The 117,564-nt window shown below is 36.5% G+C and overlaps 7 protein-coding genes across 8 annotated transcripts in view; 3 read left to right on the top strand and 4 right to left on the bottom strand.

The window, feature by feature from the left end:
- Positions 1 to 2,513: 2,513 nt before the first annotated feature.
- Positions 2,514 to 32,158, bottom strand: lmx1al (LIM homeobox transcription factor 1, alpha-like). Its single transcript, XM_073838003.1, has 9 exons — positions 32,115 to 32,158; positions 28,897 to 28,982; positions 28,576 to 28,759; positions 7,729 to 7,961; positions 7,462 to 7,625; positions 7,300 to 7,377; positions 5,713 to 5,830; positions 5,471 to 5,626; positions 2,514 to 5,400 (listed from the first exon to the last, which is right to left on the bottom strand). The coding sequence occupies exons 1-9, from the start codon at positions 32,156 to 32,158 to the stop codon at positions 5,243 to 5,245; spliced, it is 1,221 nt and encodes a 406-aa protein (XP_073694104.1). The 3' UTR covers positions 2,514 to 5,242.
- A 2,533-nt stretch (positions 32,159 to 34,691) lies between these two features.
- On the bottom strand, positions 34,692 to 65,075 carry gmip (GEM interacting protein). Its single transcript, XM_073837998.1, has 21 exons — positions 64,847 to 65,075; positions 61,598 to 61,691; positions 60,180 to 60,270; positions 60,001 to 60,064; positions 55,903 to 56,028; positions 55,102 to 55,166; positions 53,655 to 53,762; positions 53,482 to 53,562; positions 53,242 to 53,403; positions 51,659 to 51,796; positions 50,646 to 50,836; positions 46,593 to 46,699; positions 46,445 to 46,504; positions 46,273 to 46,362; positions 46,028 to 46,188; positions 44,723 to 44,899; positions 44,361 to 44,498; positions 42,897 to 43,099; positions 39,259 to 39,586; positions 38,021 to 38,123; positions 34,692 to 35,891 (listed from the first exon to the last, which is right to left on the bottom strand). Exons 1-21 carry the CDS (start codon positions 64,893 to 64,895, stop codon positions 35,329 to 35,331), a joined length of 3,099 nt encoding a protein of 1,032 aa, XP_073694099.1. The 5' UTR covers positions 64,896 to 65,075; the 3' UTR covers positions 34,692 to 35,328.
- A 6,091-nt stretch (positions 65,076 to 71,166) lies between these two features.
- Positions 71,167 to 88,050, bottom strand: colgalt1a (collagen beta(1-O)galactosyltransferase 1a). Its single transcript, XM_073849493.1, has 12 exons — positions 87,685 to 88,050; positions 81,781 to 81,891; positions 81,584 to 81,701; positions 78,652 to 78,786; positions 77,664 to 77,868; positions 76,921 to 77,040; positions 76,769 to 76,845; positions 76,581 to 76,687; positions 76,362 to 76,494; positions 75,616 to 75,743; positions 75,303 to 75,509; positions 71,167 to 72,672 (listed from the first exon to the last, which is right to left on the bottom strand). Exons 1-12 carry the CDS (start codon positions 87,903 to 87,905, stop codon positions 72,405 to 72,407), a joined length of 1,830 nt encoding a protein of 609 aa, XP_073705594.1. The 5' UTR covers positions 87,906 to 88,050; the 3' UTR covers positions 71,167 to 72,404.
- A 1,782-nt stretch (positions 88,051 to 89,832) lies between these two features.
- On the bottom strand, positions 89,833 to 93,281 carry pgls (6-phosphogluconolactonase). 2 transcript variants are annotated; one of them, XM_073849477.1, is made up of 6 exons: positions 93,213 to 93,281; positions 92,580 to 92,849; positions 91,121 to 91,228; positions 90,941 to 91,042; positions 90,393 to 90,533; positions 89,833 to 90,254 (listed from the first exon to the last, which is right to left on the bottom strand). In XM_073849477.1, exons 2-6 carry the CDS (start codon positions 92,841 to 92,843, stop codon positions 90,108 to 90,110), a joined length of 762 nt encoding a protein of 253 aa, XP_073705578.1. In that variant the 5' UTR covers positions 92,844 to 92,849; positions 93,213 to 93,281; the 3' UTR covers positions 89,833 to 90,107. The 2 variants fall into 2 exon arrangements, with proteins under 2 accessions (XP_073705578.1, XP_073705584.1); XM_073849483.1 differs by lacking the exon at positions 93,213 to 93,281 and adding an exon at positions 92,988 to 93,143.
- Positions 93,282 to 94,176: 895 nt separating this feature from the next.
- LOC141344588 (uncharacterized) lies at positions 94,177 to 101,002 on the top strand. Its single transcript, XM_073849467.1, has 4 exons — positions 94,177 to 94,589; positions 98,705 to 98,810; positions 98,919 to 99,021; positions 99,103 to 101,002. The coding sequence occupies exons 1-4, from the start codon at positions 94,360 to 94,362 to the stop codon at positions 99,699 to 99,701; spliced, it is 1,038 nt and encodes a 345-aa protein (XP_073705568.1). The 5' UTR covers positions 94,177 to 94,359; the 3' UTR covers positions 99,702 to 101,002.
- Positions 101,003 to 101,190: 188 nt separating this feature from the next.
- LOC141344577 (uncharacterized) lies at positions 101,191 to 108,459 on the top strand. The gene is made up of 4 exons (XM_073849457.1): positions 101,191 to 101,568; positions 104,409 to 104,539; positions 104,621 to 104,738; positions 107,721 to 108,459. Exons 1-4 carry the CDS (start codon positions 101,316 to 101,318, stop codon positions 108,272 to 108,274), a joined length of 1,056 nt encoding a protein of 351 aa, XP_073705558.1. The 5' UTR covers positions 101,191 to 101,315; the 3' UTR covers positions 108,275 to 108,459.
- A 1,583-nt stretch (positions 108,460 to 110,042) lies between these two features.
- LOC141344568 (uncharacterized) overlaps positions 110,043 to 117,564 on the top strand; it is a 14,385-nt gene continuing 6,863 nt past the window's right edge. The window contains exons 1-4 of the mRNA XM_073849449.1: positions 110,043 to 110,401; positions 110,542 to 110,672; positions 110,775 to 110,886; positions 112,993 to 113,187. Coding sequence (XP_073705550.1) covers positions 110,128 to 110,401; positions 110,542 to 110,672; positions 110,775 to 110,886; positions 112,993 to 113,187 — 712 coding nt within the window. The 5' untranslated portion in view covers positions 110,043 to 110,127. The remainder of the gene's footprint in view (positions 110,402 to 110,541; positions 110,673 to 110,774; positions 110,887 to 112,992; positions 113,188 to 117,564) is intronic.

The following is a 117,564-nucleotide window of genomic DNA, read 5'->3' as shown; positions in this document are numbered from 1 at the left end:
GTGTAATTCTAATAAATAGCTTCATATGTCACCTATATTACACAATTATCTGTAAAATGTTATTTTTAGTTATAATGTGTATTTAGGATTGAATCTAGGTTAAATACGCAGGTTTATGTAATCTATAATGGGTTTTTGGTTAGTCATCATTTGAATGTTTTCTCCTTACCTTGGCGTCACCGTATAATATTAAACCAAAGAATGCAGGCATGTAATATCTCCCCCTCACATGTCCACCGCTTCCCTGCGTCCAGGAACAAAAGCCTGTAGGGAGGCATTAGATTAGGACTGCTTTGCCTGCTGGTTAAACAGGAGGGAGGACACGGCTTTTAAACCTTTGACCACCGATCTGAACAGACCTTTCATTTGGTCCATTTATCAAAAGCAGAACAAAATGTAACTCTTTTACCAGAATCGCATACTTATCAAAGCACACGAGCCATAAATCACACAGCCAAACGTCAGTGTTTGAAATGACGAGTTATATTGGAAAACCGAGAACACCGTACACAAAAAACACATTCACTGAAAGGAAACAGAAAGACGTACCATTCATCTCCCCATCAACAGCTGTCATCGCCGCAGTCCTTTAAAGAAATATCACACCACTTTAAAATGAAACAGTCCAGTATCACAAAATGCTTCATGAATATGTGAGCCGTCCAGTGTGCTAAAAACTACATCTCAGTTTGTCAGGATTTTGAAGGTTTTCATAAGCAGGTGGTGTTCGTGTAAGTCCGCTGTACATTCTTCAATATAAATAATACAATTCACATATACAGTGTCTCATGCTGCAACATAAATATTCCAAAACGCCGTTGAAAACGGCCAACAAGAACATAATGAGTTAAAAGCAGGGAGGTAAATAACTACACGTATAACAATAGTGCTAATTACAACAACAGTCATGTGACCAACACATTTAGTATATTACAATAAAGCACAATCAGCAACACGTTGCCAAGTGTACACATCCTGGAACATTTAGGGGGGATTTTTTAATACTTTGTGCTATTTTTCTTGTCAGTACTAAAGATATTATTATCGACCCTGTAACTGTAAGGCTAACTAACCCTGTAACAGCAATAACCCTGATTATTCCTCATCATAGAGTCATCTCAGTTCGGAGATTAGAGCACATTCCTACATTTTAACCTGATGCCTAACCATCTCAAATTCAAGGCTCTTGATAGTTTTCACGTCTTACTTTCTTTTCAGAGAAATCTACCCTGTGTCCAAAACCTGAGATTAGAATTAAATAATCTCATTTGTGGTTTTGTTATATGAAATATTAAACTACCTCATAATTTTCTGTACTTGTCAAACCTAGTTTCAGTTTAATAGAGCAGGCATGTGTGTGTTTTGATAGTGTTGACTGAGCCACTGTGGTATGTGTGCCTCCTTTGCTCTATGAACCCTGTCGAGACTCCCTCACTAACATTTTTTGGAGATATCTACTTCAGTTTTGCATTATCTTACAGACGTTTCATTATTTTGTGGTGTATTTAAAAAAAAAATATATGTTGTATTAGTACTGTCCATAAATCACGATTAATCACATTTGAAAATAAAAGTTTGTGTTTACATAAAAACGATGCATGAAGAGCCAGGGGTGAAAACTTTTGAACAGAATGAAGATGTGTACATTTTTTCTTATTTTGCCTAAATATCATATTTTTTCCCCATCAAGTGCTGTCCTTCAGAGGCTACAGAAGATACTGTTCCCCAGAAGACAAAATAAGTTACATTTACCCTGATCTTTAAATTCAAAAATTCCAAAAGTTTTCACCCCTGGCTCTTAATGCATCTTTTCCCTTCTGGAGCATCAGTGAGTGTTTGAACCTTCTGTAATAGTTACATATGAGTCCCTCAGTTGTCCTCAGTGTGAAAAGATTGATCTCAAAATCATACAGTTCAAGGGTTCAAATTCACAAAAATGCTGAAAAAAACAAAGAATGTGAGACCTGAAGGATTTTTCTGAAGAACAGCAGGTAGTTAAACTGTTCAGGACAAACAAGAGACTCATGAACAACTATTACTAGACAAAAAAACACAGCTGTGGATTATTCAGGTAACAACACAGTATTAAAGGTTGTATCAGCGATTTCTAGCCTAAAACATAAAGTGTCAATTTCAGCTGACCTTTCTTCACGATCCGCTCGCTGCCTGCCCCATAAATAGTCTGTGAAAAAAACGCGTCTCTCTGGTCAGCCTAGGGTCCGAGATATGCCAAAAAAACAATCGGCGCTATCAACTATTCCACAGATAAACAAACAGTGTTCCAACCAATCAGCGTCAGGGGTTTGGTGTTGTGGACTTTCCTACTGGTGCAGGGATGTGAGGGAGGCGGAGCGAAAGTCCACAACACCAAACCCCTGACGCTGATTGGTTGGAACACTGTTTGTTTATCTGTGGAAAGGTTGGTAGTGCCGATTGTTTTTTTGGCATATCTCAGACCCTAGGCTGACCAGAGAGACGCGTTTTTTTCACAGACAATTTATGGGGCAGGCAACGAGTGGATCGTGAAGAAAGGTCAGCTGAATTTGGCACTTTATGTTTCAGGCTAGAAATCGCTGATACAACCTTTAAGAATCAAGCGTATGTAAACTTTTGAATGGGGTCATTTTTATAAATTCAACTATTATTTTCACTTGTGGACTATATGTAAAATATCTTATTCAGGTCAGTACTATTTTGTATGTTTCCTCTTATTTTGGCAAAATAAGATTTTGCAGATTCTACAAGGCGTATGTAAACTTTTGATTTCAACTGTATATACACATACTTTATAAATATACACAGCACAAACACATACGTTTCATAAACACAAACTTCTCTTTTAGATGTGATTAATCATGATTAATCGACTTGACAGCACTAATTTTTGTATATTTTATTTTATTTTGTCTTTTTAATTGTGTGATGCACAGTTAAGGCGGCTTTATGAAAACGCTGACTGAGAAACTGACAATAGTTAACCTACCAAATTAAATTTCTTCAAAGAAAATACTGCTAATAATCGTCAACAATTTTTCATTTGTGAAAAGAAAGCTTAAAGATTTTGTTTTAAAGGTGCACTCAGTATTATTTCCTTGTTTGAAGAGATTTACACACAGAAAACCAATAGTACTTAAATAATCATAGTAAAAAATAATGTACTAATATATATTAACTTGAAATGAAGACTTGTAAAAGCTATTTTACATGACGTGGGTCGCTTCCCATATTGAGATCACATAACCAGCTGAATACTACTCACTCAACATGTTTATTTGCAGAATTAAGTAATCATGGATTTTTTAAAAAGTTAATTACTAATTAGTAACTTTAGTGTTATTTTAGTATTGTAGAGATACTATTATAATTTTAATAGTTTGACTTTCTAAAATAATTAATACTTCTGAAACATTAAAATATTAGTTTGAGTAATTTAGTTGTGTTTTGCCATTGTTATTAGTTTTTTGGTAACAATACAATAAGGTTCATTAGTTAACATTTAATTTGTTAATTTTAGTTAATGTTAATTTTATAATTTACTAACGTATTACTAAAAACACAAGTTGTTCATGTTAGTTAATTTATTAACTAATGTTAACAAATGACGCCTTATTAAAGTGTTACCGTTTTTTAATAGCCTGTCTATATAGGTTTTATTTTCTTTTGGTTGTTATTTTAGAAAAGTTAATCTAAATAAAAATGAGAACTGCTGTCTTGTCAACTAGAAAAAATACATTTCAGTTATTCTAAAACGTTGTATGCTTTACAAAGGTGTCATTTGTTAACATTAGTTAACGTATTAACTAACATGAACGAACAATGAATACTATATTTTTTACACTATTAATCTTTAATGTTAGTTATTAAAAATAGTCATTCATTGTTTGTTCATGTTAGCTCACAGTGCATTAACTAATGTTAAACACAACTTGTGATTTTAATAATGCATTAGTAAATGCTGAAATTAACATTAACTAAGATTAATAAATGCAGTAGAAGTATTGTTCATTCTTAGCTCATGTTAACTAATGAACCTCATTGTAAAGAGTTACCGAAAACGTTTATGCCTTCAGTTTTAATTTACTATAACCTTGCTTTTGTGTTTGTGTGATGCTGCATCCACACCACTAGGTGTCAACGTAAGTCCAAGACAGTTGCTATATTGGTCAGCTCGATACACAAAAACTGAGTGCACCTTTAATAAACATGGTTTCTTTACAAAAAATATTACTGTACATTTGACTAATGCCAGCATGCTAAAGTCTTTTGGTTTTCACGTTAGGTTTAAATAAAAGCTGATTCCTATTCAAGACGGACATTAAGGTGGCAAAGCAATAAGGAGCGAGTGATAGGAAATTGGCTTGGGCTGTGTCTGAAATCACCCCTCTATCCTTATATGGACAGCCATTTGTAGTGGTGTCCAAACCCATAGTGGACAAAACTTCAGTCTCACTTGGTTTCATTCATTCATTCACTGGAGTATATAAAGTCTGCAGGTCATTGTCGTTCCAAAGACCTTCGTTTATCTTCGTAACACAAATTAAGATATTTTTGATGAATCCCGAGAGTTTTCTGATGCTCCATAGACAGCAACACAACTGACACATTCAAGGCCCAGAAAGGTAGTAAGGACATCATTAAAATAGTCCATAGGACATCACTGGTTCAACCGTAATGATACGAAGCTATGAAAATACTTTTTGTGCACAACGAAAACAAAAATAACGACTTTATTCAACAATTTCTTCTTTTCCGTGTCAGTCTTTTATGCACATTCATCAGATTTCAAGTTGAAAACTGACACAGAAGAAAAGTTATTTTTGTTTTCTTTGCACACAAAAAGTATTCTCATAGCTTCTTAGTAGTGAATAAGGGTGATTTCAGATGCAACCTTGATCATTTTGTTAGCTGTGCAGTGAGCATAGGGTGAGGTAACACTTACACTTCAAGAACAGCTGCCTGTTGATGTCTCTTATGTGCCTATGACTGTCGCAAAAAATGTTTGAGCGATACAAAGCGAAACAAATAGTGCATATGTATGAAATAAAACACGATATGTTTTTCCAGTGAATTCCCATTCTGTCCATGTCAAATTGAATTTTTAGAGTGTGATCCTGTCTTGGTTTGGTTGGTTAGAGCTATATTGGCACGTCTAAGATACGATTGAGGGATTCGATTCGTTTTGACGATGAAAGACGCCTCCAGTGCAGTGGTGGAGGAGCTCTTTAGGTATGTGGAACCAGGGTCATGAGGTAAAGTAGGAGTTTTGCATCGAGTAGAGGCGATCGATGGGATTTCCTATCCGCCCTGCCAGAACTCCACCGTCGGCGGTCGACAAGAGACAGTCTCCGAGATGACTGAGGCTTCCATCGCTGTCCAAGTCATGGAAAACTGTCTCTGAGTCTGAAACAAAAGTTAACTGTTCAGTTAACTGAAAGAATAATCAGTGCTGAAGTCAGTAGGAGATCCTTACCATAGGAGTGCATCTGATCGGGGCCTAGCTGCGGTGGCGTGAGCCCGTGTCGGAACTGCTCGCTACCGTATATGTTTGGATCCAAAGCCAGGAGTTGTTGGCGTGGCAGAGAGGAATATGAGAGCAGCCCGTCTAGTCCGTGACTGCTGGAGCCATCTGTGGAGAGACAGACCTGAGTTCACACCTTCATCAAGCCATTTCACACAGTTGTCCGTGCACTCCGTTGTGTGTCTGTGTCTTACCCTCGCTGTCATCGTTACTTTGGCGCCCCCCTCTGCTCGGGCCCCTCCTTGTCCCGCCCATCTGCTCCTGTTCTTGCTGTTGCTGCTGCTGCTGTTGTCTGCGAGCGATCTTCTTCATCTGAACTCACAAAAACAACACTTTATTGATATTCCCTGCTCCTGGAACAACATTCCTATCTAGTAGTTATCAATTCAGCTCTGAAAGTGGGTTCAGAATGTTAAAATTGATGTCCCTCTGTTGTTGGTTGCTAGCAATTCCCTTGAAATTAATGAGTTTAAATTTAATTAGTAACCCCCATGGGCATAGAATAATTGGGGGACATGCCCCCCCCCCCCCCTATTTTTTAAATAAAACATAAATTTGTCCCCTGCATCTGTCTTTCTGAAAACATGTCTGGCTGGCTGGCTGTCTGGCTGTCTATCTATCTATCTATCTGAAAGTATCTATCTATCTGTCTTTCTGTCTATCTATCTATCATCTGTCTGTCTGTCTTTCTAAAAGTATCTATCTGTCTGACTGTCTGAAAATGTCTGTTTGGATCTGTCTATCTATATATCTCTCTTTCTGAAAGTGTCTGTCTGGAAGTATCTATCTGTCTATCTATATATGTCTCTTTCTGTAAGTATCTGTCTGTCTATCTTTCTGAAAATATCTGTCTGTCAGTCTGAAAGTATCTGTCTTCCTGATAGTGTGTGTCTGTCTGTCTGTCTGTCTGTCTGTCTGTCAGTCTGAAAGTATCTGTCTTCCTGATAGTGTGTGTCTGTCTGTCTGTCTGTCTGTCTGAAAGTATATGTCTTTCTGAAAGTGTGTGTGTGTGTGTGTGTGTGTGTGTGTGTGTGTGTGTGTGTGTGTGTGTGTGTGTGTCTGTCTGTCTGTCAGTCTGAAAGTATATGTCTTTCTGAAAGTGTGTGTGTGTGTGTCTGTCTGTCTGTCTGTCTGTCTGAAAGTGTCTGTATGGAAGTATCTATCTGTCTATATATATATCTGTCTCTTTCTGAAAGTGTCTGTCTGTCTGTCTGTCTGTCTGTCTTTCTGAAAATATCTGTCTGTCAGTCTGAAAGTATCTGTCTTTCTGATAGTGTCTGTCTGTCTGTCTGTCTATCTATCTGTCGGTCTTTCTGAAAGTACATTTGTCTGTCTGAAAGTGTCTGTCTGTCTGTCTGTGTGTGTCTGTCTGTCTGTCTTTCTGAAAGTATCTACCTGTCTGTCTGGCCACCTGTCTTTCTGAAAGTATTAATCTATCCATCCATGAGCTTATTAGGCCTGTAATACCTTTATACCCCCCCCCCCCCCCCAAAAAAAAAAAAAAAACTTTCAAAGAAGGCTCTGTCAACCCAACATTCAAAACATGTAATTGACAGGCTTTTTCTTAATTATCAAAAATCTACATTAATGAATTTTTTTTGATTTTCAGTTCATTTTACTTCAACTCTAAGCCATGTTCTAGACCTCAGACACTGAAATCTCATTTATTGATAGAACAAGGATTTTATTTTTGCCTTTTTAGGTAAATCACAATGAAGCAAAATGGTGTATCAATTAAGAATGATTTCAGAACTTATCACCAAAAAATGAAGCCAGCCTACCTTTGCTCTCTGATTTTGGAACCACACCTGCACGACTCTCACCGTCAGCCCAGTCTCAGCTGCAAGAGTTTCTCTGACCTGCAACAACAGTATATGCATTAGAGGCAGTACACAAGTGCTGTTTCCACATATAATGCACATGAGCAGCCTGTGACTGCTGACCTTTCGGCAGGGTTTGGAAGACACCTCAAAGGAAGCCTTGAAGGCGCGCCGCTGTTGTGTGGTCAGGATGGTACGTGGTCTCTTGGATCTCTTGTGCTCCTTCCCATCATCCCCAGCCTTCCCCCCAACAGAGACACCACCGCCATCCTCATCTTCACTCTTTACTGCAAAAGAAAACTAAGCATTGGCTTAAAGGTGAAGAGTCATTTCTGGGCTATGTTTAATTATACACGACCTTCAGCAATAGAGAGAGGTCACTGAGGTTACCTGACTCAGTAGGAGCTGGGCTGATAGCAGCCAGCATCTCTCTTTCCTTCTCATAGTCTCCCCGGCAGAGCAGCTGTCCCTCCTTTAGCACAAACTCATCACCTCTCTGCAGCCGGCGCTCACACTCGCAGCAGCTGAAGCAGCCCAGGTGGTACACCTGTCCCAGCACACGCATGATGAGCTCCGAGCGGCCGATCGCCTGCAGACAGGCACTGCACTTCCGCACAAACAACCTGACAAACACACACACGTGCACATGTTATTGATATGTTTCTGAGCTTTCGCTTTATGCAATGTTTTGTCTGTAACACTGGGTGGCAATATTTGACAACAGACTAGATGTCACACAAGTAACTAAGCAAAATGTATTGTTTAACCCTTTAAACCTACTGCATTATATGTGACCCTGGACCACAAAACCAGTCTTAAGTAGCACAGGTATATTTGTAGCAATAGCCAACAATACATGTTCTATGAAGATATTCTGTAAATTTCCTACCGTAAATATATCAAAACTTAATTATTGATTAGTAATATGCTTTGCTAAGAACTTCATTTGGACAATTTTAAAGACGATTTTCTCAATATTCAGATTTTTTTTAGCACCAAATAGTTGTATCTTGGCCAAATATTGTTTTATCCTAACAAACCATACATCATTCTAAAGCTTATTTATTTCAGCTTTCATGATGTATACTGCAAATCTCAATTTAAAAAAAAACTAATCCTTATAACTGGTTTTGTGGTTTAGGGTCACATATTTCATACACATCGGCCATTAATTGAGCAACATGGCTGAAAAAAATAAACCATTTCTGTTGTCTGATTGAGGTTTTATTTACAGGTTTGAAGCTTAGGTTTAAATGATTATCCATAAATTTTTAAATGAAAAAGTGTTAAAATGTGAGTAAATATGATGCATTAAACTTAAAGGTTTATTTCTTCATCTCTCAAACTTCATTGTATTGCACTGGATTATATGTTTTGAAACTACACTAAAAACTACCATAAAAGCAGAAAAAGGTAAATTATTGGGAGATATAGAGTGACAGCTGATATTTACAGTGCCCTCCATAAATATTAGCACCCTTGGCAAATATGAGCAAAGACGGCTGTAAAAATAAATCTGCATTGTTTATCCTTTTGATCTTTCATTAAAAAACAAATCACAAAATTCTAACCTATCACTGAAGCAAAACAATGAATAGTAGGGGGAAAATCTCATTATGAAATAATTTTGTATGAAATCATTTTTTTTTTCTAGAGCCAGAATTATTGGCACTCATTTACTGCAACATAATTTTTCTCCTATAATGCCTGATGAGTTTGGAGATTTTCTAGGGGTGCCAATAATGCAAACGTGCATTGGAGGAAAACATTAATTTCATAATGTGAGTTTCCCCCCACTTTCAATTGTTTTACTTCAATGAAAGATTTGAATTTTGTACATTTTTTTGAATGAAAGATCAAAAAGATCAATGATGCAGATTTATTTTCACAGCCGCATTTGGTCATATTTAACAAGTGTGCCAGTATTAATGGAGGGCACTATAAATATCAGTTATCAATCACTCAGAATTTGACTTTTTATGTTGGTTTTTATTGTAGTATTGTAGTGTATTGCAATGCATTTTCTTTTTATAAAAATTATATACAGTTGTCAAAAGTCTACATATGAATATGCAAAATGTTAATTATTTAACTGAAATAAGAGGGATCATACAAAATACATGTCATTCTTTATTTAGTACTGTCTTGAAGAAGATATTTCACACTAAAGATGTTTACATATAGAAAAAATAATAGTTGAATTTATAAAAATGACCCCATTCAAAGGTTTACATACGCTTGATTCTTTGCTTGAATATTGTGTTGTTACCTGAATAATCCACAGCTGTTTTTTTTTTTTTTTTTTTTTTTTTTTTTTGGTGGGGGGTTTGCTGATAATTGTTCATGAGTCCCTTGTTTGTCCTGAACAGTTAAACTGCCTGCTGTTCTTCAGAAAAATCCTTCAGGCCCCACAAATTCTTTGGTTTTTCAGCCTTTTTGTGTATTTGACCCTTTCCAACAATGACTGTATGATTTTGAGATCCATCTTTTCACACTGAGGACAACTGAGGGACTCATAAGCAACTATTACTGAAAGTTCAAATGCTCACTGATGCTTCAGAAGGAAACACAATGCATTAAGAGCCAGGGGTGAAAACTTTTGAATGGAATAAGGTTGTGTACATTTTGCCTAAATATCATATTTTTTTTCATTTAGTACAGCCCTTCAGAAGCTACAGAAGATGCTTACATGTTTCCCAAAAGACAAAATGAGTTAAATTGACCTTGATCCGTAAATTCAATAAATATCGACAACTGCACCAAATTGTTTTCTTTCAAACTTGAGTATGAACTCCATATTCTCACTTTATGAGCCATAAGAACCTAATGTATCAAACATGATACTCAACAAAATACACATGCAAATTTGACAGCAGCTTATGCTGCATTTAAGCTGTACACTTAATGATTATGTTCTCTGGGAATTGAACCTACAACCTGGGTTTTGCTGGCACCGTGCGCTATAGCAAATGTTTTTAAACTTAATGATTTTCCAAAATGATTAACAAATACAGGGCAAAAGTGTTTGCCCTGCTACCAACAACCGAGCAATGCCTCTTACTCTCTTTAAACTGTGTTTTCCTTCTACGTAGCTCATCAGCATCACAATTCGTTTTAAAGGCACTCTGGCTTTTCAATCCCCACCAAACCCCTCGTTTTTTCCTCCTCTCTCTCTCTTTCTCTCTCCCCTCCCTCGCCGCTTGATATTTTCTGCCAGAATTCCCTGTCCTCCCTCTCTCGCTCCCAGCCTCCCTCCCCAGCTCCGTGAAACTAATAAAGACAGGATTAATTAGATTGTTGTTTAAACAGTGCGATGCCCAGACAGACGCTGTAAACTCATAACCAGGGATTGAGGATAGCATGGGGTTAATCTCTCCTCTCTCTTTTTCACACACTCGAATAAACACACCATACTCACACACGCACACACGCACACATTTACCAGCACCTTTATAAGGCAGTGCTCATGTACTCTCATAAATATTGACAGGTACAGATGAACCTGTAGACGCTCGTATGGTGTCGATGACAGCCTAATCCTCCTGTATATTTCATTAAGCCAAAGCAACAGTCACCGTTCACCCAAAATGTGACGTAAAACAGTGTGAAGTTACTGTCGTTGGAGTGATTTTAGGCTAATTGCGTGTGATATTGTGATCTCAGGACTCTCCTTCAATGCATTTTTTGGTTCAACCAGGTAAAAATCGTCAAAAGCCAGCCAATTTTATCATTGTGAAGGACAAGCTATCATTTAAAGTAGCAAGTACAATTCTGACAGGTGTTTAAGAGTTTGTTCAGATCCCTAACCATAAATATAAGAAATAATAATAGAGATACCCGCATTAATAAAAGTAAAAGCACACTTATAGGTGGCAAATTATATAAAAGATGCTGTCACACATCTTAAGATGAACACAAAACATTGTGGAGGTGAGGAACAGATGAAATGCACATTTGATGGATAACACAGACTTCATGACAGTTGCAGAGACGGATGGCAGGAGTTCTGGTGTGTGTGTGTGTGTGTGTGTGTGTGTGTGTGTGTGTGTGTGTGTGTGTGTGTGTGTGTGTGTGTGTGTGTGTGTGTGTGTGTGTGTTTGTGGGCGTTGAGGAGCTCCGAGTGCAGGAGATGAAGGTGTCATATCAGAAATCTGCTGAAGGGAGAGGCAGCCAGGTCCACACATTATAGCCTCTAATCTGCACGGATGTGATGATCCTGTCCGAAACGCAGCTGCTATGGCTAATCTGTCTCAATCCATCTGCCAAAAATGCCAAATTACCCAAATCACCACCTACTATACCCAGATCAAAGAAGACCAACTCGAAAAACCCTGAGCAAAACTCATACAGCAACTGACTCTAAGAGTGAATCTCATGAAACCTGTCATATTTCATCTAAAAACTGAATGAAATAAGTGCTAAATGTATTTTTCTTGAAGACAATGAAGCCTATTTTTGGCTTTATGACATTATTATGACTATTTTAAGTAATTTCTTCCCAATTCTCAGTAACGTACTGCAAAAAAGTTGCATTCTTATTACAATCATGTGAGAAAAAAAAGCATAATAACTTATAATTCATGGTTGTATCTGAAAAAATATATCTGATACAAAGTAATGACCATTGATACACAGAAAAATATATTGCCTTTGAAACCATTTTCACTTTTTTTTTTTTTTTACAAATAGCTAAAAGAAACAGCAACTAACACTAAATTAAAGTGAAATTTTCAAGTAGAAAGACTGAACTTGTATTTTGGTGAAACACATGCCAACAATCTTTCGAAAAATTATACATGCACTGCCAGTCAGAAGATATTTAATGTTTTTTTAAAGAAGTCTTTTCTGCTCACCAAGCCTGCGTTTATTTAATGCAAAGTACAGCAAAAACAGTACAATTTTGAAATATGTTTTACTATTTAAAATACCTGTTTTCTATTTGAATATATTTTAAAATGTAATTTATTCCTGTGATTTCAAAGCTGAATTTTCAGCGTCATTACTCCAGTCACATGATCCTTCTTTCCTTCAGAAATCATTCTAATATTCTGATTTGCTGCTCAAAAACATTTTTATTATTATTAATATTACGAAAACGGCTGAGTAAAATTTTTCAGGTTTCTTTGATAAATAGAAAGTTTTTAAACAGCATTTCTCCAAAAAAGAAATCTTTTGTAACATTATTAATGACTTTATCATCACTTTTGATCAATTTAAAGCATTCTTGATAAATAAATGTATTAATTGAGACCCCCCCCCCCCCCCAATTTTTATAAATAAATAAATAATTATACTGACTCCAAGATTTTGAATAGTATAGTGTAAAATATTACAAAAGTTGTAATATTTCAGATAAATACTGATCTTTGGATCTTTCTATTCATCAAAGAATCCTGATAAAAATTAACTGTTTTAAATAATGATAATGATAATAATAATAATAAATGATTCTTGAACAGACTGGAGTAATGATGCTAAAAATTTAGCTTTGTTCACAGGAATAAATTACATTTTTAAATATATTAAAATAAAAAAACTGTTATTTTAAATAGTACAAATATTTCAGAATTTTACAGTTTTTGCTGTACTGTGAATCAAATAAATGCAGGTTTGGTGAGCAGAAGAGACTTCTTTAAAAACATTCAAAATCTTACTGTTCAAAAACTTTTGACTGGTAGTGTGTGTGTGTGTGTGTGTGTGTGTGTATATATATATATATATATTCTTTTTTAGTATCTGTACAGTAATGAATTTGTAAATACTTCTTATCAGTCATAGGCTCCATTTTCTTTATACAAAATAAAATGTATTGTTTTGATTTTGATTTTGAGGTGAAATGTGAGCTGGAAATGTTATCGGATCATAAAACCCACAAACTTTAAAATGAGACTAAAAAAAACAAAAAACACTGCAAACGGACACGTTAAATGTGATAGTTACAGAAATAATGCCAAATTTTGTACGTAAACATACACAGACCTAAAAAACGGAGTTAACTAAGGATGAAGCTACCTTGGGGGAAAGAAATTATGGGTGCAAGAAGGAATTCACGCACTGTTTACATACAAGCTCTGTTCATGATGTCAATTCAATAAAGTTTTACATGAATCTATAGCCAAATCATAGTGTGGGGGCCTAATCCATGCATGAACACATAATTTTACATAATCAAACACTTACTGTCATTGTTACGCGGTTTATCTCACAGACTTTGGTGCATCTTTGTATATATATGGAGGCAGTATGTAAATCATACATGTACACATAATTGCAAGGGTTGGTGCTGCGTGTGTGTGTGTGTGTGTGCGCGTGTATGAGCGAGAGAGAAAGAAAGAGAGCGGATATTGCTGTGAGGGAAGGTGGCTCAGAGCCAGGGTTCAGTAATCACATCATCTTCTTTTATTAAATCTCACTGCACTGCTTCTGCGTTATTAAAATCTCCCAGCATTCCCCACAACCCACTCCCGCCACCCTCCCTCCCTCCCTCCCAGACACACCAATATTCACAATGATGAAATATGAGAAAACCAACAGGTAGCTGATAAAAATGTACACATCAGACCACTCGCACGCAAAAGAGAAAGCACAGGTGAGCAGCTAAACCGTTCAGTACTGACACATATTATACTGCCCCAATCATGTCATAGACGCACACTTGAGTACGTACTTGCTAAAAAGTCCGCCTTTCTGAACGCATGCAAACAGTGCTACGCACAAAACTACTGTAATAACAATCGACTAGTGACACGCAGACTTTAATTGCCTAATTATGTTTTGATTGCACTGGGACGTATCATAATTTTGGGGTTTATGCTAATAAAACAACTAACAGTGTCACTGTACACGACAAAACTCTCTCAGCTGAATTGAGATGGTTATGTTTATGGTTTATGAGGAACACTATGAAACAAGCTTATTAGAAAGTATACTGTCTATCAAGGTGGCAATAAAGTTAAAATGACATTTCTTACAATTTGGTTCCATTTGATAACATGAGTTAAAGCGATAGTTCACCAAAAATGAAAATTACCCCATGATTTACTCATCTTCAAGCCATTCCAGGTGTATATGACTTTCTTTTTTTAAACGAATACAAAGTTAATTAAAATTAGAAAATTAGTCCAAGTTTTATAATGGCAGTGGATGGATGTTGAGATTTTGAAGACCAAAAAAGTGCATCCATCTATCATAAAAATAGCTCCACATGACTCCAGGGGGTTAAAAAAGGCTTCTGAAGCAAATTGATGTGTTTGTCTAAGACAAATATACATATTTAAACAGTTATAAACTGTAATCTCTAGCTTTCGCTAGCGCATTTAAGAGAGAGTGGTGTTCCAGCGGATGACGTAGGCATAACCTAATCTCCGGTGAGAATAGGCTAGTCTCACGAGAACCAAATTTTGTCTAAGGGTGTACTCACACTAGGCAGTTTGAACCGTGCCCGAGTGCGTTTGACCACCAAAGAGTTTTAATTTGTAATCAGTGTTTTGTTTTTCTCTCTCCTCTGTGCTTCCACATTTGTCACTTCTCACCAGAGAAGAGAAGCGATTATTGTTTATAAGGTTTTCTTACACAAATGCATCGATTCACTTCAGAAGACCTTTATTAACCACTTAGTACCATGTGGAGCACTTTTTATGATGGATGGATGCACTTTTTTGGCCTTCAAAATCTCAACAGCCTTTCACTTCCATTATAAATCTTGGAAGAGCCAGGATATTATAATATAACTCCAACTGTATTCGTCTGAAAGAAGAAAGTCATATACACCTAGGATCAGTTTTGTTTTTGACAACCATCTTAGATTTAGTCTTAGTCTTAGTCTTTTGGACTAAAATGGTTATTAGTTTTAGTCAAATTTTAGTCACTTCTATATGTGATAGTTTAGTCCAATTTTAGTCGACGAAAAGTCAAGAAGGTTTTAGTCAAGTTTTAGTCGACGAAAAGTCAAAAGGTTTTTAGTCTAGTTTTAGTCAAAAAAAGGGGAAAAAGTAGTCTTTTAACAAATTAATGTAGGTCAGTAAGTATTTTGCTGTTGGGTAGTGTCACTTATAAGTTCTGAAAATAGCAGATCTATAGTTCAACACAATGTGAGCTTCCGGATCGACTATTTTTACCAATAATTACAATAATGAAGGAATGTTTTAAAACATAAAAGACAAACAAGGATAGAATGCTAAAACGGCTTGCCATACTAGTATAGCAAAGAGTATTTAATGCTAAAACGGCTAACCATAGCGGCAGATATTTTTCGGTTTTAATTGGCATGCACAATAAGCGGAAATGTCATGCATTTTAAACGTCTGACGGACCACCCACTAACATTTCCGTCTATTCTCGTCTCGTCAACGAAAACTCACACACGTCTCGTCATGTTTTAGTCATCAACGAGCCAGTTTTACCTCGTCAACGTCTCGTTATCGTCATGGAAAAAAGTGGCGTCAACGAAATGATTTCGTCATCGTCATCGTTGACGAAAACAACACTGCCTAGGATGGCTTGAGGATGAGTAAATCATGGGTAATTCTCATTTTTGTGTGAACTATACCTTTAACTACATTTATATGAATTAATAATGAAAACTATTTTAAAAATTAATTATTATTTTCACCATTTATCTGTTATTATTATTTAATAAACCTGAGTTATGAACTAACAACTAACATAACCAAAGATTTATAAATACTGTAACGAATGTATTACTCATTGTTAATGTCGGTAAATGCATTAACTAATGTTAACTGATGGGACCTCATTGTAAAGTATTACCAAAATACCTTTTTAATGAGTGATATGATTTTATATGATCATGAGTGAGGAATGATTTACTAATCACTTGAATTCCTCATATGCTTACTAACTGTGTTTTCTGTTCTGGATTTGCACTAATAGAACTGAGAAATGTTCATGCTGTTTTTGATCCTGTATTGGACTGTAACGTTCTGGATGTAGAGAAAGGAACTGCATATAACCAACTTTCTGTCTCAGTATGTTTTTCCGAATATCTCTGCTTTGCAATAACCAGCCAATGCTGTAAAAATGCTGGCCAATAACCACAAATGTACTTCAAATCATTGAAATGATTCAAATGATATACTCTCTTAAAAATAAAGGTGCTTCACAATGCCATAGAAGAACCTTTTTTGTCTAAATGGTTCCATAAAGAACCTTTAACATCTGAAGAACCTTTCTGTGTAACAAAAAGTTCTTCAGATTATAAAAAGGTAACAAATCGATGGTTCTTTAAAGAACATTTGACTGAATGGGTCTTTGTGGAAGCAAAAATGTTTTTTTATTTGCTGTGAAGAACCTTTTATAGCACCTTTATTTTTAAGAGTGTAGAGGAAAATACATAAAAAGAGAACATCTAGTTCTAGGGTTCTATCAGGTAGAAATAGATTCTTAAAGGAACAGTCCATCCAAAAATGAAAATATTCTCATCATTTACTCTCACCCTCATGCCATTCCAAACCTGTGTGACTTTTTTCCTTCTTTGAAACACAAAAAAAGGTATTTTTAACTATTTTTATCCGTACAATGATTGTCAGTGGGGTTTAAAACAACATTAGATGCTAGTGAAAAACTAAGGCATTTTTCAAAATATCTTATTTTTTGTTCCACAGATGGAGTCATACAGCTTTGGAACAACATCAAGGAAATCAATTTTGAGTGTGCTATGCCTCGTCTAAGTGTCTCATTCTTCAAAATACTACAAAATCCTTGGTAATTCTTTGTAAGTCACTTGCCACTTGTCAACAGAGCAAAGGTTTGTAGGAAAAACTGATTCTGACAGTCTGTATGTTGTAGAATATGATGGCATCACAATATCCCATCTTATATAGAGAATTGCACACTATTTTCTGTGACGAATATGCACTATTGGTGTGCTGACACACTTATTGTGATACATTCCCTGACTGACAGCATAACCTGTCCATACGTTACAATCACACGTCGCTTTCCTGCATCCCTCGTGTGTATGTGCGATACTCCAGGGTTCAGGGAGCGACAGGATCGATGTGTTGAGTTGTGTGAGTCTGCGAGTGTGTGTATGTGTGTGTTTGGATAAAACAGCTAATCCCCAGGCCACCAGAACGCAATATCCTGTCAGCCAGATTCTCATTTCCTGTCTCTCTGTGGCAGGGCGAGAAAAAAAAAAGAGACGCGTAGAGGGGGGACGGGGGATTCGTTGCCCCAGAAACAGAAGATACGGCAGCCCTGTTTGAGGATATCTATGGCATTCTTCCTATCTCTCCCCCTCCCGCTTTCATTTTTTGCCGTTCTTCTTTTATTATCTCAGATTTAATAAAGCCAAGGCGAGCAGCTTGTTCTGCCATGAAACATTTATTAGCCGTCTGTAATGAAATTGTTGTGCGGGAGGCGAGGTGATGGAGACTCATCACACATTATGCAAAAACAGTGGCAATATCACAAGAGGAGACACCTCGAGCTCATCTCTCCTCTTCCTCTGTCATCTTCCTCTCTACACCTCTGTTTGTCACCTCCATGGCCTTCTGACATCCCACAAGCTCTCCTTCAATGCCCGCTCTTCTCTCCCTCTATCATTCCCTTAAAAGTCTGATATATACACTCTGAAAAATAAAGGTCCTTTATTGGCATCTATTGTTAACATCCATGGGATCTTTAAATTCCACGAAAGGTTCTTTAGATTAAAATGATCTTCACACTAAGAAACAAGTGGTTCTTTGAAGAACTGTTCACTGAAAGGTTCTTTGAGGAAGCCAAAGTAGTTTTTATATGTCATTGCTGGAAAAACCCTCTTTAGGAACCTTTGGTTTTGTAGGCATTTGACATACACTTATATTCCTATAGAAGTGTTTTTGACCCTACTCTGAAGCAGAAGCTAATTTAGTTCCCCAGAGTTACTAGAACTAAATACATTCCTAGTTCCTGCGGAATTATGAAAAGGTTCCTCAGGTGTGAAAGCCCCTATAGAAGAACCATTTTTGGTTCTCTTTCAGTGAACAGTTCTTAAAAGAACCATATTTTCTTAGTATGAAGATCATTTAGAACAACCTTTTGTGGAATGGAAAGATTCCATGGATGGTGAAGGTTCTTTGTGGAACATTGATGCCAATAAAGAACCACTCTTAAAAACTAGAAAGGTGTTTTCTACCATTTTTGGTTCCCAAAGAACCAATTTTTCACCTCTGTACATTTTTCTGGTTGCATTCGCACAGGCATCAGGAACTCTGAAGCGGCCAATAGCGATGTCCTTATTCGAGGCATTTACAAATGTCAACAGCCGGGGAATGTAGGATGCCGTGATCAGAGAGATGAAAACGGAGATGAAAATTAAATGCACAACTTACGTAACTGAACATGAAAATTTGAGGAAATCTCTATTGACAACTTGCAGTGTTATAAATCATCGAGGCTAAGAAAAGAACAACGCTGCAGACAGCCAATAGCTAAATGCCATTATTATCACTTTTTTCCGTTCTTGGAGTAAATATTTTACATGGCTGTTTAAAAATGCCTGGTAACTGGTGTTTCGTATGCGTTTGTCCAATCAGCGTACACTTATGTCAATGGTAGTTCCTATAGAAGATTTTTAGACCCTATTCTGCAGTAGGAGCTAATTTAGTTCCCTCAAACAGAGTTCCTAGAAATGAAAGCTCTAGCATTAAGTTCTGCCGGGAAGACTTAATTGTCACGTCACTCAATTTTCATCGATCCAATCACATTCCAACACTTGTGGTATATAAGATCGGTACTTACTCATGTTTGAATTCGCAGATGCTGACGCTCAATTCACCACCATCCTCCCCACCTCCTCCAATTTAATCTTTCCCTCCATCTTCCTCACCACCACCACCAGGAGGGTCCCTTACATACCTCACGGGGGTCGGCTGCGCCCCTGCCTTGATCTTCAGGCAGGATATGCAGAGTCCGGACCCTCAGATTGCGAGTTATGGACGGGGCCTACGCCAAAGAACGTTATTGCTTGCTGGGCTGCTAATAAATGGATAATTGTCACAGTATTCATTCTCCTGAGTATTTCTGGTAGAACTAAATACATTCCTAGTTCCTGTGGTGTGAACATGGCAAAAAGCAGGTACTTCCGTCAAATATTCTAGGAACTATGAAAAGGTTCCTCTGGTGTGAAAGCCCCTATAGAAGAACAATTTATGGTTCCTCAAAGAACCTTTCAGTAAACAGTTATAAGAACCATATTTTCCTAATATGAAGAACATTTTGTGGAATGGAAAGATTCCATGGATGCTAAAGGTTCTTAAGGGAACACTGATGCCAATAAAGAACCTTCCAGAAGGGGTATCCTAAGTGATGCCATTGAAGAACCATTTTTGGTTTCCAAAGAACAGTTTTCTTAGTGTGAAAAACATTTGAATAATCTAAAGAACCTTTTTCCATTATAAAGCACTTTTTTTGTGATTGAAAGTTTCCATGGATGTTAAAGGTTCTACATGGAACCATAAGAACTAGCCAGCATTGTTCTAGCGAACAAATTTCACCCTCAGGCCATTTTCCTGGTTGTATTCGCACTGGCAGCAGGAACTCTGAAGAGGCCGACAGTGACGTCTTCATTCGCAACATTTACAAACGTCAACAACTGGTGAATGAAGGACACTGTGAAGCAGTTTTGAAGCTGATTTTGTTGTTTGCCGTGGGTTTCGCATGAAAAACTACATCTCCTAATGACAACTTGTGGTGTTACATATCATTGAGGCTAAAAAAAAGAACACAATGCTGCAGACAAGAAGTACATTTTGGCATCTGGCATACCCTTACATTCCTATGGAACTGTTTTAGACCCAACTCTGAAGTAGGAGCTAATTTAGTTCCCCCAAGCAGAGCTCCTAGAACTAAATACATTCCTAGTTCCTGCGGTGCGAACACGAATCAATAGCTACTAGACACTCTGAAGAGGTTCCCCTGGTGTAAAAGCCTTTATAAAATAACCATTTTGGACTCCCCAAGGAAACTTTCAACAGTTCTTCACACAACCATAGTTTCTTAGTATGAGAAACATTTTGTGGAACAACCTTATGTGGAAAGGAAAGATTCCATAGATGTTAAAGGTTCTTCAAGGATCATCAATGCCAATAAAGAACATAAAGATCCACAAGTGTGTTTTCATTGTGATGCCATAGAAAAACCATTTTGTTTTCCATTAACCGAGTTTCTTTTTGTGAAAGGTTCCATGGATGTTAAAGGTTCTTCATGGAGCCATAAGAGGCTTTTGCACTGGAGGAACATTTTCATAGTTCCTAGAACTACTGGTGGAAATACCTGAGAATTAGGAAGGTATTTAGTTCTAGGAACTCCATTTGGGAGAACTAAATTAGCTAAATTAACTCAAATTCAAAGCCTAAAACATTCAGTTACGTAAAAACAATAAAAGAGTCTAAAACAATTCTACAGGAACGACCAATTTAATGTGAATATTGCTGAATAAAACTATTCATTTCTTTTACAAAAAAAATCTTTTTGACCTTAAACAGTACACAAACCGACCAACAAAAAGTCCTGCTGCAACCGATTGTTGCTTTTACTGCATTGTGCCTGATTGTATATGCCACAATTTAAGTACAGTATGATAAATCTAATGGCCTCAGCGAGCACTAGCTTACTGCCTCGGTAGAGAATCCATACGGCATCGTCCTACACCACAGCCCATGTGTCATATTCCTGTCTGACAGTACAACAACTCTCTAACCACAACACAGCTTGTAGTCATGTCTAAGAACATAATTAGCAGCGTTCCCAATCAAGACCCCTCCACCCCCCCTCCCCGTTCCCACAGACACAAAGAGACAGCGAGCAGAGAGATGATTAAGCGAAAATGTGGGATAAATGGAGAGATAAACTGATTGGTGTCATCACGGCTATAAATCTCAACAAGTAGGAAATGAAGTTTGGAACAGAAATATTATTAGAAATCAGACAGTGATGGACGAGCTAGACGAGAGAAGCACAGGGAGGAAGACAGACCGAGCAAAAGAAAGGTGAAGATTTCAGTAACCGCCAACCAAAGTGCTCATAATAATGACTACGACTGAAGATTTCAGTGGAATGGTGTTACTGTAAACGACTGACATAGAAAAATGTATTATTCAGAAGTTGCCATTTCAAAGTACAGGAGACCTAAATGAGATTGCAAGTTGAGATCTGTCAACATAATGGCATAATATTGATAACCATAAAAATAACTTGTCCTGTATGTATGTAAAAAGTAAAAATAAAGGTAATGTTTAGACACTTACAACAATCAAATATGATCCCAACATAAATGCGTTTATGAGCAGTATTTATTTATAGCACATCTTTACGCTAAGCTTTTCAGAAAAGATGAATCATGGATCAACGAAAAGGTTAAGATCAAGATTTTTTTAGTACTATAGCATACAATGAGTGTATATTACCACTGTTTGTTATTTGATTTTGGGATCTGATGAGTCATTTGGACCTGGAAAAGGTGACGACTGACGTCACAAGCGAATAAAAGTGAAATTTTTAATAATAATAATAATAATAAAAAACACTTAGATAATTCATCTGTTAAAAGGTGTGTATTATTTGAGCTAAAAGCTGTTTCAGGGCATCAAAGTTGTAAAATGTGACCCTGGATCACAAAACCAGTCTTAAGTAGCACGGGTATATTTGTAGCAATAGCCAACAATACATTGTATGGGTCAAATTTATAGATTTTTCTTTTATGGCAAAAATCTGAATATTAAGTAAAGATCATGTTCCATAAAGATATTTTATAAATTTCCAACCGTAAATATATCAAAACTTAATTTGATTTGTAATATGCATGGCTAAAAACTTCATTTGGACTGTTTTAAAGGTGATTTTCTCAATATTTCGATTTTTTTTTTTGCACCCTCAGATTCCAGATTTTCATCTGAAACCATTCATAAGAAACCATACATCAATAAAAAGCTTATTTATTCAGCTTGATTGTATGTTTTCCCATTAAAGTTATGTTTACAAGCATATAGTTTACATCTAAAACAGCAAATATTTGACCATTTATTGATATCCCTCATACACTTCCATTACTGTAATTCTGATTTCTGTTCAAAATATTTTGGATTTGAAATTCATCTGAATCCATATTCAATCCAAAATTATCTGTCAGTATTGAGTATCAGCAATGTTTTTCCATAAAGTCCCTATAAACATTTGAAATAGAATGAATAACAGAATAGAAATCAATGACTTTTGGATTTTGGCAATTCCAGGCACAGTTCAGAACATTTTTGAGACCCATGATATTATTGGGTCTTTTTCTCAAGAGCAAAGTCTAGGAAGCATGAGACTTTATCCAAAATCTCAATTTGCTTTCTAGGAGAAACAAGTGAGATATTCATTCTCATTCGAACTTCATTCGTGATTTTTCGTTCTTACGAGTTAGTAGCATCTCTTTACACACTGGGGGCTGTTTTCGTTCTGTTTCCCACCCCGCAGAGTGATCTATTAAACTTGGGGCATCTTAAATATCCGCTCCCCTGTCTCCGCTCTGATAGGCCTCCGAGACCCTTGCTAGTCTAATTTTCTGCCAGGGATCCAGGCACCGTACCCTGGGGCTGAGAGCCTTTATTGGTCTGGGACTGGTTTCACTAGGCTGGGCTGCGCGGTTATCTGATGGCTGTGTGTGTGTTGAAGTCAGCCAGGAAGACAGTGATGGAGAGAATTTGACCATTTCAGGGATGTTAGCAGATGTTTGTGGGTTAAATGAATAGGGGATTGGCTTTGAGTTTGGTTTCGGTAAGTGTATAGGTGTTGCTGGAATGATTGAAAACTGAATAGTAAATGATTTCTGATGACGAGAACATCAGGAACATAAGCGTCGTAAAGAATCGTCATAGAGTTGTGATCTTAAAGGGGATCTATTATGCAAAAATCACTTTTATAAGGTGTTGAACACAGCTGTGTGGCTGCAGTGTGTAAAAACGATCAGCCTATAATGGTAAAAATCCACCTACTCATTTTTTATAATCCCAATAAATCATATAGTTAAAAGCCTAAGACATTCAGTTACGTAAACACAATAAAAGAGTCTAAAACAATTCTACAGAAACGACCAATTTAATGTGAATATTGCTGAATAAAACTATTCATTTCTTTTACAAAAAAAATCTTTTTGACCTTAAACAGTACACAAACCGACCAACAAAAAGTCCTGCTGCAACCGATTGTTGCTTTTACTGCATTGTGCCTGATTGTATATGCCACAATTTAAGTACAGTATGATAAATCTAATGGCCTCAGCGAGCACTAGCTTACTGCCTCGGTAGAGAATCCATACGGCATCGTCCTACACCACAGTCTCTCAATTCCAGATTTCTCTCTATGTACACGGCAAAAAAAGTCCTGCCTATTTGTGACGATTTCTGCCCCATTAGCATAGCAGTCCGCCATTACCGTTTTCTTGCTGTAGCTGCTGGAGATATACTGTACAATGTCAGCATCAAAGAGGCATTACAAGTGTTGTGTTATGGGTGCACCAACGAACATAGGAGTCTTCATAGACTCCCTTAATCTGAGCCGCTTGAGGACACTGTGGATAAATTTCCTTTTTTGAAGGAAATGTCCCAGAAAAATTGGTAAAAAGTACACTATGTGTTTACGGATCAATACCAACGTTTCGTGTGTGAACGTCAGCTCCTGACAAAGTAAATATCATGCGTTGTTTTTTCAAATTGCCTTTCTGAAAGTGCTTCTTAGCACTCTCTACCATAAATCTACCATTTTCTCCACATGTTTTCACTGATGCTGCCTTCATGTGCTACCAAAGTGAATGTAAATTGAAATGTGGTAGTTAAAAATTGCATATGAAAGCAATGTGAAGTCGACCATTTGAATTTGTCGAGCTTATAATCACCAATGGGACTTACAAAGTTTGTGATAACACGCGAGGGCACCGTGAGACCAGCTATGTCGTTATTTTTATTGCGCTGTGCTCCCCGTCTGTGTAATTCATAAACGCGCATTTATTATGCACAGTACAGTCAGATGACTGACTTTTAAACCGATTCCGGTTCGAACATGCAAGGCTGAACACAGATACTGAGAGATTCTGACATTTTCAGTACGTGAGTTTGTTTTTGCCGAATCTTGAAGCTCCGCCCTCTTCTGAAAATGGGGGCGGGAGCACAAGCTCATTAGCATTTAAAGGGACAAACACAAATGGCACATTTTGGATCATACCCTAAAAAGTTGTCCAAATTAAGTTCTTAGCTATGCATATTACTAATCAAAAAAAATGTGATATATTTACGGTAGGAAATGTACAAAATATCTTCATGGAACATAATCTTTACTTAACATCCTAATGATTTTTGGTATAAAGGAAAAATGTATAATTTTGACCCATACATTGTATTTTTGGCTATTGCTACAAATATACCAGTGCTACTTGTGATCCAGGGCCACAAATATGCAACTAAAATGGGATGTGAATGGCATTTAATGTTGACTTTTAAGTGCACTCTTAAAAATAAACCTTTAACACCCAGAGAATCTTTCCATTCCACAGAAGGTCCTTATAGTGGAAAAATGTTCTTTAGATTATTAAAATGTTCTTCACATTATAAAAATGTTAACTGAAAGGTTCTTTAAGGAACCAAAAACTGTGAAAAATCTCTTTTGGAATGCTGGTGTAATTATTCAATTATTTTAAATAATATTTAATTTAACAATACTAGAAAAATATACATGTTTCCACATCAAACCTGTTTTTTTTTTAACATTGCCTGATGATATATTTTAAAGATATAGAATGTCAGCTCAAGATTTTTTTCCCAAATGCCATTTTTCCACCATCAAAGATTGCTTGGCACCCCAAAAATGGAGCACACCTGCTGTAGATGGAGCATCGGTAAAGGGGTAGAAGTGGTGGGTGCTGACGGACAGACAGCGGAGAACACAAGGAGATATTGTTGTGGATTCACTCAAGGTCACCCACACAAGAGTGTGCCAAGTCTCCTCCACAAATACACCACATACCATGCCGCAGCCTCAATGTTCACAAATAAAGTCTGCAAATGAAACGATTTGCATCCAAGCGCACAAAAAATGTGTATACCTTTCTTACAGAATGGGAAAACTTAAACCTCTAAAGGAAACTCCACCATATAGTGAAAAGGGCTGTCTTGAATGTACTGCAAATGATAAATGAATTCAAATAATACAAATTGACCAAGCCCAAGGGAATAAGAGCACCAGCTTGCACAAGAAGAGTTTCACTGTCCTCTGATTCCAGAACAGCCATCTCATTTGTAATCGTTGATCACTTTTACCCTCATTATGACATCCTTGCTGCAAGCACCCATGCGAAACAATTATCAAATCTACAGTCCCATTTTTCTTCAACGGTGTGAAGAAAAGCAGTTAGTATGGTAATTTCATACCCTGGAACAGTCCTGAATCTCAGGTGATCTATCTTTCCGGAAACATATACAGAATTATTTTATATTCCCTTTGGGAATTCCTCCTGCTAACTTTCCTATCGTCTTTTATTCTCTCCTGTCCATCTTATTCCTTTCGGTTGGCCTCCAGATGTCAGCAACAGAGGGAGTGTCCACACTGCTCAGCGGTGTCTGACACTTCTCACAACAGTGATAACGGGCCACAAAATCGTCCTTCAACTGTCCGCACTCTTGGTGATGTCACTGGGAAATTATGGTTTCTCGGAAACTCCCTCTGACCCAAATTAATAAAGAATGATTCATCAAAGAACCAGCAGTTAAAGGGATAGTTCAACCAAAAATGTCAATTTTGTCAATATTTACACATCAAATCATTCCAAAGGATCATAAACTGTTTTTCTGCTTCTTCAAATTTGTTTTTCACAGAATTAAACAGAAATTAGGATTGGAGTAAGATAAGGGTGAGTAAAGAGATATGTTTATAATTTTCCATTTATAATCAGATTGATGGCTTAATCGGACTGAAAAGCCTTTATGTGAACACCTTGATCGATCCAAATGAGCTTGACCTGAATGGAAAAAACATAAAGCATGTAAATGCTGAATCAGATTTAAAAATACCTTTGGCGTCGCAGCTACTGCTTAGAACTAATCAATGCAGGAGACTGAATATTTACGAAATATTTCCTAAAAAGGCTCTTCTGTCATAAATGTCATTGTTCTTGATTTCTTTCAAGGCAAAAATTAATCAAAAATCATACTTGCGTTAGCTCTGCATGCACTAAGATTTTGTTTAGAATACGTGTAATGCACGTGTAAACCAGTGGTTTCCTCCAAGGAGGCAAGGTAGGCAGTGTCTCCTCAAAATACTGGATGAGAAAAAATGTGTAGTACAAAAATAAAACAACACCACTATTACAAATCTAACATTAAAAAGTGTATAAATCACTTTCAGTGTATGAATCAATTTTTTTTTTTTTTTTTTTTTTTCAATTTTCTAAAGAAACATCGTCCAACAGTGACACCAGGTAAAGTTATAGCGGGAGTCCTCGTCTCTCTCGCCTCCCCTGAGCCCATTGAGTTTTAACACACTCCCTAAAGCATGTGGTGAGTTTAGTGGGGGGTAATTGAGAATGAATGGGGGAAGCAATGCTTCTGTCGTGATATGACTGGATATGACTGGCTATGATCGGCTGTAATTGATTCACGCGATAAATTGCGCTTCTTGTGTTTGTGCGCGTTCCGCATTTGCAAATCAGTCTGAATGAACAATATAATGGTGTTCATGGGAAGACTAATTTAAAAAAGTAAGTAAACAACTCGCACACAGATATAACCTCTTTTTTTATGTCAAAATAAGACTTGAAATGGCATGAAAACATAATCTGTGGGAGTTTTTAGTGAGTAATCAGCTTGGTGAAATTTAAAGTAAATATCTGTGTCTATAACCAATATTTACCGAGCTTTGACGACGTGATGATCTGAAAAATTCAAATAAAAAAGAATAGCTAAACATAAGTTTACAAATAAAATCTATTGTTTAATTTGTTACTGCCTTGAGTTATTATTTTAGAATAAATGTAAAATGCTTAAAAACACTAACTTGATGCGATTTGAACTTGGCTTTAATAAATATTAATAATATTGTTAATGTAACAATATAAAATGGATTTTTTTTCTTTTTCTGATAGTGTAAGTAATATTTAACATCATGAAAGCCCTTCTGAGGGCTTTGCCTCCTCATTTCATAACACCATCACACACCACTAGTGTAAATATGTGAACTGGATTGCAACATTTAGATAATTTTCATAATATGAAATCGGACTGGATTCATTCCGATTTACAAAAATTAATAAACATTCCTAATGACAGAATTTTTTTTTTTTTTTTTTGGTTGAAGTATGCCTTTAAGAAACAAATTCGAACCTACAACATTACTCATACATCAACTAAACCTGCCATCAGTAATATTTAACCACATATTCTAACGTAAATTAACCCTTCGCAAAATCCCATGGCGCTCTCACGCAACACATCATGTTCTCACACGGTAAAAAATACATTTCAGAGCAAAGAGGAAACTGACAACACTCTGACAGACAGGAAAGAGCAGGTTACTTGTGGTATGAAACAAAGTCTCATCTTTCAAATTGTAATTTTTTAAGAAATTCAAACAATAAATAGCATTTTGTGGCTCTTTAATGAGATTGCTGTAGCGTCTCAGTTCAAGCGACTCGTGAACCAATCATCTCTTACTTTTTACTAGTTATAGCACAAAATAAACATGAATGGACACAAGCAGGTATCTTATTTCAACCTAAGAAAGACGTTAAAACATACCATTTTTCAACGTTAATCTACTCTCCTGTCTGGTTTGTTTGTCGGACAAAATGGCAAATTCAGCGTTATGATTGGTCAGATCGCCTGTCAATCAAACTCCCAGCGAAGAATCAATTTCTATAACATTTGTTACACATTATATGTACTTACTATAGCAATATAGTACACTACAATATACTGTAGTATAGCAACTAATCCCAAATCTCACCCTAAATCTATATTAAGTATGATTATTAATATTACGCAGTACTTATTTGTGTAATTACACTGCCTTAAAATAAAGTGTAACCAAAGTTCCTTATATTCCACAACAGAGCATCAGCATGACAGCATTATCAGAAGATCAACACACCCATGAGGCATTTGCACAGAGATTAGGAGAATGTTCTGGTGTACTTCATGTTAATCTGCACAAAAAAAATGGGATACTAGGACTTTGATGGATGTATACAGGCACATTGAACTGTCTTACTTCTCATAATCATGCTTGCAGTAAAGCAGGCGGTCCCGGCAGTAGCAGGTCCCGCTCAGCGCGCTGCGACACACCGCACACTTGACACACGTCTCATGCCAGGACAGTTCATTGACGCGCAGGAGGAAGCGGTCCGCGATGGGAGACTCGCACCCTGCACACACCTCACCTCCTCCCACGTGCTCTGGTGGAGAAGAACAGAACAGGTGTCAGCTGACAGGACACAAACAAATGTGCCTTGAGGGACTGGAGACACACACATTACAGCATCCATATTAATATGAAGATGAAGAAATGATAAATGAAGAATAAGAGTCTCACCGTAAGGTGTGGCGGAGGGGGCCTGCTGAAGACATGATTGGTTTTCTTCTGTTTTCATTCCGCTCCTTCCTTCTTTGGAGTGCTGACTGAAAAACAACAACATAAAGACGTACATATGAAAACAGCCATCAGTCTGTGGTAATATGGAATTATTGTAAGCTGCTTGTATTTGCTTAATTTTATTATCATATTTTATTATTATATTTGACCCTGGACCACAAAACCAGTCTTAAGTAGCACGGGTATATAGCAATAGCCAACAATACATTGTATGGGTCAAAATGATCAAATTCTTTTATGCCAAAAATCGTAAGGATATTAAGTAAAGATCATGTTCCATGAATACATTTTATACATTTACTACCATAAATATATTAAAACTTAATTCATGATTAGTAATATGCATTGCTAAGAACTTCATTTGGACAACTTTAAAGGCAATTTTCTCAGCATTTGGATTTTTTGCACCCTCAGATTCTAGATTTTCAAATAGTTGTATCTCGGCCAAATATGGTCAAATCCTAACAAACCATACATCAATGAAAATCTTATTTATTCATGATATATAAATCTCAATTTAGAAAAAAATGACCCTTATGACTTGTTTTGTGTCCCAGGGTCACATATTTGCATGTATTGCGGCTAAAAAGCACACTGTAATATAATGTTACTGTGCAGATGCTGAAAACAGTGCATTATTAGTTTCATTAGCAAATGGCAAAATCAGGTCCAGAGAGGGCCCGTTTTTAATGTTCACTGTAAAATGTTAATAATTTTAATAAAAATGGGTCCACTGTAAAAAAAAAAAAAGGCTGACTGTAGATTTCTTTACCATATACAATGAAAAACATATTTTAAAACTAATACATGATTAGCTCTTCAAGTAAAAATGGTTTACACTGTACTTTAGAGATACAATGTATATTACATTTAACCTTAAAAAGCTATACTTTTATGTTATAATACCATTTATATTGCTTGAATTATGTTTTGATAAGTAAATGATCTTGCAGCCTAGCTTACGGAAAAAGGGGTGTTCCCAGAATTCCTTTCATGTAGCATAATTTGTTTCACTTAGCCTAAATATTTATATTAAGTTTGTTATCGGTTATATACAGTGTTCTAATCCGTGTTTACTGCAGTATTTTAGTGGTATGTGAAACAGTTAAAGTGTTTTGTGTCCGTGTCAGTGTTTATGTTATCAATCGTCACGATTGCTGAAGAAGCCAGTTTTGCTGAACTCACGTCACCGTTTTTCTCATTAGGTTTTACGAAACAAAAATAATAATAATTTAAATAGTCCAAAATGTGTTGGTATATACTGATATTATATGATTTAATAACATGTAAAGTCAGTAACAGCAGGGCTACGATATTCACGTAATCTTGTAATGCTTGGAAAAATGTCAAGTTCTGCGTCGACGCTGCCAAGTTTGTTCTTTTACCATGTAACATTTATTTAAAATGTAGCCTGGTCTGAAGACATAACTTCTTGTATTTTATCTCACTATATAAAGGGAAAGTGTTTAATGAGACGTGTATGAGAAGGACTGGATTTGTTTTGTCCTCAGTCATGTGTTATAGGAGCTCTTCCAGGTGAATTGTCCGGTAATAAGGCGAGCAGCTTCGGTATAGCCAGATTCTCGCTTTGGTATTTGGTAAAACGAAACAAGCATATCTAATATAAAAAACATACACATATAATATTTCCCGGTCCAACGCAGTCGCTGTCAGATTTAAAACAGGCAGGCTATTGCCTCTGAAATAATAACGGATGACGGTTGTGATTAATGCTTTGATTGCAATTTTGAACAACAGAAGCTTTCACAATATATACATCTGAGATTTACATTTACTGAAGTCTATGACTGCAAAACCTTAGACATCAAAATCTTAATTCTGTATTTTAATGTCTACTTTGCTTTTAGAAAATTTAGGTTGTATCTTTTTTTATTTTTGTTAGTGGTTGAATTATTAGACTATTATTATTAGCCTATTACTACGTTTATTTCTGCTTATCAAAAGCAGAAATAACCTTTTACCTAAAAATTAAAGTTGCATTTGAAGTATTTTTTTCCTCAGAGCTGAAATCACACACTGCGTGTCTGAACGCTTCCTCATTAATAATGCAATTAATTGCATGTTTGATTATTAAAAAATCGGGAGCTAATAACGGGGCATCAGTCTCACTGAGGAATAATTACACTGTGATATTCGCGCTTGCGCTTGCATGCACATCTTATATAGATATTTTAATTAACTATTTATTTTTATGGCGCTATAGGCTACATGTTATCGAAAATATAATTTAATACAAATTAAATAAACAGCCCAACTGTCTTCATATAAAGGTAAGGTTTTAATGATCGCGGCTCATCTAGGCCTATGTTTGACAGAAAAAAAAATCAACTTATCATTCCAAGTATTTCATAAACACTCATGCTTTTACACCACTATTAACTTAAATTGATGTTTCATTTCATGATTTGATATTTTGATGTGCATTTTTTTATTTTGTTTTAAAGTTTAGTATTCATTTACATTCGAAGATGCTTCATGACACAAATGTCAAGTGTTTATTTGACTTGTTGTAAAGCGCAAACGTAAACACGAACAATATCAGAATTTATTTATTTATTGCTTTTGTGTGAAATAGCGTCGCTTTCGATTATGATGTCAATTTAATCATAAGTTGCTCGAAACCAAAACATTTATAAACTTACAGAAACTAAATTGTGCCTGTAATACACTCCAGTACAGAGTTAGCCAGGTTTATAAATCTTTCTCCACAATTACTTGAAAAACGTCCTTGTGGAAAGTTTATATTTTTTTTAAATGTTATATTTTAAATTCTTATATTTATCTGTAACATTTTCTATCAGCTGACCTAAGCTGAACTCATAAAATAAAGGCTAAGGTTTTACTAAACACAGAAACGGCACGCCAAATAAAGTATCATAATGGAAATAAATTAATGTGTAAACAAATTTAGGCTATTAACATCAGCGCAATCAAAACTTTACATTTATGTAAAATGTAGTAGATTATAGTAGACAATTTGGGTTTGAAAAGTGTTTATCAAAGTCTTCAGAAAATATCATGCATGTCTCAATATGAACACAGTAAGAAAAGTTCAAGTAGGCTATCATTTGTGTCGTATTTATAGATGATAGCAGGTGATGCTCGGACTACCTGCTTATGCGTCCCGGTGCACTCACCTAGTGCTGAAACACACTCCTCCTGAGATTTCTGTTGGTAACATCAAAATACCTTTGAGGAAGAGGACGGGCACCAGTGCTTCAGAAGCCAAACTTTCGCGTTATAGTCCAAAATGCACGCAGTGGCGCAAAAGCATTGCCAGACTGTTGTGTGTGATGTTCAGGAGCGCGCTTTATGTGATGGAGTGAAGACTCACAGTGACGCGCACAGTCAATGATTGCTGGAGGAGGGAAACATCAAGGAGGGGTGCAAGAAGATGAAAACACACACACACACACACACACACACACACACACACACACACACACACACACACACACACACACACACACACACACACACACACACACACACACACACACACACACACACACACACACACACACACACGTTGGGTTTACATGTTTTATGGGGACATTCCATAGGCGTAATGGTTTTTATACTGTACAAACCGTATTTTCTATGGCCCTACACCTACCCTACACCTAAACCTAGCCCTCACAGGAGATTGTGCACCCTTTACTTCATCAAAAAAACTCATTGTGCATGATTTATAAGCCTGTTTCCTCATGGGGACCTAAGAAATGTCCCCACAAGGTCAAAATCTACTGGTATTACTATCCTTGTGGGGACATTTGGTCCATTTATTCTGTGTTTAAGATGTGAAGGAACAAAAAGTGTCATTTATAGGCTACGGTTGAAATCCACTGATGTGGATATACATGCTAAATATATATATATATGTTAGGCTAAATACATTATCAAATGTGTCATTTGTACTTGTAGTCTATATATAAATAATATAAACTTATATATAAACATTTGGAATATGTATTTAACACAAAATCTTGGGCAATAACCTAAGTATGAGTTCGCAATACAGCTTATCAAGAGCTACTGCGGAATAATACTTACTTTATACAGGTCTGCTGTACAAAACTATGTCTAATCTGGACGTTCAGGTCATTTCCGAAGTAATTAACATCCCCAATTAAGAGCTAAAATGTTTTAACTCGAAAATATCGTCAAATGCAATGCAGGTCCATGCGCATCGCGGATGCCATCTAGTGGCTAAATTGTGGCACCAGTCTTTTACATATAGTCACTTTTTGCAGAGTTAGCTCCAGCTCCAATCAAACACACCTGAACAAGCTAATCAGTGTCTGCAGGATTACTAAGAAGTAAAAAGCAGGTGAGTTTGATCAAGGTTAAAGCTAAACTCTGCTGTAAAGTTAACGTTACATGAAAAACCAATAGGCTAATACGCAGGTAGACTGACAGTTAGCACAAAACATTATAAAGTAACGTTAGTCAGGCCCTGATGTGCTCTAAATAATAATTTTCCTCATAATAAATAAAATAATAAAACATCTCACTGTGTGTTCATTTCAACGACTCCTCAGTGTCCAGTTACTCTTGTGCAGGCCGCAGCTGAGGCGACGGTTACGGCGAACTCACGTGATAAGTGTTACTTTCCTCAACGCTTTTTTAGGATGGACCAATCACTGGTGTTTATTCATTCTTAATTCATTTTTTAATTAAAGACGAATATCACTTTACGTCGGAAATCAGGTACTTGGGCGGGCCATTGGAGGCCATACATTTGCAACAACGTGAATTTATTACTATTTGCTATTTACATATTTTCTAACTTTCAAACTAAAGATCTGTTAAGCATTACTTAATTGATCATTTTAATATTCCAAATTAATATCCCATTTAAAAATTAATATCCACCTTATTTTTCTGTAAGAGTGGGCACAGGCATTTGTAATTTTTTTTGGGCCCGGCTTTCGGTCTCATCCAAATCCAGCTATATTTAGCTGTACAAAACACATCATTTTGCTGCTTGATATTGCAAATTGGCGCGTTTTACCATATTATTTTTATGTATTATCTTAACTATGATGGTTTGTAGTGCAAACAGATTTACCGTATACTGCAAGTTGTTTCCTTATTTCAAGTAAGTCTCGCAAATATGTGACCCTGATGGCAAATATGCGACCACAAAACCAGCCATAAGGTCATTTTTTTTAAATTGAGATTATACATAAATAAATAAGCTTTCCATTGATGCATGGTTTGTTACGAAGGACCATATTTGGCCAAGATACAACTATTTGAAAATCTGTAATCTGAGGGTGAACAAAAAAATCAAACTACTGAGAAAATTGCCTTTAAAGTTGTCCAAATGAAGTTCTTAGCAATGCACATTACTAATCAAAAATTAAGTTTTGATATACTTACAGTAGGAACTTTACAATATATCTTAATGGAACTTTTGATCTTTACTTGATATCTTAATGATTTTTGGCATAAAAGAAAAATCTATCATTTTAACCCATAAAATGTATGTTACTTAAGACTGGGTTTGTGGTTCAGGGTTGCATATGTTTACTTTCGTGTTGAAAAATAAGGTGGATAGTGTGGACAAAATCGGACTATTGCAAATTATTATTATTATTATTATTGAGATATATAAAATGCTAAAAACAAACGTGTTGTTTAAGAATGTAAACACACCAAAAATAATGTCATTTTAAAGAATCTGAAAACAGCAAGTAGCCAGCTTTGTTTTGTTTCCATATATTGTATATTCATCCCACAGGAGTCATGATTCAGCATCAAACATCTATACAAGACAGGCTGTCTGTATCACAAATAAACAGGTAAATCTGTGCCAAATTTCCAGTGAGAATGGAAACTACCATCTGTACTGTGATTTAACAGCACCGTACGTCATGTGCCACAAAGCAGGAGAACTAAAAATGTACAGCTTTTACTAAAAATACTTTACAGCCCAGAATGGGAAGTACTACAGTGAATTTAAAGGGATAGTTCACGCAAAAATGAAAATTGTGTCAATAATTACCCGTAAGACCTTCAATCCGAGAGCTTTCGGACCCTGCCTGGACAGCAACTATCACGTTCAAGGCCCAGAAAGGTAGTAAGGACTTTGATCAAATAATCCATGTGACATCAGTGGTTCAACCATAATTTTAAGAAGCTATGAGAATACTTTTTGTGCACAAAAACAACTAAATTTCTTCTCTTCTTCTCAAAGATATCTTAACTAAGATAAACAAAAGCCTTACAGGTTCGGAACAACATGAGGGTGAGTAATTAATGACAGATTTTTCATTTTTGGGTGAAGTATCCCTTAAAAGGAACCCCAGAAGTTAAGTAAACAATTTGATTCCGTTTCAGTCACTGTCAAACAAAATGGAGCTGCTCGCCTTTCCCTGAATCACTGCGTTTAAGCTTCAGTCCGGACAGAACCTTCTGGGCAGTTTTTTCATCAGTCGGACGCCTCCTCAAGGATCGAATCAGGCGCTCTCTCCCCCCCAGGATGTTGTTGGATTGGTTGGCATTTCGTTTTCCCAATTGTCCCACATGTTCTGATTTAACCCCCTCATCCGATACAGTCCTTTTAACCCCTGCATGAGGTGCAGTCTGACTCTCGGGGGTGTATGCAGTCTTATTCTGTGGGATGGGGATCTCGTGTAAACGGCAGTGGGTTTTCATGGGGGTCTCGGGCTCAGGAGAGGAGCTGCGACTGCTGTCTGCGCTTCTTGAAACAGGTCTTTCTCTGGTCCCAGAATTGTCCTCGTCCAGTGAGTAAGAGCCTGCTTTGCGTAATTGTGCTCCTGCCGGACCCTGCCTGTAGTACTTCACAGGCTGCCTGCTGAAGTGAGCCCTCGACTGAGTTTGTAATTGACTTTCTGCAGCCTGCTCCAAATGAACCTGAGGAGAAGCTGTCGCCCTCATAGCCAGGACTAGAAGAGATACAGAATAAAACCAAAATGTATTAACAACAAGATCATAGAACAACTTCATTAGATTCATTTTGTTTTCCTATTTAAGGAGTACAGTTGAAGTCAAAAGTTTGCATACACCTTGCAGAATCTGCAAAATGTTAATTATTTTACCAAAATAAAAGGGATCATGCAAAATGCATGTTATTTTTTATATACTACTGACCTGAATAAGATATTTCACATAAAAGATGTTTACATATAGTCCACGAGAAAAAAAAAAAGAGTTGAATTTATAAAAATGACCCTATTCAAAAATTTACATACACTTCATTCTTAAAACTGTGTTGTTCCCTGAATGATCTACAGCTGTTTCTGTGTTTTTTTTTTGTTTAGTGATAGTTGTTCATGAGTCCCTTGTTTGTCCTGAACAGCTAAACCTAAGGTCCCACAGATTCTTTGGTTTTTCAGCATTTTTATGTATTTGAAACTTTTCCAACAATGACTGTATGGTTCTGAGATCCATCTTTTCACACTGAGGACAACTTAAGGATTCATATGCAACTATTACAGAAGGTTCAAACGCTCACTGATGCTTCAGAAGGAAACACAATGCATCAAGAGCCGGGGGTGAAAACTTATGAACAGAATGAAGATGTGTACATTTTTCTTATTTTGCCTAAATATCTTTTTTTTTTCATTTAGTACTGGCTTTCAGAAGCTACAGAAGATACTTGTTTCCCAGAAGACAAAACAAGTTACATTTACCCTGATCTTCAAATTAAAAATGTTTTCACCCCCCAGCTCTTAATGCATGGTTTTTCCTTCTGAAGCATCAGTGAGTGTTTGAATCTTCTGTAATAGTTGTATATGAGTCCCTCAGTTGTCCTCAGTGTGAAAAGATGGATCTCAAAATCATACAGTGATTGCTGGAAAGGGTTCAAATACACAAAAATGCTGAAAAACCAAATAATTTGTGGGACCTGAAGGATTTTTCTGAAAAACAGCAGGTACAACAGGACAAACAAATGACTCATGAACAACTATCACTAAACAAAACAGCTGTGGATCATTCAGGTAACAACACAGTATTAAGAATCAAGTGTATGTAAACTTTTGAACCGGGTCATTTTTAATTAAACTATATGTAAATGTTTTTATGTGAAATATATTTTATTCAGATCAGTACTAAATAAAAAATAACATGCATTTTATATGATCCCTCTTATTTTGGTAAAATAATGAACATTTTACAGATTCTGCAAGGTGTATGTAAACTTTTGGCTTCAACTGTATATACAGAATATAATCAAAATGCTACTGAAAATTGTCTTTCTATATCTTTAAGACAGAAAACATTTATTTGAGCGTCTTCAGCAAAAGTTTGGGTCCCACTTTATATTAAAAAAATAAGTACAATGTACTTTTTGTGTTCATATTGTACTGCAAAACACTTGCTGCTATTGGCCATGGGATACGGGTAAGGTTAAGGACAGGTTTGGTGGTATGGGTAGGTTTAAGGGTGGGTTAAGATGTAAAGGATGGCCCAACAGTGTCATTTAATTACAGATGTAATAACATGCAGGTACTTCTTAAAACAGAAGTACAATGTAAGCACACAATAAGTGCTTTGTATGAAATGATTCATTTGAATGCAAGTACAAGGAAACGTTCATGTCATTCGTAAAGAAATGTTTTCTGAGGAAAATTTTTTAGGAATGTTCTCCATATGGTGGACTTCTATGGTGCCTGAGTTTGAACTTCCAAAATGCATTTTAAATACAGCTTCAAAGGGCTCTAAATGATCCCAGCTGAGGAAGAAGGGTTCAAACTCACAATTGAAGTCTCACAATATGGAGAGAAATCCTGAAATCCTGAAATCCTCAAAAAACATAATTTCTTTACGACTGAAGAATAAAAAAAAATAGCATCTTGGATGACAAGGGGGTGAGTAAATTATCTGTAAATTTTTGCTCTGTAAGTGAACTTCTCCTTTAAGGCCACCTAATATAAAGTGGGACCAAAGTTTGACTGAAACAGCTTTGCTTATGACAACAGGAAGAAAATGATGCCACAAAAACACACAGCAAATAGTTTGCGCAAGCAGCCAGCTGATACTGAATGTCAATTTCAAGTTAAAGCCCGCCTACCTGCTCTCTCATTGGCTTCTGGGCTCAGCTGGTCCATTGCTTCATTGGATGATGACTTGTCAGAAATATAACCCTCACTTGACTCTCTCTTGATAGTGCGATTCTGTTAAAATGATAAAAATTCTGGATATAAGTTGACTTGAGAGCCAATACGGCAGAAGGATCTTTTTTGATTTTTAAATTACTGTAATGTTATGATATTTTTATTATTTTATTATTTTGTAAATAAAGTTTGAGTGAATTACAATTAAGATTTATAAATGTAAACTAGTAACTTTTAGTCAGAAAGGATGCATTTAATTAATCAAAAGTGACTGTAAAGATGTTTATAATGTTACAAAAGATTTCTATTTTTAAAAAATGCTGTTCAATTGAACTTTCTATTCATTGAAGAATCAAAGAATTACAAAAATGTGTCATGGTTTTCATAAAAATGTTAAGCAGCACAACTGGTGTTAACATTGATATTAATAAGAAATGTTTCTTGTGCAGCAAATCAGCATATTAGTATGGTTTCTGAAGGATCATGTGACACTGAAGACTGGAGTAATGATGCTAAAAATTTCAGCTTTGCATCACAGGCATAAATTACATCTTAAAATATATTCAGTTAGTAAATAGTTATTTTAAACTGCAATAATATTTCACAATTTTACTGTTTTTACTGTGTTTTTGGTCAAATAAGTGCAGTTTTGGTGAGCATAAAAGACTTTCAGTTTAGTACTATGGTATTTGTAAGAAACTATTTGCAGCTAACTATACTAAACAAAGGTATGGAAAACCTTGACCTTCTGAACTTTTGTTTTGGTTCTTCCTACTGAGAAATTCTTAGATTCTTAGAACTGTTCTAGTTAGAGTAGACTAGGCTTAATAGCCTAACTATTAACATCCTCCAGGCTTTCCTGTAGTAAACAACTTGTTGAGGAGCTAAAGCAGAGAGCAACAGGGGTAAGGCTCTAACATAAGCACAAGCACACATGCAAGCAAAAGTAATCTTCACAGAAAAAGCGTTTAATCCTTCCAGGCCTTTCCACGGGCACGGCGGGACAATTAAGGCCCAGGCGGTGCAAGAGAGGCTCAAGCAGATCAAGATGAACTCTGTCGCCTGCACGAGCATGTCCACCTGAGGTGAGCTTTTAGCATTGTCATGACAACAGCCAGCTTAAAGCATGGATTGCGTTTATTTGGCTTAGCGTGGAGCTGGCGATTGTGTGAAGTGTGAAGTTATTATTGCCTACCTCCAGTGAGCGTGGACGTTCCCTGCCTGAGGGTTCAGGGCCCTGAGAGGAACTGCTGGCGGGAGACAAGGAACATGAGGCTCTGGGTGGGGTGTCTGGGAGGGGTGCCGTGGGAGGCGGTGGCGGAGGGGTGCTGGATCTTCTTATGGGACCAAATATGTGTTCATAGTGTGAGATCATGAACTCCACGAGAAGAGCCTGATAGCTGGTTTCTAGCAGAGCGATCATCGACACGTCTCCTGACACCAGGGGGCGCAAGAGAGTGGGGCCAAACACAATGCCCAGGTTTCCTGGAGACATCTTGTTGTCCTCGTAATGTTCTGCAATCCTGAAGAGAAAAAAGTGACGGATTAAAAGACGGGTGGCCACTTTAAATTTTTGAGTTTTTTTTACAATCCCTAGGATCACTTTTTCTAAACTCTTCACAAAGTGAGCACAATAACAGTCTATGTTGGCTAAACTGTGGCTGATTTTCCATTGCTTTGGCACAAAATGCATTCAGTGACTACTTCTTTCATATTACATGAATAGTTTTCTCCCTTAAACGTAATAGCAACCAAAACTGTATGTGACATAAGGGTAGATTTTTGGAAATTAAGAATCATACATCACCTGAAAGCTGAATAAAAAGCTTTCCATTGATATATGGATTATTGTTAGGATAGGACAATATTTGTTCAAGATTAAACTACTTGGAAAAAATCTGGAATCTGAGGGTGCAAAAAATCAAAATATTAAGAAAATCGCCTTTAAATTTGTCCAAATTAAGTTCTTAGCAATGCATATTATTAATAAAAAATTACGTTTTGATATATTTATGGTAGGAAATTCACAAAATATCTAAATGTACAAGAAATACCATATTCAAATATATTCTAAATCTAAAAAATTAAATACTAATAAAACAATTAAAAAGTGCTTGCTTTTTAATTCCATACGAAAGGCGTATTTATCATCCATTTTTACTTTAATACAAACGTGTATTTTATATTTTTATTGTAATACAATCACAAATCACACACAGAGATCGCACTGTCATAGTGTTTGGGAATATTCATGCAGAATTTAAACACATAACCACATGATATTAGATTAAAAAATAAAACATTTTAGAAAAGAATGCAACATCACAGTTGATTGAACCAATGAGCAATAAGCTGTGTCGTCAGCTAGTCGTTTCCCATCGTGCTTTTGGTCAGCGCAGTCGGTGGAGAGCTACTGCGCCCGAATGCTCAATCCGACACAGCCGCCTCGCCATCGCGAGAGTTTTTTGGCAGACGTCAGCACGATGTCAGAGCAAGTCGGACGTAACTCGGACACTTTTCTAACCGGCATGCATCTTGCGTTGATCACCGGTGATCGATTCTGTGCAGATTTTGCTCATCTCAAACGAGCCTAATAATGAGGAAATTACATCGCTCCCTTTGCCAAGTGCATTGCAAACAACTACATTATGACATGCACGGCACGTAAGTGCCTCCACAAAGGTGATAGGGATAATCACTTCCATTTGGAATTTGTCAGAGAACCGAACGGTAGGGCTGAACGATATGGACAAAATTTCATATCTCGATTTTCATGCCAGATATCTCGATATCGATACGATACGATATGACTACGGGTTCGGTGAAAACCAAGCATTTCTCAGAAAAAAAAAACATTAAAATACAAAAAAAATTGGAAAGTGTAGTTTTATTTTTAAGAACTCACTGCCAGTCATCAACATTAACATAAATTACCAAAAAAATAACCCGCATTTGGACGTCGACTCGTACGGCATAACGCTACTGAACGCGTCAGCAATCAAACTTTGCTTTGGCTTATTTTGGGATGACTGAGAAGTCCCCAGTGTTTCTCTCATTGTCGTGCACTCTTCATGCAGCACCCGATGGTGTTGTTTCAGGTGGTGAAACATGTTTGTTGTGCTACCTTGCTTACGCCTGTTTCACACATACTCCGTATACAGTGTGTATGCAGTCCGTGTGCGTTACGTATGCGGTGCAGAAGCAGCACGGACTGGTTTTGCTTTGCAGTCCGTTCCTGATCCGCGGCTGTTTACCACAAACACACCATTTATCCGTTATTTTGATTTAAAATACAAACGTGCTTTTTCAGCATTGGGATCCTCTTTTATTGCAGTACAGTAATACAATCGTTCATAGACATATTCACGTTTAAACTCAATAAGTTAAACGTATTATTCAATGCACTTGACTTCTAGATTTATATATTAAGTTGCTAAAGCAAGTTGCAACACATTTAGACAGCATAGGTATAGCTTCCTTTTCTTATTAAAATTGGGCTATCACAAATATTTTAAATTAAAACTTATCACAGACAGAAACAGTCGGCTTCCGTGCCTTTCGCATTAAATCGTTATTAAAAACAATCTCTTAAAGAACTTTTCTACCTGGACAAATGCATTATGTTGCCTTGTTTATTTAAAAGTGCACTTTTCCTAGTTTTAAACCTAGCCAAAAAGCCACGTGTTGACTGTAAAACACAGTAGACTTCATTTATATGCATTTATGGTATAATCACCACATTTCCGTGTCAATCCATATTCATTTTTACAGCTAACAATGCGCTGTCACTTTAATCCACTGCTGCAAACGCACCGCTTCTGGGACGTACTGCCGGACAGCAAACGCGTTCAGTGTGAACGCTCTAATCCGTTAACATGGGTGCGGAAAAAAATACGCAACGCATATGCACTGCAGACGGAGTATGTGTGAAACAGGCGTTTCCCCAATTTCCACCAGATGCGTAATAGTCGCAATTTTTGTTAAGCACGACCTGCACAACACGTCTTATTTATGATTTATGTTTTGGCACCAAGTCAGATTCTGCACTACCACCGGCCGCATTATCTCCGCATTTTCTTTCTTTTTAATTTCTCCGCTGTCTCTGTAGTGTGCGCGCGCTGTCTTTAGCGGTGCATTCAAGGGCACTCGTAAAACTGATGTTCGTTGTGTGACTGCCAGAGTTGTATGCAGGGCGGGGCGAGCGCGGAGAGGGGAAATCTATATCGTCTATATCGTTGCTTTTTTCGATAGTAATATCTTGAAAGTTCATATCTAGATATAGATACGATAACGATATATCGTTCAGCCCTACCGAACGGTACCAATACACGTATCAAACCATCCCTAAACTGTTGTTCTTTTTACCCCAACACAGTTTGGTTGTAATTTTCAGTTAAAGGGCAACAAGAAAAGTATGCAAGTCTTCATTGCTTTCCTAGCGATAGGAAGAGAAAAAAAGAATGGGAAGATGCCTGTGGACAAATACAACTTCCTAAAGACCAGTGTCTTTGTTCTCTCCACTTTAGCCCTGATGCCTTTTAGGCTTTTAGTAGACCACAGCTACTGAAAGATCTTATAAACGGCAGAGACAAGAAACACTATATGCCATCCTGGCAGGACGTAAACATGCTAACGCTTGTCACTAAAGGAGTTTCTCAGCGTGGATTTCACTTAATATCCGGGAGAGTTTAGACTCCTTCTGGGGAAAAATTGATGGTACGGCATTTGATTTAAGCCTACACTTATATCTATAAGTGTCACTGTCATCTATAAGTTCTTTCAGTAGCTGTGGTTATCGTAATGGGCCGTAGAAAACACTGTAATGAAATTTACCTGTTCAAGTGGGCTATCATGTGCTGCACTGTGTTGTAGTTACACAGAGGCAGTCGTCCGGTGAGGTCCTTGAGCTTGACCACGATACTCTCCGAAATCCCAACAGTCTCAGCAGCATGGTCCTTTTCACTAAGCCTCTGAATCTCTTTACCCACATTGATGAAGTCGTTGTAAAGGTCAAAGGTGAGTAACGGCTCAGGAAGCTGTGAAAGAGGAAGACAGGGTGTTAAGTTCTCTGGTTTAAGCGGGGTTAGAAACACAATAGATATTGAGCGAGACAAGCACCCCCCCCCAAATATAATTGGCCAAATTGCCCCCCCCCCCATATTTAATATTCTTAATGCGCTGCATTACATACCATTTAATATTTGTTTAACAATAGAAATGTACAAATGTTAAATGGCAGTAATATCCAGTGATCCAAACTACTCGAATTTGTTTTGAATTGGAAATGCAGTTTATTTGTTAATAGACCAATTCGGTCTTTGCAAACAATGATTAAGTGTTTTTTGGGCGGAGCTTATCAGATGGCACAAAACGACAGTTTTCAAGTGGCAGTCTATGGAAACCATGTAATAAAAGAATGAAAAAGGTTTGAGTTTATATTTCAAAATTCTGACTTTATTCTCACAATTCCGAGATTGCATTCTCACAATTCTGATAAGAAAAATCAACTCGTCATTCTCTCTTTTGAGTTTATATCCCACACTTCTGTCTTTTTTCCCCTCTCAGAATTGTTAACTGTTAACAGTTTCCCCTCAGAACTGTTAATTGTTAAAACAATAAACTATTGTTGAGTTAAATTGAGTTATAAAGTCCGAAACCTGAGATATAAACTTGCATTTGCAAGAAAAAAAGTCAGAATTGTGAGATAAAATAACTAAATGTAAAATGTTATAGGTTTAAATAGTATTTTTATGCTGTAACTGTAGGGCTAATATAAATGTTCCCTATGAACTGCATATGTAAATATTATGCAGACCTATTGTTTAAATCAAATTTATGCTTTAAAAGTAGAGTAATTATAGCAGTTTAGCTTCAAATGGCATCTTTGACGACAGTATTCTTTAAAAATGATTTGCATTCTGATTCTGACATCCAAAAGGCACAACAAAACATTTTATCTCTTATTCCGTGGATTTTTCCCGTTTCACTCCACCTGTTACCAGTGTTTTTTTGCCACCACAATTTTTTATTATTTTATGCAAGTGACGTCTCCTCCAAATTAGTCTACTGGAATATAAATAAAAGTGAATGTGGGTAAAAAAATATTGTTTGCAAAAAGCTCAAACAGATTACTTTACAGTACTTGCTCTTTTACCAGTCTTATTTCTTCTTATTTATTCCCTTAAATCTCTTTAAATTATTATTTAATGCCTTAAAAAATATTGGTCCCCCTATGTTCAAGACACCGTTACAGCCTTGGTTTTAACTTTTTAACTACTTCAATTGTATTTTATTTACCTCTTTGAAGAAATGCTTGAGTACGGAGGTGATGTCATGCGGTGAGAGGTCACTAAGGTCAACTTGGTCTTTCTGGATTTCAAAGGCCTGACATAACTTCAGAATGCGAGGCTTGGATCCACTGATTCTGTAAACTCCCTAGATATAGAGAAAAGAACAAGAGATAGAAGACAATTAGGTTAGATAGTTTGGGTGCTCTTTGCCATCTGCAATCCTATCCTACATTTCTCTTTTTCAATAATCCGATACATATCAACACAATGTAATTGTGAAATAAAAGCCACTACTTTTATTTCATCGTGAGTTTATCAGGCACCATCATGTCTTCATAACATCTCAAGATCCATGTACTGAGCTCCTACCTGGACTTCGAGAGCCCTGCTCTCAATCTCTTCAGTACAGCGCAGGACAACGAAGGGCACAGAGTCTTGGGTCTCTCTGGGCAGCAGGGAGAGCTCCATCCCAAAGATGAAGCCTCTCCTGTGCTCACACTCCAGCTGGCACACCTCCAGGCACTTCCTGTGGACTGCAAGGCCACACTGGCAAAAGAGGAGCAACTGTCAGTCTTCCACTGCCATCTGATCAGTGCACAGTTAAATAAAACATGGCTCTTTTCTTTTATTAACTAGTCATATCTAACTACTTACAGTACATCACCAGAAGTAAACTGAGGTTAAGTATCTTAAAAATTCAGCACAATATTTGGGTTTCGCAAGTAAAAATCCCATACATTTTCTACATAGAAAAGCAGGTTTTAACCTTTAGCTTTGAGGTTGTTACTTAATTATATTATTCTGTAGAAACTGCAAGGTTTCAACTTCAGTTTCAAATATAATATATTTTATTTATCCTAATTTTTTTTAACATAATGACCTCCCACTTCCATAAAGCATTGTTTAGTAATATTTAAAAAAACATATATTTTTGTATATATATTCAAATATATACCAGTGAACTCCAAATATATTGTATTTTATAATAGTATTCACTGACTTGCAATATATCTATATTCTATATACAGATCTATATGTGAACCTGGACCACAAAAAAAGGATATATTTTTTTAAAATTGAGATTTATACATCATCTGAAAGCTAAATAAATAAGATTTTAATTGTATGGTTTGTTAGGATAGAACAAAATTTGGCCGAGACACAACGATTTGAAAATCTGGAATCTGAGGGTGCAAAAAAAATCGAAATATTGAGAAAATCGCCTTTAAAGTTGTCCAAATGAAGTTCTTAGCAATGTATATTACTAATAAAAAATTAGGTTTTGCTATATTTATGGTAGAAAACGTGGAAAATATCTTTATGGAACATGATCTTTACTATTTATTTTTGGCATAAACGAAAAAATCGATAATTTTGACCCATATAATGTTGGCTATTGCAACAAATATACCTGTGCTACTTATGACTGGTTTTGTGGTCCAGGGTCATTTGTAAGAAAGGAAGTAGATTTCATGTATCATATTTTGTATTTTTATTGTATATTGTAAGTATAACATGTATTAAATGCAATTAGTTAAACTTAAGAGTATTTTTTCTTTAGATGTAATTTCATTATTACATCTATTGTCTTTGCAATATGGTTAAAGTGTACTGCCTTCAATTCCCTGCTTAGTTCTTTAAACAAAAAGCTATACATGCTTTTCTGACACTCACCTCTTCGCACTCAATCCCGTTTACCAGGATGTAATTATCACACTGCTTACACTTGACCATCTTGCTCTTCATTTTTTTCAGCCTGTGGGTCAGTGCAGCACGTGATGCATTTCGCGGTTTGCATGTCATTCCGTTGCTGTCAGACAATCCCTCTTCGCTCTCTGCACGCACATAAAGAAGAGTCAATAACTGCATTGTTAGCCATAAAAATGCAGGAAGTGTAAATAATGCAAAGCGTTTCATACCTGCTTCTTGCAGAGTGTCTTTCTCATCAAGATCATCTGAAGACATGGTTCCCGTGGAGGAGGCCTTGGGCAGCTTACGGTTCCCATAAGCTTCAGAGAAGAGACATATTACTTACTTATTTACAGATGGGACACTTACTTAAGTGCTTAAGTTACAAGAGAATTCCCTTACCTGGACTGGACAGTGATTCAAGACTTCCAGTGCTGTCTCTGTCACTGTGGCCGGGACGTCCTGTACATAAACAAATTCACATGAAAATGTTCAAGTGCACTTTATCTGGATGAGATATATTTAAAATAATGCATGACAAGAGACGTACGTCCATCTACTAAACTGCTGCTGTGTTTCAGTTCCTCTGGTAGCGCATATGAATCTTGTTGGTAATTTGGAGCAGTGCTTTGTTTGCGTCGACTTGATGGCGGGGATCTGTGAAATGAATTAAAGGGGAAAAAAAACTGTTTAATGGATATACAAACATCCAACTTAAGTGTGACCCTGGACCACAAAACCAGTCTTAAGTAGCACTGGTATATTTGTAGCAATAGCCAACAATACATTGTATGGGTCAAAATGATAAATTTTTCTTTTATGCCAAAAATCATTAGGATATTAAGTAAAGATCATGTTCCATGAAGATATTTTGTAAGTTTCCCACTATAAATAAATCAAAACCTAATTTTTGATTAGTAATATGCATTGCTAAGAACTTCACTTAGACTACTTTAAAGGCGATTTTTTCAGTATTTAGGTTTTTTTTGTAGCCTGGCTAACGCCAAGCCACGTCATGACAACGTCATGATTCGTGGTCTGGGAACCACATATTCATTTTCTCGTATTTGAGGCGTGGTTTACGAATGCCCAGAGCTGTTTATTGGGCACTATCAAATGTGCCTGTGCGTAGCTCATAGCCAATCGTTTCAATTATACCGGATGACGTATGTGTCATGGGTGTATGCAGGACTAGACGAGACGAGAGACGATATTCACAAATACAATATATTTAATATAATTCTCCAAGAGGAACAAGGCAGGAACACGAAGAGCTTTCACACACATCAAACGTTAAGGACCGACAATACACTGAACTCAAAGACAGACTCTTAAAGACAAACTAATCAAGATACACAGGTGACATGGATGACTGATAATAAAACACAGGTGTTACAGATGACGGTGACGAGGGCTAAACCAAATGACAGATCAACGGGGGGGAAGACAAATGGGAAAAACCAATGACAAGACAGACAGAACTGTGACATTACGCCCCCCTCCGGAAAGGCGCGTCCTCGCGCCGTAGAAAAAACGAAAAAACGAGAGGGGAGGAAAACAAGGAAACCAAAGTCAATGAGGGAGGGGGCTCCGGCGGAGGACGCAACCCCCGGAGGAGGACCGGAACAAAAGTCCAGGTAACACAGAAGACAGTCCATGGGGGCGACGACGGAGGGAGGAGCCAGGGAAGACACAGGAGGGACCTGAAGCAGGAGGAAATCCACAGGACCCAGACCACAGCCATGATGACGGCCCACGGTGGAGCCGACGGAGGGAGGAGCCATGGTGGAGGGAGGACCGCCGACTCCATGGGGCCGACCGACAGAGGCGGAGCAGATGGAGGAGGAGCCCGAGGCGGAGACGGAGAGCCGATGATCCGGGGTGACGCCGAGGATCCGGAGGGCCAAGGTGGAACAGGCTCTGGCGCCCGAGGCGGAGGCGGAGTCCCGGAGATCCGCGGCGGAGCCGGAGCGACAGAGGATGGAGGCTGTGCCCGCAGGAAGGAGGAGTCCCAAGGAGCCGGTGGGACGGCGCGACGAGGCACAGCCGGAGGAGCAGAGTCCTGAGGAGCCGATGGGGTGACGACTGACCAGGGCGGAGCCGGAAAGACGATGGAGCCCGGTGGAGCTGGTGGATCGACGGGTGACGGTGTAGAGGAGGGCATCGAGAGCCGTGGTGGAACCGCGGGGTCGAAGGGCCGAGGCGGAGTCCAGGACTCGGAGGCTGGAGGCGGAGCTGAGGGATCCTCCAGCCGAGACGCCGATGGAAGCTGGCAGTCCCGCGGCGAGCCCACTGCACAGGTGGTGGGCTGAGGGTGAGCTGAGGGGCTGTCAGGGGACAGCGGCGGCCAGACAAACATGGCATCAGATGACAGAGGGTGGGTGGGTGGGAATTCCGGGCAGACAGGACAGACGGATATTTCCATATCAAAGTCAATTAAGTTACCAGAGTTATCTTGGGCAAGATCCGAGAAGAAGTCTATTAAATCCCCAGAAATAGATCCAAGCTCACCCTCAGCGGTGGTGCAGTGGGCAGGGCTCTCTGTAGCCCTCTCTAGCTCCACGTCATACTCCACCGTCACGGATGTTGCAGTCGGCTCTCGCACCTGGTCCGATGGGTCCAGCTCTGGCTCTGTCGCTCTCGGCTCTGGCTCTCCATCGTCGGTGGGCTCGGGCTGCAACTCCGCTTGTCGGGGTGATGTTGGGCTGGGTTCTGGGTCAGGTGTGGGGCTGGTGTCGTCCTCCGCGTTCGACGAAGATCTGCTGGACACCAGCACCCACACGATGAAATCAGCGATGCTCTCTCGAGGACCTTCCCCGGACAACTGCCTCTTGATGGTGTTGTTCAGTCCCTTACGGAAGAAGGTACAGAGGCAGTAGTCCGGGTAGTGCGTGTAAGGCACGAGGTGGACAAAGTCTCTGGTGTAGTCCTCGAGAGAGCGATCCCCCTGCTCCAGGAGAATGATGCTCACAGCAGGGTCCATGATAAAAACCAAAAAATAAACACTGAGAAAAACGAAAAATAAAGCAGGGGAAACACGCTGAGGAACTGTTTAGGTCGGTCCTTCTGTCATGGGTGTATGCAGGACTAGACGAGACGAGAGACGATATTCACAAATACAATATATTTAATATAATTCTCCAAGAGGAACAAGGCAGGAACACGAAGAGCTTTCACACACATCAAACGTTAAGGACCGACAATACACTGAACTCAAAGACAGACTCTTAAAGACAAACTAATCAAGATACACAGGTGACATGGATGACTGATAATAAAACACAGGTGTTACAGATGACGGTGACGAGGGCTAAACCAAATGACAGATCAACGGGGGGAAGACAAATGGGAAAAACCAATGACAAGACAGACAGAACTGTGACAGTATGTACCTGGTCCTCTATTAGGGCGATTAATGGCGAGATAACCATAATGACTGGGGTCTCGCTAAGCCCCATTGCCTAACACCGTGTCTACACCGGACACGACACGGCAAATCCCTGACAGTAATCTGTAGTGAATAAGGCAGCATGGGAAAACCCAGGCTATTTTTTGCACCCTGAGATTCCAGATTTTCACATAGTTGTATCTCAGACAAATATTGTCCTATCCTAACAAACAATACATCAATGAAAGCTTATTTATTCAGCTTATGACTGGTTTTGTGGTCCAGGGTCACAAATAATGTGGTTGCACCTGAAGAGCTTGAGTCTGAGATTACAGCAATTCAGTTCTGGTCAAAATAGGCTTCGCTGGACTTTAGCAACTGATTCATGCAGTCATGAAAGTGAAGCTGATGCCTGTTACTGTGAGAAACCGAGCAAATTAAAAAAGAAAGAAAAGACAAAAAGCAAACACAAAACAAGTGTATGTTTGCATGTTCATGGATAACACTAGCTGTGTGATGAGAGTAGATAGGATTACCCAAAAATGAAAATTCTGTCATTAACTACACAACCTCATGTCGTTCCAAACCCGTAAGATCTTTGTTTATCTTCGGGAACACAAATTAAGATATTTTTGAAGAAATGTGAGAGCTTTCTGACCCTGCATAGACAGCAACACAACTGACAAGTTCAAGGCCCAAAAAGGTAGTAAGGACATCAACAGAATTAATAAATTGCTGAATAAAGAATTTATTCTTGTTTTCTTTGCGCACAGAATGTATTCTCGTAGCTTCATAAAATTAGGGTTGAACCACTGATGTCACATGGACTATTTTAACAATGTCCTTACTACCTTTCTGGGCTTTGAAAGTGTTAGTTGTGTTGCTGTCTATGCATCAGAAAGCTGTCGGATTTCATGAAAAATACCTTAATTTGTGTTCCAAAGATGAACAAAGAAAGGTCTTATAGGTTTGAAACAACATGAGGGAGAGTAATTAATGACAGAAATTCCATTTTAGGCAGCTTTAGTCTGAATAAAAATAGGGTACAAACTATAAGATTGTGAAACATTAGCATTTAAAATAACTGTTTTGTAATTACATTTTTAATTTAGCACGTCTTTTCTTAATGAAAGCATTCATTTCTTAAGTAAAAAAATAGTACAAATCCCACTGACTTCCTGCAACTTATAAGTTAGTCTTGTGTATCCTCCTCACCTCTTGTTTTGAGGGATAAACTCCTGAAACATGAAGTTCTGGAGAGGTTGTTCGGGCAGGTGCTTTCCCAGGATGTAGTGCAGGTAGGGTTCACCTGGTTCACAAGGCCTGCAGGTCAGCTCTAAGTTTTGGTAGGCCAGAGGAACCGACTCAGTATGCTGCCGCTGGAAATAAAACATGTTCACCGTTGCCTGACAAAAGAATAAGACAGAGACTTTAATCAAGAATCTATGTACGAATGTAAATGAAGTAATGAACCACAAAGCCAAATGAACCACAAAGCCAGTCTTAAGTAGCACGGGTATATTTGTAACAATAGCCAAAAATACATTGTATGGGTCAAAATGATCAATTGTTTTAATGCCAAAAATCAGGATATTAAGTAAAGATCACATTCCATGAAGATATTTTGTACATTTCCTACCATAAATATATCAAAACTTAATTTTTGATTTCAAATAGTCGTATCCCGGCCAAATATTGTCCTATTATAACAAACAATAACAAATCACAATTTTAAAATCGACCCTTATGATTGGTTTTGTGGTCCAGGGTCACACTTTTCCTGTACAAAAGTTTGTCACTATGCAATTACTAGAGTATTCTGTGTGGTTACTTAATATTTCAGCCTCTATATATGTGTCACAGTTCTGTCTGTCTTGTCATTGGTTTTGCCCATTTGTCTTCCCCCCGTTGATCTGTCATTTGGTTTAGCCCTTCGTCATTGTGATTCCCTGCACCTGTCCTTGTAATTATTAGTCATCTGTGTCACCTGTGTTTGTTGATTAGTCTGTCTTTAAAAGTCTGTCTTTTATTTCAGTTCCCTGTCGGTCCTTTTGTGAACTAGATGTGTGTGTATGTTCCTGCCTTGTTCCATTCGGAGATTTATATTAAATATATTGTACTTTGTAAATATTGTCTTTCGTCTCGTCTACTCCTGCACGCACCCCTGACAATATGGAAGTCTTGTATGTTGATGATTATTTTTAAGGTGTCTCTAAGGGTGAACCAACCTCTTTTAGCACAGTGTCTCCTTGACAGATGAGCTTGCGAATGTGGACTATGATTTTGCGTTTCACCTTCTCCAGCTCTTTCTGATGGTTGTTTGCTTCACACACACACTGCCTGTACAGCATCTCAGTCTCTGTAACCTGTAGCAGTAGCAAAGCACAGTGATAAATATCATAGTGAGGAGATGATAACTGACATAACACATTTACCTGTTTGGTTATCTGAAGAAATACTCATAAATAGTATCACTGAAATGTTTAGGTTGTATTTTAAATACACTTACTATAACAATATACTTTCTAGCATTTCCCCCCCCCCAAAATTAACATATTTGATTCATTAAGCAAAAACATTTTATAATCTCTAGAGATATAATGATATCAAAATCTCACAATGCGATAATATCGCGATATGAAGTCCATGATACAATGTTTATTGCAATATTTAAAGTTTAATTATTATATCTAATGCATTTTGAGAGTTCAAAATGAAGAGATCCAACCCTTTAACTTAAGTCAGAAAAAAAGTCAGTGAATTGAAAAACAAAACAACAGAAAAACAGCCTCAGACCATCACATTACCACCACCATATTTTACTGTTGGTATGATGTTATTTCTGAAATGCTGTGTTACTTTTACGCCAGATGTAATGGGACACACGCCTTCCAAAAAGTTCAACTTTTGTCTCTTCAGTCCACAGAGTATTTTCCCAAAAGTCTTGGGGATCATCAAGATGTTTTCTGGCAAAACTGAGACGAGCCTTTATGTTCTTTTTGCTCAGCAGCGGTTTTCGTCTTGGAACTCTGTCATGTAGGCCATTTTTGCCCAGTCTCCTTCTTATGGTGGAGTCATTAACACTGACCTTAACTGAGGCAAGAGAGGCCTGCAGTTCTTTAGATGTTATTGTGGGGTCTTTTGTGACCTTTTGGATGAGTCGTCGCTGCGCTCTTGGGGATATTTTGGTCGGCCGGCCAGTCCTGGGAAGGTTCATCCCTGTTCCATGTTTTGGCCATTTGTGGATAATGGCTCTCACTGTGGTTCGCTGGAGTCCCAAAGCTTTAGAAATGGCTTTTGAGCCTTTTTCAGACTGATAGATCTCAATTACTTTCTTTCTCATTTGTTCCCGAATTTCTTTGGATCTCAACATGATGTGTAGCTTTTGAGGATCTTTTGGTCTACTTCACTTTGTCAGGCAGGTCCTATTTAAGTGATTTCTTGATTGCAGGTGTGGCAGTAATCAGGCCTGGGTTTGGCTAGAGAAACTGAACTGAACCCCTTCTTTTAAAAACTGCATGTTGTGTTTACTTGTGTTATCTTTAAATAATATTTAAATTTGTTTGATGATCTGAAATATTAAAGTGTGACAAACATGCAAAAAACAAACAAACAAACAAAAAAAACAGAAAGGGGGCCAACACTTTTTCACACCACTGTATCACATATAGCAACAATCTCACATAAATATTTTGTTTGCAGTATATTTGCTTGAAATTGTCTTGATGTCTTGAGACAGTAATTTTATAGAGAAAGCCTATTGGTTAAGTACTTTTGTGTTGATTTGAACAAGCCATATACTCAAGATGACCTTAGTTTGTGCGTCATCTCTGGACTTCCTCCTCTTGTCCAGGGTCTTGTAACCCCCTGTATCCTCTTCAGCTTTTGCCGTCATGGCTTTGGCCTTCTCCAGCTCCTCACAGCGCTGCTGGTATTGCTGTCTTGCTCTCTTCAGTGCAGACACTGCATCATTCTAATGCACATAACATTATCAGTCACATTACCAGAAAAGCTGACCACAATAAATATGCATATATTATCAAACACTGACCATCCTCTTCTGCTCTTTTGACCACTGTTCTTTGAATTCCCGTCGCCACTTGTCAATTTCATTCCTCTTGGCTGAGAGTGCCTGTGAGATAGATAGCAAAAGCCCACAAGTTACATATTATATGTTTCAGATTTCTTGCATTTGTTATAAACATTGTCGGATGGATGGAGCACCTGGTAGCAGCGCTGTTGAATGAGTTCAGCAGTTTGTTTGGCCGATGTGCTGCTTTTGATATCATGGTCCAGCGTTTGAGTGTAGATGTTCTGCAGAGGCATCATGTCCTGTGGAGTGCATCCAAACACATGCATGAAGGCTGACCAAAAAACATCAAGTTTCATACGCAACAGGACAACTGATATTTTTCACTTGTTTTTGTTAAGGGATACCAGGGTTTTATTAAATATCTATGTATGTACCTTTAAAATTTCTCACATTACCATAGTTTATTCACTACAGTTTAGAAAATGGTAATAAAATATGACAAGAATTCTGTGTCAACATACTGTGTCAGAACAAATTTATATTGATAAAGTCAGATAACTTTGATAGAAAGGTATGTAATGGATTACAATTAACCAAAATTTATTCAAACAACTGCTAGTACGACAATATTAACACTATCAATACTTTGCTGACCAATTACCAAGCAATGCTTAATTTTGTTCAGTCTGTGGTGTAAAAAGGTCACATTAGCAATTAAAGAAAAAACACATGTCAAAGTGTCTGAATCATTTTACTAGGAGACCACTGTATGAAGAATTTTTGTGTATATATTTTTTGTTAACCAAAGAGACAATATTGTCAGTGAAATGCTTGGAATAAGTGCTTAGAATTAAAATGTAATTTGAAGAAATCAATGTTAATTATTTCAATTGTGAATTATACAAAGGGGAATTGTTTCGATTGTTTTGTATTACAAGTTTTTAGAAAAAATATGTTTAAATAAGCGAATGAGTAGACACTAATTACAAAAACACAAATTTTCAGAAAACTAAACACTCGATAAAGCCAGATAATTCTTGATTCATCTTGTTGATATCTAAGAGTTAAAAAATGTAACATGGTGGATCCTTTTTCTATTTTCACAATGTTTTTAGGAATAGAATTAAAATATAAATCAAGCGAATTATGTATGGCAAAAAAAACTCTTCAGAATGTAGATAAAGGAATAAAACTAAAATTTGATTATGTAAGTGGAGATTTCAGGCTCAGTGCAGGAGAAAAAACTTATTTTGAAAAAAAATAAATAAGTATTATTATCTACAGAAGCACATAGATGAATTTAATAAAATAAAAAAACTTGAATGTCTATTTTGGATGCTTTAGTCACTAGTCTGAAAGAAGTCAAGTTATAAAAGCAAAATCACTTGACTTAAAATATTAATAGTAATATAACAATTGTGTGTATTTAGTATATACATATATAGCATTCTAACTATTAAATCTGCCTTAGCAATACAAAAGAGTGAGCAATTTCTATTCCCAACTGTTTTTAAATGTTATATTCATGTAGTAAAAAATGTGTGTTTTAAAGAATTTTGTAAAAGTTCACATTGAAAAATAGATGAAGAAACTCTACACGTTTTACATAAACACGCAGACACACACACACATTTTTACCTGTTGAGCAACACATGACTTGGCTGCATCTGCCGCTCTCATAATACTCTTTGCAAACTCTTGCTCTGTAAACAAACAACATGATTTTCATAATTCATAATTCTCCGAATCATAATGGCAGAAGAAAGAGGTGAATGGAAAATACGATTGACCGACAGAAATAGTTTACATCTGCATTGATAAACAGAGTGTTTGAAAATATCAATACAACTGTGAGGTGACGTAACTGTATCGGGCCATAACCCATTAGCATTACAGCTCAATGGAAAATAGGATATTCACTGATTCCAGGAATACCACATTGACTCATGTATTACAGTGGTAATGTGTATGCTTTCCCTGTTCTGTTCGTTCATTATTATTGACGCCTGACCTTGGCTTGGTTTCATTTTTTGAGCTTAAGTACTATCTCTTATTGCTCTGGCTATATATAATCTGTATTTTCTGTAGTTTCTCTCAGTATTGGGTGACATTAAACACTTAAAGTAACCTCCCACTAGAGGGTGCTATGAGAGACGACGTGTTAAAGATTACTTCATCCTATTACAGGTGTTCCTCAACACATACACTCTCAGAGATCCAATTTTAGACTCTGATTCTGTTTCCAGGAAGGATGCTCGTCCAGGGCAAAATTACCTATAATTAGTTGCAAACAAATCTAACATAAGCATAATGTGTCAGAACATCAAATAACAAGTCTAATTTAAGTTCTCTATTTTTTTCTGATAGTTAGTGGATGCATGTTCCTCTATGACTATTTGAGAAGTTCATGTAATCAAAGACTAAATTTAAAACACTCACCCAGGCTGATTCTTTTGTCCATCCAGGTCAGCAGGTCTTTGGCATAACGGCACCACATTTTGGCGTATTGCAGGGCAAGCTCCACGCCACCCTCGCAGCGACACAGGGACAGGTCGGCATCCTGGGCTGAGGGGGAATACATCAGCATCAATGGATCGTGTGCATGCCTTACTCTGTAAGCTAAACCCAGCTTGGGACTGACAGAGGCTTGTCCTCAACCAGCTTTAAAGATCCTCTTGGCTGTTACTTTACAGGATAAATCTCCTGTATCTTCAAAGGAAGTAAAGGCAAAGCTTTGGAAAACACTGAGATGCTCAAAATTGCCATTGCAAAACCACAACTTAGTTGTTAAAAACAACGCAGCAAGGCATCATTCTCCAAACGTCTGCTAATGCCGTAAACAAACACCGAATCATAACATCGATGATAGTCTAAGGGAAAAGTCGAATCCCTGCAACTCTCCGGCGCAATATTCCGGATTGGCAATTCAATATCCATGCAAAACGTGTGTATAGGCAACTCCTGAGCTTGCTCAGTAGTGTCCATGAGGGTTTAGGACTCAGCAGTGAGTGCGTGAGGATTTCACAGAGACTGAGACAGTTCACCCTCCCTCTGTCTGCTGTCTCCTCCCCGTCCATTAAATGCTACAAATCTGATCTGATCAAAACATCAGAACTAAGAACATGAATTTTCTCCATCATCCCTCCAATTTGTGTTGGAATGTCTCTATCCAACTTCTATCCTGACATACTTTCTGTCTTGTCATGTTGAAACATTTGAATGTTTGCATGTTTGGCGTAGATAGGGGAAATAATCCAAACCAGTAGCAGACTGTAGACTGGTGGTCTTTAGATTAGGGTGGGGTTGACTTCCTGATATAAAGATATCGGTACAAACAATTCAGCATTTTTTTTTAAAACAGGTGTAAAAGAAATTGTATTGTGACACTGCCAATACAATAACATCTAAGTCTCATTACCATGATGCATAAAAAATCTAATTGATCTAATATTGTGAAAAAAAAAAAAAAATCATTATTTTAATGTGAAAATCTTATTGTCAATACCTTAATGTTCAAAAATTTCATTCTTATTACCATGATGTGTAATTAATCAAATTAATTCTCATTACTACAATGTGAAAAATCTCATTCTCATTACCATGATTTGGAATTAATCAAATTCTTGTTACAGCAATGTAAAAAGTCTCATTGTCATTACCAAAATTGCGAAAAAAGCTCATTCAAATTACTGTGATGTATAAAAAGCTTATTCTCATTACCATGATGTGAAAAAAATCTCATTACCATTGCCGTTCCGTGAAAAAAATCTCATTGTCATTACCGTTACTTGTAAAAATCTCATTGTCATTACCGTTACTTGTAAAAATCTCATTGTCATTACCGTTACGTGAAAAAAATCTCATTGTCATTACCGTTACTTGTAAAAATCTCATTGTCATTACCGTTACTTGTAAAAATCTCATTGTAATTGCCGTTCCGTGAAAAAAATCTCATTGTCATTACCGTTACGTGAAAAAAATCTCATTGTCATTACCGTTACTTGTAAAAATCTCATTGTCATTACCGTTACGTGTAAAAATCTCATTGTAATTGCCGTTCCGTGAAAAAAATCTCATTGTCATTACCGTTACGTGAAAAAAATCTCATTGTCATTACCGTTACTTGTAAAAATCTCATTGTAATTGCCGTTCCGTGAAAAAAATCTCATTGTCATTACCGTTACGTGAAAAAAATCTCATTGTCATTACCGTTACTTGTAAAAATCTCATTGTCATTACCGTTACGTGAAAAAAATCTCATTGTCATTACCGTTACTTGTAAAAATCTCATTGTCATTACCGTTACTTGTAAAAATCTCATTGTAATTGCCGTTCCGTGAAAAAAATCTCATTGTCATTACCGTTACGTGTAAAAATCTCATTGTAATTGCCGTTCCGTGAAAAAAATCTCATTGTCATTACCGTTACGTGTAAAAATCTCATTGTAATTGCCGTTCCGTGAAAAAAATCTCATTGTCATTACCGTTACGTGTAAAAATCTCATTGTAATTGCCGTTCCGTGAAAAAAATCTCATTGTCATTACCGTTACGTGTAAAAATCTCATTGTAATTGCCGTTCCATGAAAAAAATCTCATTGTCATTACCGTTACGTGTAAAAATCTCATTGTAATTGCCGTTCCGTGAAAAAAAATCTCATTGTCATTACCGTTACGTGTAAAAATCTCATTGTAATTGCCGTTCCGTGAAAAAAAATCTCATTGTCATTACCGTTACGTGTAAAAATCTCATTGTAATTGCCGTTCCGTGAAAAAAATCTCATTGTCATTACCGTTACGTGAAAAAAATCTCATTGTCATTACCGTTACTTGTAAAAATCTCATTGTCATTACCGTTACTTGTAAAAATCTCATTGTAATTGCCGTTCCGTGAAAAAAATCTCATTGTCATTACCGTTACGTGAAAAAAATCTCATTGTCATTACCGTTACTTGTAAAAATCTCATTGTCATTACCGTTACGTGTAAAAATCTCATTGTAATTGCCGTTCCGTGAAAAAAATCTCATTGTCATTACCGTTACGTGTAAAAATCTCATTGTAATTGCCGTTCCGTGAAAAAAATCTCATTGTCATTACCGTTACGTGTAAAAATCTCATTGTAATTGCCGTTCCGTGAAAAAAATCTCATTGTCATTACCGTTACGTGTAAAAATCTCATTGTAATTGCCGTTCCATGAAAAAAATCTCATTGTCATTACCGTTACGTGTAAAAATCTCATTGTAATTGCCGTTCCGTGAAAAAAAATCTCATTGTCATTACCGTTACGTGTAAAAATCTCATTGTAATTGCCGTTCCGTGAAAAAAAATCTCATTGTCATTACCGTTACGTGTAAAAATCTCATTGTAATTGCCGTTCCGTGAAAAAAATCTCATTGTCATTACCGTTACGTGAAAAAAATCTCATTGTCATTACCGCTTTGTGAGATTAAATCACATACGCTAGTCAATCTATCCATTTGTTAATTAACGATTTAAAATGAACTATATGATTTAATATGATGTTTAATATGATACAAGACAACAAACTCACAGTTTTATCCAGAGACGTCACGAATTGTCTCTGCTTAGTCAGTCCATTAGGCTGATCAGAGCTCACAGTAGGGGTCTGAACTAGGCTAAGAATATATAGTTGATACTGCAGTCTGTCACAGGTGTGAGTAATGGAGCTGACGTCTTCTGTGAGCACAGGCCAAGGTATCATCTCAAAGGTCACTGTGTGGATGTTTTATTTAAACTTAGAGTGTTAACGTAATCCCCAATCTCAGCTAGCAAACAGCTACATTGTTAAAAATAAAGATGCTTCACGATGCCATAGAAGAACCTTCTTTGTCTAAATGGTTCCATAAAGAACCTTTAACATCTTTCTGTTTCTCAAAAGGTTCTTTGTGCGAAAGAAGGTTCTACAGATTCTAAAAAGGTAAGAAAGAGGTGGTTCTTCAAAGAACTTTTGACTGAATAGTTCTTTGTGGAACCAAAAATGGTTCTTCTATGGTATATATATTTCTTCAAGCTCAAATTTTATATAAAGATTACAGTTCTAATGCTAACACGCAATCCTCTGCTATCCTATCTCTCTACAGTTTTCAGAGAGATGGATCAGCGGGAAAAACAGAGAGCAGCTGTCTGCCGCTTTTAATCTGCGCTCTAACCCCCGTCCGGTGCTAATCTTGTTAGCGAGGGGCAATTAGTCCATGTGGCTAATTACATGTAAACAGCGCAGGTTGAAGAAGAGAGATTTAGTGGCATGACATGATGCCTCCGGGCCTCATCAGTCATTCTTGCTTTGCTTTGCATCTCTCAGATATCAGTCATTGCTGTCTATGTCCAAATGATGAACAGAAGACCAAGTTGAATCAATCAACCACTATGAACCCTGAATTTATGATATTCATTCTAATATTTGTGAGAGTACAAACAAACTGTTTGTGCAAATCTCATTACTCTTTTACCCCTTTTAGGCCTCATCCAAATGTCCAGCAAGCCAACACAGATACAAAATCATCTTAAAAAGAATTACCATTTACAGCTCCGTCTTTTTCCTCCTCCTCATGACAGATCTTCAAAGACTCCACATCTTCACCCTGAAAAACACACAGCTTTTAATAAAGTAAACCACATTGCTTGAGAGAGAAAGCATCAAGAAATGAGTATATGAGAAAAAAGAGTGGGAACAATAATTAATTAATCATGTCTCACTGTAATATCGTCCTGATCAGCGTTCAGTGTGGTGTCTGCTGAAGTGTCTGTTAAAGACAGAGAGTCTTCCAGGAGCAGCTCATCCACAGTCCTGAGAAATCAAATCAACCGACACAAAGATATTAAAAATGAAGCGTACTCACAAAGCCAAAATAGAGCCGATATTTAATTTATTCAAACAAATCTTAAAAATAAAGGTTCTTTATTGGCATCTATGGCTCCATGAAGAACCTTCTTTATGGAACATTTTTATAGTGGAAAAAGAACGCTCTTCACAGTCAGAAATAAATGGATCTTTTAAGAACCCAAAATGGCTCTTCTATGGCATCACTGCAAAAAAAAAAAAAAAAAAAAAAACTCTTTTGGAACCATAACTTTTTACGACAACGTTTTAGTGTCACCTTAAAAAAATTCTAAGATTAAAGTCATAATATTTTGAGAATAAAGTCAAAATTACGAGAAAGTCAAAATATTTTGAGATTAAAGTCAAAATATTTTGAGAATAAAGTCGAAATTATAAAGATAAAGTCAAAATAGTTTGTCGAAATATTTTGAGAATAAAGTCAAAATATTTTGAGAATAAAGTTGAAATTATAAAGATAAAGTCAAAATAGTTTAAGTAGAAATATTTAGAAAATAAAATCAAAATTATGAAGATAAAGTCAAAATATTTGGAGAATGAAGTCAAAATATTTTGAAAAAAAAGTCAAAATTACAAGAATAAAGTTGTAGCAATATGAGAATAAAGTCAAAATATTTTGAGAATAAAGAAAATTATGAGAATAAAGTCGTAACAATACAAGAATAAAGTCAAAATATTCTGGGAATAACTCAAATTTACGAAAATAAGTATGAGAAAAGTCGAAATATTTTGAGAATAAGGTAAAAATTATGAGGATAAATTCAAAATATTTCGAGGAAAAAGTAGAAAATACAAGAATAAAGTCAAAATTATGAGATTAAATTCAAAATATTTTGAGAATAAAGTTAACATTTCTAGAATAAAGTCAAAATATTTTGAGAATATGAAGATAAAGACAAAATATTTTGAGAATGAAGTCAAACTATTTTAAGAATAAAGTAAAAATTACAAGAATAAGTCGAAATATTATGAGAAAAAAGTCAAAATTACGAGAATAAAGTCGTAGCAATACGAGAATAAAGCTGAAATATTATATATAATAATTATGAGAATAAAGTTGTAATATTTTGAGAAAAAAAATGAATATTTGAGAATAAAATAAAAATTACAAGAATAAAGTCTAAATATTTTGAGAATAAAGTCAAATGTTGACTTTTTTAATCAAAATATTATGACTTTAATCTCGTAATTTTAGATTTAAAAAAAAAAAAAAAGTGGCACTAAAACATATTTTTTAAAAGTGATATTTCACAACAAAGTGTAAAGGTCTACGTACGAGCATGATAATGACAGATCCAAGCTAGCGTCAAAATCCCGTAATATCTCACTGTAACGCTTGGTTTCTGAGTGCCGGACTGGGGTACCACCATCTGAAATAGAAGAACTTGATTATAAATCGAATTATAAAAATGGTTTTAAATAAGAATCTTCATTCATTTCATAAAAGTAAGCATAGGTGAGCCTGCACCTGCTTGTCCATCTTGTGGATCATTGACATTATTAATGTTTTTCTCCCCCATGATACAAGAAAAGCACACACAAGGACCAAGACTGGCATTACAATAATAATAATATTAATATGCTTAATGAATAGATTTGTATGCCATATAACATTTTTTAATGATTTAATTAATCGTTAGCTTTTCATTAAACTCACAAACCCCCTGCAGTTCCTTTACGAACCTAGTTTGGGAAACCTTGATGTAATATAATGTTTAATGCACTTCATGTTGTAAATTACAATAAATGGACATATTTTCTTACTCTTTGCATTTTTTTACATCATTATGGTACAAGATAATCATATTTAAATCAATGTGATAAACGAGTTAAGTCTAAAGTAATCTAAAAGTAATCCATATGTAATCTGATTATATTACCTAAAAAGTATAATGTAACGGATTACGTTACTGACTACAATTTATGTCATGTCATCTGGATTACAAATTGTAAGTAATCTACCCAGTTCTGGTCATAATTAAGATAATACATTAAAATAATATGGTAAGACACACCAATTTACAATATCAAGCAGCAAAATAAACTGTTTGTACAGCTAAAAACAGTTGGACGTGGATGAGAGGAGAAGCCAGACCTGGTTATTATAAATATAAAGTGGATAAGATTTCCATTCTGAAAGCATCAATCTTCTAGCCTATGCGCCGCCTGTTTAAGAGCAAAACACAAAGCTGTGACTTTTCATTCACTGATGTGCTTCACTTGCAGCGCTAAAATTAGCAGCACACTTACTTGCCAGCAACCTGCCAAAATAAAAGTATGCTGATTTTAAGTTTAAATATGTTGAAAATGTATAAAAAATAAACAAATTTATGTAAATATTAGCATTGTATTTCTGTACTATATTGTATTAAATGTACTAAAAAAAAATAATCATTCAATTTTTTTTATAGTTACACACAGTTGAAGTCAAAATTTTACATACACCTTGCAGCATCTGCAAAATGTTAATTATTTTCCCAAAATAAGAGGGATCATACAAAATGCATGTTATTTTTTATTTAGTACTGACCTAAAGAAGAAGTTTCACATAAAATACATTTACATATAGTCCATAAGAGAGAGTCATAGCTGAATTTATTAAAATGACCCCGTTTAAAAGTTTACATACACTTGATTCTTAATACTGTGTTGTTACCTGAATGATTCACAGCTGTTTTTTTAGTGATTTGATATTTGAACCCTTTCCAACAATGACTGTATGATTTTGAGATCCCCATCCAACCGAGGGACTCATGTGCAACTATTACAGAAGGTTCGAACACTCACTGATGCTCCAGAAGGAAACACGATGCATTAAGAGCTGAGGGGTGAAAACTTTTTCAATTTGAAAATCATGATAAAGTTGACTTATTTTGTCTTCTGGGAAACATGTAAGTATTTTCTGAAGGGCAATGCTAAATGAAAAAATTATGATATTTAGGCAAAATAAGAAAAAAATCACACATCCTCATTTCATTCAAAAGTTTTCACCCCCTGGCTCTTAATGCATTGAGTTTCCTTCTGGGGCAATAGTTGCATATGAGTCCCTCAGTTGTCCTCAGTGTGAAAAATCATACAGTCATTGTTGGAGAGGGTTCAAATCCACAAAAATGCTGAAAAACCAAAGAATTTGTGGAACCTGAAGGACTTTTCTGAAGAACAGCCTATCCACAAAATCGATTCCTCAACCATAGACAGTTTTTTCTGTAACGGCCTTTATACTACAGTAGCTTCTTTTTCGTTGTTGATGTTTCAATACTATGAAAAAAAGTATAATGTAATATGGGTAACACAGTGTAACAGTGTGTGAACACTTCCAGTAACTAGAACTTATGAGTAGTTATAAGTATAGTAAAAAACAATTAATGACTCGCTTAAATGTGCATTTGACATCAGGACAGGAAGTCACACTAACTGAAGTTCACACAAACATTTGGTGGCAAAAGCAGTAAAGATGAAGCAGCAAATGTAAACCAGACTCATCTGCACAATAATAGTACACCTTGCACAAATCATTACTTATTGCATATTTTAAAGCACATGTAAATTAGTTCAGAGTTTTTACTTCACATGAACTGTCTTAACCCTTAAATGCACATCTGCAGTGCTATAAATATGGCTCTAAACATGCAATGTGCCACAATCATGCTGCACTAACAAAGAAAGTGTCACAGTCAATCTCTCTTTCTCTTTTTCTCTGACATGCTCCATTTAGGTCAACCGCATCCTGTCTAGGTTTGCTAACATGCACTGCTACAGGGACAATAAGGACTTGTTTTTGATGAAGAGATTAGTTCAGCTGTATGGATTAAGATTTTCCTCCTCATCTCCATTTTGTTTAACAAAAATCACCCACCGGATGTCAAAGTCGTCTCATGGATGGCACTGCGGTGATGCTGTCAGTTGACACTCTACACTGTTAGTTGTTATACAGTGTTTTATTATTCAAACGGATAATGTTAAATGACATGTGACACTTAAAGTGGTTAAAACGAGAAGCAATGCATCTATCGCTAATTATTTGAAACCAGTGCATGTGACTTCCTCCCACTGAGGTCTTTTTGAGGTTTATTTCCACATCCTGGACTCAATCCAGTTATATGTTTTATGAGAATTTCTACATAATACAAAAGAAGAAGTTCTAAAACAAACTAAATCTTAAAAAAAAACTAATTCTAACACATAGTGCTAAATATAAACTCATTTTTTGTTTTGGAAAAATTTGGACATTTTTGTAACATGTGGGAAGAAGTCATAAGTCACCCTAAGATGTGTTAATTTTGGACATCTGTCAAAATGTCCCGCACATAAAAACTTCCTTGCCATGCAACGTTTGTACAAAGGCAAAATGGACAAGACAGGAAGTGCTCTGATCATGCACTGATCATTGCATGCAATGCAAACACACAAACACGCACATGCAAAGAAAGAGAACAAAAGCCAGATATACACACATGCAGCTTAAAGCTGTGGCTTTAAAATAAAATAAAAAAACACATTCTCCTTAAAGTCTGATGTAACTCACCCTGAACTTTAGGTTGCCTCAACTGTGCCGTCTCCGCTGCCTCCTCCATCTAGTCCTCTACTGATGAACCAGCAGCTCACAACAGACTGTGTTCGTGTTGTCATCCAGCATTTAGTCCATCCAGCCCAGCTGAAGATGATACGGTCAGAATCATCACCTTTTATCGAACACTGGCACGGGACATGAAGACTGTGTGGGTTTTGATAACTCTGCTCTTCCTTGTCTCACAGCGCCACTTCTCTTCCTCTAAAGCGAAGGTTGGCCAATGTTCTTTCACCATCGTATGAGGAGGAAGTTTGTCTCACTATCACTCTCAGACACACCTAACACCCCCAACTTCTGCTAAGGCCTGAGATATTTCTGGTAATCTGTGGTGGCCCATGTTACAATGCTATTTTGTTTGTGATTCTCTGTTTTTGGCCTATCGAAGGCTCTTGAATTTGGAACTGTTCTGTTTGGGCTGAAACTTTCATTCATCTAATCTCTAACCGTGGTTTTATTCTGCATTTGTGTCAAATGAATACCAAACATGACAACATGAAAATCCCTTGAATTTGCAATAAATGAGGCTGAAATCTTGCTTTAGCATTCAGCCAATCAAATGTTTCCTCACCACTTCGCCCCCTGTTGGCTGATGGTGGTCGAGACACAGGAAGAGCAGTGAAGTGCTGACACAAGTAACTGTAATGGCCGACTCATTTATTTTGAGCAAAACCAACTCTTGTTTACTCACATATACTCCTACGGGCATTAGTTCAGTAAGATGGGTTTTGTATTTAGACATATTTTTAAGAAATATTTGTTAGTGACTGTGCATATTTCCCTGTGTGTAAAGGATTAGTTCACTTCTAGAATAAATATTTCCTGATAATTTACTCACCCCATGTATGGAAGCCCATTTCCACCACTTACTTACTAAGTCGAATTTATGACTTAAAAAGTCAAAATTCTGAGAAAGTCGAAATCATGACTTAAAAATGTGAAATTATGAGATTTAGGGCTGGTTTCATAAACAGGGTTTAGCCTAAACCAGGATTAGGCCACAGGTTACTGTTACATTACTGGTGTGCATCTTCAGACAAAACAAAGGCTGATGTATTTTAAGATCTGTCAGTGCAAGTTTCTTTCAGTTGAAACAACTCAGACTCACATTTTACTGGGTGAAAAGTTGAAATCATGACTTACAAGTAAAAATTCTAAGATAAAAAGTTGAAATTGTGACTTAAAGTCGAAATTGTAAGATAAAATGTCAAAATTCTGATTAAAATCACAATTACAAGATAAACATTTGAAATTCTGACTTAAAAAGTGGAAATTCTGAGAAAAAGTCGAAATTATGAGTAGGTGGCTCACTGTCGACTTTTTAACTCGTAATTATAATTTAAGTCATAATTTTTTTTATCTTATAATTTAGACATAAGTCATAAATTCAACTTGTCTCATAGCTACACCTTACTTAAGTCATAATTTTAACTTTATCTCTTAATTTCAACATTTTAAGTCATAATTTCAACTTTTTAACTCGTAATTTTGATTTAAGCAAGTCATAATTTTGACTTATCTCATAATTTCGACACTATAAGTCCAAATTTTGATTATGATTATGACAAGTCATAATTTAGTCTTTCTATCTCATATTTTCAACTTATCTCATAATTATGACTTGTCATAAATTTGACTTTATCTCATAATTTCGACATTATAAGTGATCATTTAAACTTTGTAACTCGTAATTATGATTTAAGCAAGTCATAATTTTGACTTTTTAATCTCATAATTGACTTTTTAAGTCATAATTTAGATTTTTTTTAACTCGTGATTTCGATTTAGTAAGTCATAATTTCGACTTTTTTAAGGCATTCATTTTCTTCTTACAAGGCAGAAATGGGCTTCCATACCCATCTCATCCAAAATGTTCATGTCTTACTTTCTTCAGTCGAAAACAAAATAAGGTTTTTGAGGAAAACATTGCAGGATTTTCTCCATATGGTGAACTTCAATGAGGATCAGCGGGTTGAAGGTCAAATTTGCAATTTCAATGCAGCTTCAAAGGGCTCTACACGATCCCATCCAAGGAATAAGGGTCTTTTCCTTTGGGAAACTATCAGTCATTTTATTAAAAAAAAAACATACATTTTAACCACAAATGCTCGTCTTGTACTAGATCTGTGCTGCGCATACGCATCTTCATGCATTGCTTAATCATGCTGGAAAAGTCGAGCATGGTTAATTCTTCATCTGTGTACTTCAAAATCATCCAACATAGTCGTTTTACCTTTTTTTTGTAAAGGGCGTTTGACTTTCTTTGCAACGTCACTTTGTAAACACTGGCTTTGTACTTCTGCCTATGTCACACATGAGTGATTACATAATGTGTGAGGCTGAGCTAGTGCAAGATGAGCATTCATGGTTAAAAATTCCTCGCCTGGGATTGTATAGAGCCCTTTGACGCTGCACTGAAACTGCAACTTGGACCTTCAACCGATTGATCCCTATTGAAGTCCACTATATGGAGAAAAATCCTGGAATGTTTTCCTCAAAAACCTTAATTTCTTTTTGACTAAAGAAAGAAAGACATTAACTTATCCATTAATACAGTGACTGCCTATATCAAAAAGTCCATCAATGATGTGACAGTCACCAAGACCATCACCACACGTGCCAACCAGAAACCATCGCTGACAAAAAACAGAGACCCAAGATGACGCATTTAGATCAGGAGATAAAGCAGTGCTCGAAATAGCAAGAACCAGCTAAACCGGGTATTGTTTTGGTTTTAGGACAACTTTGATGAAAGGTTTTGATCCACTTCAAATGTTGACTACTGTATATTTTTTATAGTAAAAAGGAAAGAGTAAATAGAGTACATATACATATAGAGTACATATACCTTTGTGGGACTGTGTGGAAAACGCCCACAGCTTCTGAACGGGTCCTGTGCTGGAGTCCAACACAAATACAGATTACTGAGCTCTGAAACACATTAATAAATTATAATTATTCGGGCACTACTGTTCTAGAGGGGTTAGTGAGGGCTGTCACGACATCAGTTTTTATTATAGTGGCCTTAAAAATTCACGAAAATGACATAGCCTATGTGTGACCCTGGACCACAAAGCCAGTCTTATGTAGCACCGGTATATTTGTAGCAATAGCCAAAACTACATTGTATGGGTCAAAATTATGTTTTTTCCTTTTATGCCAAAAATCATTAATATATAAAATAAAAGATCATGTTCCATGAAGACATTTAGCAAATTTCCTATCATAAATGTCTCAAAACTTATCTTTGATTAGTAGGCCTAATATGCATTGCTAAGAACTTCATTTGGACAACTTTAAAGGTGATTTTTTTGGCACCCTCAGACTCCAGATTTTCAAATAGTTCCTAATCCTATCCTAACAAACATCAACGGAAAGCTTATTTATTCAAATAAAAAAGACTGGTTTTGTAGTCCAGGGTCAAATATCCTGATATCTATAGAAATGTTGACAAATTAAATACAAAATAAATTCTAGCACTCAAATAATTTTTTTTCTCTCTCTTTTTGACATATGAATCACACCATTGCATATAAAAGAAACAATTACACTAAACAAAATGCACTAAAATGCTAAAAGTTTTTAGTTTACCAGTGTCAAAGTAAGACACTTTATAAAAATGAATACATATTTTTACTTCAAACTTGCGTAATAGCGTCGATCGAGTGTTTGAAATAACTTCCTTCCGTGAACTAATTCATATTTTATAGTATTCTATACAGTGATAAAGGCTATGTCGATTAGCATCGCAATATACATTATCCATATGAAAATACCTGAGGTGGCTTGAAGAACACAGATGTAACCGTGTACTGATTCTCATCACGTTTCATCACACAAAATATTTCTTTCTGCATTTTATTCAGCTACAGCGACAGCTGGATATCTTTGTCCATATAAGAGATTTCTTAGGAAGTTATTTGTTTTATTACTCCTGAATCTCGTTTGTGCGCCCTCCGGTGTCAGAATGAGACAACACACACGTGAGTTTAGTGCTTCATAATGGCGCTAGAACTGAATTATGTCATATTACAGTGTACCAAGATTCCCTGTTGAAAAAAAAACACAGCTTATGCTGGTTAGGTAGGTTTTGATGGTTTTGATCCTTAGCTGGTCTTAAACAGGTCCCTCCCGCTCAGAACCAGCACATGACCAGCTTAAATCAGCAAGAGACCAGCATAAACCAGCTAAGGACCATCTTAAAACAACACTCCACTTTTTTTTGGAAACAGGCTCATTCTCCAACTCCCCCCGAGTTAATAAGTTGATTTTTACTGTTTTGAAATCCATTCAGCCGTTCTCCTGTTCTGGCAATATCACTTTTAGCATAGCTTAGCATAGATCATTGAATCCTATTAGACCAATAGCATTGCGTTCAAAAATGACCAACGAGTTTCGGTATTTGTCCTATTTAAAACTTGACTCTTCTGTAGTTATATCATGTACTAAGACCAGCGGAAAATGTAAAGCTGCGATTTTCTAGGCCGATAAGATTAGGAACTACACTTCCATTCCGGCGTAATAGTCAAGGAAGTTTGTTGCCGTAACATGCCCGAAGCAGGCGCAGTAATATCATCATTTACATTTTCCGCCAGTATTAGTACACAATATAACTACAGAAGAGTCAAGTTTTAAATAGGACAAATATCAAAACTCATTGGTCATTTTTGAACGCGATGCTATTGGTCTCATAGGATTCAATGATCTATGCTAAGCTATGCTAAAAGTGATATCGCCAGAACAGGAGAACGGCTGAATGGATTTCAAAACAGTAAAAATCAACTTATTAACTCGGGGGGAGTTGGAGAATGAGCCTATTTTCAAAAAAAGTGGAGTGTTCCTTTAAATTAATATCAAAACCTACCTAACCAACATATGCTGTTTTTTTTTTCAACAGGGTTTTTAAATATCGGCAATATTGACACCACTAATTAAAGGATAACTATTGCCAAAATGCAACCTGGGCTGTTTTTTTTTTTACTGTAAATGAGACAAACATATATCTAAAAGCATAATTACGACAAACGAGCCATTTTTGAGATTGACCGTGATTTCATTTTGTGGTCAATGGCCGGTGAATGGGAGTACTAGGGGCATAAATTTGAGCGCATCAAAATCGATATTTTTATAACACTAAGAAGGCTCGACACACCATGACACTTTGCTCGAAGTATCGCCTGGGTCTCTACACATGAACTTGAGCATTGAGAACATTGTTTGTGTACACACAGTTTACTAAAAAGAAAGGTTTTGTACAACTCACTTTCACTGTTTGAGTCTCCGCTCGCGCCCGTCTTGCCAGTCAAGAAGTGTTGATCTCCGAATGCGAGGATGGATAGCTCCTAAAGCATATTTCCATATAAATGCACGGCTAATTCGTTGTTTTGTTGCAAGTGAAAAACAATATTAACCTTCTAGTTAAATTTGTTCAAATTTGAGGTAAGAATGTCAACTTTTAGAGGTACATTCTACAACAAGTTTTATCGCAATACAACATCCAATTAATTGAAAAAATTAACATTTTTTATAAAAAATAATTTAAAAACTGCACAACTGCATAACATCCTACAATAAGCTACATGCAGTTTGTTTCTGAATCTTTTTAGATATCCTCTAAAGCCTTTAAGCTTATTTTACCCACCAGTGAATTGAGATCTACACTGAAAGCAGCAGTGACACAATCATCTATCTTCAGCATGCAGGAAAATGGTTTGCAGGCCTCTGCCAGCATTATCATGTTTGTCTTGTGGCTAACCAGCTGTGATATAATTAAACTTGGAAGACAGATATAGATGTTGATATGACTGACGAAATGGTCAAATTAAATGGCACGTCATTTAGTATTAGTTTTAATGACATGCAGCCTCTAATGAATCTGCTGAAAGTAACAAGAGACATGTTTTAACCATTCTTGATATTTAAGGCACAGTTGGTGAAACAGTCACAGTTACATACATAGTGGTAGTTCGACATTGTGACTAAACAGCGCAATGACACAAATTCATATCAAGCACATTTAAAGCCTGTTTGGCTGTCCTTTGTCAAAAAAGCAAAAAAGTCAGAACTAAAAAATGTGAATGTTGTTGTGAGGAATGTGTGAAGACCTCTAATTGCTGTCCTGATGAGATGACAGAAAAACCACACAGAGAGGCGTGTATGGTTGTTGGCTTTGATGAAGGGAAGTAACAGCCTAAAACACCACAGAAGAGGGTAATGGTATCAAAGTCTAAAAATAACAACACCCTTCAAGTTAAAATAACTTGCTTAATGCCTTAAAATAACATGTTTCATGTCTCTTTTATTATTGTTAAGAATGCCTATGTTCATCATGTCTGGAATGTGAAAAAGCACCAGGGGATGTATTCACAAAACATCCTTCACACGAAAATTACCATTTGTTGACAATGTACTTACCCTAAGGCCATCCAAGATATAGAGGAGTTTGTTTCTTCATCAGAACAGATTTGGAGAAGTAACATTACATCACTTGCTCACTGATGTGAATGGGTGCCGTCAGAATCAGAGTCCAAGCAGCTGATAAAAACATCACAATAATCCACAACAAATCCAAACAACTCCAGTCCAAAAATTAATGTCTTGTGTAATCTATAGAAACAAATCTATAATCAAGGCACTTTTTGTCAAAGTGCAAAAATCCAGAATCCATAATAACGATTCCTCCAATGAAAACGTCTATTTTCTGTTGTCCTCTAACATCAAAATCGACCAACATATGATTGTTTAGAACATGTTTTGGACAGTCCAAAACATGTTCTAAACAATCATATGTTGGTTTTGTTTGTAAATGTTGCTTGATGTGTTTTCTCCCATTTCAGACGAACCAGCTTTTTCACTGGAGGAAGCATTATTATGGATTATAGACATCTTTTGACCAGAAGTGATGGTTTAAAGTTAAAATGCCATAATGATGGTTTTGTTTCTTAAAAACACACAGCTTATTACTTTACAAAATGTTAACTGATGGACTGGAGTCATGTGGATTACTTGTGGATTATTGTTATGTTTTATCGGGTGTTTGGACTCTCATTCTGATGGCACCCATTCACTCCAGAGGATCCATTGGTGAGCAAGTGATGCTAAATTTCTTCAAATCTGTTCTGATTAAGAAACAAAATCATCTACATCTTGGATGTCAGTACATTTTCAGCAAATTTTAATTTTTGAGTAAACTATCCCTTTAAAAATTACACAACATTAAAAACATAACATTAACATTTATCTTAATACATTTGCTAACTTCTTTCTTAAGATGATTTTCATGAATGCAGCCCCTGGCATTTTTAATTGCAGGATACAGTTATAAACAGGTGCTGCTCTCATCGGAAAGCACAGTCTGGCCTCTGTTAAAAATTAAAGGGATGTTTAAACTCAGAAACATTTTTCAGGCAAACAAAAATCTCTAAAAAAGGCCTCTTCTGGTCATATTGTGCTTATAAGATGGAACTAGACTTCGCCCCAGAAGCAAATCTAGTGTTGTGTCCAAAAACAATGTCTCTCATAGTTCGTCTCGGGCTGTCCTGTCCAAAGGAGACTGGAGTACGTCTGAGTTTTGGGCCTCTGTGCTGATCTCAGCCTGTTCTCGGGTCTTACCCGAGCGCTTCCTGTCCCAGTCTGTGTGCACTTTCTCATTGTCCCACACTGTGGAGGTTTCTGTGTCACTGATATACCCAGGTTCACCCGTGTAGTGTGTAGGAAACACAAGCAAGGGCTCTGCTGAAAATGCTTTCAGGTCCCTTGTCTCAAACTGCTCCATGTAATCCAATCTGAAGATGATGATATAGGATGTGAAGATGAAGACAAGAGACGTGATATTAGACAAAGGCAAAAAATACTAACAAATGCAAGCAGTGATTACTGGAGTTCAAGCGCTTTAAGGCATTTAAGCACATATGAAAAAGACATTACATTTTATTTAGCAAGCCTGTAACCACCTAAATCAATTATTAAAAACAGCATTTTTTTGAAAATCCCAAAAAATTACCATCCATAGAAATGTGAAGGTCTTTTTTTTTTTACATTTATGACTGTTATAGCACCAGCTGTGGTCAAATCTCCCTAAAACTTAAAACATGATTGTTTAGAATCACCATTCTTTGTGAAGTTTTGAGCTTTCGTTTAGGCTTTTGGATATATTTGGAAAGGCCCCTTTTCAAAACGACCCCGTTATAGCTTCCAATAGGGCAAATTTCAACTTTTTTTGATAATTATTGACCTAGAGAGTCCAGAGAATTGTACTGCAGTGGGTTTTCCAGACTAAGCAAAAAACCTAGGACTAGTTTTCAAATGTAGGTTTTTTTTACATTTTCTCAATCGTTTAACTAACAGTTTAAACAACAGCAGTGGTTCTAGAGACAAAGTTCTTCTGAATGAGGTTTGATATGAATATATGTGTGAAAAACCATGTAACAAACAAAAGTTTACACCCTTGAAAAATGCCCCCCAGTGGCCAATTTCTTTCAAATTTCTCACAGACCTTTAGGACTGTTAAGTCAAACAGGCCCACTGAGTTTCATTCTGATCAACCTCCCTTAACCTTGTCTAATAGGTGCTCAAATGTAATTGGCCTATGGCAGGCATGTTTTTTCAGAGATGCACCAAGACCGTGTGTATCAATTTTTTACGTCTATAGGACAAACGGTTGAGTAGTTATGGCCGTTTTTATGTTTTTTCCCTCTTATAGTGTCACCAAGTGGCCAAGCTCCTCGTATTTTTTTCATTTCATCTCAGATTCAGCTCTTACTTACGTGCTGTGAGTTTGGTGAAGATACCTTAACCTCAATAGTAATGGCCGTTTTAGTAAATGCGGCCCTGCCACTTTCAAAAGTTTTGGCTTCCCTTTGCAAATTCACATTCACTCTCCAGAGAATCTTTCTGCACTAGTTTGGTTCCGATCAGACAAAAAACCTAGGACTAGTTCACAAAAGCTGATTTTTTAAAAAAAATGCTAAATCTGAGGCAGCCATATCACCCTGCAGCCCAAGACCGGTTGCTCACTGAAGCTAAGCAGGGCTGAGTCTGGTCAGTACCTGGATGGGAGACCTCCTGGGAAAACTAAGTTGCTGTTGGAAGAGGCGTTAGTGAGGCCATCAGGGAGTGCTCACCCAGTGGTCTATGTGGGTCCTAATGCCCCAGTATAGTGATGGGGACACTATACTGTAAAAAGCACCGTCTTTCGGATGAGACGTTAAACCGAGGTCCTGACTCTCTGTGGTCACAAAAAATCCCATGGCACTTCTCGTAAAGAGTAGGGGTGTAACCCCGGTGTCCTGGCCAAATTCAGTCCACTGGCCCTAGTCAATCATGGCCTCCTAATAATCCCCATTCATTGAATTGGCTCTATCACTCTCTCCTCTCCACCTGTAGCTGGTGTGTGGTGAGCGCACTGGCGCTGTTGTACTGTGGCTGCCATCGCATCATCCAAGTGGATGCTGCACACTGGTGGTGGTTGAGGAGAGATCCCCCCCCATATGACTGTAAAGCGCTTTGGGTGTACAGCAATACACAATGAAAGCGCTATATAAATGAATCATTCATTCATTCATTCAAGTGTTTTGTCCACTGTGAGCCAAGGATTTCAATGACGTAAGACACTTGAGTCTGCAATGAAACCTTTTAGGAGTTACGTACTTTTGAGCGCTGTGCAGCGCCCCCATCAGGCTGATTAAGGCTGGCCTTGGTGACGTTGTAGAAGATGTTAGCACTCCAAGTTTCAAGTCTCTACGATTTACGGTTTGGTCTGCCTGATCAGTTTTAAGTACAGGTTGCTGATCCTTGGCAATTTTAACAATTGCTCAAATTTATTCGGCCTATGGCAGCCATGTTTTTTGAGATGTCCTTTTAGAGACTTGTGGCACCATTACCGATTTTCACATCAATAGGACAAAGGTTGAGTAGTTATATCCACTTTTATGTTTTTCCCCCTTTTTTACTGGCAGCAAGTAGCCAAGCTCCGCAGCTTCACAAACCTCTGATTCAACTCTTACATAAACTTGTGAGTTTGGCGAAGATATCTCATTCCGTTCAAAAGTTATTACCATTTTAGTAAAAGCATTCCTATTCTCTACTCCAACAACATAAAAAACTTGACCCTGAAACAAACTGTTTAGGCGTTACAAGCGATTTAGTACTTTTGATCGCTGCAGTGCCCCTGTCAGGCCGTCTGGGGCAACATTGGTGACGTTGAAGACGGTGTGAGTACTACCATCCCTCCAAATCCCTTTCAAGTTTCTATGACTTATGGTTTGGTCTGCTCGATCAGTTTTACATGGAGATCAAACAATTACAACAGGGTTTCAGCACTATGCGCTTGAACCTCTAATAATAATTAAGTTTTCCGATAAGTGTTTGGCATATATTGGATGTGTCAAGGATTTCCTCCATTTGTAATACTTACACAGGATGCTTATTAAACATAACAGGAAGGAACTCATCCACAGGCAACATTTTACTGAGTGGTTCTGCTTTGAGGAGCTTTTGGGCTCCTTGTAATGACATCATGTAACCCAAGGTCCAATAGGAATAGTCGGCCTCCACCAGGTTGCGAATGTTCGGTACTGCTTTCTCAGGGCGGTCTACTTGCATCCTCTTCCTCCCAATATAACTGCAAGAGTTCAACATAGAATGACCAACATGAACAAAACTCCCATCAATACATACCCCCAAAAACTGAGAGCAGCCAATGACTGTAGACAAAAAGAGCCGCTCACATGAGGTCCCAGTCCAGATCCTTACTCTCCACCTCCTGCATCAGATTCTGCAGGCGGCGCTTGAAGAAAATCTCAAAGCGCAAATCATCTTCAAGCACCAGCGAGGTCTTCAGGCCTCTGTCTACAATCTGTGTAGCACAGCAAATAAACATGAAAGCTTTAAAAATTTCTTTTTAGATATGCCCCTTTTTGAAATATGTAATAGTCTCAGGTGTCCTCAGAATGTGTCTGTGAAGTTTCAGCTCAAAATATTCACAGATCATTTATTATATAATTTTAAAAAATGCCTATTTTGAGTGGAAGCAGAAACACACTTTAGTGCATGACTCTTTAAAAGCAAATTAGCTTCTGCTCCCTGTCCCCTTTTCCAGAATAGGGCTGTGCCTTTACAGCTGGTACTTCAAATACTGTGATAAAAGACATTTGTTTGGTTTTGATCATCATGTCTATTGCGTTGAAATCATGATTTTAAAGCCATATTACTTTTATTTATGACAGCGTTTTCTGACCGCAAATAGTGGCCATCACATGGCATGTGAGTATTAAAATAAGTTCTTTCATGTCTTATTGCACTTAAACTGTCAAATACACACAAGTTCATCAGAAAAGAACAAGTTTAACAGTCAGAAAATAAAAGAAATCTCACTGACCCTATACACTTCAATGGTAAGGTTTTTTAGGCAGCTGAGAGCAAGGCAACTCACTAGATATGGGAACAGAACTACAAACTGGGATGTGTGCCAAACCTCTTTCCAGATGTTATAGTGGGACAGGAAGCAGCCCAGCTCTCCTTTTGTCAGAGGTCTGCCATGGTAGGGGTCACTATAGCCGGGAAGCATGTGGATTCCCAAAGTGTGGATCTCACTGATGTTCATAGCTCTGGTGTAAAAAGAAAGGCTGTGAGCAAATATTTTGTCCTGAAAATGAATGCGGGATTTGTCTGAAGGTAACAGAAGTGAACTTACTTGCCATCAACAGCTGCGATAATCTTGCAGTCGATTTCTTGCTCTCTCAACGCCCTCAACATGAGGTCACGACGGTCGGTCCGCCGCTTCAGGTTGATCATAAACACCTTTTAAAACATGTAAGAGCTCATAATGAATACAGCGTCACCAAAGAACCATCCAATAGATATAATTAACCTACACTTTACCTCATCAAAGCCCATTTTGTCAGGTCTTTTGACAGGTTTGGGCAAGTATTTGGAAGGCTCAATTGGAGGATTTCGCACTGGAAATTAAAAGAGGTGGTTAGATTTAATAAAGCATAAGTTATTCTTTTTTTCTTTGTAAAGCTGAAACGTACCATTGATCTCCAGCACAGTATGAATGAAGCTGTCTGCCTCGTCCTGCATGGTGCTGTGGGCACGAAGAGGCACTGGGAGATGCCCATAAGTCTCCTTGTTACAAACAAACATTTGGACCTCTGCAGAAACCACAGAGAATTCAAATTAAATTGTGAAATGTGACCCTGGACCACAAAACCAGTCTTAAGTAGCAATAGCCACAAATACATTGTATGGGTGAAAATTATAGATTTTTCTTGTATGCCAAAAATCATTAGGATATTAAGTAAAGATCATGTTCCATGAAGATATTTTGTAAATTTAGTACCGTAAATATATCAAAACTTGATTTTTGATTAGTAATTTGCATTGATAAGAACTTAATTTGGACAACTTTGAAGCCGATTTTCTCAATATTTTGATTTTTTTTTTGCACCCTCAGATTCCATCCAGATTTTCAAATAGTTGTATGTAGATGTATAACTATTATGCACAATATCCTCTTAAAGGAACCGTCCACACAAAAATGTAAATTCAGTCATTATTAATTCACCCTCATGCCATTTCAAACCTGTTTGATGTTCTTTCTTCTGTGGAACATAATAGACGATATGTAAAAAAATAAAAATAAAAATCGTCCTTAAAAAATTCCCAAGTCCAAAGGTCCAAAATTCATTCTCCAAAATATCTTCTTTTGTGTTCCACAGAAGAAAGAAAGTTGTACAGGTTTGGAATGACATAACTGATCTGTCGTGAGACTTACCTGCCATGCGGGCTGAAAAAGCAAAGACTATAATGTCGTCAAAGGCCCAGGTGTAGTCCGGATGTGGTGGGTGAAAAGCAAGTGCCCTGGAAGCTTCTTTCCGGAGGTCAATCAGAAAAGTCGAGTGCACCATGGGAACAGCAAAGCAACCCTTACGCACTTGCTTGCGCATGGGGATGTAGGCAGGGGTTCGTTTATAGTAGCCCTGGAGAAAATTGATGATATGTTTTTTCATATTTTTGAAGAAAGTGTATCTTTACTACCTATACAGCTGATTTTCAAAAGTTTACATACACCTTGCAGAATCTGCTAAATGTTAAATATTTTACAAAAATAAGAGGGATCATACAAAATACATGTATTTTTTTATTTAGTACTGACCTGCATAAGACTTAGTTGCTGTGTTTTTTTTTAATTTAGTGACAGTTATTTATGAGTCCCTTGTTTGTCCTGAACAGTTAAACTGCCCGCTGTTCTTCAGAAAAATCCTTCAGGTCTGACAAATTCTTTGGTTTTTCAGTATTTTTGTGTATTTGAACCCTTTCCAACAATGACTGTATGATTTTGAGTTCCATTTTTCACATCGAGTACAACTGAGGGACTCATATGCAACTATTACAGAAGGTTCAAACACTCACTGATGCTCCAGAGGGAAACACAATGCATAAAGAGCCAGGGGTGTAAACTTTTGAACAGAATGAAGATGTGTGCATTTTTCATATTTTGCCTAAATACCATATTTTTTTCATTTAGTACTGCCCTTAGAAGCTACAAAAAAATACTTACATGTTCCCCAGAAGACAAAATAAGTTAAACTAACCCTGATCTTAAAACTCTTATAATACTCTTAATGCATTGTTTTTTTCTTCTGGAGCATCAGCGAGCATTTGAACCTTCTGTAATAGTTGCATATGAGTCCTCCAGTTGTCTTCAGTGTTGGTGTATGTACATTTTTTACCTCAAATGTACATATTCAGAGTAACTGTACCTGGGATGACATCCCACACCAAAAGTTTGAATAGGCAGCACGAGACTCCATCATCGGTGCCACAATTGTCTTGTTCTCCTTTATTAGTTTCCATAAGACGTCTCGGTTGATCAGGAGATTATCACAATCAATCATCTGCAAAGATATAAAATGTCAATACAGTTTCATGCACGCATAAACAAGCTGCCTACAAAAACAAAGTTTACTCAAGATAATCACCAATAGGCAGATCTTGAAGTAAAACCAAGCACAATCAATACCACTGAACTGTTCAAGAAATTGTTGAGTAAAGTTGTTATTTTTGTTTTCTTTGTGCACAAAACGTATTCTCATAGCATCGTAACATTACAGTTGAAACACTGATGTCACATGGACTATTTCATCAATGTCCTTACTACCTTTCTGGGGCTTGAACATGTCAGTTGCATGCTGTCTATGCAGAGTCAGAAAGCTCTCGGATTTGATCAAAAATATCCTAATTTGTGTTCTGAAGATGTATGAAGGACTTAGGGTTTGGAACGACATGAGGGTAAGTAATTAATGACAGAATTTTCATTTTAGGGTGAAGTATTTCTTTTCTCCTAGTGTCTCCCAGAGACTTGCAATAATTGCAAGAGTATTGCAATAATTAATATTTTGTAATTCCAGAAGCTTCAAGAACTGTATGTTCTTAATGAGTGTTTACATTTGGCTATTGAGGGTTATCATTTAAATTGTCACTTCTGGTCAAAATACCAGTCCATAATCCATAGTAATAACATTTCCACCAGGGAAAAAAGTCTATTCCCTTTTGTCCTCACACATCGAAATCCATCAACATTTGTTTAGAACTGTTTTGGCTTGTAAACAGTACTTCATTTGTGCTGAATTTTCCCAACCACACAGAAAAAAAAGACACAAGAGTCTTAAAAAGTGGCTTTTTATGCTCTTAAAGGGACAGTTCACCCAAAAATGAAAATTCTGTCATTAATTATTTCTTCAGTAGCACCACACACTTGAACATGGTAGTTGCATTGTTGCCTATGCAGGGTCAGAAAGCCCTCGGATTTCATCAAAAATATCTTAATTTGTGTTCTGAAGATGAACGAAAGCCTTACAGGTTTGGAACGACAAGACGGTGAGTAATCAGGCATGTGATTGGCTAAGGACAAAAAAGCAGGAAAATATACTAAGACCCCCCCCGGATAATGATTTGCGGTTGTCGTTTGGGAAAATTAACCAAAATGAGCATCCCTAATAGCTAGCTAATACAAGTAAGTTAATGTTAATGCAGCTTAAACATCCTGCCATAGTGGAAAATCACTCAAAATCGATAATCTAATCCAGGGGTCTTCAACTAAAACGGCTCGAGGTCCAGACAATTATATATAAAAAAACTACTTATGTTTTTTTGTTTTTGTTTTTTCGCGAGACCAGGGTATCTGCAGCATATTTAATCTTAAATTCTACACATTTAAATACTTTTTTTAAAGACCTAAACAAAATTTAATTAATAAATAAATAAATTATTAAAATGACTGTAAAAAGCATGATTTACAATTGAGATACAGATTTCCCAAAACAAAAAAGATTTCTTAAATTATAAAATTCACATTCCAGCCTTCAAGAGTCAAAAGTATAAATTCTTATATTAATTTAAACAATTATTGTCAATCAAGTATTATATTAATTAACATATATTTTATTGCCTTAATTGTTTAAATTTGTATAACACATGATCTTGTCGATCCATCAGATAACATTTACAACTCTACGTGTTTGGTGCTTAAAACCATGGACTGGTTTGTTTACATGGGTCTTTTTGACAACAGCAGACGTACGAGCTGATTAAAAATGTCAGATGATTCTCTTCCAGCAGGAGGCGCTATCAGAATGATACACAAAACAGCGCCGCAGCTGACTTTGAAACGCGCAGCGCTCATATTTATTCAATGGATAACCTTATAAAGTTCCATCCCAATTCTTGCCTTTTAGTCCCCACATTTAAGACCACCTGAAATAATTAGTCTTTCGTAACCCCTAATAACACTACAGTCATCAATAAATATGAAGAGCTTTATTTCAAGAACCGACTTTCAAAAACCCTTAGCCTACACAAAATACGTTTCTTTTTATTTTGCAGAAGAGAACTATTAGGGAAGTAAATTAATATCAGCATATGAAGTATAATCGTCTATCATTGTCTCTTAGAGAATGTGCACATTAGATGCTGAAAGCGCTGTTTTTACTTTCACTTTAATATATGCAGTTTTCACGTTGCTTACGTGATATCCATTGGCTCACCGTCGTGGTTTAAAATATAAATATGTATAAAAATACAGTATAAAAATATATATTTACAATATTTTGCGACGTAACCCCAAAATAATGCATTTTCCATCAACGTTTTTCACTCACTGAAAGCTATCTGTCTGCCGATCTTTTCTCTCCTCACTGCACAGAAGATTGCACCCAAACGCTGACCCTAGTGTGCTTGATATAAATGTATTTATTAGAAATAGCGTTCAGCATTTTTTATTATTATTATTATTATGTCAAAAGCTTTCACGGTCCGCATGGACGCATCTTGCGGTCCGGAATCATACTTCGCCATCCGCCATTTGCGTGGATGGTCGCAAATACGTGACATAGGTCACATTTTCAGGTCGAAAAATCCGGAATTCCGGATTAATCCGGAAAAATCACATCCCTGGTAATTAATGGCAGACTTTTTATTTTTGGGTGAACTAACCCTTTAATTTTTCCTTAACTGAATGGTAAAACGTGATTGAAATTTAAACTAGCCAATTACTTCGGTTATCTCAAATAACTGTGATTAGATCAAATAAAAGCAATCAGATGATTAACCAATAATCGCAACATTCGATGGTCACATGTCTCTTGGACATTCATGGTCTTAGCAAAGAGAGTGAACAGTGTGTGGCAAACTCACCATGAGATAGTCTGCCCACATCTCCCGAGCAGAGTCAAGCGCTGCCTGCCGCAGTTTCATGATGTAGGCGTAGCGCTCATTCGTCCAATCCTTTGGTCCTTCCTCATCACTAAATTTTCTGAATGAGAAAGAGATATCCAAGTTAAATGTATTAAATGAACCAGTTCCATGAAACCACAAGAAGAAACATGGCAAACCTTGGTTCCTCCTTTGGCCTCCACTCCACATAATGGTAGAGTTTCTGTACATTGATGAGCCAGTCTCGCAGTAGGTAAGTAGTGTTGTCAATATTGTGGTCGGTTGCCACCCTGTAAGAAACAAATGGTGCTCAATGTGCACTGGGTACTTTCTACAGAAAACCATATCTGGTGAAAACTAAAGATTACAAGAGCTAACCACAAGCTTATGATTACTTTCAGTTGCACAGAGTATAATCACACCATATTTAGGAAGACCTTTCAGTGCACAATGTATATTTAGACCAGCAACAGGGAAATGAATTAAGAACACAAAAGCACTAAATTAAACTCAACAGCAGAACTAGACTAAAAGAGCAACAGAACATGAGAAGTGAAACTACCAAGCTAAGTGGTTATCAGAGAGCAAAAAGCAAAAATAAAGTAAACAGACAGGTAGTGTCCTATTCTGCTGAAGACATAAGTTAGACTACACGTCCTACTTTTCTCGGGCTCTGTCTCAGCATTCGAACAGATGAGTCTCCCAGAGCAGAGCGTGAAGCAGCACAGCTGTGAGGCCTAAAAGTTTACAGATCCAAACAGAGTTTGAATGCCACACAGGCCTGTGAGAACACAACAACTCTGGCCAACTACAGAAAATACAGTACTGATTCAAGTTAGATTGTTACAAAGTCTGTTTTCAAACAGTTATATCAATGATTTTCAATTTTTTTGACTTAAAGGCCTCTCGTTGTCCAACACAATATAAACTATTTCCGGTATTTCTGCTGCAGCTGACAAAATGAAATTAATTAACCACAATCATTTTGTGACTTCAGAAGTTTCAAGAAATGCATGTTCTTCAATTAAAAATGTTATTTATTGTTTTTATTATTGTATTACATAAGACTTTATTGGTTTTGCTTTTTCAGCATTTTAGTTCAGATGAGACTTTGATTATGCTAATACAGTGCCTTGCGAAATTATCCATACCCTTTCATTCTTTTCACATTTTGTTATGTCGCTGCCTTATGTTAAACTACTTTAAATTACTTTTTTTTCCCACATCAATCTACACTCCCTACTCCATAATGGCAAAGTAAAAAGTAGGTTTGTAACATTTGTGCAAAATTATTAAAAATAAAAAAACTGAAAAGATCCTGTTGCATAAGTATTCATACCCTTTTTTGGGACACTCGAAATTTAGCTCAGGAGCATTCATATTGCTTCTAGATGTTACTACACTTCGAGTGGAGTTAAACTGTGGCAAATTCATTAGAATGAGTATGATTTAGAAAGGCACACACCTCTCAGAAAAGTTCTAACAGCTGAAAATGCATATCAGAGCAAAAACCAAGTCCTGAGGTCAAGATAACTGCCTGTAGAGCTCAGTGACAGACTTGCGTTAAGGCAATGATCTAGGGAAGAGTTCAGAAAAAAATCTGCTGCACTGAAGGTTCACAGAAGCATGTAGCCTCCATTATCCATAATGAAAGATGATTGGAACAACTAGGACTCTAGAAAATGTCTGCCAGCCCCCATCCAAGCTGACAGAACTTGAGAGGTGAAAAGGTGAGGCAAAGAATGGCAGATAATTGCTAAACGCAGATGTGCAAAGCTTGTCAGATCATACCCAAAAAGACTTGAGGCTGTAAAGTTGCTTCAACTATGAACTGAGTTAAAGGTATGAATACTTTTGCAATGTACTTATTTCAGTGTTTTATTTTTAATAAATTTGTAAAATTTGCAAATCTGGTTTTTGCTTTGTCATTATTATGGTGTATGGAGTGTAAACTGATGTGGGGAAAAACTAATTTAGCAGTTTAACATAATGCTGCAACAAAACAAAATGTGAAAAAAATGAAGGATACTTTTGCAAGGCACTGTATATTCATAATAATTTATTTATTTAAATATTTTGTAATGTACGCTTGAGATGGAAGTTTTCTGAGGCCCCCTTGTGGGCCCTCTGTTTGAGTTCCATTGAAAATGACTGTGGCTTAAAGGGATAGTTCACCCAAAAAAGAAAATTACCCTGTAATTTACTCAGACTCAAGCCATCATAGGTGAATATGACTTTCTTCTTTTAGTTATATTAAATAATAACCTGGCTCTTATGAGCTTTATAATGGCAGTGAATGGGTGTTACATTTTTTAATTCCAGTAAAGGGCATCCATCCATCATAAAAAGTACTCCACAAAGCTCCAGGGGGTTAATAAAGCCCTTCTAAAGCGAATTGATGTGTTTGTGTAAGAAAAATATCCAAATTTAACCCTCAAAGACCGAGACAGCCGCCGGCGGCTAAAAATAACTATTGGTCTGAAATGTTTAATAACTTTTGAACCGCTAATCCAATTTGAATGCTTTAAAAAGTCTCGTAAAGTACAGAGTCTGCTCTTTTCGGTGATATCGCATTTGTCTCATTTGGATATTCAGAGGCTCCGCTGTAAGCGTGATTAGGTCATCACATTTCCTCAGCACTGATTCGTCAGATGAAATCAACACGTTTTGGTCCTCTGAGCCAAACAGGAACGATTGTTGATGCTTAGTCCCACCCCTGTGCCCCGATTGGTTCAAACTGTCATCTATTCAACCAATAAACATAGGTTTTGGTCTTTTGAACCACCGATTAGTATGTTTCTTTGCAGATCTGAACAGACGCAAAGTGAAAGCAAAGTGCGTCTTGCGTGCATGAAAACAAACGCAAAATAACACATTTGCATGACAGCATTCTTTGAAAATGTACAGAAATACTCACGACAGAGCCCTTTGACATAAAACAAACCAAAAACAAGGATGAAACAACAGTAGATATCGGATAAAGCACTGGAATGTGGGTTTTCGGTCACTAGGCGATGTCCTGGTAAAATAGATTCCGACGCAGACTACAGCCAGCAGATCCATCTATTTGCTTGTTATATTATGTAACTAATTATTATATAGTTTTTAAAGATTATTTGTACTATTTTTTCGGTTGCACTCTGTATATTTCTCTCTCATTTTGTGTGTAGTTTGTGAATAATTTGGATTGTTTATTTATTTTTTTGTTGCACAAGACAGTTTGTGCATTTTTTCTTGTGCTACTTTCTACACTATTTGTGTTTATTGTTCATCTTTTGGATTAAGAATATATTTATGAAATAGTAAATTATTTTTTACTGTGTTTTGCTATTATTTAACACTGTTTCTGCAATGACTTTACTCCTGAAACGTTTTTGGACAGATCTATATTGTCAATAAACGAAATGGGCCTGTTTTTCACTGAAAAGCACCTAAATAATATTGTAATAATTGGCTATAACTTGCTTGGGGAATGTTATATATAGACAAAATTTTATTTGGAAGTGTAAAACACCTAAATACAAATTTTTAAAGAAAAAAATCTAAACTTCAGGAGTTTTTGTTTGAGTACACAGTAAAAAACACCCAATTGTTGGTAGCGTTTTTTCCTAAAATTCTGGAAATTCACTAATTTTTAGAGAAAACAAAAGGAAATTTGTAATTTTAAATTAGCTAGACATAAAGTTCAAGTTCTTATGTTTATAATGATATATGACAATTGATGCTGACTGCTAGAATAGGTCTGAAAAAACAAAGAAATATACAGGTGCCTCAGGTGCCCCAAAAATGTTCTAGGTCTTTAAGGGTTAAAACATCACAAACCGTAATCTCTAGTTTCTGTCGTACGTACGCACACAAGAGAATGGCATTCGAGCGGATGATCTAGGAATGTAAGCATAGTATAAACTCCGGTGAGAATATGCTAGTTTCATGAGAACCAAGTTTTGTCTCTAGCAAAGGAAAAACAGTCTCCTCTTGGCTTATATCAAAATCCTGCAACATTTTTCTTTACAAATCCTCATTTTGTACTTATAATTCATGACCAGTGTTTTGTTTTGCTCTCGTGTACATGCATAGGACAGTTAGTGGAAGCTAGAGATTATGGTTTATAAAGTTTTAAATATGGATATCTATGCATCAATTCATTTCAGATGCCTTTATTAACCCTCCGGAGCCATGTGGAACACTTTTTTATGATGGATGGATGCACTATATGGACTTAAAAATGTCAACAGCCATTTACTGCTATTATTATTAAAACTCTGATTGTATTTGTATGAAAGTAGAAAGTCATGTACACCTAGGATGGCTTGAGGGTAAGTAAATCATAGGATCATTTTCATTTTTGGGTGAACTATGCCTTTAAGGTCTAAGAACAGTCATTTCTGCTTCAGCCAATATGCAGAAGTAAAACTCTGCAATTAATTTAACCTTAAACTATTATTTTTGTTGTTGTAACAAGTCAGCTGAATTCCTCTAAACCACTTCTTTATTACCTTTTTATTAAAAGGTTACTTCACCAAAAAAAAAAAGAAAACTAACCTATTATTTACTCATCCTCCAGGCATCCTAGGTGTCTATGACTTCCTTCTTTCAGACGAATCCAATTAGAGTTCTATTAAACATTGTTCTGGCTCTTTTAATCATAGCAGTGAGTGGGTGTTTCTCTTCATCAGTCCAAAACAAGTCCAAAAAAGTGCATCCATCCAAAATAAAAAGTGCCTCACACAGCTCCGGGAGGTGAATAAAGCCCTAATGTAGGGAATTGATGAGTTATTGTAAGAGAAATATCCATATTTAAAACATAATAATCGCTTTAATCTAGCCTGTGCAAACTGTTGTACATGAAAGCTGTTCTGGGCAAATTACGTAGTATGTCTGCCTTGCGCAGACACCTGTGAGTCTTGTGATAACCAACGTTTGTTTATATGAGCAAATGAAGCAAAGTTGCCTTACTTTAGCAAAGGAAAATCAGTCTCCTTTTGGCTTATATTGCAATCCTCCAACAATTTTCTTTACAAATCCTCGTTTTGTACTTCTAACTCGTGACCATGGTTTTGTTTTGGTCTCTCCACTGCGTGTCTCTATTTGTCCTGCGTTGATGAACGCCAGTGTACGCAAGCTACATTAAAGTGATTATTATGTTTTAAATATGGATATTATGCATCGATTCGCTACAGGAGGCCTTTATTCACTCCCTGGAGCTGTGTGAGATATTTTTTATTATGGATGGATGCACTTTATTGGACTTGTTTTGGACTGATGAAGAGAAACACCCAGCCACTGCCATGATAAAGCTTTGGGAGAACCAGAACAATTTTTAATAAAACTCTTCGATTGGATTCGTCTGAAAGTAGAAAGTCATATACACCTTGGATGCCTGGAGGGTGAGTAAATAATGGGTTAATTTAAATTTTTGTGGAAACACCCCTTTAACAAAAACTAGTTCATCAGAGCACCGCAAACAACTAAACCGACTGTGTTACGTTTATTCCCTTGTTGTTATATGACAACTCAATCGAGCATTCTTGGTAACTAACACCTTTACAACAGAGCTCTTCATTCACTGACAGGAAAAGACTACTTTAAGGGAAACATTAGAGTAAATCTGGCAAACATAAGAAGTGAATACAGAGAAGCTCCTCCTATCCATATTTTTCTCTTAAATTGCCCTCCAGAGCATTGAGTTGCTGGCAGACAGATATTCACAGACACCAAGAATGAAACCCTACTCCATAAAACTGTTGAAAGTAGTGCCACAAGAAATGATACAAGGGATATTAATGTCTGGTAAAAAAGATATGTAGGCCTATCTAATGAAGTACTAACATAGTAATAAGTCCTAGTACCTATTAATGAATAATGAAACTGGAATAATTACAAGCAGAAGCTGGAAAAACAACATGCTGGGGAAAGTGACTTGTAGTCAGTTATGTCATGAATGAGTACTAGTCATTATTGGAATACAAACTAATAGAAAAATACGCATACTACAAGCTTTATGGCGTGTTATGAGATTCTGCCATGGTCACATCAGTAACAGAAGAGTCTGAGCAGCTGCACGCCGTTACACACAGACTTACCACAGTGCGATTCGGTCTTTGGGGTAATTGAGGCGCTCAATTGTCCCGAGGAAATGAGGCAGCGAGTGCTGGGCGTTACGGCAGATGAGAGCGATCATTACTCGGGGAGCTAATATCGGAGACTCCGGGCTCCAGCGCTCTTCGTGGAAGTATCCTTGAGCTGGTCCCGTATTCATCAGATAGGACCATAGCACCGACACGAACAACACGAAACAGAGCATTGTACAGCACTCACTCTTTACAAACAGGCATACGAGCTCTCGCAACTAAAGCACACAGTTACACCCAGATCATGAGGAGGTAGAAAGTTAAAAAGGGGTAACTTTAGTTTAAATAATTCCGCCGACCGAAATCAGCCTGCATTGACAACACTGCAGTTTGGGACTAGCGAGTTAAAGGGAATGTTACGCTCAGGACGCTGACGTTTAAAGGGGTGGGACACAATGAATACTCTGGTAAATCTACAAGCTGAGAACTTGCATGACTTTATATGTTGTATTAAACGTATTTATTACGTTTATCCACCCCATTCTTAAACGCGGAGGTAAGCCTATATGGGCGAGACTCGGTTCATTAGCCGCTATAGGAAAATAATGAGAATAACGTGCAGTAAATGGTAAAATTGTTTGCACTACAGTGTATTCATAATTAAGATAATACATTAAAATAATGTTAGGACACATCTATTTGCAAAACGAGCTGTTTTGTATAGCTAAAAATGTCTGGACGCGGATGAGATCGGAAAAAAATATAAGATAAAAAAATAAGGTGGATAACGACACAGAAAGACATTTTTTCCTTCACATCAGATACGATGCACTAAAAGACAAAAAGGTGTAGGATTTCTTAACTATTTAGACTCAGAAAGTTAGATTTTACAAATAATTGAACTGCAAGCAGCATATTGAATTACCGTAGACATTAAATTTTGAAGTAGAAAATCTGAAATTGGTTTGATATTTTTTCTAAATTCTGACTTTTGAAATGTTTTTTCTCGTAATTCTGCATTTATAGCTCAGTTATGAGGCGCAAAGTTGGAAATGTGAGACATCAACTTGCAATTGCTGAAAAAGAAAAAACAGAACTGTGAGATGCAAACTCAGAATTGTGAGAAAAATGTCAGAAAGTCACTTGTGTAGTTTGGTGCTCTGCTAACTACCTCTTACTACACACAGACTACCTCTAAAGACTTGTCTGCTATAACTGTCACTTTATTACACTTATAAGCTCCTTTTGCACCTTGTTCTTTTTGCATTTGCACTACTCTGTCCGGTTTGCACTGTGCCATGTGCCCTTACTTGTATATTGTTTTTGTTTTTATATATTATATGTATAATTGTGTTTATTTGTATTTTTACAAATTTTACAATTCCTACCTTTTTTATTTAATGTTACGTGTATGCACCTAGGGTCTGAGAGTAACGCAATTTCAACGCTCTGTATGTCCGGTACATATAGCAGAATTGACAATAAAGGTGACTTTGACTTGAGAATCGTGAGATATAATTCTGAGTTTATAGCTCACAATTCAGTCATTCTTTTTTTTCGCAATTATGAGGCACAAAATTTTATTAACATAAAAGGTCACAATTATCTTTTTATTTTTCATTCAGTGGTGGAAAATAACAGAACTGTGAGATGTAAACTCAGAATTGTGAGAAAGAAGTCAGAAATGTGATATGTAAACTAAACATTTCTTGCAATTCTGAGTTTATATCTCACAATTCAGTCATTTTTTTCTCACAGTTATGAGGCACAAAGTTGGGAATGTGACATAAACTTGAAATTGCAAGAAAAAATCTGAATTAACAAAAAAAGGACACAATTATCTTTTTATCTTTCATTCAGTGGTGGGAAAAAACAGGACTGTGAGAATTGAGATACACTAAAAATTAAGAGAACAAATGTCAAACATTTGAGTTTATATTTCGCAATTCTGAGTTTATATCTCTCAATTGTGTGTTTGTTTGTATCTCAGAGTTTTGAGATTTTTTTCTTGATGTGATTTTTTTATCTCACAAAAATGTCTGAATTGTGAGATAAAAAGCTATTATTATTATTTAATTATTATTATCCCATAGCGAAAACAGGATTCCATAATACAAAATGCATGAAATAGAACCAAAATGGAAAACTGAAGAATGGATATTAACATTATTAACTTTTATTACATTTTTTGGGCAATGTAACAAATTTACAAAGGTAACCGTAACGCTAACGTAGCATTGGTAAACAGTGTTTATACTTTTTATATATATCAAGATGGATTCTGAAAGCTTCATTCAGAGTTGTAACAATAACTGCAGTCATAATTAGCATTAAAATGATAATTTCCGTAAGTGCTTTGAAGAAACAATCTCTGCAAACATAGGGCTTTTTAAAGACTTCATAGGAATACTAGACAGTGTTTCTGTCTCCTAAATTCAGAGTTTTGCCCCAGGACCTGGCCTCTCCACCTGAGACGTGAGTGAAGCAGCTGCTGGCTCATCCACTAGCCAAAAAAGTTCTCCCTGATTAGGTGCGACCAGAGCTGCTGGAAGTGCAGGGCCTTCTCCACCCTCCAATACTTGCTACAGAAGTACCGAAAATACAGAATCACAACTGAAACAGTCAGAACATCAAACTAATAAAGTACAAATATAACATTCACAATTATAGATAGATATACAATTGTCCATCTGGTCTGAGACACAACAGAAAGTGCTTACCTTGAGTATAGGAGCTTTGCTGCCCCCAGTTGACACAAACACAACACACTGAGCGGCATTAACCATGGGTAATGTCATAGTGACACGCTGAGGAGGTGGTTTGGGGGAATCAGAGATGGGTGCCACTGTCTTTTGGTTTTCCTACAAAATCACATTTCCCAAATCAAAGTGATACGTAAAAGGATAGTTCACTCAAAAATGAAAATTCCAAATCCGTAAGACCCGTAAGTTAGTTCATCTTCGGAACACAAATGAAGATATTTTTGATAAATTCCAAAAGCTGTCTGACCCTCCATGGACAGAAAAAATCCATTATAATAATATAATAAAAGGTCTTATGGGTTTGGAATGACATGAGGGTGAGTAATTAGTGACAGAATTTTCTTTTTTGGTGAACTATCCCTTTAAAAAATAAAGCCAAGCACAAATTCATTTGAAAACAGATAAACGCTTAATAGGAGAAACAATAGGATTCTGTAATAAGTGGGATACATGCTAAATTAAGAGCAGATGTTATATTGCTGCGTTATTATGAATGTATCTGAAACCTGTAATAAAGGATGATCTGGAAAAAGAGAGCAGGTGTGTCCATCTGGTCCCATTCCCAGCAACAGCATGTCAAAAACTGGAATTTTCTCAGTGTTCAAAGCCTACAATGACAAAAAGGGATATGAGTTGAAAAAAATACAATTAGCTTAATGTAATCTGCCTATAAAATGAAAATGCACCTTGCTTAGTTTGTTTGCATAGTCATCAGCACATTCTTGCACAGGTAAAGAAGGATCTATAGACAAAATCCTGTCTTCTGGAATGTTGATTTTCTCAAACAATTGATTCTGTAGGATATAAAAATCAATCAGTTATCATAGTTTTCACATCACAAAATCACACCCTTATAGAAACGCCCACCTGTAAAAAGCCAAACAGTCTCCAGATTAAATTTTCATTTAAAATTTTTGGTTAAATTTGAAGGAAGTGAAAACCAAAGATTATCAGTGGTCGAAAGCTTTTTCAGGTGAGGAATGGGCCAGGATTTCAGTGGAAAGGTGACAGAAGCTTCTAAGCACGTAAAAGGCAGTATTTATTGGTGAACTTGGATGTTTAGAGCCAATTAGTTTTTTTTTCATAGTTTGTAACGGTCTGGGTGTCTGTCCCTTTAAGGCTTGGGTTTTTTCGGGGAATTTCCCTTGCACGGCGCTCCAGTGTATATGCGTGAGGAATCCTCCTCCTGATCGTTCTTTTGTTGTTTCTTCCTTTTTAATAATAACCCTTTTTGTTAATGGTAACCGGCTTCGTGTGGTTTTTAATGCACAGTAGGTTACAAGTTCATCAACTTACATTCTCAGAATTACTTAAATGTGTATTAATGAACTTTCGGTAGTAGTGTACCGATGCCTTTGTTGAATTGTTTTCACAAAATTTTGTTCTCTGCAGTAAAATGTCTTGCAGGTCAAAGGGGTTGAATAATTTTGATTGCAACTGTATATATATAGTACTATATATAGTATGTATCATCAATAAGGTGTATATTGAAATTTGATCTTTTAATATCCATAACACTTCCTCCAGTGAAAAAATCCCAATAAAATCCGTCATCATATTTGTTTAGAACTGTTTTTGCTCATGCTTTATCTGTGCATATTTCTCTCCTGATTCAGATGACATGACTTAACTGGAGAAAGCAATATTATGGATAGAGGACTCACATTTTACCCTGATGCAAGATGATAACTGATGAACTGGAGTTGTGTGGACTCATTGTGGCTTATTGTGATGTATTATCAGCAATTGGGATTTTCATTCTGACGGCACCCATTCACTGCAGAGGATCAATTGGTGAGCAAGTGACATAATGCTAAATTTCTCCAAATATTTTCCAAAGAAGCAACAAATTTGCCTACATCTCGGATAGTCAGACGATGAGTAAAGTTCCTTTTTTTGTGAACTATTCATTTTACAAGTGTCTGCTGATTTTAGTGATTAGAATACTATAGCAGCTACTGTATATGAATCGTAAGTGCCTAAAACTTGCTGTTTGTTCACATATCATTGTTTTTATTCTTTTAAGGGGGGCTTTGTGGCTTAAAACAAAAATGTGCTGCAGCTCTGTTTTACCTCCAGGTCTTTCTGTCAGGTTTTGTAGTAAGAGTAAAACACTGTCACTAGTCCTAATATGCACGGAGTTACCTTATATAAGCCATAAGTGCTCTCTGGATCACTGAATGGAACGAGCCTTTCATCGCAGAAGCCAATGAGCCATTTGCTGCAGTCCAGGCTTGGGGCAGCAGGTAGCTCCTTACTCAGGATGGACACCAAACTCCCTCCTGAAAGGCCCAGAGAGAAGCTTCCACCTGTTCTGAGAGCTTTCTCTGCTCGAGAGGACACCAGCTGGGCCAGAGCAGGTCCAAGCTCAGCCGCTGAGGGGAAAACCACCACTCTTCGTCCAGACATCACTCTCTGAAATAAAGAGAGGCAATGATTACGCCAGTCAATTCAGATATGAAGCAATGCTTAAGTCAACTGACAGTGCAGTCCAAATGTATTAGCATGACCAGAAAAAGAAAGCAATAAGTTAACTGCCATATGCAATTATACCTCGTTGTGGTGAACAACGTGCACTGTTTAATTTGTTTGTGCAGTGCAAGTTTAATGACATCAGATGAATGAAGGAAGTATTAAAACTAAATTGCGAGCCATATTACAAGTCCACTAAAAATCTAAGTTACCGATAACTTTGGCAGTAAAATAACACGTCAAAAACAAATACTTTCTACGCTGACTTATGGAAGATGTAAAACCACGACATTAATTGACACTCACCTCGGAATGCTTTAGTAGTAAGATTTCCTTTACGTGCCCCTCATGCGATCTGAGCAACGTCCAATCGCAGCGAACGTAGCCTACTGTTGCATTCTGGGTAATGTAGTGCTCACTTGATTTAGCCCATAGACTGTAAGATTTAGCCAATGTTTCTAAATACTCAGTCGATTTCTAATTTCAAATTAGATATTTTTGATACGTTTTAGTTTGGAGTAATAAAGTACAGATATTGCAATAAACAGTGACCATATTTATTATATTGTATCATCACAATATGCAGAGAATTGCAACACCGTGACACTTAAAGAACATTATACGTTTTGGGAACCTAAACATTTTCTCTGTGAAAGTAAAACGACGTTATGTCAGCAGTAAATAATCGAAAATTAGATTTACACTAACAAAAGATTTTATTAGTTTTTTTTTAAGTCTTCTGCATTTATCTGATCTAAAGTAAAGCAAAAACAGTAACATTTTGAAATATTTTTACCATTTAAAATAACCTAGCTATTTGAATATATTTAAAAAATGTATTTATTCCTGTGATTTCAAAGCTGAATTTTTAGCATCATTACTCCAATCACACGATCCTTCAGAAATCATTTTAACATCCCGATTTTCTTTTCCAAAACATTTATTATTATGTTGAAAACAGATGAGTAGAATTTGTTCAGGTTTCTTCGATGAATAGAAAGTTCAGAAGAACAGCATTTATGTGAAATAGAAATCTTTTGTAACATTATAAATATCTTTATCATCACTTTTGATAAATTAAAAGCATCCTTGTTAAATAAAACTATTAAGCCTAATTTCAATACTTTGACTGGAAGTGTATAACATATCAGTCTGGTTTTGTGAATGTAAAAATGTTCCCTCAGGCTCGCATTCAAACGGCTCCGTTTCAATAGATGGAGCTAGTGCGCCATATTTAGAGAATTCATTAACCAAGCTACACGTACAAGAGTTAGTAGGAAAAGGAACCGTTGCTTTAAGATGCAAACTGTATATATATATATATATTTTTATTTTGTTTTATTACGTTAAAATATACAAGTACCAGTAACTTATATAACTAGCCGTTGATTCTGTATATCTGTAAAAAAAAACTTTGTGACTTCCTTTCGATAGTTTGTGGAAATTTGGGGAAATGGTTTCCACTCTCTCCTCTTTTCAGACTCATTTAGCTTCCATCATGGAAGCACTTGTGCAAACAGCTGTATTAGAGATAAGCAAACTCGTGGATGTGGAGTGTGAATTGTTGTTGTCGGAGGTCAGCCGCAGCCGCAGTGAAATCAGCGCCCTGAGGAAGAGACTGAGGTTGATGGAGGTCCAGCCGTGGACAAACACTGGACAAACACTCACTGAGAGTCTTAAAAGGTAGTTCCACTTTTGTTTTGGTGTTTAATTAGCATGGAATTGCATATACGTTATAGGACACATATGCAAACTGTTTTTTTAACATTATATATGGGCCATTCTACTGAATTGTTTCAAAGTCAGAGTTGGTATGCAAACTGTGTAACATCCAAGGTAACGTTACACATTTCTAGTAATTGTACAGGTAATTTTCATATTGTATTTGCAGAAAGTTTTGGAACATTTTCCTCTCCTCAAATGTGTCACTACTAAAACACGGTAATATGTCATTTAATTAGAATGGTTATATTCATAAATCAATAACGATTACAATTTTAACAATATCACAAATGTGATTTATGAGATTTGTTGTATTTTCAATCCAGTTTTTCTTTGTAAAAGGTATAAAGTTGATCATACTGATTTCAAAGTTAAGGATTCGTTATGCTGGTCATATAATGAGAATATCTTCTAAAAGATTTGTTTCACCAATTCCATTCAAGAAGTGAAACTTGTATAATGCATACATTCATTCCACACAGACTGATATATTTCAAGTGTTTATTTCTTTTAATTTTGAAGATTATACCTGACAACTAATGAAAAACTCAATTCAGTATCTCAGAAAATTAGAATATTACTTAAGACCAATACAAAGAAAGGGTTTTTAGAAATCTTGGCCAACTGAGAAGTATGAACATGAAAAGTATGAGCATGTACAGCACTCAATACTTGGGGCTCCTTTTGCCTGAATTACTGCAGCAATGCGGCGTGGCATGAAGTCGATCAGTCTGTGGCACTGCTCAGGTGTTATGAGAGCCCAGGTTGCTCTGATAGTGGCCTTCAGCTCTTCTGCATTGTTGGGTCTGGCATATCGCATCTTCCTCTTCACAATACCCCATAGATTTTCTATGGGGTTAAGGTCAGGTGAGTTTGCTGGCCAATTAAGAACAGGGATACCATGGTCCCTAAACCAGGTACTGGTAGCTTTGGCACTGTGTGCAGGTGCCAAGTCCTGTTGGAAAATGAAATCTGCATCTCCATAAAGTTAGACCTCAGAAAACACAGTGGACCACTATTGAACACCAGCAGATGACATGGCACCCCAAACCATCACTGACTGTGGAAACTTTACATTTGACCTCAAGCAACGTGGATTCTGTGCCTCTCCTCTCTTCCTCCAGACTCTGGGACCCTGATTTCCAAAGGAAATGCAAAATTTACTTTCATCAGAGAACATAACTTTGGACCACTCAGCAGCAGTCCAGTCCTTTTTGTCTTTAGCCCAGGCGAGACGCTTCTGACGCTGTCTGTTGTTCAAGAGTGGCTTGACACAAGGAATGCGACAGCTGATACCCATGTCTTGCATACGTCTGTGCGTAGCGGTTCTTGAAGAACTGACTCCAGCTGCAGTCCACTCTTTGTGAATCTCCCCCACATTTTTGAATGGGTTTTGTTTCACAATTCTCTCCAGGGTGCGGTTATCCCTATTGCTTGTAATTAGCTGATTAGAGTGTGGCACCAGGTGTCTTCAATACTGAACCTGTTCACAATATTCAAATTTTCTGAGATACTGAATTGGGGTTTTCAGTTATAATCATCTAAATTAAAAGAAATAAACACTTGAAATATATCAGTCTGTGTGGAATGAATGTATACATTATACAAGTTTCACTTCTTGAATGGAATTAGTGAAATAAATCAATTTTTTGAAGATATTCTAATTATATCACCAGCACCTGTACATTGAACCAAACACTATCATAACATATTAGTTGATAATTAAGTTTAATTTATTTTTGACAAAACATCCCACATTTTCAGTAGTGACTGTAATGTTTTGGTAGCAAACACATCACATTATAGAATTTTAACCCACATACTAAAACACTACTAAAACATTATGGCCCGGTTTCACAGACAGGGCTTAGACTAAGCCAGGATTAGACCATAGTTCAATTAGGACATTTAAGTAATTTTTATAAACATGCTTAGAAAAAAACATTACTGGTGTGCATCTTGAGACAAAAAAAAAGGCACTGATATATTTTAAAATCAATCAGTGCAATTTTATTTCAGTTGAAACAGCTCAGATTTACATTTTAGTCTGGCTTAAGCCTTGTTATTGTTGCCTTTTGTCACTACCAATACAATGATGACATGTTTTGGTCATGTCTGTTATGGTAGTGACAATTGTATGGGATAACACCCAAAAAAACGAAGATGCCACTACAGAAACACTACTTTTGGTAGTGACAATTTTAAATACTTACTTTTTATAAAAACTAAATGTTATGGAATAATTCTCAAATTGTGTTTAATTTGAGGAAAATGGTGTTCGCTAGTGTCGTTCCTTAAAGTTACACACAGATTTTTCCTTTCCTACCTTAAAATGATGGGACATATCTACTCTCACACCACGTACTGTAGGTATGAGATCGAGGGGCACAGTAATTTTTTCTGATCATAAATGTAGGGGTGTTTTTAAAATCAGTCTCAGCCAATGGACCAAAACATGAAAATGCGGGATAAATGTTTTAGGCAAGGCAAGTTTGTTTAAATGTGACCCTGGACCACAAAACCAGTCATTAGGTTAAATTTGACAAAACTGAGATGTATAGATAAGCTTTCTATTGATATATGGTTTGTTAGGATAGGACAATATTTGGCCGAGATACATCTGTCTGAATATCTGGAATCTGAGGGGGCAAAAAAAAAAAATCAAAATACTGAGAAAATCACCTTTAAAGTTCTCCAAATTAAGTTCTTAACAATGCATATTACTAATCAAAAATTACATTTTGATATATTTATAGTAGGAATTTTACAAAAAATCTTCATGGAAGATGATCTTTACTTAATTTCCTAATGATTTTTGGCATAAAAGAAAAATCAATCATTTTGACCCATACCATGTATTTTTGGCTATTGCTACAAATATACCCCAGCGACTTAAGACTGGTTTTGTGGTGCAGGGTCACATATAGCACATTTCATACACAATGTCAATTCAAAGTGCTGTACATAAGAGGAGTTAAAATAATCATAAAAAGTAAAAAAATAAAATAAAAAAACATAATTTACAAAGAAAATATAATATTTTTTGTTGAAAGAATCCAAAAGACGTTTTTAAAAACAACAATGTAATAAAATACAAAAATTATTTCAATATAATTTTTATAAGTTGAAAGTTAGGGTTTGGGGCAGCCACCTCCCAGTTGCAAGTACCCACTAAATGATAATTTTATATTAACCTTACTAATATTTGAAGTATTATTGTGAGTTTCAATAGACAGTATGTTCTTAGTTAACAAATAAGATTTTAATACTTAAATGCTTTTTAAATATGTTTTTTTTTTTTTTTGTGGGACAGCAGTTTGCACCAATAATTTCTACAGTGAAGTGCATTAACCACACTGATTTAATTTATACACAACCATTATGAATAGATAAGATATTTTAATGTTTTTGAAAGATGTCTCTTATTAGCACCAAGGCTGCATTTATTTGATAACAATACAGAAAAAAAATACAATTTGTGATGCATATTTAAATTTTGAATATATTTTAAAATGTAATTTATTCCTGTGATACAAAGCTGAATTTTCAGCATCCTTAATCCAGTCTTCAGTGTCACATGATCCTTCAGAAATCATTCTAATATGCTGATTTGCTGCTCAAGAAACATTTGTTATTATCAGCAATGTTGAAAAAAGCTGTGCTGCTTAATATTTTTGTGGAAAAAACATGATGTATTTCCATTCAAAAGTTTGGGGTAAGAAAGATACAAAATAAAATAAAAATAAATGTGTACTTTAATTAAAAAAAAGAATTCATTAAATTTATCAAAAGTGATAGAAAAGACTTATAATGTTAAATCAGTAGCAAATCAACATTAGAATGATTTCTAAAGGATCATGTGACTAAATACAGGAGTAATGATGCTGAAAATTCAACATTGCATCAAATTTATAAATTATATTTTTAAATATATTAAAATATAAAACATTGATTTTAAATTGTAATAATTTTTCACAATATTACTGTTTTTACTGCATTTTTGCTCTGTTAATATTGAAATATCAACTGTTCCAAACTTTTTAACAACTAGTGTTTATTTTATTTTACTTTATTAGTGAATGTGGCCCAGAAGAGATGCGCAATCATTTGAACAGGCTTAGAGGCCCAACAGGAGACGTCCCAACAGTAATTCAGCAAGACCAAGCAAGTTCTCTTCTTTATGTAAATATTCATATTAATTGCCTTTAAATATTTCTAAGCAAAAAAAACGTAATGTTTCTATATATCTCACACAAATATAAGATATAATGTGATGTCACAATGTCAAAGGACAGTCCACAGCAGAAGTGTGATGCCAGCCAGCCAATAAGTATGATAAAGCAAGAGCAACAGGAAGTAGATGTTTGGACTGGTCAAGACAACAGTGAAACAGGTAAGTGTTACATTTTAATTGCCAATGTTTATAAATAATTTATAACTTCCTTCTACTCACATTACATTCACTTAACCACAGGAACCCAATGTGGTGAAGCTGTGAGCCTGTCGCCCATCAAGGATGTTCACAAAACTCTTCCTTGTGTTGACAGAGGAAGTAGAGAAAAAGCAACCGCAAGAGTCCCGTCTAAAACAGAATCACCAGAAGTGAACCGAAACGCCTCGCCTGGAACAATCACAGTGAACCAGACCGTGCCAAACGGTGAACCAAACACTTCTTTCAGTCACACACAGAATGAGAGTTTAAGCGGCAACAGTGTTTCAGGAGACAAGCGTTTTGCTTGCTCCTACTGTTCGAAGAGGTTCAGGTGTTTTAGTCAACTTACAATACATCAGCGCAGTCACACAGGTGAGAAGCCGTACAGGTGCACGCTTTGTGGGAAGAGGTACATACAGAAAGGACACTTGTACACCCATCTGCGCACCCACACTGGAGAGAAGCCATATCGATGTTCGCTCTGTGGGAAAGGCTTTATTCAGAAATGCACTCTAGACATGCATCTGCGAAGTCACACTGGAGAAAAACCCTACACCTGTATGAAATGTGGGAAAGGGTTCACCACCAAATTTAATCTTAACAAGCACCTGTCATGTCAGACTTGCACCAACATTAGTTAATGGAGTAAATGTGCTGATACTAGTTTCAGACTGCATTGATTTGCACTTTTATGATCACAGAGATAATTTAAAAATGTATAGTTTGATAAAAAGTTGGAATTTATGTGGCATCAGAGCAGCATTAAATACAAAACCCATGTCTGAAAACTGTGAAACTTGTTTTTATTTATTTATTTAAGCTACCAGTCAAAAGTTTTTGAACCAGAAGGTTTTTTATGTTTTTTAAAGAAGTCTCTTTTGCTCACCAATCTTGCATTTATTTGATCCGAAATACAGCAAAAGTAGTAATAATTTTTACTATTTAAAATAACTGCTTTCCATTTAAATATATTTTAAAATGTAATTTATTCCTGTGATCAAAGCTGAATTTTCAGCATCATTACTCCATTCTTCAAAAATCATTCTACTATGCTGATTTGCTGCTCAAGAAACATTTTTTATTAATATTATTATCGATATTTAAAACAGCTGAGTACAGAATGAATGAATCAGCATTCATCTGAAATTAAAACGCTTTTGTAACATACACTATACCATTCAAAAGTTTGGAGAAATGATAGAAAATAATACTTGTATTAAGCAAGGACGCTTTAAATGGATCAAAAGTCATTTATGTAATGTAAGACATTTTTTTTTCAAATAAATGCTGTCACATGATCCTTCAGAAATCATTCTAATATGCTGATTTGCTGCTCAAGAAACATTGTGCTGCTTAAAATTGTGGAAAAACCGTGATGTATTTCCATTCAAAAGTTTGGGGTAAGAAAGATAAAAAAAAAAAAATCTGAAATAAGTTTTTGTAACATACACTATACCATTCAAAAGTTTGGAGAAATGATAGAAATTAATACTTTTATTAAGCAAGGACGCTTTAAATGGATCAAAAGTCATTTATAATGTTGTTCTTCAGAACTTTCTATTCATCAAAGAAACCTGAAAAAATTCTACTCAGCCATTTTCAATATAATAATGCTAATAAAATGTTTTTTTTGTGTGTGTGTGTGTGTGTGTGTGTGTGTAGCAAATCAGAATATTAGAATGATTTTTGAAGGATCATGTGACTGGAGTAATGGTGCCAAAAATTCAACTTTGAAATCACAGAAATAAAATTACATTTTAAAATATATTCAAATAGAAATCTGTTATTTTAAATGGTAAAAATATTCAAAATTTTTTACTGTTTTTGCTGTACTTTGAATCAAATAAATGCAGGCTTGGTGAGCAGAAGAGACTTAATTAAAAGACATGAAAAAATAGTGTATTTATTGCATTAAACAGCAGCATATTATATTTTTTTCAGAATGTATGTAAATAACAGAAGTGTATATTAAGAAAAAAAAACGGCTTTGATATTCTTACATCATACCAAAAGTTACATTGATCTTGTTATAAAAATAAATGCCAAATTATTCAGAATTTTTCTCGGATTTTCTATACAGTGTTTTACGGTAATTCATCCCATGATTCCTTTCAGCCAAACGCTATTTATGGTTTCTACAGAAAGATTGTGCTGAATATAGAGACAGTAACTGCCAAAAAACAGCTATATTAAGAGTACGTTGGAGCCTACATTTTCTCCAAACGTTTTAAAGCTTCCCGTAAACGACGGACATCATGAATGCTGCTGATTTTCAGACGCATTTAACATCCATAATGGAAATTCTGGCGAGAACCGCTGTTGCTGAAATTAGCAAACTTTTCGAGGAGAATTCTTTGTTGCTGCGATCAGAGATTTCACGACGTACAAGCGAGAATGAATCTCTGAAAAAGAAATGCCATTTTCTGGAGAACGAACTTCAGTCTGCACGGAAGAGCAGTGGGAAGATGAACGGGACACAAGCTCCATTCAGTCATTCGGAACTTACAGGTGATTTATAAAACGTGTTGCTAAATGTGAATATGCCCAAATTTAAATTTAGAGATATAGATGGTCCTATGAGGATGTGAAGGCTAATTAAAGACCTGAACTGGTGAAGTAAATGCTGTGTGGTCATACCCCACAAAGGATAATCTTTGTGCCCTTGAGTAACTTGAGAGAATAAATAGAATATTTTGTTTTAAATTTCATGCTTTCTTCAATTTCTGACATGTTTACGTTTTTCTGAGGGAATACTAAAATTGTCTAACTTTAGACCTGTTAGTCAGTGTATTTCTTAGCAAAATTTTTTTTTTTTAATTCTCCAGAGTTAATATTTAAGAAAGTGACATTATACAATTCTTTTTGTCTACTAAGTCCATACAGGAAGAAAGTTTCTCCCCTCTCAGTCATTTGCCTGTTTTATTACAGGCATATTTACACACAACACATTGTAGTCAAGCTCTAATCTCCAACTGATATGAGTCATTCTACAGAATTGGACCAAACTGCTGTTCCACAGCCAAAAAACACATTAAAAAACATTGAAGTATTTAAATCCTAGATGTTTACTAAGATCATTTTATTGTCTATTGAAACCCACAATAATATAAAAAAATCAGTAAGCTTAATATATATATAATCATAATTTAGTGGGTACTTGCAAATCCTTAAATTTCAACTTATGAAAATAGTGAAATAATTTGTGTATTTTTTTTCCATTGTTATTTTTAAAAGTTTTTTTTATTCTTTTAAAAACTGAATGTCATATATATATATATATATATATATATATATATATATATATATATATCAAGCCCGAAATTATTCACACCTCTGGCAAATTCTGACTTAAAGTTACTTTTATTCAACCAGCAAGTTTTGATTTGATTAGAAATGAGACATCTCCCAGAAGATAATAAGTTGTGATTAGGTTCCCTCGTCCACCGGCTGAAAAACACCCCCAAAACATTAGGTTCCCACCACCATGTTTGACAGTGGGGATGGTGTCCTTAAGGGTTGAAGGCTTCTCCTTTTTAATGCCAAATGAAGGCTACATCATTATGGCCAAACAATAAATTTTTTGTTTCATCTGACCATAAAACAGAAGACCAGAAGTCTTCTTCTTTGTCCAGATGAGCATTTGCAAAGGCCAAGTGGGCTTTTGTGTGCCTTATCTAGAGAAGTGGTGTCCTCCTTGATCTGTGTCCACGGAACCCAGCGGTGTGCAGTGTCTGTTGGACTGTCTGCCTTGAGATGTTGCCACCAGCAGAGCCCAGCTTCATCAGGATGGCCTTGGTGGTGATCCTTGCATTCTTTTATACCTCTCTCGCTTTTGGCTTCTGACCACGTCCTCTGAGATTTTTCACAGTGCGGAGCGTCTTGTATTTTTTAATAATACTTTGCACTGTAGCCACTGGAACTTCAAAACATTTAGATGTGGTCTTATAGCCCTTTCCTGACTTGTGAGCAGCCACAATGCACAGCCGCAGGTCCTCAGTCAGCTCCTTTGTCTTAGCCATGACTGTCCACAAACCAACAGCAGTTGAGTTAGCCTGTTGAGTTGATTAAAACAGATGTTCCCAATGAATCAGGGTAATTAGGATGCTTTAGAACAGCTTGGACTATTTGGAATGGTATAGAACTATGGATTTTCCCATAGACTGTGGCAGTTTGCAAAGGGTATGAATAATTTTGGACATGACACTTTTTGTTCAAATGTAAATAAAAGCTGAGAAATATTTTTTTCCACAATGATGCCTCTTGTGTATCGTCTTATTATCTTTTGGGAGAAGCATGTGTCATTTCCGGTCAAAAAAAAAACTTGAAAAACTTGGTTGAATAAAAGTAATTTTAAGTCAGAATTTGTCAGGGGTATGAATAATTCCGGGCTTGACTGTGTGTGTGTATATATATATATATACATACATATATATACTTTCTGAAAATACAATATGGCAATTAACTGCACAAATACTAGAAATGTGTACCTTGCATATTATACAATTTGCATGCACACAAGTTTCCAACTTTGGACCAATTCTGTAGACTGGCCCATATATTTAAAAATATACACTACCAGTCAAAGGTTTGGACAAACTTCCCGATTCTCTTTAATGGGGAAGTGTGTTCAAAACTTTGACTGGTAGTGTATGTATAGACGTTTGGTGTGATGTAATTAGATCTGTGCATGTGGTATTTATTTGTCATTTTCCCCTTGACCTTCAACCCCAGGTACAGAGTTGTAACAATGCATGTAATAAATAAATTTATGATGAGAAAAAATTATGAGGATGTTTATTGGTTGAGTGGAGTAGGAATGAACCCACAACAGTGTAAACTCAAACCTGTTTTGCAACCTAGTTGCAATTTACCACCTCAAATATAAATGTATTTGCTCAGCCTGTAACAGTTGTGATGTGCGTTAATGAACTTCGTCTGAGATAGTTCTCTATTGGTCCACCATCTATTCTACAGTAGTTGGCCATTTGCAAAAATGGAAATATAAGGTTCTTTGGGCTGATGCAGTTGTACTAATGAAATTACATATAAGCAAAATCACATTTTAGGGCAGGGCATATTTTGTCAATATGATGTGTAAAACGTATGCATTTTTTTGCGAAACATGGTAAAATGGAATGATGGAAGTTGAGTTGATAATAGACTTAGTAACAATGTAATAACAACTGGGATATTTAAGTACTATAATTAGTTTATTTTGGCCTGAGGTAAGAAATGCAACCTTTTCAAATGAAATTATATGTCAAAACTGCAAACACAAAAGGCTATGCTTATTTTTTTGGGGAATGACCTGTTTTATAGAACCTAACTATGGCCCACATGTTCAACAGACACTGAACGCCAGCCCACAATTGACAATGTCTTCGGTAAGGAATGGTGCATGAACCTCTGGAGACAAGAGGAATCAAATGTTGGTCAGAAGAATGACAAACACCTAGACTCTTCAATCAACCACACAGAGGTTGGTCTCACATACTGCATATGTTTTGTTTTTTTCTTAGAATACAGCTTACTAACTCCCTCTGTATGTTAATAAATATAGCCAATAAATGTGCTGGATGAAGAACCAGATGTGATTATGATTAATGAGGAGTCGCTGAAGGATGACGATTGCTCTGGGAAAAATAAACCTGAGGAGGATGAACATAGCAGCTTGAGAGGTTTGTGGAGAAAGAACTTTAAAACAGCTACTATTAGAAGGATAGTTCACCTGAAAATGAAAATATGCTGTTAATAGACCAATTCAGTTCAAACAAGAAAATGGTGGCAGAAAATGAAAGTTTTATAGTAGCAGTCTATGCAAGCCATGCAAAAAATAGAGTAAAAATATAAGTTTGAGTGTATATTTCATAATTTAGACTATTTTCCCTTACAATTACGATAATATCTCACAATTATGATAAGAAAAAATTACTTGTCATTCTCTCTTTTCTCCTCTGCTCAGAATCATGAGTGTATATCCCCTTCAGAATTGACAAACTTGCTATTGTTGAGTTAAATTAAAAAGTCTGAAATACAAGATATTTACTTGCATTCACGAGAAAAATAGCATTGTCAGATATAATAGGTACTGTAAATGTAAAATGTTATAGTTTAAATAGTATTCTATGCTGTAACTGTATAGTCGTGGCCAAAAGTTTTGAGAATTACATAAATATTGGAAATTGGAAAAGTTGCTGCTTAAGTTTTTATAATAGCAATTTGCATATACTCCAGAATGTTATGAAGAGTGATCAGATGAATTGCATAGTCCTTCTTTGCCATGAAAATGAAGTTAATCCCGAAAAAAACTTTCCACTGCATTGTTAAGAAGGCTTCAGGCGTCCAAGAAAGTCCAGCAAGCGCCAGGATTGTCTCCTAAAGAAGATTCAGCTGCGGGATCGGAGTGCCACCAGTGCAGAGCTTGCTCAGGAATGGCAGCAGGCAGGTGTGAGCGCATCTGCACACACAGTGAGGCCAAGACTTTTGGAAGATGGCCTGGTGTCAAGAAGGGCAGCAAAGAAGCCACTTCTCTCCAAAAAAAAAACATCAGGGACAGATCGATCTTCTGCAAAAAGTATGGCGAATGGACTGCTGAGGACTGGGGCAAAGTCATATTCTCCGACGAAGCCTCTTTCCGATTGTTTGGGGCATCTGGAAAAAGGCTTGTCCAGAGAAGAAAAGGTGAGCGCTACCATCAGTCCTGTGTCATGCCAACAGTAAAGCATCCTGAGACCATTCATATGTGGGGTTGCTTCTCATCCAAGGGAGTGGGCTCACTCACAATTTTGCCCAAAAACACAGCCATGAATAAAGAATGGCACCAAAACACTTGTGAAGAACAATGCATTTTCCAGCACGATGGAGCACCGTGCCATAAGGCAAAAGTGATAACTAAGTGGCTCGGGGACCAAAACGTTGAAATTTTGGGTCCATGGCCTGGAAACTCCCCAGATCTTAATGCCATTGAGAACTTGTGGTCAATCCTCAAGAGGCGGGTGGACAAACAAAAACCCACTAATTCTGACAAACTCCAAGAAGTGATTATGAAAGAATGGGTTGCTATCAGTCAGGATTTGGCCCAGAAGTTGATTGAGAGCATGCCCAGTCGAATTGCAGAGGTCCTGAAAAAAAGGGCCAACACTGCAAATACTGACTCTTTGCATAAATGTCATGTAATTGTCGATAAAAGCCTTTTAAACATATGAAGTAATTGTAATCACAGAAACAACTGAAACAAAGATCTAAAAGCAGTTTAGCAGCAAACTTTGTGAAAACTAATATTTGTGTCATTCTCAAAACTTTTGGCCACGACTGTAGGGCTAATATAATATGTCCCCTATGAACTTAAGGTTCAAAAAAGCATATCAGGGAACACAACTGTGGCTAGTCTTAAATAGCATGGGTATATTTGTACCCATAGCCAAAAATACATTGTATGGGATAAAATGATTGATTTTTCTTTAATGCCAAAAATCATTAGGACGTTAAAGGTAGAATGGAATGGAAAACTGTGTTTAGCTTGGCATAGTTGAATAATAACGGTTCAGTACATGGACATGACATACTGTGAGTCTCAAACACCACCATTTCTTATATAAATCTGGTGTTTGCAAAAGACCACCAAAAAATAGGTCAATTCCAACATAACACCGACTATTACGCAATAGTCCCGATCATTAATAGTTACGCCCCCAACATTTGCATAGCCCAATCATCAGTAACGTCAGTACATCAGTAAAACCACTGAAGGGACATGGTTAGCTTAACGTAGCGTAACCGTTTGCTGCCGTAATAAGGCGGAAGGCTGAATCCGCCTGCTTCGGCCATATTACGGCAGCAAACTTCCTTGACTATTACGCCGGAATGGAAGTGTAGTTCCTAATCTTATCAGCCTAGAAACTCGCAGCTTTGCATTTCCACCGGTCTTAGTACACGATATAACTACAGAAGAGTTTTAAAATACAACAAATATGGAAACTCGTTGGTCATTTTTGAATGCGATGCTATTTGGTCCAATAGGATTCAATGATCTATGCTAAGCTATGCTAAAAGTCATATCTCCAGAATAGGAGAACGGCTGAATGGATTTCAAAACGGTAAAAATCAACTTATTAACTCGGGGGGAGTTGGAGAATGAGCCTATTTCCTAAAAAAGTGGAGCGTTCCTTTAATCTTATCGGCCTAGAAAATTGAGTTTTATGAATCATCAAGGACCTTCTTTAGTGTTCTACTGAAGAAAAAAGGTCAACTACATCTTGGATGGCCTAAGGGTGAGTAAATTAACAGCAAATGTGACCCTAGACCCCAAAACCAATCATAAGGGTCATTTTTTGAGAGTTATAGATCAGCTTTCCATTGAAGCATAGTTTGTTTTAGGATAGGATAATATTTGGTCGAGATACAACTTTTTGAAAAATTTATATATCTACCGTAGGAAATGTACAAAATGTCTTCATGGAACATGATCTTTACTTAATATCCTATTGATTTTTGGCATAAAAGAAAATTTTGACTCATACAGTGTTTTGTTGGCTATTGCTATAAATATACCTGTGCTACTTAATACTGGTTTTGCAGGGTCACACATTTAAATTTTTGGGTGAACTATCTCCTTAATTTTATTATATTCAGATGTTCATATGTTATTTACTGAATTACAGAACCTGCAGTGACCAGGGACGAACAATGTGTCGCCCAAAGCTCTGATGATTTTATCACATACACGGTACCTTCAGATGACCAAGTCCAATCGAACGTACACCAGACACAAGCAGAAGAACAACCTCTAGATGGAGCTACACATGAAGACGCGACAACAGGGTCAGATCTGAACCCTGATGTTGGATTTATTCCTAATTACTTGAATTACAATGAGACAGTTACAGCAAGGAAGAAATTCAAGTGTGTGTTCTGTGGGAAAAACTTTGAGTTTTTAAGCCATATGACAAGACACATGCGAAAACACTCTGGAGAAAAACCTTACGTCTGTACAGTCTGTGGTAAGCGGTTTGCACAGAAAACATATCTCACAACTCACGAGCGCACGCATTCTGGTGAGAGGCCGTACGCCTGCATGGAGTGCGGAAAGAGCTTTTCTCAAAAATCCTCTCTGAATGTACATATCCGAAGCCACACTGGAGAAAAGCCATATAGCTGCTCACAATGTGGTAAAAGTTACGCCTTCAAAATCGCTCTAAGAACACACCGGTGTTAGAATATAAATAAATTGCTACTGAATATACTATACTTCGTTTTAGTATAAAACTTCTGGCTAGGTTATTATAGAATATCCTTGTTATCTGTTGTTATAAAATAACTGTAAAAAACTTGGAAAAAAGTAGATGAAAATGCTTGTAGTAAAGGTTGTTTGTTTACATGTGCAATATTATGACTATAAATAAATATGCTCACTAACACTAAACAGTCTCCTATAGTAATTTCCATTGATTAAACACTGAAATCTAGTTTTCTGATACTTTGGAAAAAGAAAAGGAACTATGGATTTGTTCTTTCTGTAACTTGTTGATGACCTTGATAGCTTGATATTTTTATTTTGGCTTTCACCCTTGCTGAAGTATTTTACATTGCACCATTGTTTTTATCTACTTAACTGTTTTCTGATTCAAATATTCGTTTTTTTTTTGTATCAATGGGGTAGTATTTTTACAAATAACTAGTATATTTTCGGACTCAAGTAGATCATTAAATGTTATCATATCTAAATCCTACATGTGGTTAAAGTTTTACATATTACATTTTCAACTGATTTTATTAATATGTGTGTTTATAAAGTACCAACAACTATATCTAAAATGCATGTTTGAGGCATGATAGCCAATCAGTGAACTTTAATTTATTACAATTGTTTATCATATAGTCTGCACACAATACAGTCGATCAAAATAAAGCAAAATCAGTGTTGGAAAAAGTTACTTTTAAAAGTATGCATTACAATATTGTGTTACTCCCTAAAAAAAAGTAACTGTTACTCAGTTACTTTTTATGAAAAGTAATGCGTTACGCTACTTTTGCATTACTTTTTAAATCTGGGCAGGGCCTGCTTGTTTGTTTTTAATATAAAAAGTTCTATTTTTGGCAAATACAAAAGCCCTTTCACACTAAAAATTTACGTCTGTACAGTAGAAGGCAAATAAATAAAGTTCAACACTCCTCAGAAATAAAAAAAGTTTATCTTGAGTAATTTTTGCTTAGTATGGTTGAACTGGATCACTGAAGGTCAGCAGCAAAGACACTGGTTAAAAAATGGGATTAATATTATTATTTGTAAAATTTAATTATTGCAGGTTTGCATCACATTCTGAGAATTTCCCTGTTTTTTATTCATTTTGAGGAATACTAAATCTTTTTATTTGTGAGTGAGAATATTGATGCATATTCACATTTATTCTGGAACTAAAGTAACATCTTAGGCTACAGATTTCTCTCAACATGGAGAAAGGTGAGCTTTCAATAAATAAATGGGAAAAGGGTAATTCTGATATTTTCTTGTAAATTAAAAAGTAATTGCGTTACTTTACTAGTTACTTTAAAAGTAATCTTAGAACTCGCGTTGTAATGCGTTACCACCAACACTGAGCAAAATACACAACAATGGATCCAATCATTGGGTGTGTGAAATATATAATAACATTTTTGACATACAATCTTTAAAATTAAATAAAATTTGAATTGTGAAGATATAACCGACTCCGCTGAGGTATGCAAGGCCGATTTTCACAATCCAATGAAAAACTAATCCCACTTTCTGCCTCTGATAAGCCATTTCACACGGAAACATCACAATTTCATCCATTTTATGTCACTTTAAAATGTTTTTTGTTTAGGAGCAGCCAAACAAGTAAACCGAGATAACGGCATTCCGGGTGAACTATTGAACAGAAACGTCTACACGGTGGTTTACGGTAATTCATCCCATGATTCTTTTCTGCCAAACGCTATGCTTTGTTTCTATCTACATAAACAGCAAAGGTAACACAACGCCATTGTTTGTTTGAGGTAGAAATAAACATCTATACTAAGGCGTTAAGGGTCGAAGGGCGAGTATTTATGTCTTTAAAGATGGACGTCATGAATACCGCCGAATTTCAGACACATTTAACCTCCATAATGGAAACGTTAGCAAAAACAGCGGTTGTGGAAATAAGCAAACTTTTCGAGCAGAATGCATCTGTTCTGCGATTAGAGATTACACGGTTTTCAAGCGAGAACGAATCTCTGAAAAAGAAATGCCATTTTCTGGAGAACGAACTTCAGTCTGCACGGAAAAGCGCTGGAAAGATGAACGGGACAGAACCTCCGTCCAGCCATTCGGGACTTACAGGTAATGTTCAAATAGTTCCTCTTTTCACATGCACAAATCGATATCTGTACAAATGCTGATGTCAAATGCAAGAAGTGGCGATTTAGCCCCCACGTTGTGTCTCTGACTCTGTTTCCACCTAATGCTCACATGTTCAACAGACACTGGACATCGTCCAGCAATTGACAATGTTTTCGGTAAGGAATGGTGCATGAACCTCTGGAGACACGAGGAATCAAATGCTAGTGAGCAGGAGGACACACATCTGGACTCTCCAGTCATCATTGGAGAGGTTGGTCTCACATAATGTTGTTTTAAACATGTGGAGTTCTCTTAAAAACAGAAAACAGTCAGAATACAGCTTACTAGTTCTGTTTTATTTTCAATCCTTTAGCCAGTGAACTTGCTGGAAGAAGAACCAGACATGATCATGATCAAGGAGGAGGCATTTGAAGATTGCTCTTCAGAAATAAACGAGGACGACCAAGATAATATCAGTGTGAAAGGTATGCAGAGACAACTATTAGTTGGTCATCACTCAATCACGTTTGATTTGGTTAGTTCCCCTGATGCGCAGCCATATTGAAGATACTCAGATGTAAACAACAGCATGGATTGCACGGTTAATGTACGACTAGTACGTTGTTCTGATTATGCTGTGTAAACCATGCAAAAAATGTGTGGAAGCTGCTAAATCATATAGAGAAGGACCTAGTAAGCAGGAAAGGGCGCAATATTTTGACAAACTAAAGTTAATAGGTGGTAAAGATACGTACAAGCAGTATTAAAGAAGATATTAGCCTAATATTTCACCTACCTGAGTGGAAATAAGAACAAACTTGAATGTTGTCAAGATTCTTGCTCTGGAAATCCTGGTTCGGTTTAGCCAACCACAAACGCCGTTTGTTCCTCTGACAGTTTTTTTTGCACTCTACTTCTTGATTTGTTAAAACTTTTGCCAATCTATAGTACTCAATTTTTTTCCCAGTCTGCCTGATTAATATAGCCTAAAACATGACTATAATTGACCATTTTCAGCAGCAGTAATCAGCAAAATATACAAGTTTCCTTTGGTCCAGTGGCATTGTTTACGTTCAGTGCCGCCAATATGGCCGATTGATGACGCGTCGTGAAAACATTTTATGATTGATTTCCAATTTCCATGTAAACTAGCAAATGACTAGGAAATGATCGTTTTATATCTGGAAAGATAACATGTTTTTTTGATTTATATGTCATCTGAATACATCCATTGATGTATGAGCGAGATTGGAGGTTCTTAGCAGTGCATATTACTAATCAAAAATTAAGTTTTGATATATTTATGGTTGGAAATTTACAAAATATCCTCATGGAACATGATCTATACTTAATATCCTAATGATTTGTGGCATAAAAGAAAAAATTTTATTTTTGACCCATGCAATGCATTTTGGCTATTGCTACAAATATACCTGTGCTACTTATGCGATCTTGGACCACAAAACCAGTCTTAAGTCGCTGGGGTATATTGTAGCAATAGCCAAAAATACATTGTTTGGGTCAAAATTATTGATGTATATATGTGACCCTGGACCACAAAACCAGTCATAAGGTTAAATTTTACAAAACTGAGATATATACATCCTATGAAAGCTCAATAAATAAGCTTTCTATTGGTGTATGGTTTGTTAGGATAGGACAATATTTGGAAATCTGAAATCTAAGGGTGCAAAAAAATCAAAATACTGAGAAAATCACCTTTAAAGTTGTCCAAATTAAGTTCTTAACAATGCATATTACTAATCAAAAATTACATTTTGATAGGTTTACAGTAGGAATTTTACAAAAAATCTTCATGGAACATGATCTTTACTTAATTTCCTAATGATTTTTGACATAAAAGAAAAATCAATAATTTTGACCCATACTATGTATTTTTGGCTATTGCTACAAATATACCCCAGCGACTTAAGACTGGTTTAGTGGTCCAGGGTCACATATGTATATACTAGGGATGCACCGATACGAATCGGCCGATCATGCTTGCGCGTTTTGTCAGTAAAGCCGGTTCTGTAATCAGCGGTAAATGCCATCAGGTGCGTGATTTCACGTTGAGCCGTATATACTACACACAGCCGTTGTTTACCGACGAGCTGCGCAAATCAATGTTCATTATCAGTGTGAATGTGCGCAGCTCGTCAGTGAACAACGGCTGTGTGTAGTATATACGGCTCAACGTGAAATCACGCACCTGATGGCATTTACCGCTGATTACAGAACCGGCTTTACTGACAAAACGCGTAAGTGATCGGCCGATACGGATCGGTGCATCCCTAGTATATATCTCAGTTTTGTAAAATTTAACCTTATGACTGGTTTTGTGGTCCAGGGTCACATATGTTAAACATTCTTAACAGTAGCTGAAAATCATGTATCATCCAAAAAAAGCAAAAAACATGCAATTGCCAGGTGATGTGTTTAATACATTGGAAATAACAGATGCACCTCAAACATAACATCCAAAATTTAAAGGTAACACTAATTATTAACAAACACATTTAATTTGGTTTAAGCTTAGTTCTTATTATTGCAGCCTACCTTAATTGTGTGCTCTTTTCCACCACCTACAGGTGCAGTCCAAGAGGAAATCAAAAAAATTCTCCCAGAGTTGGACTCAAACAAACTTCAAAATGTGGTCAATCATCTTTTGATAATGGTGGGTGTGGAGAAGATAGAGGACCTTTCCCTAGTAGAGGTGTCAGATCTTCAGGACTTTCTGGAGCCAATACAGAGTCGCAAACTTGTGAAATCATTCAGACAAAGAGGTAAGAAACAAACTTAAGGCCTATTGCACACTATATGGTGTTGCCGCATCTTGCACTTCACGTTGGTGCCCACACAGTGTTCACTATTACATCTTTGGCACAAAGGGTTCTGCCAACCTCTCTCAGAACTGGCCCGTGTGGCCACTTAATGTCAGAAACTGACACCTACAGATGTGGCTTTTGAAAACAGGTATTTTCTTTAGGTGTCTTTACTGAACATTAGACTTTTTTGGTTTTATTACAAACTCTCACAGGTGCAACCTTCCTACAAATTTAGCTAATGGGTTCAAAGTGGGGTTACAGGTATTTCTGGTGGGTGCATATCTTATCTCTTTGTCACAGAATTGAGGGTGGTGTGTCAAAGACTATGTGTGAAAAGGGGTAATGTCTCTGAGGTGGTAATGAGGCCGTGCGACGTTGTCAGAGCAATCGTCAGTGGTCAGTGATAAATATAGAAACCAGCTGGGTTCAAAACCACAATGTTTTTAAATTGTATGTACTAATCTGTCAAGCTTTGCTCTTGGTAGCAAAGAACCACCTAATCAACCAATGCACTAAAACAAAGCTTTAAAACTTCACAGAATGGAACGTAAAGCACATCTAAAATAAACAGAAAATAACTGAATTCAGTTTTAACTATAAAGATATGACAGTATGATATGATAATCATTATAATAATTATATTTGATAAAATATCTAGTGATGTAACGGTATTATCAATATCGTCTTGATATCATTTCACAGTTAACAGTGTAAACATAGCCTTTTTGTTTTTAGTGTAGTGTAGTCTAGTTTTTAAAAAATATTTAAACTTCTTATTCTAACATAAAAGTTCTTTAAAATTGTGTTTTGGTCCATTTTGCTTTGGCACAGTATTGAACTGAAACTGAAAGCACAATAGGCTTCTCTTTATCTAGTTGGTTTTTGCTGTGCATTTCAAAGCCAAGCGAGCACTTTGTTCATGCGATCAGCTTGTGGTCCGGTGTTTTCCACTCCTCAGAACGGCTCAGTTCACAGTGAATGCAGTGAACTTGTTTATTGCTTCTGCTGTGAATTTAGCACACGTTTGGGAACACAATGGCCACCAGTTATGCTTTATTTTTGCGGCAGATGATTACCGCATTTCAGTAGATTTGCAGTCAGACGCCTGTTTTCACTAAAGCTGGAGTTTTCCATCAAAATAAAAGCTTTAATGCTGTTTCCGTCAAAATAAAAGCTTAAAAGTGCAGTATGAATTGCTGACAGCTAGTGGTTTAAATGGGTGCAGCGGCATTACTGCAGTCCAAATTCACAATATCTCTTTCAAGTGTGGAAATTAGGATAGAAGTATTGTACAGTTCCCTGCTGTAGTGTAAAGCAAAAATAATATGCCTGAAAAAATATACATTTAAATGTATTTTACAGTGTAATTGTTTTACAATATATGGCTATTTCTGTTAAAGGAATAACAATAATATGCAATTGTTGTTGTTATTATAATATTCTAATTTGTTTGGCTTCCTGAAACATCAGTGTGAATGTAATTTATATCTTAATACCCATTTAAAGGTGAATTTGAAATGCATTTTATAGCCGTTAATTTGGTTGTTTGTATTTAGAACAACATAAGCTGTATGTTGTTTCAGGTGTCGTGTCTGCAGCGTCTTCATCTTCTACGGCCTGCACTTTTTACCAGCGGTCATTCAAGAAAATTAAATCTGAACCCGATCACGATCTTTCATTGGGTTCAGCAACACAAACTAGCTGCCCACAAACTGTGATTTCAACATCCGATGAAACATCCAAGTTGGTAACGTCAACGGTTTCTCCTGCATCCAACCCTTCATCCCAGTGTTCTTCAGTGATGTCCCCGTTTGATTTGAAAGTGCCAGAAACCGCAAACACTTCAAGTTCCCGGCGTCGTGTTCAATGGTCTAGTCATCAGGCGGTGATTGTACCTGACGTGTGTTTAAACCCAGTTTCCATGAAGAAGGAAAAAATACTCTACATACAGTCAGCTGGAAAAGATGGGAGACCGAGGCCAGAACGCTTTGCTGTGCTTCTGTTTAAAAGTCTAGTACCACATGACGTTTACAGGGAATGGTCAGGTACTGTTAACTATGATGGCTCCCGAGGAAAAAATGCATTACCTAACAACCTGCGCAAAGCAATAGCAGAAATAGTTCGCCGGAAATTTCCCAACCCTGCACCCCGTGACTGGAAGATGATAAAGGATCGGCTTAATGAACTTCTCCGTACCAGACGACTCAATTTCCCGCTTTTTTAAAGACTTTGCATTTTACTACTGTAATAGCTAAAACATTCACTATTACTTACATTTTTACTTGTGTGTGGGGGAATGCTGTGGGCCCCCTGTGATTAAATCCCACTTTTTAAAACCCTCATTTCATTCCCAACTATTTGACTATCTCTAGAAGTGGTGGAAAGTGGACAAGCTCAGAACATTTTAGACCTTATTTACACCTGTATCTGTTGTCCACTTTTGATCAGGTAGACCAAAATGCATCCGCTGACCATTTTTTCTATCGTTAAACTAGCAAAAGTGGATTCGGACACGCTCAGTGCACCTGCGCTGTGCATTTCAGACCACGCACTAATAGGACCCTGAAGCTAAAAAAAAAAAATCGGAATCTGTGACCCTCATAGGCTGTATCCGAAATCGCCCCATATACCCTTATTCACTATTCCCTACATTAGTCCACTCGTACAGTTCACTTGAAGGAGTGAATGAAAACGAGTGAGTGAATTCGGACACTAAGTGCACCGGAAGGACTGCCGCTTTTGCATAGTATTGCTTACTGTTTAACAATCATTTAAAACGGACAGTTTGAGTAGTAAGATTAAAGGATTTATCTTGAACTATGTCTATGAATTTACGTATAAACCCTGGTTAAACAATTTAATAATCAATTTACAACGAATTTGTACCCGCCTTGTAAAATGAACGGATGGATGATTCAGCTGCGGGCGCCATCGTCTGGAGAGACGCGGGAATTCCGTCGGTGCGCGACTCTCACAGTGCATTATGGGTTATCTCTAGCTGTTTAGCGTACATCGGTTGTACACTCGTTTTTGCGGTGCATTGTGGGATGGAATGAGTGCACTCGAGAAAGTCCACTATGGTTTCGAACACCACTTAAAATGGCTGTCCCCTCAAATAGTGCCCTATTTGAGGGTATAGGGGGCGATTTCGGATACAGCCATACACTACACGATTTTCTATGGAATCTGACATCTCAAATCTGCAGACTCGCTCTGACTTTCGACAACTAGCGTCAACTTCTCCAAACTGTAAAAAAATCTAAAGGAAAATCAAAGGGCAAAATTATTGTAGTGTATTCCAGGCTTTAATGTCAGGTGTAATCAAGGCCTAAATGTGTAGAATTTTGGAGTAAAACTAAAATGGGTTGTGTTCATTTGAGTAAGAGCACAAAGTGCTCATCATTGAATTTGTCTCAGAATATTATTAGGTTACACTTAAGTTTAAGATGTCCTGTTACAGTGTAATTATACATTTAAGTACTGAGTAGTAATATGTATAGTAAGCACATGTAACGTGTAACAAAGGCACCTTAAAATAAAGTGTTACTTATTACTATTGTCATCACATCACATTAAAGTATCAAATACTAAATCTTGTTTTATTAGAGTTGTAATTTCAGTTACTGTGTGAACATAACCTCTTTTTTTTTTTTTTTTTTTAGCTTTTTGCTGTACATATTGTCACCAAAATATGGAAAACACAAAAATATTGTCAAATCTGATTTTGAATATTTTGCTAATGTTTAAAATCTGTTTTTGGTTATAGCTTTAAAAAATAAAATATATAAATGTATACATTTTGTTTTCTAATTGTGCTATTTCTGCATTTACTGCTGAAATGGTAATTTGCTTTTCATGTTTACACCGTCACCATAACTGACTTTGTTTATTCATTCAAGACGCTTATTTGCTTTTGTGCCAGAAATGTATAAAATATATAAAATACAGCTCTGATTGAGTTAGAAATTATGTCCTTGGAATTTGCATTTTGGAACATCTTTTCTAACACTTTGAGACATGCCATGCTGTCTAACATTGCTTGACAATGCATGAAATTATAAGATTTTTTTTCACAGGTTTTCAAAGGCCACATCTGTTGAAATCTCTATCTCTTGAAAGCTTGTTGAGAGATGGGCTATTTGCAGTTGAGGTTAAAAATGTACACCTTGCAGAATTTGCAAAAATGTTAATTATTTTACCAAAATAAAAGGGATCATGCAAAATGCATGTTTTTTTTATCTAATACTGACCTGAATAAGATACTTTGCATAAAGGATGTTTACATATAGTAAATATGTGAATTTATAAAAATGACCCTGTTAAAAAGTATATATA

Source organism: Garra rufa, chromosome 1 (assembly GCF_049309525.1).
Source record: "Garra rufa chromosome 1, GarRuf1.0, whole genome shotgun sequence".
NCBI lineage: Eukaryota > Metazoa > Chordata > Actinopteri > Cypriniformes > Cyprinidae > Garra > Garra rufa.
Note: the sequence above shows the minus strand (reverse complement) of the source record. Positions and strands in the feature narration are given on the sequence as shown.

Excerpts from the sequence above, each read along its gene's own strand:
- lmx1al (XM_073838003.1), bottom strand. The coding sequence starts at position 32,158 with ATGTTACCAACAGAAATCTCAGGAGGAGTGTGTTTCAGCACTAG. Across the intron at positions 28,983-32,114 it reads GGAGTGTGTTTCAGCACTAG|TCAGCACTCCAAAGAAGGAA; the intron begins GTGAGTGCACCG and ends GTTGTTTTTCAG. Across the intron at positions 7,626-7,728 it reads CCCAGCTCCTACTGAGTCAG|TAAAGAGTGAAGATGAGGAT; the intron begins GTAACCTCAGTG and ends TTTCTTTTGCAG.
- gmip (XM_073837998.1), bottom strand. The coding sequence starts at position 64,895 with ATGGAGGAGGCAGCGGAGACGGCACAGTTGAGGCAACCTAAAGTTCAG. Across the intron at positions 53,404-53,481 it reads CAAAAGAGCAGAAGAGGATG|AATGATGCAGTGTCTGCACT; the intron begins GTCAGTGTTTGA and ends TATGTGCATTAG. Across the intron at positions 51,797-53,241 it reads GAGATGACGCACAAACTAAG|GTTACAGAGACTGAGATGCT; the intron begins GTCATCTTGAGT and ends CTACTGCTACAG.
- colgalt1a (XM_073849493.1), bottom strand. The coding sequence starts at position 87,905 with ATGCTCTGTTTCGTGTTGTTCGTGTCGGTGCTATGGTCCTATCTGATG. Across the intron at positions 78,787-81,583 it reads TGTGGGCAGACTATCTCATG|ATGATTGATTGTGATAATCT; the intron begins GTGAGTTTGCCA and ends ATATCTTTGCAG. Across the intron at positions 76,688-76,768 it reads ACAAAATGGGCTTTGATGAG|GTGTTTATGATCAACCTGAA; the intron begins GTAAAGTGTAGG and ends ATGTTTTAAAAG.
- pgls (XM_073849477.1), bottom strand. The coding sequence starts at position 92,843 with ATGTCTGGACGAAGAGTGGTGGTTTTCCCCTCAGCGGCTGAGCTTGGA. Across the intron at positions 91,043-91,120 it reads ATGCAAACAAACTAAGCAAG|GCTTTGAACACTGAGAAAAT; the intron begins GTGCATTTTCAT and ends TTGTCATTGTAG. Across the intron at positions 90,534-90,940 it reads CAGATCATCCTTTATTACAG|GAAAACCAAAAGACAGTGGC; the intron begins GTTTCAGATACA and ends GTGATTTTGTAG.
- LOC141344588 (XM_073849467.1), top strand. The coding sequence starts at position 94,360 with ATGGTTTCCACTCTCTCCTCTTTTCAGACTCATTTAGCTTCCATCATG. Across the intron at positions 98,811-98,918 it reads AAGCAAGTTCTCTTCTTTAT|GACAGTCCACAGCAGAAGTG; the intron begins GTAAATATTCAT and ends ACAATGTCAAAG. Across the intron at positions 99,022-99,102 it reads TCAAGACAACAGTGAAACAG|GAACCCAATGTGGTGAAGCT; the intron begins GTAAGTGTTACA and ends ACTTAACCACAG.
- LOC141344577 (XM_073849457.1), top strand. The coding sequence starts at position 101,316 with ATGAATGCTGCTGATTTTCAGACGCATTTAACATCCATAATGGAAATT. Across the intron at positions 104,540-104,620 it reads CTTCAATCAACCACACAGAG|CCAATAAATGTGCTGGATGA; the intron begins GTTGGTCTCACA and ends TAATAAATATAG. Across the intron at positions 104,739-107,720 it reads TGAACATAGCAGCTTGAGAG|AACCTGCAGTGACCAGGGAC; the intron begins GTTTGTGGAGAA and ends ACTGAATTACAG.